This window comes from Perna viridis, chromosome 12 (assembly GCF_037379345.1).
Source record: "Perna viridis isolate PV_CMFRI_1.1 ecotype Kerala chromosome 12, ASM3737934v1, whole genome shotgun sequence".
In the NCBI taxonomy this organism is placed as follows: Eukaryota; Metazoa; Mollusca; class Bivalvia; order Mytilida; family Mytilidae; genus Perna; species Perna viridis.
In genome coordinates, this window is record NC_142456.1 from 17094140 (window position 1) to 17238318 (window position 144179).

The following is a 144179-nucleotide window of genomic DNA, read 5'->3' on the forward strand; positions in this document are numbered from 1 at the left end:
CATATTTTGGCTGTAGCTTTGATCATGCCATACATTTGAAGATAAGGTACCACTCAAATCGACCGGTATACACCTAGGATACTTTACTTGAAATACCGGGGACGAAGTTTGATTCCTTTTCCGCTAATCTCCAAACCCCGAGGTAATGCCTATATATCCCCTGGAACACTATTATAATTCTTATGAGTATGTATTCTATTCTATCTTTTTGTCAAGTACTCTAACATGTCTAAAGATTGTTCATTCTTAAATACACTGCACTCTGAGTAATTATTGTAACCGATATTTGTACACGATATCCAGTAGTACGTGGGCCGAGATAACCCCCTTGCACCCCCTACACTCATCAACCAAAATATGATTTTCAGGTACCCTTATATCACTCATTTACGAATCTTTTTGTATTTTACGGCTACTTTTAAGGCAAAAATCATTTTTTATTTTTTTTTGATTCCATGAACTTCTTCTTTATACCAAAAAAGTATATACTGACATATGTATAAAGTACCATGTAACTCAATGTCTAAGCGCCTTAATTGATCAGATATATTGGGAACATCATTTCATTAATTATGAATGCCTAAATTATGAGTTACGGTGTCGGTATGCTGTGAATGAGAATTATGTTGATACTGAGACCAGTTTTAGGGGTTGGGGTAATATTTTTAACATTTTTTGAAAATTATCTATCGGGTAATACCAAATTTTTCAGTCTAGCAATAACTTGACGAGTCGAATTTATGTGACTTTTGACCGAAAAATCGAAAATCCCATTTTTTGCTTTTTTTGATCAATTCTGACTACGAAAATCGCCAACATTCATCAAAAGAACCCCAGAAGTATAAATTGTGATAATACTAAACAGAAAATGTCAAATAAGCTATTTTTTGCCAAAGCATAAATACTCTAGTAGTTTTCACATTGAAAAATATGTCAATTGCAGCGATTTGTCGGCGGTGTAGGGGTATATTTATTTCATTTTACCGCAAAAGCCAAAGTGTTACAGCAATTTTCTTGGTACCATTGTAAAGTTTAGACATTTGGCTACATTTATTTTGTTTGTTCACATTTACTTTCCAAGAAAGGATTAGACGCTCAAACAATTGAGTCGCAAACATCATGTTTTTTTTTATACTGAAAAAAAAATTAAAGAATATTCTTTGGAGACATATTGATTCGGTAAATGGAAGTATAAAGGTACCTAAAAATCACCATGAAGTTGATGAGTGTGGGTGCACGACGGACCCTTCCAGCGCATGGACTACAGGTATCGGCTGGATTTTAGTGTCTGTCCAGTCCTACTTTTTCGTCTGACTTGGTATTGGGCAATACGGAAAGATAATTTAACTTGTTTAGTTTAATGTTCTGCAAGTTCGGTAATCGTTTAAAAAAAGTGAAAAATATTTTAAATGCTGGAATTTCAAAATTTCATGTTTTTATTTTTGTTGTCTGTGGGAGGTGTTTTGGGCAACTAGTTGTCCACATGGATATGTTACAGGTTGATTGTTACATATTCTTTTTCATTCTTGTACAGCTAGACATAAGTGTGTCATAATTTAACATTTTATATATAAAAATCATAATACTGTAAACAGACAAAATATATCAAATATGACCAGTACAATGCTTTTTCTCTCTTTAATAACATTCATTCTGGTCATGTATTCACTGGTGATTTGAATATCATTGAGAATGAACTCCTACGTAAGGTAGTTTCTCATGGTAAAAAATTCAGAGCATCAAAGCGCCTCAATTGGAAACTTAATTTCAAGCCATGATGAATGCTGTTAAAGAGTATGCCAGATAATGGATAAAGAGAGAGAAAAGGACCAAGAACCAGAAACCGAGTCCTTGCCAGATTTGATACGTGCCATACAACCGTTGTAATTCAACGATCATGAGGCACTTGAAGGCCTTTCCTCACCACATAAGAAATATGTTATCGTCCTTGCGGGCAAGGCTTTAAACAACTTTGTATTTGTTTGTAAAGCCCATTACTTCAATTGACTAATTAAGCTATTGGGCATTTATAGTAATATCAAAGGTAATGCCACATACAAAAGTACTACTCCTGACAAAGATAAAATACTAAACAACTATAAGTCCTTCATGTATTCTCTCAACATCAATACAAAATATGAGGACTTACACTACTTGTATTGTGTTCCCAAACATCATAAGAATCATTAAGAGAATGGTATATAACTGGATCTTACAAAGACATTATTCGCAGTGAAGGGTGAACAGTAAGCTGATTGCAATACCACCTTGTAGTGGCATTACTCATATGTGGATATTTATAAAAGTCTAAAGATGTACTTCAGAACTTATAATCCCGCAGCTTAAAATTCACACCAAGTTGTTTAAAAGATGTTTCACCCCAAGAAAGATTTATGTTTGAACACAATATATCACTACTATATATTTACTCCCAATCCAAATTACTTGGGTTTTAGAAAAATTAATATTCAAGTCAGATATTTTAGCATACCAATCAAGTTCAATAAGAGATTCACTAAAAGATTTTTCATCGCCATCCAAAATTAACGATGTGTCGTCAGCAAACTGTGGCATTTTCTGTTCCGTCTGCAAAACCTGAATACCACATATATCCTTATTACCACGAATCTTGATAGCAAGAATTTCTGCACATAAAATAAGCAAGTAAGGTGACAGACGATCTCCTTGCCTACATCCACGTCCAATATGAAAAAAATCTGAAAGATTTCCACCCTGAATAACAACAGATTTTATATTTGAGTAAAACACTGAGTGTATACTGCATAATAGCATAAATAAGTCGAATAGTTTCCCCGATATAACGCCCGCTAATGAAGCCTGTCTGTTCAAAGTCGATCAATTTGTCTAAAACTTTCTTAAATCTGTTTGCAATAATCGCAGAGCCAATCTTACATACTGCAATAAGCAATGAAATGGGACGCCAGTTTGTTTTCACAAAATGACGAGGTTTATTCCCTTTTGGTAGACAAGTAATAATTCCTTGTTTCTGAGTAACAGAAAGTTCACCTATATCATAACCATAGTTTGAAGATTCCACAACAAAGTGTTGAAGATCTTTCATAAAAAAAAAAAAAAAAAAAAAATTGAAAAATTCTGCTGCAAATCCGTCTGATCCAGGTGTTTTATTGGTTTTTTTTTCATTTTTTTTTCAGTGCAACACCTACTTCATAGATGGTAATTTTACCCTCTAGTTTGTTTTGTTCATCACCAGTTAAAGTTTTACCACCAATTTCCATCAGTAAAATTTCAAGAAATAGCTGCATATTTATCCTTAAGTGAATATCCTCATTATTCATAGTATCAATTTTGTCAAAGCTGTAGACAAGAGCAGCATACTGTTTTTGTAATATCTGAAATTTTGTTTTTGACATTTTTCATATATTCTGAATCATACAATAAAGAATTATGGAATTCCCATAACCCCTTGCCACGAACAAATGAATGGAACTCTAAATCTAGAACTATCATAGAATGGTCAGACCTATAGCTAGGTTCAACAGAACAGTTTTGCGAATAAATTAATGTATTCTCTGAGAGAAGAAAAAAGTCTAGTCTAGCCTGTTTGAAAGGTGTTCTCTTTCGCCAAGTGTACCTTCGTAGACTCGGAAAAAGTTCCCTAAAAGGATCAAATAGACCTCTCTCTTCTATTAACTCAAGAACCCTATTTCTAGCATTAGGATTGTTAATATGTAAATAATTATAATGATCTAAATAAGGGTTGAGAACAAGGTTAACATTATCACAAATAACAAAATTTTCATTACCAAAGTCATCTATTACAGAAAAAATCATATCATAAAAATCAGGGGAGTCTGTATTTGACCCATATATACATACCAGAATCATTTTGTTGTTTTTGAACTACAATATTTAGGATTAAATAGTGTCCACTTACATCACTGTTTTCCTTTAAGTCACTAAATTCAAAATTGTTGTTGAAAGAAATTGCAACTCCGCTGGAGTTCGAATTCAGTGAGGAGCACTCATGGCCCCACATAGATCGAACATTACTCTCGATTTCAGGTGAAAAATGTGTGTCTTGAAGACAATAAATATTACAGTGTTTTGATTTCAACATGTTAAAAACATCTTTTCTCTTTTCAGTGTCTCTCCATCCCTGACAATTAACAGACACAATTTTTAAAGAACCCATATTAGGTACTTCATTATTACAAAAATATGCAATATGATTAATTTTAATTAATGATTAATGAGTATATATATTCTTTGTATACTAAATCATGTTGTGATAATTGTGAGCAATATAAGTTATGTGTTTTATGTAATGATGATTGTATATGACTGCTGGAGAATTTAGAAAAAATAAAAATAAAATAAAATAAAATCCCACAGCTTTTTGGAAATTAGGTTTCTCCAAACCTTTGACTTCTTAACTCTTTACACTACGTTTCCACATGACAAATTGAAATCTAGTTTGAAAGGACTTATTCGAAAATCTTTATTGTTTCGAACAATTATGCTGTTCTTGGTTATAAATCCACATATTTTTTTTCTAAAGTTTCACTGAAGGGCAAAGTCTGCTACACAGAAAAGCAAGTTTGCGCTATCCTTGATTTCCTCATTGATAACATATCTGTCACCATCGGAGGAGCGTATTTTCAACAAGTTGGCATTCCACTGAGCACTAACTGTGCTCTTCTCGTAACAGATTTTTTTTATATTCTTTCCAAATTTAGTTTCTTCCGAAACTCGTAAAGAATAAACATAAAAAAGATGCCAAATCTTTCCACTTTATATACAGATATATTGATGATGTATTGTCCATCAACAACCCTTCTTTTTGGCAAATAGTTACCTTTAATACATGTATATCCACTAGAGCTCGAGATAAAGGAGAACATAGATACAGTCTGTTCTAGATCTTTGTGTACCTACATCTTGAATTTTACTACTAGTATAATGATAGAAAAATGTTAATTTTGAGACGGAAAATTATCAAATAAAAGGGGGATATTTTCGTATGGCTTGCATTGTGATTTTGTGACAAATAATAATGCCTGTCCCTGTTTTGTGTTTAGGAAGAATTTACATTGAAAATCTGTATATATTTTTTCAAAATGAAAGACAACTTCTGTTTTGTAAAAGGTGTATTATGCTCCCAGTTACAAAACTGCGCAAAACTACGTAAGGGGGAGGTAATCATGTACATTACTGTTATTATAAGTCAGATTTGGTTATTCAAAATAACGTTTTTGATATTATTTTAAAAGTTCTAAATTTTAAACGTGGATACTTGTTGCATAAATATTAAACATGCAAGTAACAGATTTGTGAAAAGAGCCGACACAACTGTTTTTAAAGAAGTAAAATCATATTAAAGAATATATATTTTTTGCAGTTTCAATGTTGGACCAACGCTGGCCCAACTTAGTATCGCAGTTTAGTATGCAACACAATATTTGCTTTCATATGTCGGAATTTTCTTCTTTGTTTGACTTTTCTTGAGATCTACATACTATTTGCATCAGGAAAAACATTAAGCCTGCTTTAACATGTTTGTTTCCAAAATTGTTTCGACATTGCATGGTTCAATGTTGGGGTTCAGTGTTGCCTCACCGTTGGCTCTGGGATAGACAAATGTAGAATAATGCAAATAATATTATCATGGTTTTGATTTAAAAGTTGTTTAACAATACTCTCAAGTACAAATAGCTTCTGAAACAAGTTATCAAAAAGAAACATAAAATGCAACGGTTATTCTGAATTAAGTAGGGCCAACGTAGGACCTTTTATGATTTGAAAATATTTAAGATTTCAAAACGTCGTGTTTAACCATTGGATTCTCTAGTAGGAACCATTTTGGTAAAAATTAACCAAAAGAAATATTTCCATAACCACCGACTACTACATTGTGCCAACGTCGTCTTGCCAACGCCAACTAAAAGCTAACGAATCAACCATCAGCCAACATTGGCCCATCGGAGGCATGCTGTCTGGGACGTACAAAATGTAGAATATGCTCTCTACAGTAAAGTTAACAAGAAATGTTATATTCGTATCGGCAAAATCGGTTAGTTAATTGGCGATAGAAGAGTAAATTTTGAATACGTATAAAGCCGGAGCTAAATTTTGGTTCAGAAGTTGTTGATTGGATGGTACAGAACAGAACAAATTGTAAACGAGTTTCCACAAGGTTTTTTTTTAAGTTTACCCCGAAATGTCCATTTATTTTTTTTTATTATTTTTTTTTTCGACAAAGCACGCAAACATGTTTCTGGGATGTGAACAGAGATTGTCAAAGAGCAATCAAGGGAACCAAGGTTATAGCGGTAATCAAAAGAATGCAATCCAGGGACAAAGACCAGACATGGAAAACAGACAAACACAACAAAGAACATAAAGCAACTAAAATTATACATACAAAGTAACAAAAGCAAATGAGAAACTCGGACTCCACTAAAAACTGGGAGCATGGACCAGATGCACCGGTAGGGTAAGCGTCCTCTGCTTTTCTAGAAACACCCACCGAGTTGCTAATAAAAAGTCAAGTCCAGGGTAGACAAACTAGGAAAGGAAAACTATGACGCGTTGAATAAATCAGTTTTTATAGTGCAGATGTATACACCATAATGATGCACGAGTTCATGATAACGACCATAAAACTTCTGTAATGATGACTTTAATCTTGTAGCAACATAACCCTGTTCCAGAAGCCTATTTGTTAGAGTTCTAGCGCGATACAAAAGTCTGCGTAGTTTAGGCAAGCTCTGGCATAACGTATGAGTTGTGATATGAACAATTCGGTTTTGATTACATTTATCTTAAACGCTACATTACTGAAAAAAATTATAAGATGTTTTCAATAAGATTTAACGTGTTACCGGTTTGACAACTCATTGTACTTGACGCTTATGGTATTTTACCCAAATGCAATCTGGAAGGATTTACAGAACAAAACATACTTACAAATACCCGGATCACCCATGTCACTCAATTGTTTTGTTGGGATTCATAATGCAAGTGTTTTAGCATTTTCTTTAGAATCTTTTTTATTGTGTAGTGGAAAGCATTAAACTCGTATCAGATTTTTTTTACGTATTATTCTTAAATAGTCCAAGTTCTGGGGATTTGATACATCACATCTACCCTCAAAGAACTTGAGATAAAGAATACTACAAACACTGTGAAATCATATCTCATATCTCATATTTCATGTCTCATATCTTGACCTACACTTTAGAAATCGACGATAAAGGAAAACTTTTGACCTAACTATACCACAAGCGCGATGACTTTACATTCCGTATTGTCAACTTTTCTTTCATCTGTGGCCAGGGACGTAGCTGCCTACAGAAAAAGTAACAAAAATAAAAACACACATTTTAAAGATGAAATAAAGGTTATTCATCACATATGCATACCATGAACGTAGTATAGGCTCTGAAAAACTGGCTCCAAAATCGTTAAAATTCAGGAGTTTCCCTCAGGGCTTTGCCTTGCCGGACTCACTGGGGGCCTTGAGCGATTCCCCCCCCCAAGACCCCTCGCCGTTATTTGCGTACAACTAAAACAGGCCTAGCTTTGCCCCTGGTATCGCGCTAGACTATTTACATTTAGGCTTCTGGAACAGGGCGATGTAGGTACAAGATTGAAGTCATCACTATAGAAGTTCTTTGTTGTGTTTGTCAGTTTTCCATGTCTGGTCTTTGTCAACTGGATAACATTCTTTTGATTTCCGCTAGTCAGAAAAATCTTGGTTGCTTTGATTACTCTTTGAATGTATTTCATTGAAAACTAACAAACATCTTGAGATTAAAATATTCATAACAAGCCTGTTTAACTCTCACTTTTATGAAGTGAGATCAAATATCTCCCTTTCATGTTCTACCGACTTATGAAGATAGAAAAATGCTGGCTTTAACGTACACTATTGTGACAAATTGTATTTATTTAATGCATTTTGTGAACAAATTACTTTATGGTCATCAGCATAAACTCGCGGCGTCGTGCATCGTTACGCAGCACCATGAGAACCGATTATGTTCATCGTGTCATAGTTTTCTTTTCTTCCTTTGTCTACGTACTCCAGACTTGACATTTTATCACAGGCCGGCCTAGGAACCAGAATTTTTTCTCTTTTTTAGCAAAATATATTATTAAATCATTTTTTTTTCAATATTTAAGTTATTATGTTTGTTATCAGACATGTCCGCTTGCTATTTAATGCTGTTTATGCTATGTCCAGTTTTTCGTCTATCTCCTTCCCTAAAACTGGGCATAGCATGAACAGCATTAAATGTCTGAGAACAGACAACAATAATTCAATTATGGAATCAAAATGATTTAATAACATTTATGTGATATAAAAAGAAAGAAAGAAATCCTAATCCCAAGGGTCTATGCATTTTATGAGCAACTCGGCTGGTACGTGACCCTGTTTGTGTGTGGGGGGCATGGATAGTAAATGTTAAAACCAGTTTAAACAAAATTTTAGTACAATTTTTGTCTATTTAATGGATCTCATCACCTAAGGTCCTTACAGTGAAAACTTGTTCTGAGTTCCGAGTATTTAAATCACAAATCGATTTTTCAGAATTGGGCGGAGTAAAATTAGGACGATAAGATATAACATATCAGATAAATCGGCAACCAGTCACTCACGACAGTTATCTCCCATTTCGTAGACGACGATGTAAACGATCATCTGATTGGCTGTTTTAAAACAAGCGGGCATTAGGAAAATAAAGAAACGAAGTCGAAATAAGAAATGGTATAAAATGTCTTTCACATTATTTTCACTTGCTAAAATTTGCTAGTGGAATTTTATAAATCATATAAGTAAAGTCCAGAAATAACCCAAAAAACTTTAAATTTAGCGATAGTAAATTTTCAGGACTTGCTAAATTTAGCTAGTGGAATAAAATTCTGAAATTCAATCCCTGCAAGTACACCTGGTCAGTGCTCTCAGTTTTTAGTGGAGTCTAAATGCTTATTAACTTTTGTTACTTTGTATATGTTTATTTTCGGTTATTTTGTGTTTTTTGATGTGTTTGTCTGTTTTCCATGTCCGATCTTTGTCCCTTGACTACATTCTTTTGATTTCCGTTAGAATCTTGGTTCATTTGATTACTCTTTAGTGCGAGCGAAGTCTGGAGCAAAAGTAATAGGTTCCGTACTTCATGCTATTTAACAAGTTTTTTTTATAAATTTTTCATTAGTAATAAGTGGGAGACTGCATAGGGTATTCCAAATATTCCAAATTATAGGAAGAACTGTTCAGGGTTCGGCATGGATAGTAGGGTTTAATCCAGATCCTTCCAACAGGAAGTAGCGTATTTGAAAAAACAACTTAGTTTTCTTTAAAACATTTCGTCTGCCCTGCATTTTTACTATTATTGAAGCTTTAACATATCCTGATATTGTGTTTTGCTTGGGCGAAAGCTTCTCAAGGGTCAGTGTGATGAGTGTTCAGACGAAATTTTATACTTTTAAGAGTGAGCTTTGCTTGCTTATTAGAATAAAACAGGTCTTACCAAATGAAAGGTGGTATAAATTTTTGTTTCAGTGGGTATGTTTCTAGTTTACCTATCAGTGTCTCATATAATTTTTATCGTCAGTCATTTGACAATTTTAACAATATACTAGTCAGGAAAAGTTTTGCACTAAGCCCATGTTCATTGTGGTATTTTTTTTTAAGAACTGTACAATTCTTATCTTTTTCTTTACAGTAATCAAGACTTATGATAACATGGCAGGAAGAACCAGACTACATTCGGAGATAATGTTCGGGGACAATGTCCCTGATGATGATATATCGTTCAAGAATCCCAAGAAGAGGATTTTGTTTGATGAGGAAACATCTAAAACAGCAGAAATGTCTGAGCATATGAAGTGTTACCTGAGAATTCGACCTTTCTCTGAAGAAGAGGCTCAAAATAATGAAGACCAGGTACATTACTTTGAATGATGTTAAGGAACGGTTTTGTTGGTATCAGTTGGCATGGTTTGAAGAAATCTTATCGGTTATCTTGATTTTTGAATTCAAAGGTGACACTGTCATGATTTTATGCTTTATCACAGAATAATTTTCACACTTTTATTGACTTCCTAAACATGTCTGCATATGACTATCTACACACTGATTTTGACCTGAAAATAAACACTTCAAAGAACAATTTAATGAAAAGTTTAACATTTTAATTTGTTGTTTGACAAACCAATGAAACCAATGAAAAACCAACATTTATGTATAGGTTACTAACCGTTTTAATTTTCAGTACGATCACAGACAGTATTTACATGTACTTGCAGTCATCTTTCATTCTAGTGTTTTTATGTAATCATTATACAAATTTGTTTCTCTTCAGAATTGTATATCCATTGAAGATGAACACACTATAGCAGCCCATGCTCCCAAGGATTCACATACTTTCAAGAACTGTGCCCATGGCCTAGGAAAAACTACCCACAAATTCAAATTTTCAAGAATTTTTGATTCAGCAACTACACAGAAGAATTTTTTCAATGACACTATGTTAGGACTGGTGAAAGACTTCATTGATGGACAGAACTGTTTGGTGTTTACATATGGTGTCACCAGCTCTGGCAAGACATACACTATTCAAGGTTGTTAGTTCATTGTTTATTTAGATCATTAAAAAACTTGTTTTTTTTTTATGTTTTTTTTGTTGTTTTTTTTTAACTTTGTTTCTTTTTTTTTTAAGAATTTGAATAAACTTTACTTCTTGTTGGAATAAATCAATGACTTGTTAAAAAATGAGCCAGACTGACTGGACAAATTTTTGTTTTATGATTCTTTTCAATTTTAATTAAATTTACACTTGGTTGTTGACCTAGTAATATCAGGTGTGAATCTAGAGTTTAAAGCATGTGCTACATAATTATTTTTTAAAAAACTTACTGATACATTTTTGCACTTGAGCATATGTTTAGAATCTTAACTGACAAAAAATGTGTTGAGCCAGTTGTGTATTTACATTTCAGTTTTACATTTTGTTTCTAGTAAATGTCTATTGAATAATCAATGTTTTCTACAACAGGAAAGCCAAAAGATGCTGGAATACTTCCCAGAGCTTTGGATGTAATTTTCAATAGCATTAATGGTAAACAGTGGCCTAACAACAGGCTGAAACCTAAAATGTTCATGGATGTGATGAAGCTGTCAACTGATCAGGCCGAAGAAGACTTAAAAATCAAAGAAAGGACAATGAAAATGGTCACATTTGAGGTATGTTTATTTGCTGTTTCACGCAGAATTAGTACAAACCAATCTTTTTCCTTTGATTTATTGTATCCTCCACCTTGCAGGAGGTTTATACAGACCTGATTTTCTTCCACTTAACTTATTTCAAATCTAGATTTTTCATATAGTTTTAATGCTTATAATTCTTTTTTTTTTCCTGTACATTTACTTCTGATTTTGTCTATTTAGGCTGTGTATATTGATGTATTGTATACAGTGATCATTGTGTCCTTCCATCTATTAGTGCCTCAAACCTGCTTTTTCTCCCTTTAAAGCAGAATTCTGCCTTTTTAAATCCTGATTTTACCGTTATGATTCTTTTTTATTACTGTATATTTACTTCTGATTTTGCCAATTTCTGCTTTGTTTGTTGACCTCGTAAAATCAGGTCTGGTTCATCCATCACAGCCGCTTGATATTTTGACAGCAGCGTTGTATAGCATTGGTACCCCATAATTTGGGATTCATTTTCAGACTGATCAACCTTATATCAGCGAGTGGTATCCTTTAATGAGCTTTGCTCATAGTTTTTATTGTTTTCAGTCTCAGTGATTCCCAGGAACCTTGGAAATAATGAGAGAATTCTGCTTTTTCAAAATTTGATTTTACTGTTAATTCAATTATTTTTTTGCTTTTGTTCAAGTATGATTCCTATTACTAGAAAAAAAAAAATGAAATGCCCTTTAAATGGTCTACCTTTAGTCGTGATAACATATTTGTATTTTGCTCTCCATGTGTTTGTCTATTGATGTATATCCTTTTAACAAAAAAATTGGAACTATGAATGGTAATTATTATTTTTTTTTTTTCATTTAATTATACAGTTTTATCAGAATAAGTTGCTCAGTGTTGGCAGTTTTCTGCTTTCGTTGCATTTCTTTGAAGTTTTGAAAAAAATGTTATGTTTCAATACCCGCCACAAGAAGTGACAAGATATGTGATACTCTCTGAAAGTTTTTGATCTCTCCTTCCTCTGATGGATCTAAGGTGATATCTTTAGAAGGTATTGAAAGATCTTTTTCAAACTTTGTATATCGTAAATTTTTATCATTTGATCACATATCAAGTTTAAATTTCAGTTTGATTGAATTATTTACACTAGAGTTATTGCCCTTTTAAATTGTTTTTCACCCCATAAATTTGTTTTCAACATGTCAGGGTATCCTTTTAATGTCCCATTAGATGCTCATTTTGTTTACCTTATACCTAGGAACCTGATGTAATGAGTCTACTTGGAGATGATGCATCGGACATGTCACAGATTTCCAATGCGACGACTTGTTCAGAGAGATCTAATGCATCTTATGACAGAACATCTAAAGGTTGGTATAGCTTGTGTTACTTTACCATGCACATGTACTCTACTGGTTGTGTATCTGTTATAGTAAAGACATTTACCAATGTTAGCTGTGTGATTGATGGTATGTTAGTGTTTTCAGTGTTCTAGGATTTTTCAGAAATTAATGTTTCCTCGGGAAAAATCCATATAAAATCAACTTTCCCACAGTCAATGAATGCTTTCCTAACAAAACAAATCCTTAAAGCATATGAAGCTTTCAACTTGCCAAGTGAAAGTGTAACTAAGTACCTAATTGTCCCTGACCCAAATTTCACTTGGCCCGGGTAACGGGAAATAGGAATCCTAGAACACTGTTTGTTTGTTTTTTTTACTGTGGGAAGTGTGACGACAATTAATTCTGGGCTGTTTTTCTTCTGTAATTTCCTTTGAAGGCTAGCACTGTGTTTTTCAAATGATTTTAGTCTAAATGCAACTTGGGTACAGTAATGCATGTATTACAGAGTACCAAGAAGTTCAATAATGATTTTATCCTTGCGCACAGATGGCTGTGTTTAGCACAGTGTGTAGATAAAACTGGCCCCCTTGGTTTAACCATGTGAGGTTTTATCAAGGGCCGAGGGCTTGTAGAAATTAGGTCTGTAGTTTTTCTAATTTTTTTCTTAAATTTTTTAGTTCTTTGATTGATTGTTTCATCTGTTTTGTCTGCCCTGTTAGAACAATGCCCCCATTAGTTGTTTTTTTTTTGTTGTTTTCAGGTAACCTTTTTTTTATTTTAACACTGAAATAAGGATTCATGAGCATCTGTACAGAATATACATGTATAACACATGTTTGGCGTAAAAGCATACAGAGCTATGCTACTCCTTTAGTATAAGGCCTGTGCTATTTCAAATCCACATGGTAAACACAGATTCTATTATTCTTAAGTTGAACATATAACATTATAACTATAATAAATATAAGGGCCAAGGAATGAAAATAATAACACCTGAATGTGAAGAATTTCTCTGTTGTGATGTATTTTTATACCCTCTAACGTGAAGTAAAGAGGTATTATGTTGTAAAGCAGAACTCCAACTAAGAATCTTGCAAAATGGGATTCCTGGTTGGAAAACCTACATATTTTTATTTTTGATATTTTGTTAAACAATTTTATAGTTATCAAAAATTAAGATGTGCTTTTCATATAACCCCTGTTCATAGGAGCTATAAATTATAAGAAATGTACTATAGAATTCATAATTAAGGGAGATAACTCTGCAAAGACACTAAAATACAGCAGAAGCCTAGGGCTACAAAAAATTAATTTGGGCTAGTGAAATGATGTGTACTTTTCTTGTTTTGTGTAGTTGAATCCTATACAGTCCTATATTAGTCAGGCTAGTCTTTGAGAATTTTGAAGGAAAGGACTGAATTTGAACGATTCTTACAAAGACTGCTACTTTAAGTACCATAAAATACAGTTTAAGTCCAATTTTCAGCAAAATCCAATTTGCAGATTTCGAGTTAGGCCATATTGAACTTTTTACCAGGTTGCACTCATGTGGGGAATATATTTTCGTAACATTTTTCTCAGGAACTATAAATCACAGCCACTAGGTATTTGATACACAACTTCAGTATAGGATTCCATATCATTGGATTCAATTTTTAGGGCTGTCACACTTCTACTTTCTGTTTCCAACTCTACGGCAACCTGGTTATATCTGTCTTTGACCCGTTTTTTGTCAATTTAGATTTTATCTTACAGATTCTTTAGATGAGGTTTTCTCTGACTTAGAGAACCGAGTGAGAGAAGAGGCAGCAGTATGCGTGGAGGACCAGGGACTTATTAAGTTCTCTGTTTGGGTCAGCTTTGCTGAAATCTACAATGAACAGATTTTTGATCTGCTGGAACCAATACCCAAGAAAAAGACCACAAGGCGACCAGTTCTTCGACTCAGTGATGACAAAAATGGTAGTCCATATATTAGAGGTATGTTAGTCTCTGATCAAAATGGAATACTAAGCACTCTGATGGTTTATAAGCAATGGGTCAATGAAAAAAAAACAACCTTTTAACTGCAGTTTGAACTACAGATTTTTGTGTTTAATTCTTACTTAAGTGGGCCATTCTGACTCTTTTGATCAATTCTTATGGTTTATTTTCAATAATTGTTGGGGAGTCAACACATTGCCCTACCAAAATACTCCTTGAAGTTGAGAAAAAGAAAAATGGAAAAATGAGTGCCCTATATAATCCATTGTTCGGAACTATTTTAATGCTTATTCATGGCTCAATATTAGCTGATCAGTTTTTAAAGTACTGTTTAAAAAAAAAAAACTATTCCATTAGGGAAATTTGGATTGCAGTAACTACATAAAACCAGTAAGGATTTCTGCAATAAATAAAGAAAGCTTATTGCTTATAGTGTACAATAACACCAACAAATTAAAGGAGCAATTTAAAAAAAAAGTTACAATGTCTAAATTTCTATGTTTATCTTGTTTTCATAGGTTTAAAAGAGATTCATGTCACCTCTGCTGATGAAGCCTATAACTTGTTAACAGTAGGCCAGAAGAATTTGAGGACTGCCTGTACAAAACTCAACCATCAGTCATCAAGGAGGTAGGGGTATAGCAAAGATGTGATTTTTAGTTTTTAAATTAAGGAAATGAACCTGTAAACTCTGATCTACATGCTACAAATTGTGGAATTAATTCTGTAAATATTCCAAATGGTTCCTGAAATTTTCTGATGTGGGCAGTATCAATGAAATCTGTAAAAAGGAATAAGAACTGATATCAGTTTCATTTTAAAATCTATTTTTTCTACTGTTGGATGTATAATATGATAGAACGATCTGTCTTTTTCAGCCACTGTATATTTAATATTAAGATCCTTAGAGTGGTGGACAAGGGTAACCCTAACCATGCTCGAGTTAGTATGTAAGTATACAGTTAGAAACCTGTTAAATTATCAAAATATAACTAGTAAAATTTCATTCATTTCTTTGTGAAATTCCTACAGGTAGTGGAGGACACCCGTGTTATTCACATTAAGTGGTAAGTATTAAATTAAGGAGGTAGACCTAGGGTAAGGGACACAACTTTTAAAAATCATTGGAACATTTGTGTTTAGCATTTGACATCAATCTCATGTAAGTATCAAAGTAACTCGGCCTGATTTCATTCTGTTTCAAAGGAAAGGTTGAAAGGCTTTGGTGAAATTGAATATGATACAAACATATCACTGATTTCAAGAGTTATTTCTCCTATCTTAGGTCTACCTCCTCAAATTGGCCACATTTATTTTATTAAATATTTCGTCAGAATCATAAGGAGTTTTCTGATGAAAGGTCGCTGAGAAGTCCAATGATGATTTTATCCTTGCTCACAGATGACTGTGTTTAGCACAGTGTGTAGATAAAACTGGCCCCCTTGGTGTGATCATGTGAGGTCTTATCAAGGGCTGAGGACTTCTTGTATAATAAGAAATAATCTGACACCAAAATAATTTTTTTTTTCTCGGAAAGTTAATATAATGGCTTGAGCGGCAAATTTTTGTCTTTTTTTTCTGGTTTTATGGAAGATAATTCTATTTTTAGCCAACTGGCTTCACTTTTTGGCATTTTTCACACCAAAAATTGCATGTCGATAAACAGCAAACCAACATTTTTTAAGGATGGCCTTTTAGATTCTTATAATACATGTCTAAAACACACAGGCTACCTTTCATGCAATATTCTGTTATTATCAATGTCACACCAACTTATCAAACGACTTGCATGCCACATCAAATACAATACATGCAAAACCTGTATAAATTTAAAAATCATCTTCATGCACATCTCTAGAGTAATAGTGAAATGTCAGGCTTCAATCCATTGTATCTGTATGTCAGAACACTTCTAAACAAATTCAATTATTCATAAAATTTTTGTTTTAAAATGTTCATTTATAATGATACTAAAATGTCATAGATTTTTATATTTTAATTAACACCAATATTTTGAATTGAACGTTTGTCCTTTTAATAGCATATTGTCAGTAGAATTATTACAAAAGTTTGATTTCTTTCCAACACTCCATGTTTTCCATTTTCCCTACTATTTTAGTTGTCATATAGAGCCTATTACACTGATAAAATTCACCATTCAGCAGGCTTTAGTATAGCTTAACAAAGTTGTGATAGAAAATGTCACGAAAAAAAAACAATTAGAAATACTTTACACATTTTGATTTCAAAACAATAGTCAGGCAAAAATACCAGAAAATTGTTTCGATAAACAAGAAATTATATTGTTGTGGCCTAAGGTCTAGTTTTTTGTTTATTATGAAAATTTTCCACAAATTTGGAAGTTATTTTGTTCTGTTGTTTCAGCTGTTTTGTCTGCCTTGATGGAACAATGCCCCTGTTAGTTTTTCATTATTTTCATATTGTTTTCTTTATTTTGACACTGAGAGAAAAAAAAGGATACCATAGCATGCACTGTATATCTGCTAAGGGTGTTAATTAATTTGAAAATTTTCTTTCTAATAGGCTGTCCTTGTGTGACCTGGCTGGGTCAGAGAGACATTCTAAGACCCAAAGTAAAGGAGACAGACTGAAGGAAGCAGGAAATATCAACACTTCTCTGATGACCCTTGGTAGATGTATAGAGATTCTGAGGAACAACCAGCATCACAAGTAAGAAACAATGAAACCTGTTTCTTAACAAAGGGAGTTTCACATTTATGACAACTAACCACAAAAACTCTAGTCAAACCTGTCTTAACAACCACCTGTATTCATCAATAATCTGTTTTAAGAAACTATGAATAAAATACTGTGAAAGTACTTTAATTCGTGAATACCAATTTTTATGGATTTGGGAAGAAACAAGTTCATGGATTCTTGAATTCATGGTTTTGAGGTTTTCAGTATACACATAAATAGAAACCTCCTTTTTGTTAGGAACCACATTTCTTGGTTTGACCAATCCATGAAAACCACAAAAATTTCTACCCCACGAACAGTAGTACTTTCACAGTACCTCTATGAAGGGCATTCTATTTGAAAATGATCAGATCTGCATATAAAGACTAAACGTCTTTTGTGAACAGGATTTTGCTCTTCCTTGGTGGTTTCATTTTCTTAACTAAAAAGATGGTTGTTTGAGTTCATGTTGGGGAATGTTTTCTATATCATAAGCTTTAAAATATATTTACTTTAAACTTTAAAAAAAAAAGTTTGAAATGTTGAATGGGAAATTGATCAGTCTTAGCTTTTCTTACTGCTGGTTGTGTCTATCTGAAGGGATACCATTCTCTGATTTATAAAGAAAGGTTGATAAGTAGGCCTGTAATGATACACCTACCACACGATATGATACATATATATAATGATATAAGGGTGACGATACGATACACCACAGCATGTTGTCCTATATATTTTCTTCAATTTGAAATAAAAATTATTCAACAGATTTAAAAATAGTGAATTTTGTTAAAGCCAGGTTTTGTTCTCACAAGACATGTCCTACTGTACTATCAGCAATTGTTTGAAAAAAAAGTTGTATTTTGACCTGTATCATACTGTATTGAAACCTCAGTCAAATGTATCATATCGTATCGTGACCAAAAGTATTGTGTTACATCGATATCGCAATGAATCGTTTCATCCTTTTTGATTAGGTATAAGTTTTGGCAAAAGATTCATATTATATCCTTACACAACGATATGAGTAATATATTGGAACACTTCTTGCATCCAAATTTCGTGGCAATTATCTCATGAATGCATTGATTTCAAATTTGGTACAATGCTTAATAAAGGGGGGCATACATTGTAAACAGTTTTAGTTACTGCCTGATATTAACTTCCAACATGTGTTTGAGTGGGAGTAAACTGTCAATGTGCCATGACAATGTATGCAAGTTCATATGAAAAATGTATAACTCTACAATGAAATATTACAAATGTTTTTGTATAGCCATTCATGATTTTCACCGAACTTCATCAAGAAGTGAAACCTTTAAAATAGTCCATGTATTTCTAGGGATAAGACACAGTTGATACCCTTTAGAGATAGTAAACTGACGAGATTGTTTCAGAATTTTTTTTGTGGACGTGGCAAGGCTGCCATGATTGTCAATGTTAACCAATGTTCCAGCATGTTTGATGAGACACTTCATGTTTTCAAATTCTCTGCGGTAGCAAAACAGGTAATTGTAAACAGAAAAAGAATGACAAGCAGACATGATTTTCTTCGATTTAAAATGAAATTCCAGTTTTTGGCATGCAGATTTTATTGTTCTGTGTTTTGTTTTTTGTTGTTTTTTTTTACAATATGTTTATTTTTATTTTGCAATTTGATGGCTTTGTAAAATCATGTCTGTATAAGAGCTATTTAATTAATACCTTTTGTGATCTTTTTAGATGTTTTAAACTGATAGTAAGGTGGCTTGAATTACATTGTATACACCATCTGAATTCTTGTCAACACATAGAGAACTTTTTCTTTTAGAACATTTTTTGAAATTTTTTGCAGCATTTCAATATAAAATTTTTTAAAGAATTTTGAGCCAACTAGCCAAATTCAGGACATTTAGGTTAGGGACAACTTTTGGAAATTTTCTGGGTTTTGGCGAATTTTAGCAATGACATTTGTGGAAAAAAAAGAGTTTGCAGAATTGGCTAACATGCCAAATGGTTGCTATATAAGTTCATTAAAATTGTTTAGCTCGGACTTGTTATCAGAAATTTATATGGCAAAGACTTAATTATCTGATTACAAGATCCTAGGTAAATCCATGTGTTAGAAAAACAAAAATAAATGTTTAAAAGTATTTCAAAGCAGTGACCTTAGCATTAAGTTTAAAGTGTGTTTGTAAGCAGTAAATGTACATGAAAGTTCAATTGCAGCCATAACATTGCATGAAAACTTAGCTGCAGCCAAATCATTACATGTAAGCTCAACTGCAACCCTAGCATTACATGTAAATTTAGCTGCAGCCATAACATAACATGTAAGCTCAACTGCATCCATAACATTATGTGTAAGCTCAACTGAAGTCACAGCATTACAGGTAGGTTACTGTAGCCATGATATCACAGTATGTAAATTCAATGTATCCATAACATTACCTGTAAGCTCAATTGAAATAGTAATATTTCATGTAAGTTCTACTGCAGCCACGATATTACAGTATGTAAGTTCAACTGTATCCATACATTGTAGTGTACATCTAACCATTGACTGATGCTTACTTAATAGATTGATATTGCATTTGTTCCTTTATGTATCCGTAGGTTGTTGTTGTTCAAAAGCCTGATCCTCCTCCAAAAAAAAGGATAAAATCAGTACCACCGCCCAAACAGGCTGTGAGACCATCTATTCCTTGGGCCACTCCAGGTAAGATCTTGGGGTGTCAGTTTCATTGGCTTTTTTTCCCTGATTGCTAAACATAGGGCTTGTTCACCAAATAGGGACAATGGTACATGTATGGAAGGAATTTGGTACAGTCCTTATTTGGTTCTTTCCAACTGTCTGTAGCAAAGCATTTTCTGTTACTTAAATACTACAATTACTCTGAAAAATGCTAGAAATTTGAATAAATTTATACATCCTTTAGATTATTTGTAGGTGAGGTTTTTAAGACCAAGGCAATTTTCAATTATTTCTTAACAATGGTCATCTTTGTTTCATTTTTAGAATTACTGATCACAGATTTTATTAAGAAAAAAAATATAACTTCAAATATGCCATTTTGTGGGATTTTTGATATCTTGACCCTGGACAATTTTACTTCATTTAGGTTTTGATATTTTACACTTTTTCCCTAAATATTAAAAAACCGGATAAATCTAATGAGCAATGGCTTTCAGTTTATATTATTTAAATCTTTAAATTACTGTATTTTAAGGTCGAGCTGATGTGTCCTTGATGAATTCAGCTCTTAAAAGAGGCCAAGAAGTTCCTTTGCCAGAAGATGATGACGATGATCTGGAAGATAACGACTCAATGGATGAATCTGAGAGAGCTGTAAGTGGCAGGTTTTAAGCCAGTAATCTAGGTTATGTATTAAGTAGTACTCCGGCTAAGAATCATGCAAAATGTGATTCATGGGTGAAAAGCCTACATATTTTTTTTAATTTTTGATATTTTGTTTGAAATGCCATAGTAAACAGAAATTAACAGTCGGTTTTTCATATACCCTGTTCTCTTAGGAGATAAAAATTATATAGAATGCACAGTAGATTTCAAAATTAAGGGAGATATCTCTGTAAATGACACTCAAAGACAATAGAATGTATTAGATTTTCAATGTTGATTATCTCCTAAGAGCAAACAGATTGGAATAAATATTAAAACATTTCTTAATATAGACCCATAAATCAACTTAATATCAAAAATAAAAATATGTAGCCTTTTTTGAGGTATATCACATTTTACAGATTTTGCATGATTCTTACAAACACTACTACTTAAGTATCTGTCTTTGTAAGAATCTTACATTAATGGCCTAGTGGTAGCTTCCTTGCCATGAATGTGTAATGTCAAGGGTTTCGATTCAAGTCATCATGTTACTATGTGCTTGCCTGTAATTTTGAGAACACTTTTTTTTATTTGACTTGAATTACTAAGTTCTAAGTATTACATTACAATATTAGTTTTAAGGAACTGTAGCTTTATAACTATTAATGAAAATATTGTTTTCTTTAAAGTATTGGGATTTTACTTGTAGGAGTTGATTCGTATAATTGAGAATCTACACGAAAAGTTAAAAGAAGAAAGAAGAAGCAAGTTGTTTTTAGAAAGAGATGTTCGAGAAGAAGTTTGCAAAGAGATGATGGATCAGATTGTCAAGATAGAGAATGAATATGAGTAAGGCCAAATTAAGATTTTTATTTTTTTAGTTCTTAGACCTTGTTGTCTCATTTTACTGCAAAATCAAGATTTTTATTTATTGAGCTGAAAGCACCCTCATCACATTTTATTTACAATAAAAGGAGGGGGAAAAATACTTTCCGTCCCTCCCATATTTTATGTGGAAAAAGTCATGGAGTTTGGGAATTATTTTTTTATACTACTGCACATGTAAGATCACCAATGATGGTCTATATGTACATGTTCTTGGTTTTTGTTTTGTAATTACTATTCCCTGCTCTATAAGGTCAAAAGATGGCAAATATTGTAAGTCCTTTGCTGGTGAGCACAACTCCTGATAACTTATTCGTAAGCCTGGCCTTTTGTCAGCACATGTATTATTATTTTCTGTTTGTCCTCAATTTTTGGATTATGAAAGGTCCCCTTCATCTATTTTTTCAAATTTTCTAATTGTTTGTGAAGTTGTGGGATATCATACATTAAAAAAGTTATGATGGGCATATACATTTTTTTCTTTATTACACCTACTGTTGAGGGATATTTGAAGCAAAAAAGGATATTTTTTCTCCTGAATTTGTTGTGTATATCGAAGACATAAGGGGATGGGTTTATGAAGTGCTATAGAAACACCATATTTTTTAGAAAGTGTCAAATAAAATAAATGATTTATTCAGGGAACAATTGAGAGAACGTGATATGATGGCGGAAGAAATGATGGAAAGGAAAATCAAGGTTTTGACAGACGCATGGTCGTCCCAGAAACGAAAGAGACCCAGACAGGAAGTTATGGAAGATGAAGACGATGAATGGGTGTCCAGTATACTGCTTCATCAAGAACAGGTCAAAGTTCAAGTATGTATCTATATTCATTGCTGTGTAAAAGTCATTCATCAAATGTGATGCTCTTGTTATACAAGTAATATTAAATGTTTTTCTTTGCTTCAGATGTTTGTAAACATCACCATTTTCTATTGACAAACTACTGTGAAAGTACTTTTATTCGTGAATACCAATATTCGTGGGTTTTGGGAAGAAACACAAGTTCATGGGTTCAAGAATTTGTGGTTTTGAGATTTTCAGTATACACATCAAAGAAAATATCCTTTTCTTTGGGAACCAAATTTCGTGGTTTGGCCTTCCCACAAAAAGCACGAAAATTGGTACCCCATGAACAATTGTACTTTTACAGTAAGTCAATACTGACTGTATCAATTGTTAACATCTTGTTGTGCAAGTTTTCAAGGCTCAGCTGAAAAGATAACCAGTATTACATCAGCCGTATACAGGTTAATTGCATTACTTGTGATTATTTCTGTATTGACCTTTAATCTTCTCAACCGTGCAGGTCCGGTTCTCAAAAGAATAGGCCTGCTGCAACGCTAAGCTTGTTGTAAAAGGCGACTACATAGTGCTCAGAACCCTTGTTGGGGACTAGGGCACTTTGCCCACAGAGCAACTGGGTTGTGTGCCCCAGGTGGTGGAATGGGGTACACCTGGCATGTCACATGCTGAGATTGTCAAGCTATAATACGGAAAACCTGACTGCAAACCATAGTGGTGCACCGTGTCGGGAAGATGCCAAGTTCCTCGCACGTTAAAAACCCTACTGTGGTATTCTTACGGAGTAGGAACCATAGGGCTCCGCAACATGAGGCTAAATTGCCCGATCCTACCCACCTCTCCCTATTTCCAGTGGCAATCAAAACTTCCCGACCCCCATTGTCCTTGTGTCCTATCCCATTTTTCATTTCATCATTTCATGTTCATTTTATCCACTTCATGTTTATCACCTGAATATAGCTGAAATATTGCTCTCGGGCGTTAAACCCCAACCAACAAACAAACAAACTTTTAATCTTCTCATATTACTCCTCTACCAGCTGTACACAGTTCTAACACTGTTTAAGATTTTTTTTTAACTTTTTTGGTTTTCCAAGAGAGCTATAAAAAGATTGTTCTCTATTATTTATGTCTGCTTTCCACTTAACAAAAAAAAAATAGATATAGATTTGAAAACTTGCAAAGGGAAAGTGAAGCTTAAAAATTACACTTGTGCTTTGTGACAAGAAGTAGGAATCTTAGAGCATCTAGTTAGGACATGGTTTAAATTCTTGATGGGTTTTTAGTTGTCTAGATGTGAGCTCAACTTCATAGAAAATTACTGTGATAAATTTCATGAAACTTTGTAGGTAGTAAGGACATGATATGTATTTGTGGGTATCACTGGGAATCTAAATTGTATGATCCACTGAATTTTGTGAAGTTAACCCCTTTGAATTTTGAAAAAGGGGGAGGGGAAAACAATGTAATTTTGGTTTGCTCTCTCAAGGGACTATGCATAGCTCTACAATCAATCTACTTCTGTTTATATATAGGTTAGGCCACACCAATATAATTTCTTGTGCTTCGAAAATTCATAATGAGATTGCTAGGGTGGCAAGCAAATTTTGTTTTCCTTTTTTTTTTCTCATTTTTTCTGGAAGGTTTTGTTTGTTTTTTTTTGCTATTACAACAAATACTACCTTTCATGCAATATTCTGTTGCTGTCAATATCACAGCAACTTATAAAAACAACATGCATGCCATTTCAGCTGCAATACAAGTACATGTATAAATTTAAAAATCATCTTCATGCAAATCTCTATAGTAGATGGTAAAATGTCAAGCTTCAATCAATTGTATCTCAATATATCAGAACACTTCTAAACAAGTTCAATTATTCATAAAATTTTGGTTTTAAAATGTTATAATAATACTAAAATGTCAAAGATTTTTATCATTTAATTAACATCAATTGACAAAGAGCTGAGTTTACAAAAACAAAAACAATTTTAAATTGAACATATGTCCTTTTAATAGCATATTGTCAGTAGAATTATTACAAAAGCTTTGATACAGCTTTTTACTACTAATACATGTATGTAGAGGAAACTCTTTTTTCTTTCCAACACTCCATGTTTTAGCTTCTTTTCCATTTTCCCTACACAACTGACACAAATACCTAATGTATCCATCATGTAAGAGGTTGTCATATTTGTCACCTAAGAGGTTGTCATATCCATCATGTAAGAGGTTGTCATATTTGTCATCTAAGAGGTTGTCATATTTGTCCTCTAAGAGGTTGTCATATCCATCATCTAAGAGGTTGTCATATTTGTCACCTAAGAGGTTGTCATATCCATCATGTAAGAGGTTGTCATATTTGTCATCTAAGAGGTTGTCATATTTGTCCTCTAAGAGGTTGTCATATCCATCATCTAAGAGGTTGTCATATTTGTCATCTAAGAGGTTGTCATATCCATCATGTAAGAGGTTGTCATATCCATCATCTAAGAGGTTGTCATATCCATCATCTAAGAGGTTGTCATATTTGTCATCTAAGAGGTTGTCATATTTGTCCTCTAAGAGGTTGTCATATCCATCATCTAAGAGGTTGTCATATCCATCATCTAAGAGGTTGTCATATCCATCATCTAAGAGGTTGTCATATTTGCCAAAATAAAGGCAACAATCACCAAAAGACGGTTGTGGACCAAAAGTAATTTGTCTCTATTTGGCTGTTGTGGACCAAAAGCAAGTTGTCTCTATTGGGTTGTTGTGGACCAAAAGTAAGTTGTCTCTATTGGGTTGTTGTGGACCAAAAGTAAGTTGTCTCTATTGGGTTGTTGTGGACCAAAAGCAAGTTGTCTCTATTGGGTTGTTGTGGACCAAAAGTAAGTTGTCTCTATTGGGTTGTTGTGGACCAAAAGTAAGTTGTCTCTATTGGGTTGTTGTGGACCAAAAGCAAGTTGTCTCTATTGGGTTGTTGTGGACCAAAAGTAAGTTGTCTCTATTGGGTTGTTGTGGACCAAAAGTAAGTTGTCTCTATTTGGTTGTTGTGGCCCAAAAGCAAGTTGTCTCTATTGGGCTGTTGTGGACCAAAAGTAAGTTGTCTCTATTGGGTTGTTGTGGACCAAAAGTAAGTTGTCTCTATTGGTCTGTTGTGCTCTTCTGGTTATTTATTGAAAAGAAGTGCTCACTGGTTTCTTGGAAATAACTATGGCTTCTTCATTGATATTTGTGATTGCAGGTGCCTTTAAAAGACAATAAAGAAATGTATTAAGCTTGCAGCCAGATTCTGCTAATCTGTCGTGATGACATGTTCTAAAACATGAAAGCTCCTGCAAACTAACTTTTCTGGTACCAGTGTCAATATTTGATATTTTGCACTGTACCTTTTCAACTTCATTGTACTATCTACCTAGGTTAATAAGCTTGTCACCTCTCGCAACCTTATTAGAAAATCAAGGCGTTTATGACGATTTCATCACAACTTAATTGCATTTTTCTTGTTGAAATTTGGGTCACATAGTAGTCCAAATAATTATGCTATCTTAGGAGGCTCATTTTTATTTCACATGGTCGCCTCTCTTAGTGAGGCATGAACATCAGATTTAAAATAAAACCTCATACAACAAAAAGATGAAGATTTGAGTCCACAATGAGAGGAAGAAAATATTTCTTTCTTATAAGACTGGACTTTTCTTACATTGAAATATGAGAGTAAACAAGCCTACAGCACCACTGTTTCCCTGATTTTCCAGAATTTAACATCATACACTTACCTCAAAGCTAAGCCAAGCAGTAATATCAGATCGCTCCAAACAAGTTTCTCAGAACTTGTCAGCAAATGTGACTGATTCAGTCTATCTTTGTAGCATACATGGTTTTCTCACCCTACCATTCTGCCATACAAAGTCGATTAAATTGATAGAACTCACCATTTAGGCAGACTTTAGTATATCTAAACAAAGCTTTGTTGGAAGTTCACAAAATTACAACAGTATAAAGTAGTTTACACATTTCAATTTTAAAACTAGAGTTGGGCAAAAATTCCAGAATATCTGTGAAACTAAAAAAAAAAAATTCCCTCTAAAAACTAAAAATTTCAATGGCGATTTCAACAAACAAGAAACTATATTGGTGTGGCCTAAGGTCTAGTTTTCATGGTTTTCCTTTGTAATACAAATAACAAAATTGCAAAACCTTTGAATTACATGTAAAAAAAAAATATTTGATTTTCTGAAATCCATGTGTTATTTGTAAGATTATAATACATGTAATTTTCTTGATCTGTTTCATTTTCTAACTAACATTTCCTATTTATTCTGGAATCCATATGTAATTGGTATGACATATGTTTCCTCAATCAAAGTTTTGACTTCTTTTAACTTTTTAGACTCCTTATTGTACCCCGTTCAATGAGTTGGTGGTACACATGTATGTCCATCTGTCTGATTTTTGTCAAATTTATTCCGCCATATATTGTAAGCGATTTTGGTTGCTCTCCAATAACAACTTCGTGTTTTTTTGGGACTTGTATGAGTGGGGTATACCAAGCATAACAACAAGTGCAAAATCAACGTCCATGCTCCCAGTTTTTAGTGGAGTCCGAGTTGCTCATTTACTTTTGTTTCTTTGTATGTATGATTTTAGTTACTTTATGTTCTTTGTTGTGTATGTCTGTTTTCCATGTCTGGTCTTTGTCCCTGGATTACATTCTTTTGATTACCGCTATAACCTTGGTTCCCTTGATTACTCTTTCAGTCAAAAGAAAAAGAATTGGAGGAAGTGAAGGATGAACTGGATAAGGTTCAGACACAACTTAACAAGTATATCTCTGAACAGGAAGATTACATTGGTAAAAATACATCCTTACAGTTCCAGCTGGCTGCAGCTCAAAAGTCAGAGGTAATAACAAAACAACACATTTAAATGGCTGTGCTTTATATTTTCTTTTCTCTTAGTAAATTTTTTATGATCTTGCTCATATATTTAATGCAACATTTATAAGTACCGTATTCTTCTGTGTATACCGCACTCATAAAACAAAATTATAATATTACTTTCTCTTTCAAATGCAGACAGAAGCAAAAGAAGAAGTGAAGACATTGAAGGAGAAATTGAATGCAGGCTTGGTTAGTCATACGAAATCAGTGAGTACATGTCAGTCATGAATTTTGACGAAAATAGGTGACCAAGGCCTATTTCAGTAAAGGTGAAAAGGTTAAAGTTCATGTTCCCAAACTTACTTATTAGATTTATTTTTATTAAGAACAGAAATATTGTAAACAAAGCAATTTTGCAGCAGTTTTTTTTGTTATTTGGGTTGGTAAGTACTGGATGGCAAAAATTAAGCTTTGTGAATATTTTCTTTGAGGAACATTAAAATACAATTTTTAGGAGCAATTACAAATTTAAATCTGTGGTTAAGTAGATTGATTACAGAAGCCGGCATCTAACAGCTATAAAAAGGGAGCTAAAATTTCACATTATACTGTTTTCATATCCTCCCACCTGACTAAAGGAACGAAAATGAAATTAATGTTTCCACCATTGTGTTCTGACAATCACTGTTGATTTTCATTTTCAAAAAAGGTTAAGGCATTTCAGTGCTTGTCTCCATTGAATTTATTTATATTATGTGTTTTATTATTTCCATAGAGAGGCAGTGAAGTAGACTTTGGGAACAGCTGTTTGTTGGAGACTTTGACCCAACAGTTAAAGGAAGCTAAAGATCAAATCAAAGAACAGGTATAACTGAGAATTCAATATTTTGGAGAGAATGAATATGCATTACAGGATCAAGCAAAATTTTCAAAAGTCTTGACCAGGAAATAGGCAGTGACAGAATGCTTGTCAATGTAAACAAATATTAATCTAGTGAAAATAATGCTTGAAAAAGTTTAACCGTTGTTCTCTCAGTGCCTTTTCTCATTGAGTGCATGAATTGTAATTAGTGCCTATCTTCATTGAATGCATGAATTGTAATTATCTTCATGTCTGTTTTGGTGTAGAATTTTTTTTTTTTTACGTATGGTAGTGTTTTAAGAAACTGTTGTTTATAAGTAGCTATGAGCAAGCAAGTTTTCCAATCACTGGTAATTTTTCAACTTGGGTAATCTTACACTTTAGTTAGCTTTGTGAATATTACATTCCATTAAATCTACTTCTCTTGTTGTGATGCTTTTTGTCATAATTGTTCCTTATATTCCTTTATCAGGCTGAAGAAATAGAAGAGCTGAATGCCATGCTGACAGAGGCTGGTGAAACATTTCAACAGAAGGAAGACAAAATTAAACAACTGGTATTTTTATTTAATTTTTATACCAGAAATGATCTTTTGTTTTCTCTTTTTTTTTCACTGTATAGAAAATAACTCTTTTTTGAAATCCAGATCTTAAGTAAAGAATCTATATTATACTACGACTCATTACAGTCAGAGCTATATTGCAATCACCTTGTCTGTCCCGTCCATCTTTTATACTTTACACAGCTTCTTAAGGAGGGAATGCACTTCTCTTCTACATGTGCATGTATACAATCAATGTCAATACATGTAACCGTGGATTTCTCTAACTTAAATTTCTCATACACTCAAAGTAAATTAATAGTCCAAACAATAGTAAATCTTGGAGGTTTAACCTTCCTGATTTGAAATGGTCAGATTTCAATTTTTTTTTAAACTAAGATACATGCTGTATGTTATAACCTACATAAATGCTAAGACCAGTATGATTGGAACATGAATTTGAAGCTCAGTCTTCTTTGACTGAAGATTTTTAGGGTTTTTGTTGTTTTTGTTCTTATGTAGCTGTCTTTGTAAGGATCATGCAAAATCTGAAAAATGCGATACACCCTAAAAAAGGCTACATATTTTTATTTTTGTAATTAAGTTATTTTATGGGTCTGTACTATGAAATGTGTAATTATTCATTCAAATCTGCCTGCTCTTAGGAGATAATCCACATTGAAAATCCAGTAGATTCTCTTGTATTTGAGTGCCATTTACATAGTTATCTCCCTTAATTTTGAAATCTACAGTGCATTCTATGTAATTTTTATCTCCTTAGAGCACAGTTATATGAAAAACCAATTGTTAATTTCTGTTTACTGTGACATTTCAAACAAAATATCAAAAATAAAGATATGTAGGCTTTTTACTCATGAATCACATTTTGCATGATCCTTAGCTGGAGTGCTACTTAAGTAAAGAACCTCGAATTTTGGAATTGACTGATGATGAGACTTGACTGATGAAGAATATTCATTGAGTTTGAGATCAAAGGTCAGAATCTGATCTTTATACTTAATATATAAAGTTAGGGGAGGATGAGCACTGCTCAGGTTCAGATTATCTTTAGTTTAACATACTTTTTACAGATGTTTGCATTTTTTTTTAACAAGACACTTAAGTTATGATATCTTTGTAGGAATCCCTTATTTCTGAGTTACAAGTAGCATTAGAGGATAGCAAACATGCTGTCACAACTGCAGAGGAACGCCTTGTTCTCAAGGATGAAAAAATTGTTAAACTGGAAACAGAGGCATCAGAATTCCAAGGTAATGAATTCATAACAGATAAAAAGGGATTTGACTATCCACCAGAGGGCAGTCTTTGTCCTCCATTGTCATTAAGACATTCTAGTCAGGAGTTTGTGATCCATCGACCATTACAGAATACAAGCAAGGTATTACAAGTGGTACTTACACCATTACAGAATCGGCTTACTGCTCATCACACAAAAACAAGCCTTCTTCGGCTAAAGAACTCTCCAGTAGCAGACAAGACTCGTAACAGAGTACCTTCCAAGAGACCTGTTAACATTCATATTGCTAATGATAAGGAAAATATCAAAGTTGTGAAGCGTAAGGTTGTTGATCGCTCACGAGAGAGTCTTAACACTAGCAAGAGACGTCGGCTAAGTAAATCTGTTAAACATAAATTGTCCAGATTATCTGGGAAAATGAGTGGTGCTAAGTACAATCTCAGGACAAGGCATTGAAGTTAAAGGTGAAAAGGATGTTTTAAAATCCAATAAGCCTAAAATTATTACCTCCTTTTTTTTACGAATTAAAACTTGATCATTTTCATCTTGACATGAACAGGGTGTGATTTTGCTCGTTTCTTTTTTTTTTTTTTTTTTTTTTCGTATTCTCTTTGTAAAACCTCTCTACCCATTATTCTTTATTTTCTTCACAATTTCTTAATCGCATCAAGGGAGTTTTTGTTTTGTGTATGTATAACCTGTGATGACCTTCAGATGCCCTTTTGCACGTCTGAGTTTGGACACGTCCTATATGTTCAGTTTATTGTTTTAACCTAAAATTTGCTACATGGAAAGCATTTTTCTGTACAGTTGGGATTTTTATTCCTTTTTACTATGTTTAGTTTTTTTTATTTTTTGAGGGATATTAAAATATCCAAATATATATATAATAAGTTATTGTAATACATCCATAAAAGGTGTGTTTGATCTAGAAGCTGGAAGAATACCTTTGCATTTTTTTTTCAATTTAAGGGCCCAACTTGATCATATGTGACTTTTCTGTATATTGTTAGGGTCAAACAGTGTGGGCTATATGGCCACTTCTGAGATTATTACCCCAGAAGGCAATTAGAGAGCTTCTATGTAAATTGCAAAAGTTATTTTCATAATTACTGCAAGTAGAAAAATTAAGTGCAGTTCCAATAAATCGTATTTTGAACTGGAGGACGGTACTTTATTGCCAGTGAACTCAGTCTTAGAAGCAAATGTAAGCGTAGTCAGTCTCTTTCATCCAGTTTGTCAAGAGTTTGACAGCCACCCATGCCTTCCTCCATATTACATACATTTTTATGGAACAGTATGTTTATAGCTCTGGTTTAATTTGAAAAACTTTTTATAGTACATGTATACGATACAAAGATACTAGTAGGATATCATTCAATATATTAATAGCTTGTGGTGTTATGTAATGTAATAATAGCTCAGTTATTGTTAAATGTAAGGGCTGTTCCAGAATTGAATGTATGAATTTGGGGAGGGGGTTTGGGAGACACTTTTTTCTCTACCCCACCACCCACAAACCCACAAATTGATGATGATCTCTATTGTTCAATTTAACACACCCCTTCTTTTTCCATAATTTATTAGAAGTACCTCGGGATCCCCACAATTAAATCTGGAACAGCTCTAATGTAAACTTGTGTGGGTTGAACCCTCTTTTAGTTTTAAATTTATCTATAATTTAATGCCTGAAGTCATTCTTTAATTTGTTTTTCATTTTCATCGGTAATATGAATAATAGAAAAGTTTTCTCACCATTAATTGCACATTTTCTGTCAACAACCGATAACTGTGTATTTACAAAAAAGTTGTGCAAATCAAATAAATATAATTGTTTTTAAATTCTATTGCTTGAAATGACTAAAAATGAGAACTCTGTGTAAGGAAAATGCTTGTGGTAAACTGGATACCTATTAATATTTGAGCCTATACAAATCAAGTGCATAGGCAGGTTCTCGTGTATTTTTTAGTGTTTCTCTAAAATCACTGTATTTTGTTCTTTATATATATATATATATACACACTCTTCTCCTTAGTATTATATTAAGGCTTAACAAATTTTATGTTTTCTGTAACATTTTCTTAAAAAGTTAGGGTCAAAATGTGTGACATTTTGATTATTTTTATTATTATTATTTTTTTTTTTTGATATTTTCATTCGTGTAGTAATACTTTTGAAATATCTTGATGTCCAGGTCTCAATTTCACAAAAAGTCGTATGTGTAAAGTTGATCGTAAGTAATGACATCATAAACTAAAATAGCATTGTGACGTCATGATTTACGATCAATTTCACACTTGCGACTTTTTGTGAAACCGACACCTGGAAAAACAAGAATGTTTGCTCTCTATTTCCACTCATTTTTTGTTGTTAATTTTTTACTTGTACAGCGAAACTTGGAAAATTTATTTACATGTATGTCTGAGAATATTCTTGACAATTTGTGATGTCATTAAATTAAAAGACTTTGATTGGAGTTGTCATGGAAGTTAAAAATATTCATAGACTTGGGTATTTTTAAGATTTGTGGTGCTGGGGCCTGGTCTAAGGTCACCAGATTAGCAATATTTTGTTGTTTTTTTTTTCAATTTGTTTTGCATTTTCTTTAATATTTCATTTTTTCTGAGGTTACAGAAACACACAATATTTAGGCCTATATACTGATATATATATGTCTGCCAGGTACTGTGTACTGTGATAATGAGGTGATCTGAATAAAATTTTACCCACATTTATAATTCTGGCTTTATTTATAATTAGTTATAATTCAAAGTTTATCTGTTCTGAAATTAGTGTACATGTGTATTGGCATCCACAAAACTAGACCAGATCGAGGATTTCAACAAAGAAAAAAAAAACATTTTCCACAGCTAAATTGTTTAAATGCTTTTCATAAAAAGTAAGAAAAATGTGTGATTTTTTTTTTATGTATTTTGTTAATATTTTGTGAATTTCAGTGCAATATCACCTGGCAGGCACATTGACATGCTTTTTACCTGCATCCTATGTTATCTTATATAATAACATTCACCTGGATTTTTCTCCTTTCAGGTGAGTTACTAGCTGTGCAGTCAGGCATGTCCAGGTGTTTGCCAGGTTGGAGATTTCCTTTTTTTTTTTTTTCTTTTCAACTAAAGGTTTGGTTTGAATTTGAAAGAAATATTTATTGTTTGTAAGTTAACGAGAAAGAATAGAAAAGGCAGGAAAACAAACAAAATGACATTTAAACCTTTGACTGTAAAATGATAACCGTGATTAGAATGAGGAATAAAATTTGGGGACTAAGGCTATGTAAAGAAGGCAGACAAATCACTTTAGTCACACAACTAAGAGAATACACACCCAAAACTAAAGAAAAAGTGAAAAATTTAGACTACATTGACCAGGTGCGCCAGTAGGGTAAGCATTCCCTGCTTTTCTCGAACTGCCTAAGGAATTGCTCGTATGATGTGAAATCTGGTGACAGAGTTAAAACAGAAGAGGAAAATACAGCATTGAGAAGATATTTAGTCCCATGCTTTAATATTAACCATGCTATCAGTAATCAGAATATAAAATGGTTAAGAAAAAAAGACTGGAAGATTGATTACAGTTATAAAGGTGTTGATTATAAAGTTCAAGCATACATGCATGTTTATAATTAGTAGCACTCCGGCTAAGAATCATGCAAAGAGTGATATATGGTTTGAATGCATACATATTTTTATTTTTGATATTTTGTTTCAGATGTTTTAGTAAACAGAAATTAACATGTTGTTTCATGCAACTCTGTATTAAGAGAAATAAATTATACAGAATGTATTGTAGAATTCAAAATTAATGGAGAAAACTCAGTAAATGACATTGAAATACAATAGAAATTATTGGATTTTCTATGTTAGTAATCTCATAAGAACAGACAGATTGGAATGAAAAATTACACTTTTCATCATATAGGTCCATAAAACAACTTTATAATGACAAAAATTAAAATGTACAACCATTTTTATGTGTGTATCACATTTTACAGAATTTGCATGATTCCAATAAATACTGCTACTTTCAAGCTTTTTAACTTCTCAGATTTAAAAGGATTTGTATTATTCAACATTTGACAGACAAAAATAATATTGAGGGGAATCCCAGAAAGAGTTTGATCTTGACCCTAAATGTGTGTAGGAAGTGTTTAACTCTAAAAATTATATTTGCTTGTTTCCTAACAAGTGCTTTATGAGCTACTGATATACAGATTTTTGGAAAATTTGTAAATGTTGCAAAGTGGTTGAGGGACATAGTTATGGTCAGTATAGGTCCATCACACATTATATTTACATCTCCTCTGAAACTGCTAGTCAGATTCCTTTTAAATTTTATAGGATAAATTGTGAAGAAATAATGTACATTTTCACACTGTGCCACCATTTTGATAAGACAAATCTTTGAGAGTAACAAGACTGACTACCGGTATTTTCAACATTTTTCTATCATAGAAGTACTTGTGGTACCACATTCAGTTTTCCAATATAATTTTTACTGCCGCCAACAACAAAAAAAATTGGAAAGTGCAAAGTTGTAACATGTTCTTTATGAATGCTACAGACAATGCCTGCTTCTAGTTTTGTTCAGCCAACAACTTGACAAAGTAGTCAGTGAGAAGATTGAACGAATTTCACCACTTCAATGAATTCATGTTTAAGGGTTTTGGTAATTTGTGAAACAATGCAACAATGGCTAGAGATGATAAAATCTAAATACCTTTAATTGAAAAGAATGAAAACAGTTCCTGTAAATGATTTAAGAGTTTAAAAACCTCATGGGTTTGTTTTTATTGTCAACAGAAAGTAGATGAATGAAGGTGAGATGATTGGCTGGAAAATCAAAGTTTTGAAGTATCGTGGAAATAAGCAAGAGAGCTTATAAAACAATTGGGAAAATTCAATTCCAACATAATTTGTCATCTTTTTTTCTGAAGACCATTAATTATTGAAATTTTATAAACAATTTTTAAATCACAGATAATTTTAAAGGGAAATCATAGTGAAAAAAGACAAGTCTTCATTGTCTTCCAATTAATGACAGATAATTAGTTAATGTATTTTCTAGATTTAAAAGCCATTTATTTTTTTTTTAAAATTAATGTAGTCTCTCAATGTAACTGTTATATGAAAATAAAAGATAAATTTAAAAAAAAGAGTTTTTTCCCCCTTCATTTTAGTGAAATCTGTCTGCATACTCAATTTTTCTGTCCCTGAATTCCGTGTCTACTTTATAGATTTTTTTTTTCAATACTGACTTATCACTACGCCCTTCTGTAACACAACCTGTCTACACCAAAGAATGCTCTGTGATAAATTGAACGGTACATGTTTTTGACAAACCTTGTCTTAAAACTCACATTTCCACATTGATTTTAACCTTACTATATCATACTGTTAGGGAAGTTCTATAGACACACAGGATTAGAGTCAATTAACATTAAGTATTGCACATTGAATTTTTTGGACACTTAAAAATTTGAATGAGAATTTATGTTTAAAAATAATGTGTAGGTATATGCAATAGATTAGAATTCCATTTCTAAAATATAAATAGTAGATATGTATTTTTGATTCCCATTTTTTTTTTTTTTCGACCGACCGACCCAATTTCATCCAGTCAAATTCTGTAAACCAACAAATTAAAAAAACTGTGGCCTTAAGTACATAGGGGTATAGCAACTTCTTTCAAGGTATATCTCAAAATCTATGAGGAATAGAAAAACAGTGAAGGGTACTTACCATGTTCGACTCGACTATAGTTTCCATTTTGGTCAAAATTAAAGGATGACCCCTTCCTGTATCGTGCTTAGGGAAGATACACTTTGTAATCTGTATATCAAATAGTAATTATGGGAACCAAGATTCTAGTGGAATTCAAAAGAATGTAATCCGGGGACAAAGACCAGACATGTAAAACAGACAAACACAACAAAGAATATAAATTAACCAAAATAATACAAAGAAAGTAACAAAAGTATATGAACAAGTATTAACTTTGCACAATGTTAATACAAATATTGAAGATATGCACTGTCTTTTAGGGGATAATTTACCAAACATTTAAGGTACCCCAGACATGTTACTGGTCAAGTTATTTTTTCCAACTTTTCATCTTTATAATTTTAAAACAGAATCAACAAAGACGCAGAAAAACTGTAACATTTTCTTGGAGGAGACAATTAAACACAAGGAAGAGGAGATACATGGATTACGGAGCAAGTTGACAAGAGAGGAAGGGGAGAGCACCAAGAGGGAGCAAGCCCTCATTAATGGATACAAGGCTGAAATAAGTGTTTTAAAATCTCAGGTATCAAAAATGATTGTATGTTGAACTATTTTTCGGGTATATTGGAATCACATTGCCAGTTCATACACAAGTGCAACTCTGCCCAACACCATTCTATGGATTTTGGTAAAAAATTAATAGGAAATTTAGGTATTGCATGAAGCAAGATTATTTATGTGAAATACTTGTAAAGGGAAACTATTCTTGCATGATGCAAGTATCATTCACTGAACTCACTAATAATTAAAAATCAGTGTCATTCTATAATTTTTATTAATATTATATTTTGGTCAGTGAAACTTGGGAATTCTTCATGAGATTGATTTGAACTTCAGTATAACTTCAGCATTACCGGTAACTGGTTTATCACTTGTGTATTTTGTTGGCCTTATACATTAACATCCTGTTTTTTATAGTGACAGTTAACATTACCAGAATACTGTATAATGGGTACTTTTCACCGGTTCCAAATTATGTGATTTGCTCTATGAATAGGGGTATTCAATTTTGGCTGTCTTTATTTTTAGCGTCATCAGTTTCAATGGAATAAAATTTATATGTAAAATATGTGGTCTTAAATTTGTCAAGCTTTTTATTTCTCACACCTCATGAATGTATGGAAAGAGATAATGTTGTATGTAATAGAAAAGGACATCCCTTACTATGGACGTATTTTTTCTATTTCTTAAAGACCATTTCAGTGCTGTCATTAAAATGTGTCCACTTAGGGTGCAGGAAATCATAGATTCTATCCAGAGCCAAGTCATATGAAAGATTTCAAAATTGTGGTCACTGCATCTCTGCCAAGCATCTGGCAGTTAAAGTACCAGTAACAACTTGTTGGCTTTGAGTCAGAATAATGTGTATTAATGGTATTATATGCTTACCTGTTGACTGAACTGCTTGAAATATCTGCCAAAGGCAATTAAATTACAATCAATCAATCAGTCTGACATTCTTTATATATATCTTTTTTTTTATATTTTAGATCCAGCAGCTAAGGTTTGACAGTAGAGGTATGAGTCCTGTTAAATCTCCCAGTAAGAAACACAAAGAGATAGAATCCCCTGCAAAAAGAATGAAAATAGACCATGAATCTCCCAGGAAGTGTAAACTTGACTCTCCTGTTAGAAGGCTAAAAACTGATAAGGAGTCAGAAGATAAGAAACATTACAAAGAGGACTTATCAAGGCAGATTAAAGACATGCAAGGAGAACTGATGAAGAACTCTGCTGTGACAGCAGAACTTGAATCAGCACTTCAGGTATCCCGGATGACAACTGAAGACTTGGAGTCAAGGTTAGCAAGTGAACAGAAGGCAAGAATTGAAGTTAATAGTAAATTAGAGGAAGTAGAAGAGAAATCCAAGAACTATGACCAGTTGAAACTAGATTTGGAAAACGAGACTGTGGCAAAGAAAAAGTCTGAGGAACAAGTTGAAATGTTAACAGCGGAATTGAACAGTTTAGGTGACGTGAGATCTTTGTATGAGGAGTTACAGTATAGCTATGATGAACTTGAGAAGGATCTAGCAACAAAGGTGGAAGAGAACCTTATGGCAGGAGAAAAAATAAAGTCTCTTGAAAGCAGTGTTGATGGTTTAGACAATGATAAAAACAAATGTGAACAGATATTACTAGGTTGTCTGCATAATTTATCAAAGATTTCTGAAAGCTCACAATGTCAAGATTTACGTACAGATCAAAATGTTGATGAGAATAGCTTGGAAGCTGCAGTGCATAAATTAGAAATGGTAATACAATCTTGTTGTCAGGAATGGGATGAAAAAATGTGGACCCTGAAGATAAAAGAAGAAAACATTGAGAAGTTGAAAGAAGAGTTATCAGAGAAAAATGGTGTAAATGAAAGTTTGAAGGAAAAGATGGAAGAACTTGAAACTGTCAATGCTAGTCTACGGGATATGGTTAACAAAACAACTAGTCATATTCAAGAAAAGGAGACAGAAATCAAGGAGATTGTTGTGGAGAGTTTACAGTCATGTGATAGTCCATCATCATCAAATTCATTAACTAATCTAAAGAGGAAAATGAAAGAATTGAAAGAGGAATCAGAGAATGCAAAAGCAGAAATGCACAAGTTTCAAAAAGAGCTAGAAAATGTAAAAATTTCAAGTCAGAAAATGGAAAATGAAAAGAAAAAAATATCTGAAACCTGTAAAGACTTGGAATTTCAACTTGAAGAGAAATCAATTGAAATAATTGATATCACAGAAATCAAAATTGCCATGGAAACAAAGGTCAGTGAGCTTGAGCATAAAGTCACAGAGTTGGAGACAATGTCAAAGGAGAAAACAAATCAACTGATTGAACTGAATGATGAGCTTAATAAGATGAAGGTCGCTCGTGAAATGTTAGAGGAAGATTTTAAAGATTTGGAGGAAGAACATGAGAATTTGCAAACCATTGTTGAGGCAAATTCTGACTTGAAAAAAGAATGTGAAGATGTCAAGCAAGAACTTGAAAATAAAGAGAAAAGTATGGCTGAGTTAATAGAAAAGGTTGAGGGTTTAACTAAACAGGTCAAGGAAAAGGCAGAAAAAGTGACAAAGTTGAAAGGCCAACTGAAAAAGCTTGAAGATGGTGAAATAAACAAACAAGAGAGTCTGAAACACACAATGGAAATGCAAGAGAAAGAAATAAAAGATTTGAAGCAGAAACTCGAAGAGCAAATAGTAGAATCAAATAAACAGGTAAATATATTAGAACAAGAGCTGATTGAGAAATCAGATCTATTACAGAAAAATAGTGACTGTCTGCAGAATGCTGAAAAAGAAGCTTCAGATCACAAGAAGGCATTTGAAAAGTTGAATTTAGAAATAAACCAAGCTAAGGAGCTGCAACTAGAGAAAGTCAATACTTTTGAAAGTGAGGTGCAGGTCCTTCAAGGTAAAAATGAAGAATTAAATGAAAAATGCGTGGCATTTGAAAAATCAGAGGTTGACTTGAGGAAGAAGCTTGAGGCCTGTGTAGAGGAAAGAGATTCTTGCAAGTTGAAAGTAGAAAGCATGGAAAAGGAGAAAGATCTGTTGCAAACTAATCTTGATACAACTAGTGCAAAATGTAATGAACTTGAAAAACAAAACTCTTACCTTGAGTCCAGATCATCTGGTAGTGAAGATGAGCATAGTACTTTGGGTGAAGCAAAGTTGAAAATTGCAGAATTAAAATCTGCATTGCACATGCACAAGACCTTGCATGAAAAAGCCAAGAATGTTGTTATTGAAAAGGATAGTGCTATAGCTAAACTTGAGGAGGAATTGGAAACAGTGAAAAAAGAGAGTTCAAGTAAGGGAAACCACTCTGTTTCTGACTCATTTGAAATCAAGTATGAACAGTGTGTAAAGGCCAAGGAAGAAATTCAGTGTACATGTGATAGACTGAAATCAGAGCTTGAGAATAAAAATGAGGAAGTGATGGCATTAGATGAGCAAATGGCCAAACTGGAAAAAGCAAACAATGACTTCAAAGAGGAAAGTGATTCTCTACATGGGAAACTAAGTGAATATGTGAAAGAGATAAGCTTGTTGAAGGAAGACTTAGACAAATCAAAGCTTGATATCAGTCTGAGAACTGATGTTCATGCTGCAAGCTCTAAGAAGGAGGTTGATAAATTGTCAAAGGTTTGTACTCAACAGGAAATGCTGATACGAGAACAAAATTTGAAAATTAAAAAATATGAAAAGAATGATAGTGAGAAGCAAGAACTTAAGGCTGAACTTGAGAAGGTCAAAAATAAATTTGAAAATCTTGAACAAGAACTTTCAAAATGTAAATTAGAAGTTAAGGCTTACCAAGAGAAGACAGCAATATCAGATCGTGAAATTAAAAATTCAAATGAGGCAATTTCTCAACAACAGAAAATGATCTGTCAACAGGCAGAAAAAATCAAAGAGCTCATGCATTGTGGTGGAACAGAAGTCTCGATGGAAGAACTCAATAGGATAAAATCAGAACTTAAAGGCAAGAACGAAGAGCTTGAATTTGTTAAAAGCAAGTTGGATTCAGTTGAATCAGACCTTGTTAGGATAAGTGAAGTACTCAGTAGTAAAGAACAAATCATTGAAAATTTGAAAGACAATCTTACGCAGGTTCGTGAAACTGAGTGTTTAAGTCCATCTAGTCAAAGTCACTGTGCCAGGAAATTACGAAAAGAAAAAATTGACATTGAGAATCAGCTGATTGAGGCCCGTTACAGGATTAAACAGCTTGAAAGTGAGGTGCAATCAGGGGTGTTATCATCACCAAGGAGATTGGTAAATACAGAATCCCTGCAGAGAGCGTCAGTTACTAGTCCTACTGTACACAGAGAACTAAACAGGGTATGTATGTTACATTTTTTAAAACCTTTTTTAAGTTAAAGACTCGTTGAATACCATCCCATAAATATATTAATCTGTAAACAATACATATATACCTTTTGATTGGGCCGTAAGAGTTTCCACAAATTCATATGGGCTGTTTCAGAATTAAATGTATTTGGGAGTAGGGGACACTTTTTACTCGAACCCACTAATTGTTGATAGTGTATTAATTAATTGATGTTTTTCTCTATAGTTAATACAAAAATATGCTACAATACTAATCACACATCATATATTTATTTAAAGTACCTCCTGACCCTCCCCCCTCTAATTCTGGGACGACCCTAACAGCAAAACCTGTCTGTACATGTTATGACTAATTATGCTATTTTAGTTATTAAGGATAAAAATATATCTGAAGCCACAAAGGCACACTATTAAAGTAATGGCAGGTTATGAAATATTGACAGACTTGTTTTTGCTTATACAAAAAAAGTTTAGTTTTGGTTAGTTGAAAAAGATTTTTATTTGTATTGGTCATAACATTGATGTAAAAAAATGTAATGTTACTTGCATTGATTTGTATCTAGAGTCAAGAGCGTGAACAGAACCTAAGATCCCAACTTCAAATGGCAAGTCAGACAGTAAAGTCTCAAAATGAAAAAATTAGCCAACTAGAAAAAGAATTATTAGAGACTGGTACCAAACTGAGGGTGGCTGAGGATTCCCTTAAACAACGACAGGTAAAAATACAAACTTAATTATTTTGATTTATCAGTAGGTCACTAAAATACATCATGCCACATTCATCCTGGCTGAGGACTTACATTTAGCTTTCAATGTACAGAAATTGTATGGTAAGAAGGCATGTTCATTTAATTTTTTTAGGTATAGGAATGTTAATAGGATAATTAATTGGAAAGAGTGAATAACCAACAAATTATCACGAGTGCTGAAGAATGCCTAGATTTAACAATTGTGCAGGACTTGTTCCGTGCTCAAGTTAAATCTCCAAACATTCTTTGCACGAGTGATCTTATTTTGGTTATTCATGATAACCAATTGATAATCCTTTTTATTATATAGATTCTCTTAATAATTTATTGAAGTTTTCAACATGAAATTTAAATTCTGTGATTAGCGGATTGATATCTAAGTTGTGATGTTTTGGCTGGAGAAAGTCTGAGAGTGAAATTACTGAATTTATTCCACTTGGTGAATTATCGAAATTGATTACACTGGAAACATTCGATAAAACACTGCTATCTATACGATAATGCAAAATATCAGCTCAAGATATTTCCTCTCAACATCATTACAAACAAGCCTTGGCGAGTTTGTTATGATATTGAAATTAAATAAATTGGGTTTTAGGTTGCGATATTCAAGTTTCATGAGTTAAAAAAACTTTTTCTCTATGATATAAGCATTCTAATGATTGTCCATCTATGATGATAGAATGTTATGGAGGAGCAAGAAATTTTAATATGTCTCTTTAGGCCAATCTGATTTATAGACAGTGCTGCACAATCATGCAAAAATCAATAACAATTTTTATATCATTAATCATGGTGTGATATCACAAATTTCTAGCCAATCAAGAAGTACATAAAACAATATAATAATATATAGAACCAGTCAATTATTAGGAAAGATGAAATATATAAAATTGCATCTTATATTAAAGTACATTGTACTTAAAAATCAAAATCAAGATAATAATTGAAAAACTTCTTGAAATCAAATGTAAAATCAACTATTGCTTGCTTTGTGAATGCTATAATTTTGCTTGTAAGGTAAGGTCAAGTAAACCTAAATGGTAGATCACACCCAACCTTTACAAAAAAAAATATTGGGCGGATGGAAGGATTTTTTTTTATGCCAATATTTGCTAGCCTAATTGTCATTGTTTGAAGTATAAATATGTTCTAAATCCATAGCAACGTCTGTTTCAGAGAAGAAACATTGTTTTAGTCCCCCATAAATGAAAGTTTGGTGTGTTATTGTATATAAATACTAGATGCTGATGCAAATCAAATCCTTGCTTTGAAATACCTACCCCAATTTTTTTATTTTTGTCAATTTTTTTGGAGTGGCAGAGGATTTTATTTAGCCTAATGTGTGTAATTGATCTTTTTGGTAAAAAAGGAATAAGATTGCGCTGTGTTCTCAGTTTAAACAACTTAAACCTTTGATCTGTAATAAATTCTCATCCTTGTTACAATTTTTTAGTCCATATTTGGAGCTTCAAAAGGAGAGTTCTCCTCAGAGGAGGTGACAAGTATGAGAGAGGAGAGTAGTAAAAGATGGGAGATGATTCAGGATTTGGAGAAAGATTTACAGAAAAAAGAAGCCAAGATACAGACAAAAACACAGACTATAAATAACATGAAAGCTAACATGGAGATGGAAAGGGAGAAATTTGAGGCTGCTTTAAAAGGTTGAACTTGAATGTCATATTGTTTTTAATTATTTTACTATTCATTACAGGTTGAATCAAAAAGTTCATAAATTGTTCCTAACATCTAGATATACAATACAAAACAGTGTCCAATTAAACAGACATTTGCCAAAGAAAGATAGGTTTCTAAAGAACAATTGTATTAAAATATGAAGTTACATCTTAAAGTCTGACATGTATAGCCCAAATGAATGTATTATGTTAGATAAGAGGTGGACAATACATAACTTTTCATATTATTTTTAATTGTGACAAAAAACACTTGAACTTGTGTGCAGAAATTTACTAGACTCATTAACCACCCTTTTTAGCTCACCTGGTCGAAGTCCATGTGAGCTATTGCCATCACTTGGCATCCGTTGTCGTCGTCCGTCGTTGTCGTTAACAATTTTTCTAAACTCTTCTCCTCTGAAACTACTTGACCAATTGGAACCAAACTTGGAATGGATGAGTAATCAAGGGAACCAAGGTTATAGCGGTAATCAAAAGAATGTAATCCAGAGACAAAGACCAGACATGGAAAACAGACATACACAACAAAGAACATAAAGTAACTAAAATCATACATACAAAGTAACAAAAGTAAATGAGCAACTCGGACTCCACGAAAAACTGGGGGCATGGACCAGGTGCACCGGTAGGGTAAGCATCCTCTGCTTTTCTAGAGAAACACCCGCCGAGTTGCTCATAAAAAGTCAAGTCTGGGGTAGACAAACGAGCATAGGAAAACTATGGCCCGTTGAATAAATCAGTTTTCATGGTGCCGATGGATACACCATAACGATCCACGAGTTCATGATGATGACCATAAAACTTCTGTAGTGATGACTTCAATCTTGTAGCAACATAACCCTGTTCCAGAAGCCTAATTGTTAGAGTTCTAGCGTGATACAAAAAATCTGCGTAGTTTCGGCAAGCTCTAGCATAACGTATGAGTTGTGATATGAATACTCCATACGCAGGAGCCAAAGGGATGTTGCCACAGATGAAAGGAAAGTTGACAATTCTGAATGAAAAGTCATCACGTTTGTCGTAAAGTTTGGTCAATAGTTTTCCTTTACCATCGATTTCTAAGTGTAGGTCAAGATATGAGGCTGACTTCACCGTGTCTGTAGTATCTTTTATCTCAAGTTCTTTTGGGTAGATGCGATGTATCAAATCCCCGAAATTAGGATTGTTTAAAGATAACACGTCATCTATATAGCGGAAACTGAGATTGAAGGATCTAGCCAAACAATATTCTTTCTTTCTGATCAGATCAGCTGTAAAGTCAGCCTCATAAGAGTGAAGGAATAGGTCAGCTAGTAAAGGAGCACAATTTTTTTCCCATTGGAATGCCGACCATTTATTGAAAAACATGTCCACCACACTGGAGAAATATGTTGTCGATTAAAAATTCCATCATTTTGTAAACATCTTCCTCTGTATATTTGGAAGATGATTTGGAATTATTTCTTACAAAGTATGAGGAATCTCTACCAAGAACTATGTATTTGTTATCTCCTAAACGGTTAGGTTTAGCCAAATTCTGACACGGGGGTAAAAATGTTTAGCATGAGGAGATCTATCTGTGGTTAAATTTTCATTTTGATATGTTAAGCCATGTTGGAGTTATTGCCTTCTTTCAACGTTGATTTGCTATTTTGAATGTTATTTCTTTAAAAAATCTTCTCCTCTGACACCACTTGACCAATTGGAACTAAATTTGATATGATTGTTCCTTTGGGTATCGTGCATTGAACTGATGTGAGGATTTTTGATCCATCGAAAAACATGCTGCTGTTACTAAAAATAGAACATAGGAGTCAGACAGTAGTTTTCCCATATATATCCGTAACCGTTAGGTTTAGCCGAATTTTGACCGGGGTAAAAGTGTTCAGCATGATGAGATCTATCTGTGGTCAAATTTTCATTTTGATTTGTTAAGGTCTCACTAACCACTTCCGGGTCAAATGGCCACCCCCTATGTAGTACCAAAAACACACTGAACCTAGACATATGCATTGTAAGTGCATTATTTGTGTAAATTATGATTAAAAGTAGTCAAAATATAGCTGAGAATGTGTACTTTAAAATCATATATGTAATTAACTACAAAAGTGTATGAATATTGTTTACATTTTGGAGTAATTTGCCTCCATGCAGTCAATTAGCAGAGCAGGTAAAAATTTGGATTTTCAGTATTATTTATTTCAAGTAAATTTTGTGAAGAATTTCTACAATCATCGTGCCATTAGCATAATGATTTTGGAAACCTTATTTTCCAAGCTTTGCAACGGTATGCAACTTTAAGATGTCATTTGTCTTGGGAATTCACAGTGATGGAGTTATTGCCCATTTTTGACAGTTTTTTGCTATTTTGAATGTTATATCTTTCAAATCTTCTCCTCTGACACCACTTGACCAATTGGAACTAAACTTGGTGTGAATGTTCCTTTGAGTATCGTGCATTGAACTGATGTGGGGATTTTTGATCCGTCGAAAAAGGTGGCCGCCATTACTAAAAATATAACATACGGGTCAGACAGTAGTTTTTCGCATATATCTCCTAAATCGTTAGGTTTAGCCAACTTCTGACAGGGGTTTAAAGTTTTCAGCATGATGAGATCTATCTGTGGTCAAAATTTTGTGAAAATCTGTTGACCCATGTTGGAGTTTGGACATTTTTTGCTGTTTTTAATGTTATTATTTTTAAAAATCTTCTCCTCAGAAACTACTTTACAGAATTTAATGAAAGTTGGTATTTTTGTTTTAAAGGGTATCCTTAACAAAATGACTGTTTGGATTTTTGATCTGTTATAAATCATGGCCGCTGTTACTAAAAATAGAACATAGGGGTCAGACAACAGATTTTTGCATGTATCTCCAAATGGTTAGGTTTAACCAAAATCTGACTTCGAGTAAAATTATTCAGCATGAAGAGATCTATCTGTGGTCAAATTTTGGTGAAAATTTGTTGACCCATGTTGGAGTTATTGCCCTTTTTGGACTTTTTATGCTGTTTTTGATGTTATTACTTCAAAAAATCTGTTCCTCAGAAACTATTCTGCAAATTCAATGAAAGTTGGCATTTTTTATTTACAGGGTATCCTTAACAAAATGACTGATTTTTGATCGCTGAAAAAACATGGCTGCCATTTCTAAAAATAGAACAATGGGGTCAGACAGCAGATTTTTGCATAAATCTCAAAATCTTTTAGGTTTAGCCAATAGCTTTCAATTGCTGAAATGATCCTTATTATAAGGCTTACAAATGTGTCCAATGAATCAAATAGTGTCAAAATTGTCTGACAACTCCTTGTTAGAGTTATTGCCCTTAAAAGGCAAAAATTTAACCAGGTGAGTGATTCAGGCTCCTGGGAGCCTCTTCTTAGATTTTTGGTATTAATCCATGGTATGGTCATATTGAGGGTGTTCACTATTTTATTCCCAATCACACAAGGTGGCAATGTCTAATGTGATACCCTAAGAAAAGTTGCCTTGTCCATCTGTCCATCCCCCAAAATTTTCTGGATGATAACTTGAGAATTGATTAATTATTATTTTTTAAACTTTGTAATGTAAATACAGGTCAAGTTCAATTTACATCGAAATCCAAAATTGTGGTTTACTTTTTTGTATACATGTACATCTATAGTTGGAATTCTCCTTTTCCTATATTTACATTGTGTTGTCTTATAATAACATGTATTTCTCTTATTATTACATGTAGTTCTATGATGATGTGGTTCTCTGATAGTTACATGAATGAAATTCTACTGTTATGTGTCTTTTTTTCTATAATTACATGGAGTTCTTCTACAACTACTTGAAGTTCTCCTAAACTAACATTAAATTCTCCAATAATTTGGGGAGTTCTCCTGTAACTACATGTAGATATGCTGTAACTTCTGTATTACAGATGCTCAAGCCAATGAAGCTGTGATAGAGGAACTGAAGAATGCCATTGCCTTGCAGGAAGAGACGATGGAGGGTCAGGATAGATATATTCAGCAGAAAGAGGAGACCATCAACAAACTACAGCAGGGTTTGTGAATAGTGCTACTTTCTTATTGCTTAGTCTAGCTATTAAACCTACAGGACTAGGATGCGTTTTTTGTAGAAGTTAAGATGGTTCCAAACTTTAGGGTGATTTGAAAATATACAAGAGAACTAAAGACTGACTCCCTTTCAGTAATTCATACCCCACGGTCAGCTGAAATCTGTAGTTGAATTGCCAACCTGTGAAAATAGTAAAGGTGTCTGATAATAGATAATTGCTCTTTGGACATCGTAAGAAAAAGATTTTCTGATAATTCTTTGATCAGTAATGAAATGTTGTCCATAGTCAATGCTTATGAAAATTTGTGTATGCTTTTCCTTTTTTTTTTTGCTATATTTCTTATAAATTTTTGCAGAGGTGGAGAAATTTACGGATAAATACCACAGTCTGTTGACCTCCAGTGGTGATTCTAGTCGGGAAATACGAGAAATGGCAAGAGAAAATGCTAAAGCATCAGCAGAAATGGAAGAAACAAAATCTAAACTTATAAGAGCACAAGAAGAAAAAACAAACCTGTCATCAGAGTTAAGAAAACTTGAGGCACAACTGAGGGACAAATCAGATGAATTACTTAAACTAAAGGGAGACAATTCACAATCAGAACACCTGGAAAAGGCAATTACTGAACTGAAATCATCAAATATAAAGAATTCAGATATTATTTCTAATATGCAACGGACAATTGATGAACTTAGGATTAAAAATCAGAAAATTGCAGATGAAAAATTGGTTTTGTCAACTGTGATAAAAGAAAACAATGAGGAATTGAAAGAAATGGAAAAATTATTATGTGATAAGAGAAAAGAACTGGAAGATTTACAATCTGGAAACAACACACAGAAGTTAGAGAGTGTGGAGATAAAATATCGTGAACAGGAAAAATTATTAACTGATATGAAAGCGAAAATCAAGGTATGTGTGTGAAAATGAATAGTAACTACAAGTACTATACATTGATTCCTTTTGTGACTTAAACATTGGTTGGCTTTAGACAGTTGTTCCACTTAACAAGGTTCAAAATATATTTAAATTATAATGAGATTTGAAAAAAAAAGTATCTGGTTTCACTGTACAAACTACTGGTAGAAGAGTGTGGTACATTTTATTTTTGGCATGAATTTGGATTAAGATCAGGAATATCATATAAATGAAGGTAGACAGTGTAGTCTTGTCTTTGATGAACACATTATTACATACACCTGTCCATCTATCTATCAGCTATTTGTCAGTCCCCTTATCAATACACGGATATGTTGTACAATTACTCAAAAATTATTTCCGGGCTTTCAATCATTTTAGGAACAATGTTTAATTTCATGGAAAGAAAATTCTGTTCACTTCTAATTGTTTTCATTAAGGTATTTAATATCATACCAAATGCAGGAGGGAAGCATGTGATGTGCATTTGCACTGCTGCACAACTGTATGTTAATTTTATTTTTAAAAAAAATGATTACGTTAACCAGGTTGTATGTTTTTCTTTCAAGTTTAATTGTTATTTCCTGCCATTGCCTTCAGGTTAGAACCAGGTAAAGGTCATAAGGTCATGTTAGTAGTATTTACTCCAGCGTGTCCAGTGTCACTTTGGTTAGATTTTCAATATCAGTAAAACAATGTTTTGCATGTACATTTAGTGCCTTAGCACTTATTAAGCTTATTTTCTGTTTAACTTCAGAATGACTATGCTTTATTTATAGGATAAGGATCAAAGTTTAAGAGAAAGCCAGAGGGAGATGAAGAAAATTAAAGAAGAATTGGCAGAAACATCACACAGATTGGACAGTATGAAAAGTGACACTAAGGTGAGTACATAACCTGTGTGGGATGGGTACAATATGCTCTGTGGTGTGAGGGTTTCTTCGTCATTCATTGAAAACCCATGGATGGCCTTCAGCTGGCATTTTTCATCCTGGTGGGTTTGTTGTCTCTTTGACATATTCACCATTGCCATTCACATGATATTGATTTTTATTAGGATAGGATGATTTTATACTTATTGTGATCCATAAGTGTGTCCATCCATCTCTTCATTACACTTTCTTCTGTAGCAGATTTCTTAGCTACTAATGGATGGAATGCTTAGTTTTATTGCTTTTACATGATGGCTTGTACCATGTCTCCCTCTTCTTCCTGCTTACTGTACAACTCAATAACAGAAATTGGCAGAGAGCAGTTCTCTTTGCATGACACACCATTCAACATCTTGTTATTGTTTTGCTGTTTTGAAATATTAAATCACCTCCCATTGGTTTAAAAAAAAACCCAAAAAAAACCTATTGGCAATGGTGGAAATCTAGATTCTCTTTCAGGTCGAAGTAAGGCTGTAGGAGAATGTGATTGTTTTAGGAAACTAGAAAACAATTGGCATCATTGACAAGAAACTGTCTTGACAATTCAATCCTCATCCAGTGCATAAAAGGTCACCTGCATTTTTAAGCATCAGTTGAGAATGAGCGAAATACAGATTCACCATAATATTTTTGAATGATTAAATGCAATATTTTGGTTTTAGAACACATAATTATGTAATGGTTCTCCTTCTATATGCTGGATAACCACCAAAATACTTTTATTGGGGATTTTGAATTAGCAGTTTAACCAAGTGACAATAGTGACAATAACCATTAAATTGGTACCCCAAGAACAATTGTTCCTTTACGGTAATTCAGTATTTTTGACCGGTATATCCTGTTATGTATGATGTTTTGTCATTTTAGGAAAAAGACCATGTTACATCAGAACAGCTTCAGCATAAAAATAAAGAGATCATCAGATTACAGCAGGAGGTAGAGAAAAAGATGAATGAACTTAATGTGAGTCAGATTTGCTGAGAAATCACCTTTATACTCACATCTATTTCTGATTCTGTGTGTTTCCCTTCAGTAATTTTTCAACATTGCTGTTTTTGGTTTGTATTGTTGAAATAAACTTTAAACAGTCTTTATGATATGTTGTAGTTTGTTAATGAAGAAATCCTCTAATTTGTTATCTGTGATATTTCTATGGAGAGAAAAAACATTCCTTCATTTCATCGTGTCAAATTAGACTTGTATAATGTCCAGAACATTTTCAGCTGTTTGTTTATCCACTTAATAACTTGCATAGATTGTATTAGACTTTAAATATATAGTGAACAACTTTTTCTGAGTGTTAAATTGCAAAAATGTCAGCATTATTTCGAAATGAAAGTTTGTGCAGTGGTAAGTACAATGCCATCACTTTTGCTTTCTCAAAAGCATATTTTTTGCGCTCCATCCAAGCAGATGGTAAACCCTGGTATTATCTAGTTAAAAGAATACTAAAAATGTCTAAGGGTTTTTTTTCACCTGATATTTTTTTATGAACCATTCTATTCCTAATTTTATATGTATTCATTTGATGAAATCTTACTTCAATTATATGACTTTCAAATCTACATGTATTTGTTTCAATGTGCAAACAATGTCTTCAATAGAACTGGAAACAAGAAAGGGACAAATTGGTCCAGGGGTTAGAGGGTATTATGCAGAAACAACAGACTGAAATCAACAACCTAAAGAAACAGAAGTCCGAACTGGAAGAGAGGCTTTCTCAGGAGGTGACAACTGGTAGGACCAGGAATGTAGGTCAAATCTTGATTACATTTGTATATATTTTTTTTAAACTAAAGAATTATGAGTATGATGGGACAAAAAAAAAAGAACAATACAAACCTTCCCTTCATTGAAAAGAAACTTGAGCATGGCTTTAAGTGTCAGTCTTTGTAAGACTCAGGCAGTCGATGAAACATGGTATGGAAAATCCCGTCATTATGATAGTGTACTTTGACTATTTGCAACATCAGAATCAGGGAAAACAGATAAGATTTTCCATATCATATTGGACCATTGAGTTCTAATTCCATTGAAATGCACTGAAAATGAACATTTCAAGGGTAGATAACTCTTCCAAAAACCTCATTTTTCTAAGATTCTATTTAAAAATTTCTGAGCAAATCCAATGATGCAGAGATCTAATAATGGTCTTTTCAGATAGAGAAAGCATCCTTGAGTGATGTTTTATTGTCATATTTGTGAGGTTTTGACATGTATGTTTCTGATTTTTTCAGCAGAGTTATTTGCCCTTAAAATGTCCATTTTCAGTACATTTTAATGAAATTATTACTCAAATATACCAAAGGATATTCAAAATCTTGTCATTTTTTCCTTGAGTCTGATGGTGCAAATAATCAAAGTAAACTCTCAGAATTGTGGGTTTATCATACTATGTTCCACTCACTGCCTGATTCCTACAAAGACTGGCACTTCAAGCAGGCTTTATACTTTGTCAAACCTGACTAAGATAAATTAAGCAAATCACATTACAGGGAAACCTGTCTAAATAGAACCCCTTTTGGACTGTAGAGTTTGTTTGGTTTAGACAGATGATCAGCTAACTTCAAAATTCATCTAAGCTGACAAGAACTGATTAAAAAAAAACCTGGTGTAGACAAATTTCATTATTTCATATTTTTTTTTTTTTCAGTTCAGACAGGTATCACTGTACTAGTGTTCTGTATTCATACCAAAAGAAAGTCTGAATATTAAACCAGTATTTAGTATTGCCTTACTTTGCTGATAATATAACCATTAGTCAATTCATTTCACCACTGTTTCAGAAATCTGGTCGAGAAAACAGTAGAAGTCAGGTTGTAGAGTCAAAAAAAGATGTTGTTATCAAGGAAGAAGCCCTAGAAGTATTTCACTCCCCTCCAAGAAGGCCTCCACCACCGAAACGTGGGAGGAAAAGGAGATCACCAACTCTAGAGACAAACTGTGATATGGTAGGGAAATTATCATTAACCAAATCACAGCTTTACACTCTGAAATAATTGTACAGCATTGAAGCAAGATTTGATGTTAAAAGACATGATGCTTTCTAGATAATTCAAGACAATTTTATTACAATTATGTGGAAATTACATTTTTGTGGGTTATTAGTATTCTGTGTTTCTCTCTTTTTTATCCGACGGTAAAACTATCTCAAAGTCCCCAATGGTATGCATATAGGGATATATTTCAGGGTATTTTATTGAGAAGGGATTTTTTAATAATGCCAAATTCAAGACTTGTGATACTGATTACACATCCTAAGCACCAACTGTAACTTCTTTAAAGCGACGATATCTTTCATTCAAATTTTTTCAGCCATCATCTTCTAAAAAAGAGAACATAGACCATACATTTGTCTCAGAAGAAGGGGACACAACTCAGCATATAGAAATTGATGTAACACCAGCTATTGCTGCCAAAAACTTACGACGAGCAAGAAAGAAACGTTCATCTGTTGATCTACTTAGGGTAAATAAATACAGGTTTTGTGTTATAATGGGGCAGGTTGAATTTTAACTATAATACAGTAAACCCTGTCAACCAGTCTTGTATGACCGAGATTTTGCTCTCCCTTGAAATGACACTTAGGCCAAAAAAAAAAATAAGTGTGTTTACTGTCACATGCTAAAAAAAAAAATAAGGTCAGTAGGCTGTTAAAGAACCCTGCTGTGGTATTCGATAGGAGTAGGAACCTTTGTGCTCTGCCACAGGAGGCTAAATTGCTCGACCCTATCCATCCTTCCCTTTTATCTTGTGGCAATCAAAATTTGTCGACCCTATTATCTTTGTGTCCCATCCCTTTTTTTTCATTTCCTCATCATTTCATGTTCATTTTATCATCCTTTTCATGTTCACCACCTGAATATAGCTGAAATATTGCTGCTCGGGCTGTAAACCCCAACAATCAATCAATCATTTAAATTGCTGACAGTGCTGGCACTGGAGGCCGCCATTGTTGTTTAATATGATAAATACTGGTACTGCTGAAGGAAAAGGCGGGAATTTCCGGAATTTTAGAAAATTGGAGATAAAAAAGTTAGGTTCGTGGCGATAAAATGAGGGTCAGTCGGGTGACGGTAAACATATATTTTTTTTTTGGCATTATGACAGATTTCAATGTACATCAAAATTTTATTCCTGACCGAATTTTTTGTTGTTGAATACACTCAATACACCACAGAAGCCAGATGTATCCACTTATTGTACAACTCTAGGATGAAGAGGTGCTATAAACAAATTTATATTAGCGGTTGCTAATTTTTGCAGAATTTGTCGAATGTATTCAAGGGTACATGTATAAATATATGTGCTTTGGAAAATTACTAAAGTTTATCTTACTGCTAAAAATCAATCATGTAGGCACTGTTTTCCATTCTTATTTGTTCATTATGAAAATGAGTACACCAAAAGAATTTGTTTCCAGTGTTCAATCATATTTAATTTGATTGTAATTCATTGCAAAGAAAGAAATTCATCCCTTTACAATAAAAACAGTAGAAGATGCAATTCTAAATGAATGATTGCTTTTCCAACTCTGTTTTTTTGTTTGTTTTTTTTGTTTTTTTTTGTTTTTATTTATTTTATTATTTTTTTTTTATTGGCATTGTAAAGCTATGTCGGTAGCTGAAGAGATAAATATTTTTTCTTTACCTAAGCTCCAAAAATTTCTCTTTCACTGCCCTGCTGAAAAATTATATTTGAAAAAAATACATAAAACATTGAGAAATAATGGAATAAGAAAACTTTTTTTTTTCTTTCAAGACCTTGAGAAGTATAAAACAACAGGTAACCAAATTTAATTGAAGATTTCAGTTTGTGTGTTTTTTTCTTGAGAGTTTAATAATTTGGTCAAGGAGGTAGACCTAGGGTAAGGGACATAACTCTGGAAATCAGTGATATGTTTGTATCATATTCAATTTAATAAAGCCTATCATGCTTTTATTTGAAACAGAATGAAATCAAAGTTACTTTGATGCTTACATGAGATTGATGTAAAATGCTGAATACAAACATTTCAGTGATTTGTAAGAATTGCTTCCCTTAAAGTAGGTGTACCACCTTAACTATATGATATATTTTCTTACAGTTTTTTGCTGGGTTATCACCAGTAAGTGACTTTTGTTTGTGCTTTTTGGTTTTGTTGAAATGCTTTGTTGAAGGTTTTGTTGGTTACACAGATATAATTTCAACCTCACTTACATGTTTTAAACTTTAAATGCCTATATTTGGAGAAATATTTACATTGTACATACATATTATACTTGGAGAATTGCACTTTTGATTTAGTGGACTGTAGGCTATAGTAACTATCAAATCCTGGTCTAACTTAGTTAAAACTACACCTTCCTCTTTGATCATCTAATGATATTTCATGAGGTCACATCAGGGGTCAACAAATGTGAATTACATGTAGTAATCTCTCTGATGCCTCTCTTCATTAAAACAAGTGTATAACCATGACTGCTGGGTTTTGTGGAGTTTGACATATCCTTTCAAACACACATCTGGGTCAGAAATTACTTATACATGATATGCATGTTTTATATGAGACTTGGCTGAAAAAGAATTGGTATCTTCAATGAACTTAGTTAAAGAAAAGTGGCAAAAAAACTCTCTTTGAAAGAGATAGTCAAAAAGACAGTCAAATAGCTCAAAGTATCTAATTAAAACATGTTCTTTAGGAGAAAATTTGTGTTGTAAAGTGTAACAAAGTTACATTATTTGATGATCTTTAACTGTTTTTCCCTAAAAATTTAATGTTCTGGTCAACTTACATGTAGGTGCTTGAAAATTATTATTTTCCAAGAAATGCCTGAAAATGTCTTAATCAATAATGAAATCAAAGTATCCACATGAGATTAAACCCATGGGTTGCTTTCACAGTATATTTTGATTAGTTAAATTTGTACTGATATTTGTAATTCCAACAGCAAGATATATGAAATAATCAATATATGGACTAAAATTTGCAAAATACAAGTACATGTATTTTACCATATAATAAACTATTCAAATCATGATGAAGGTGCTGTACAAGTAGATTGTCTTTGTCAAAATACAAAATGATTTTTTACAACAGCCTTTTCTGAAGTGTTTGAATGTGAAACTAAATTGGAATCACTGCTTTTGATAATATGAAACTTCCCCTTTGAATGGGTGATAATGGAAAAATAGACACACCATCAGATGCAATCTCATTAAATGTCTATGGGTTAACACCATTAAAAATGGATTGGCCATTGCTTATTCCATTGTAGTTTAATTGACAAACTTAATTGAGAGTAGACATAGAGCAACACATTTTATATTAAATGTCAGTCAATTAAATTTAGAAATAACCTTGTTCCGTCATCATTTCACAGATTCTAAATGAATTTCCGTATGGATTTTAATGAAAATTTATTGGTTGTCATTTCCATTTAACGCATGCAGTACATATTCCGTCCTAGAATAGTCCAATTTTGTTAATGCTATTGTTTTAGATAGGGCATATTTTAGAACTTAGTATAGTCAAGTTTTTATGTTATATGATCTTGTATGATTCATTTGCATCACACATTTGTCATTCTTACATTTCTAGACAAACTTGTTTACCTTCAATGTCTATAAATTTTTTTCAGGATGATAAAGAAAACAAGAAGTCAACAAGAGGCAAAAAAACAAGAACTGGGAGTAAAAACACAGACTCATCATTGAGTAGGATTATGTCTGTAATTAAAGAATCCCCTATTACAAGATCTGGTAGGAAACTTTGATTTCTTTGTCAATGCAAATTGTTGTATACTGATGTTTTTTTGGTTAGAACATCTTGATCTTATGATTATGGAAGTGCTATGAAGAATTTTTATTATTCTTAAATCATATGAAGAGAATTGAATGTTTTGATAGAAAGATATCCATTTACAAGTATTATACTTTTTATACCAACAATACGTTGGTGGTATATTTGAATCACCTTGTCTGTCTGTTCTTCTGAATTTTGTCCCAATTATCTTGGCTTCCAATAAGTGAATTGATTTAAAATTTGGTATGTGGCTTTATATGAATTTAGGCTATGTCCTTCATGGACAGAGCTTAATACCTTATTAAAAGACATATTTAAATCCACACTTGCACAATTGTCTACTTCTGTGTTGACAAATTTAGTCACTTCTGTCAGGATATTCTTAAGTCATTTATATTTCTGGTCTTACATTCTACGTATAAAGGACGTCACTGACGTTCTGTCCATAAAATAGATGGGGTATATGTTGTAAGCAGTTTTGCTTGCTGTTTGATATCAACTTCCTGTACTAGTGCAGTATACCTTTCACAACATTGCATGTAACTTCGTGTTTGTCTTGAAAGACAGATTAAAAATGAAAAAGAATTTGATCAAGGACTGAAGAAAATTTCAGATAAAGAGTATGCAAGAATCAGTAATACTGAAGGGTTAATTACTAATTAAAACTACTTGTACATAACAGGTGCTTTAATTTCTGTTGATGGTTTTTTTTTTAATTTCTATTAAACCCGACAGTGTTGTAACATTATGAAGCCATAACCTTTTCACATATGTTTCTTTTGTTTTCAGCCAAGAAATTTATTGAGGATGTTTCAACACCAAACAAAGATGGTGACTCGACCATAGAAGTGGAGGATCATGGGACACAGATGTCACCAGCTATTGAGGTGTCAAAAAGATCACGGAAAAGACATCAGCTGTATAAAGATGAAGTACAGATTTCTGAACCTCTTGACTGTGGTAGATTTGCTGTAGGTTTTTGATAACAATTTAAGGCCACTAGAAACTTAAGTACCTGTCCACATAAAATTCAGACACTGCCAATGATAAAGTGATTCATGATGTAAAAAAAAAAAACCACGGAACAAATGATGCCTTTTCAGTCTACATATCCTATACATTCACATAATTATAATCATTTCTGCATGCAATTCTGCACTTTTTAGAAAATGATTCATTTATCTCCCACTAAAATCAACCAAATCAAACCAAATCAAGAACAGTAACTCTTACAAAATGCAAATTCATGTACAGTCTATACGAATTTTATCTCAAAAGCACAACAACTGAATGAAAAAACTAAGCCTGGTTATGTGATCAGTAACTGCTTCTGAAAAAGAAATAAAACTGAATTCAGTGGGTTTTTGACATGCATGAATCACCTTTTCTCTGATTTTTAGAAAGACTGCTACTTAATTATATATTCTTTAGACTCCGCAACACTTTCATAGTCAGATTAAAATGTTTTTCATTAAAATATTTTTATGTCGTAATTTTCCAACTAGAAATAAGTTATATTCTGTGTTCATGATTGGACATCAAATTAAAGATAAATCAGACTTGCCCAAAATACAAACAAATTTTATGTATTTTTCAACATGCATTTACAAGATGTGATTTTCTTCCACTTTAAAACCAAATATTGCTTTTTCAAATCCACATTTTATTGTTACGTTTGCTTTTTACCATCTGTTTACTTCTGATTTAGTCAATTTCCTTTTTTGATGGCTTTGTAAAATAAAAACTGATTTACTTACAGACAACATATAGTTTTTGATTTGAGCAAGTAGAATTCTAAACAAGGTTCAGTAAATGTTAATGTCATATCCTGCTGCTTCTAACAAATTTTTCAAAACTAATAATGTTAATATGAAAAAAAGTTCAGTTTGGGAACAGGTTGTTACTTCATTTTTCATGGATGTATCATTCATTTTTATTTATTCTTATTGCCAAGTGTTCTTACCTATTTAATTTATCAACTACATTGATAACAAAATATGTACCCTGTATCTTTATTTCATTTCATTTTAGGAGCCATCTCCTGATGATGTTCACCACACGGTACAGAGAAAGTTACGAGGTAGAAGAAAATGAGCTGGACTCTTGAAAGGAAAGGGGTAGGGGATTGTCCTTTGTGAAATGAAGGGACTTGAATTACAGAGTACAATACTAAAATCAAATAGGAATATATGCAATTGTATTTTGAATTGACGTAACATTTTGTTGATTTAAATCTTATCTGTATACCAGTCTTGTTCTGTTTCATTTTCATTCATTTTGAATAAGTGAAATCATAAATCTGTTAAAGGAGGAACAGGAAATTTTGTTTATAATAAACTCAATTTTTCACAAACTAATGGGTTTCTGAACAGTATCAATGTAAACAGTTATAATTCAATAGAAATAATTTTTATTTATTTATTTTTTTTTTTTTTAGTTTAATTACCTCCCTTTATTATATTAAAATGTAAGATCAAGTTGTGTGACCCAATACCCCATTTCCCACTATAAAACTTTTAATTCTTCAATCTTTATTTTCAGAACCAACTTGAATTCTGTAGGGATGCTGCATTACCCATATTAATTCATTACTTTTTTTAGACAAAATATTTTTGAACTGCCTATCTCCCTTATAAATCTTCATGATGGACTTTTCTTAATACCAAGAAACTGACTTTGATTGACCTGATCATGAACATTTTAGTTTCTGGGAGGATTTGTCTATTAAGTAGGATTCCACCTAAGGATCATGCAAAATGTGATTCATGGGTAAAAAGCCTACAAATTTTTATTTTTGATATTTTGTTTGAAATGTCATAGTAAACAGAAATTAAAATGTGGTTTTTCATATAACCCGTGCTCTTAGGAGATAAAAATTATATAGAACTGTAGATTTCAAAATTAAGGGAGATAACTCTGTAAATGGCACTCAAATACAATAGAATCTACTGGATTTTCAATGTGGATTATCTCCTAAGAGCAGGCAGATTTGAATGAATAATTACACATTTCATAGTATAGACCCATAAAACAACCTAATTACAAAAATTAAAATATGTAACCTTTTTTTGGGTGTATCACATTTTTCAGATTTTGCCTGATTCTTACAAAGACAGCTACTTAAGGTCTCATTTTTGTTTAATTAACCCTGCTTGTATTTATTTTTAATTTCCTTTGTACATTAATGCTTTTACTCTGTTTAAGTTTTTTTTTCTTTTATCGTTCTATTAATTATAGAGAAAATTCTTGAAATTGTCTTATGAATCAAGAGTTTCTTGAGTAGGAGCTTTTTCTCTTACTTTTGTTTTGCTTTCTAAGGGTATTCCATGTTAAACAATCCGTCTTTCATACAAATGCACTATTTTTAAAAAAAAATGGATATACCAATAAACTATTTTTACAATAGCTATTCCTGTCATATTATACTTTTTTTTTGGTTCAAAATGTTGGTGACAATTTGATTTGTGTCACATGCATTACACCATCTAGCAAAAATAAAATTGCTATAAAATTGCTGTGAAAATTTGTGAGTTTATAATACATGTAATGAGGAACCTACCTTTCTGTATACTTTATTGAATACAACCTGGTGGCATTTGATACATCAAAAATGGTAATATTTAGGCTTGGGTTTCATAGAAATCAGATATTCATCTAATCTTTAATTTCAAGTGATTTGATTGCTTGAAATTTGAGAGGAGGAAGCATTTAGAAAAATCTTGATTCGATTTGTTTTTTATGAAATCCAGGCCTGATATAATTGAATGAATCCTTTTGAAAATATTTTTTTTCTTTTTTGTCTATCTTTCAATTTTTCTGTGTGTTCCAGTATTATTTTATTAGCTGTACATTACTTGTTAGAAGAGTGATATTTTAACTTATTTTGGTGCATGTTTTTATTGATTGACCTCTTTGAAGTTGCCTCATTTACCTCAAAATGTAAGATATACATATTCATAGTCATCTTAAATTAGTCTTCATGTGTTTAGATATTTCTTTTTGTTTTTCCCATTGAATGTTCAGACTACTTTTCATAAAACTCAGGCAGGAGGTGTTTCCCATCAAATTTACTTCTATTTTTTTCCCATTGAGTGTTCAGACCCCTCTTCATAAAACTCAGGCAGGAGGTGTTTCCCACCAAATTTACTTCTTATTTTTTCCCCATTGAGTGTTCAGACAACTCTTGATAAAACTCAGATAGGAGATGTTTCCCACCAAATTTACTTTTTTATTTCCTTATTCAGAAACAGTTCAGACTACATGAAAAGTCTTATTTGTCATTTGATTGTTGCACTTTTGAGATATAAATTGTATAGATTGTACATTATTTGGTACTTTGCAAGAGCTATTCTTCATGAAAAGTTTGATTCGAGTGGCAGATAAATGCATGGCTTACTCAAAAATAGATATCTGTATCCAGAAAAGACTAAAGGTTTGTTTGGTTGAGTTTTCTACACCATGAATCACCTCCACAGTTGTCATTGTTGGAATTATATATTTTGAATGGTAGTAAAACCCTTATCTTTCCTCTTTACTTAGCTGTGTTATTTCTGTTCAATCAGGCTAATGGACTTTTACCTATTTTGACACTTTTAAAGATCAAACTGGCCTTATTTTAAATTATGTTATTATTTTGTGTTACAAATTACAATTTTTTTGTTTGTGTCTAAAATCCCATCTATTTGGTTCAAATTCCTCAGCAATGTGTTTTTTTTTTCATATGCATGTGTCCCTAGTGTTTTGTTTTATGAACATTAGATCCACCAAGCCTCGGGTGTATATTGACAGACACAACTTGATGCTCGGACGTTAAACCCCAATAAACAAAACAGACGTGTTCACCCAGCACTGAAAAAAACTGAAACCGTATTGAAACTGATAAAAAGAGGTTTCAGAAGATGTCTGGTTTATTACGGGATACTTTTAGACAGTTTTCGCTGCATTACCTTTCATTGTGAATCTTAGAACCTATTCAAATGCTATATCGAGCGCTGAACAATTTGAAGGCCTGTTATAATCAAAACAATGCTATCTATGTATTATGTTTTACTTATATTATAATTTGAGATATTCTTTTAAGTGTATTTTCAAATAAATGCCATTCATTAGTTGTCATAGTAACATTTATATTTATTTTGCTATGGAAACAGTGTAGTATTAGTAATTTTGATATACATACATAATCGTGTAATAAATTACCAAATAGGTCAGTATCAACGACTTTTGTTTTCCCTCTGCCTATCTGAAAGTTTCAATGGAGTAGGTGGTGGTAGAATTCAAACTTTATGGTGATTTTTTCTGTTTTCTTTGTTCCTTGACTATAAATACCACGTTACTCCTTTTATGGTCTACTTCTATTTAATTAGCTCTAATAAATGAGAGATGTTACTTTTGTCAGACTTCCTGCTAAGAAAATTGTTCTGAACCCAATTGATTTTGGTAAGGTTAATTTTCAGCATAAAGAAGGTTTGAAGACATAAGAATACCTTTATTACTACTCTTTTCCAATCAACCATAGAATGTTTTCCAGAACAAACAAAGGGACACAACACTATTAGGATTCCCATCAACACTACTGTTAACTGGATCTCCATGTTACAATTAAACAGTGAGCAGAAACATAAATAGTTTGGCAGTAATGCGACCAAGGAAATGATGTTAATTTGAGCAAAATTTTGGAGGAAATAATGGCCTTGAACATGCCCCTTAAAATCTCTTGATATGTGTACTAAAGAACAGAAATAATGCACAACTACTTTACTATTTATTTAAACAATTTCACATATTTTTTTTCAAATGATTTGAAATACTACAATATTCTAGCATCTACCGCAGAAATTTCGGTCTAATTTTTTTCACAACGTAAATGTGTCGTTATAGAAAATAAAATCGATCACTAAACTGCTAAAAGACGTTGTTTTTCTTTCTTGGTATGTGGACACATGTTAAATCATTTTTGACTAAGCGAAATAAACGTGGGTGGCGTGTTTCTTGTGTTGAGTATATGATGCTCTTTCAATGCACATATCTATAACGAGTTTTTAGTACCACAAATAGAGGTAATTAGACCCAGAAGTAATAAGCGAGTCTAATATGTGATGAGTGAGTTATTCTCTTTCTATGAACCGTTGAAAAAAAAGAGAAAGAAGAAATGTATTGCCGACAAAGGAACTAAACTAGATGTATTTTTTCCAGTTACAGCTCTTCTGAGGTTAAGGTGTTGATTCTCAAGTCCCCATAACCCAACTCTATCACACATTTGCAATCCCATGTTCTATGGCTAAATTCCCATTCTGCATTTATATCTTAAATCGCCGCACCCGGAATGTTATTCGCAAATCCACCCAAAATAATATGCATGTTACGAAATTACCTTAGTATTAGTATTACTAATATTATTATATTATCAATACTATTATTAATAGATAATAACAGTGCACTGACTCGACCTGAAACTGCTATACAGATGAGGCTTAGAACCACAGGAAAATGCTTGGCTGTACCTCGCATTTCTACTGCTTCATACGGATTTCATATATCAAAATATTTGTCAAGTCAGTTCACTGTTATTTTCTTTATACTAAAACACAATGTTTTACCAAAAAATGCCATTTTAAAGAAGAAAAACAACGTTTTTTTTTCGAAGCGGACGATATTTGGCAATTTCATAACATTGTAACGTTTGTGACGTCACATCAGATAGTTTATTCACTCAGTAATAATAATAAAAAACATAAAACACGGGAGAATAATATGTTATTATTACAAACCTGACAGTACTATTTCTTACCAGAATCAACGTCTTCCGTCTTGGAATGTCCTTAACTACAGTTACGGACATTACATTGACGCTATTGAATGTTTTTTGTCTACTGTAATTTATACCGACTCTTTATCCCCCGTTACAAATGCCCCACTTCTCCATACTCCAGTGCCTTGTACCCCATCAAACGGGACGTTTAGTCAAGTTGCTGAACAACAAAATTGATAAGTCTAGAAAACCACCTAAACCCATCACTTTTAAACGTTGGATCACTGTTTAAGTACCGTTGTGAACTTTGGACCTTAACAATCAAATCAATTACTGACATATTTTGTGTTTTAGATTGGTCCGTGAATAAGAAGTGATGTTAAGAAAAGTGGATGGACAGATTTTGATATTTCTGTTTTACATCTTATTTGCAAGGTGGTGAATATTCCATAAATATAACTTAAATTTCAAAATTAATAAAAAAAAACAAAAACAAAAACAAACAAAAACACGGCGCTTAAATTGAAATCAAAAGAAAAATAGTTACATCTAGTTAGAATAAAACAATATAACAGACCGTTATTTCGTTTTTTTACCACATATTTAATATCTTGATGTTGAATATGGGAAAAATGATATGCGAAAATTTTTACCCAATCATCAGATTTGCACCAGAACAAACAGGTCTCTTCATAAAGCCACGGAAAACCAAATCTATGAGATTACGAGACAAAATATTATCCAAAAAGATTGCCTTAAGATTGGTGGCTTATTCATAGATGATTCAATACTTTACTTACCTAGAAAGTATTGTCAGTACTTCTGGAGGCACAGATGAAGACAATACAACAAATCAAAAGCAAAGCACAAAGGCATTTTCCATGCTTAACACTGTTTTGCCTAAAGTACTAGCACTTTAATATATTTAATACTAACGTCACATTTGTTCTTCTATATGGATCAGAAACCTGGAGGGAAACTGCAACATCTATAAAATCCTTACAAACTTTTGATAACAAATGTATAAAAACATAAGATGGTCTTATAAAATATCCGATATTGAACTATGGAAAAGAAATAAGCAACAGCTAATAACAAAGATGATTAGATCTAGATCATGGTAATGGATTGGACATATACCATGAAAAGACGACAAAAACTTCATTTAGCAAGCTTTGGCCTGTAACCCACAGGGACATCGAAAAAAAGAGGGGGGGGGGGGCTAAAACACCTGGAGTAGAGGACACATGCATGAGATTAATAAAATTAATAAGATATGGAAAGAAGCTACACTAATGATTTAGGCTTAAATAGGGGAACAGGAGAAATATAAAGCTGATGACCATCAACGGGGCGAAAGGTAATAAGTTCTGTCTGTCTTATACCAACTTGAAAACGTACAGTAGAGATGACTTCTTCATATTCAAAGAATTGTCATACTGAAATATCAAACATCAAGATGTTGGCCCTAGAACTATCATCCACTAATTATACTTCTTAAATGAAAACGAATAATATGACAACTTGTACCATGGTCTATAATGATTCATAGCTATTAAGGGTTAGTGTAACTATTGTCTATTCTAGATCAGAACAATTTATGACGACAGTTTTAAGATAGGAAAAATTGCAGAGCACCTATTGATTTAGTTCCCGACAAAGGGACTAAGATCTATTCAAGTCGCTAACATTTAGGTTGGTCAGTTGTTCGTGATCATACGAACAAATAACTGCGGTGAGAGGTTATCGTTCACTGATACAAGTCGTTAAAGGTGTCTAGAACATTTATTAACTTTACCTTGTAAGATTAATGACTGGATCTGATCAAGACCTTGTCTCCCTTGACACAAAAGATCTTGATATCCAAGATAAAGACTTTGATTATTAATTAAAAATGTTCCCATATAGAGTAACACATATGCAGAAGTGTAAATAGTTGAACGATCAGTGAGAAGCGATGCACCTTCCGAAAAGTTGCAGAATAGGGAAGATGGAGAGCAGAGCGTTAGGAGGGTTCAATTTACTCTTTGTCAACTTTATGTTTTTATTTATAGAGTGACGTCGACCGTGATTCTGAACATTCTTTAGCAATCTTAGCAAACAACGTAAGAGACTGCATAAACGTACCAGACTCAGATCTCAGACTAATTTAAAATGCCGGAAAAAAATTGGTCCCAGGGATCCAGATTATGTTCTGTATCGATGGATCTAGTATGTTCTGTAAATAAATGTTGTCCCAGCTGGACTTCTTTTTATTAAAACCACTGATTTACAAAAAAAGACTGTTCTGTGGCACTAAACAGGGTCCATGTACATACAATACAAATATTCGTATATGAACTTAACCCAGTGCCTCGTTTGAAAATAACTGTTTAAACAATCATGAAAGTTTTAGGATGTATTTTATTAAACTGGTATTATTATAAACCTTTGTTAAAAAAAATGAATAATTTACTAGATTATATCAAGAAATACTTATTTACATCAAATATATTGGACAATTAAAAATGCGATAAAACAAATATTTATGGCCTTGCGTAATTGAGCTTTGTATAAAAATGATTTTAATAATAAACAAATAAAATAATATATGTATTCTCTTATAACACTTTTATCGGTATCGTTGTAAAATCTTCTAGACTGATATAATTTTTGTTTGTGCTGTATCGTCATGCCTCGACGATCCGATACCTATTAAGTTTACTGGTTGGTAGCTTCCTTTAGACTTTAAATATAATTTTTTTTCAAACGAATGGAGAGTGGACCAAAAATGTAAACACTCTATATCCGACCGGACCCAGGATTATGTGACAGCGGCTGCATGGTCAATATAAATTTGATCTTGGGTTAAGGGCTTCGTTTCTTCCTTAGAATAACAAAGTATTTACTTGTCAATCAGTTTTCCCTATCAATGTCAGTAATGTTAGATGTAAAAGATATAAAAGATTAATATAAAATTCAAATTTTATACTATTAAACATGAATAGTTTTTTAATCTTGTTCCATGGGAAATACAATGCACATTATTGGATTTCATGAAGCCGTAAGCAGAATCACAACCTTAGACTTATGTGATTGTTGTTGCAATTATTTGAGTTCATACTTTGATAACATTCTGACACCAAGTTCAACAGCACGCGTTAAATTCTCAGCTTTGTCATACATCAATGCGTTTTTATCCAGACAGTCAGTTGAACTGTTTAAAGCGATTCTTCGCGTATACTCGATTTTATTGTACATCTGATCAATATAGATATGTGGTTTGTGGCTAAGAAGTGCAAAAATACTCCCGTGAAGTCTATCCGTTATTACGACCTTTCCCTTCGCGAACATAGATGCAGCACGGGTAAACCTTTCGTTAAAATCAAATACTTCATTTTTGTTTTTAAGCTGTTGCATTACTTTAATTTCTTTGTACATTTTGGGACCGACCAAACAGTCGTACCAATCCATCACTGTGTATGTGATACTACGGACTTCTGCTTTAGCTGTTGTTTGAGTGTAATTAAGAATATTTTGAATTTTCTTATCAACATTTGGATGCTTGATGACTGATTCTTTGTCTTTTCGAAGTAGAAAGAGAAGATCGAAAACTTCTATTTTTGCTTTCTTCGGATCTAATTGTTTTATTGGCCCGATCATAAACGCAATGTCTGGAACAAGGCGATTTTCAATCGAAGGATATAGCTTGGTAGCCTTATTGTAACTGTCTTCCTGACGCCAGCTTAGAACTACTTTTTTCTTGTTCGCCGCCCATCTTTTTTTGATAATATCATTAAGCCTTTTTGAATCAGAAGCTTCGATGTTTTCGTTTCCATAATACAAAGACTGTGGCATGCCAATTACAGTGAAGTTTAACTTAAGCATGGTGTCAATTGAATCAAACCGCTTCCTTTGCATACCCCACAAGTCACCCCAATTTCCACCAGCGTGCCACACACCCAACGATTCTTTTACATATTGCTTAAAGTCACCACATGGTTTGTTTATATTTCGGGCCTGAACAAGCCCACATTCTTTAAAGCTTATGTTATATTTTTCTAATAAAATCATTTCACCATAAGATAATAAATTGTCGCCAATGTTGTCATGGTAAGCCGGGTCAATAAGAATAACATCTTGATGCGTGTCTCCAAATACGTTAGATAAAATAAAAACGATCCTGTTTTGAATAGACAACAAACAACGCTTCCATTTAGCAACAGTGGTGTCAATAACATTTTGATTTAATTTATGTTCCTTCATTGTCATATCTATACGTTTGGCCTGCCTTTGAACACTTGTCATAGTCTTCATAACAACATAGTTCTTCTTTAAAATCTTCACTCCATCTATATTGATACGACCAGTTCCACCATGGATCGTACTAGGGTTTCCTATATTAATACGACCAGTTCCACCATGGATCGTACTAGGGTTTCCTATGTTTGTATTATACATATACATGACGACAAATAAACTATTCAAAAGTATATTCAAGAGCATCAAAAAGCGAGGACGACACAACCAGGATATCTTCTCTCGAATAATCATTATGGTAGCCTTACGAAACAAGCTGGACTACGTCTCCGGTCTATAATAAAATAAAATGTTCAATCATGGGAAGCAGACACGGATACAAACATCCGACTCAGCCAGACATCCATACATCCACAAAGCAACACACACAAACACACACACACTGGTTTTTATAACAAAGAGAGGTACAAGTTCCAGCACCAACGTAAGGAGGTCTATGCTTTCTGGTGGAGATAATGATACATTAAATTGAAATTGTACTAATATGTAGAATTGGGATGTTAAAAAACGATCAATAAAACCTGTATATCGTTTATTTAAATGCTAGCACCTTGCATACAACCAGAGGTACATCCATATAAGAACATTACATCTCGAGGAGGTACTTCCTTATAAGGATATTACCTCGTTTTGCATGCTTGTTTTTTGTTTGATTGTTGGGGTTTAACGTCCGAGCAGCAATATTTCAGCTATATTCAGACGATGAACATGAAATTAATGATAAAATGAACATGAAATGATGATGAAATGAAAAAGGGATGGGACACAAGGACAATGGGGTCGACAAATTTTGATTGCCACTAGAAAAAGGGAGAGGCGGGTAGGGTCGGGCAATTTAGCCTCCTGTGGCGGAGCCCTATGGTTCCTACTCCGGGAGAATACCACAGTAGGGTTCTTTAACGTGCGAGGAACGTGGCATCTTTCCCAACACGGTGCACCACTATGGTTTGCGGTCAGGTTTTCCGTATTACAGCCTGACAACCCCAGCATGTAACACGCCAGGGGTACCCCATTCCACCACCTGGGGCACACATCCCAGTTGCTCTATGGGCAGAGCGCCCTAGCCTCAGGCTAGGGTTCTGAGCACTATTTAGTCGCCTTTTACGACAAGCTTAGCGCTGCTGCAGGCCTATTCTTTTGACACCCGGACCTGCACGGGTCCGTCTTGCATGCAAAACATATTATGTACACTTATGTATCCACTAGAAGAACGCCCTACGGGATACAAAAGCAAAGTGCATGTTTCGCTATGAAATTCAATCTAAATCCAAAATAAGTGCTCTATGACGTTGTGTTATGAAGATTCTGTGAATGTTTAACTAAATTTAATTCAGCTGATTAAAGAAGTACATTTGTGGCAAACAAAAATAGGAAAGGACACCGTGATCACTTTATACTGCTACTTCTCTTCAAATTCCTAAAATGAGATACAATGTCATCTTGATGAGAGAAATATATACTGGGTCCGATTTAGGAAAGCACACTGAGTTGAAATTTAATTTTCGCTCACTTTGAAGCTAGTGAACAAACTTTTTTTGTATATCTTTATTATGGTTAAACCTTCTGTATTGTCAATAAAACTGAAACAAGAGAACATTTTCCTACAATGCACAATAATGTTAAAAGTCCAAAAATGAAGACTCCAAGCTATATACAATCAACTGAAATATAGCAGCTTTATATTAAGATATTACAATATTTCAATACAACTAAAATGATATATCATTAAAGGGTTTTCGTGGATTTTGTAAACCAAGGTATACACACATTTTGAACATTTTCAATTTAGGCGGATGTATAATAGTTGCCAGAAATTAAAGCATTGGAAAAAGATTATGTAGGGGCTCTGAAAAGATAGAATGTCTCGAAATGCAAGATTATGCGAAAACTAATGTTATAATTGCAATATAGATCATTATTTTAAACATTATCACAAGCTTATTCAAATACCTAGGAAGAATGTGTTAAGATTTCATATAGATCTGATAAGCTTTACTCAAGTTATCGTTATTAAACGAAAGATAAGGGACACCACACCAGAATGATACCATTATACCTCTGCAAATTTGTTTTGTAGTCGTATAAACAACCATTTACCTAATAGTGCATCACCAATTGATCAAATGATCAATAAGAAATAATAAGTGTATCATGTAGACATATAAAACTAACGAGCTGTAACTACATGTATTAGCTTTTAAAAGTCATTGATTTGCATTTTAGCAAAAATTTAATTTTGATCATTTCCACTCAACTGCTTAAATACACAGAAGTTTCAACTGTCATAACAATAACCAGCTAAACGTTTAGCGCTAATTAGCACTTGCAGTAACTGAATATACATCAAATGAAAACGATGCAAATACAAAACTACATTTTTGAAAATCTTAATAAGACACCCCACATAGTGAAGTTTTTACTGCAGAATAATGACTAGATTTTGTACAAATGCAATTGGTTTTATCTAAACAGCTTACTTGTTTGGAAGAGGGTTATTTCTACCCATTATAGAATAATAGAATATTAAAATTAATTTAAATCTAATTAAAAAAAATACCTTTTTTATAATCCGAGATGACTTATAATCTAATATAAAATTATATCTACATAAAAGAGTGAAACAGACAAGTTTAAAAGTATGTATTTTAAACAGAGAAATGAGCTCCTGTTATTGTACATTGGATAAGAAAACTCCACTTACAAAAAAAGTAAAAAAAAATGGTTTATTTCGTAACCCAGTCATTATCTACTGTAACATAAAATGAGTCTATGAAACAGTGTATGTCAACAACACCATCAATCTCATAACATAGATTCAATCGTACAAACACAGATTATATTGACACCATACAGAGGTACACACACTGATTATATTGACACCATACAGAGGTACACACACTCATTATATTGACACCATACAGAGGTACACACACTGATTATATTGACACCATACAGAGGTACATACACAAATTATATTGACACCATACAGAGGTACAGACACTGTGCATAATGAATTGTTATACAGGAACAAACACATTATATTGACATCATCAAGAGGTACAAACACAAATTATATTGACATCATATAGAGGTACATACACAGTGTAAATTGACATCATCAAAAGATACAAACACAGATGTTATTGACATCATCAAGAGGTACACACACAGATTATATTGACATCATACAGAGGTACACACACAGATAATATTGACCCCATACAGAGGTACAAGCACACTGATTATATTGTCACTATACAGAGGTACACACAGAGATAATATTAACACCATACAGACGAACACACATAGATAATATGTACATCATACAGAGGTACACACACTGTATATAATGAATTATCATACAGGAACAAACACAGATTATATTGACATCATCAAGAAGTTCAAACACATATTTAACTGACATCACACAGAGGTACCCACACAGTGTATACAAATTGTATTGGCATCATTCAGAGGTACCCACACAGTGTATATTGACATCATTCAGAGGTATCCACACAGTGTATATTGACATCATCAAGAGGTACAAACACATCATATGTTAACATCATTCAGAGGTACCCACACAGATTATATTGACATCATACAGAGGTACACACACAGATAATATTGACCCCATACAGAGGTACCCACACACAGATTATATTGACACCACACAGAGGTACACACAGAGATAATATTGACACCATACAGACGAACACACAAAGATAATATTGACATCATCAAGAGGTACCCACACAGAATATACTGACATCATTTAGAGGTACCCAAACAGTGTATATTGACAACATCAAGAGGTATATGCACAGATCATATTGACATCATTCAGAGGTACACACACACAAAGATTATATTGAAATCATCAAGAGGTACACACACAGTTCATTTTGATATCATCAAGAGGTATACATATAGGTCATAATGAAATCATCTGATTCCAATGTCATTGCAAAATCTCCATTTATAACAAGAAATAAGGTATAATATTACCACAACAACATAAAAATCAAGGCCCATTACAATCTTTGATAAATGCAAATGTACAAATATGCACATGCATACAGAAAACTAGCATAAACCCAGACAAAATGACTGATTGACTAGTATATTATTGAAATGAATTAATTTTCCTTAAAAGGAGAAATTTATCACTTGGTTAAATGAAACAGGGGGATTTTAAAATTGATTTAAATATAATAAAAACAAATGAAAGCTTGTTTAAAATCTTAGGGCTTGCAATATACCTAAAAGAAGGAGTGAAGCAAACAAGTCTAACAGCATGTATATTGGATTAATAATATTCCTTATCATTGGGGAACATATATATTCGTCCCTATGCATATAATTGATCTTTGAGATAAACACCTGCTGTTGTACATTGACAAGGACAAATCCATGCAAACAGACAAAAAAGTATGGACTATTCAAATTGAAATTGTTTGAAACATATTCATTATCTGCTGCAACACAAATTATCAACATCATCATCATCAATCAAAACACAAAGATTCAGAGTTACACACACAGATAATATTGACGCCATACAGAGGTACACACAGAGATTATATTGACATCATAAAGAGGTACACACAGTGTGTATAACGAAACATCCTACATGGTTACACACACTGATTATATTGACATCATTCAGAGGTACAAAGCTCCATTTACTTAGTAAGTGGACACATACATTACAATATATTCAAAAACTAATGGTTGTGACAAAGTTTAGTGACTTTCTTCTTCTCTAATGTGATCCAATTATGTACTGTGTTTTTTGTATCTTCCAATTTAGGTTCAACAGAGTTAAATTTTGCTCAATTGCCTTAACACACTCCTGCATTCTAAGTTCTCTCTTAAAAGCTATGTTTGATTTAAAAAGTCTTTTAAGAAGAGCACTTTGTTGATCTGTGAGGCATTGAACCTTTCCTGAAATATTTTGAACACAAGATGATCAAGCATGTTTTATTTATGTAAAGTATAAATGAATTCTAGTAACTAAGGATATTTCAAAATTTTTGAAATTACAATGGCCGTATATAATAGCCGCTGTCACCATAATTAATATACTCATTATTTAAAGTATAGTTGGAATAGGGTAACATAGTATGATAGTTGGAGACATCAACAACATTTCCTATAGAGGAACATCACATAACCAGCACAATCAACAACCACCATATTATTACAGGCTACTGAGTTGGAACACACCCATATACAAATGCACCAGGTTAACTTGACATCATTGAGATGGTAAATCTATATGGGCCCTGCTGTGTGCCTTACCTGCATTAGGTTGAACCCTATATTTTGTAGACCAATATAGAAACAATATTCAATAGATAGCGCTAGAAACATGTACAAAAGGCAGGAAAATACTTAGAATTTGACATGGAAGTTAAAGTTAAAGGTCAACATATATCAGTTTAGATGACACTGAAATGAACCACTTGATATAAGCTCTCTAGACAAATGTCCTGTTGAGCTAAACAGTCTCTCTCAAAAAGTTACAGCTGAGAAAAATGTAACAAAATCTCTCACATTTGACTAAAAAGGTTGAAAAACACATCAAGGACAACAGACCTTAAATCGCATCCCATGATATGGCACCCCATAATGAATTTACATAAAAAAAAATCTATGAAAATGTTACAAAAAATATTTTCCCCACTTGCCCGGCCAACCATTCTAAAAGCCAATCTGGGCTGGCCAAAGAAGCTATGCATTTTAAATAAGAAGTAAGACAAAAACTTTGACACCTTGGTGATCTCAAACCTCTATATACCTGCAGATTTGTTTGGCTGTTCAGTTCTCTTTGTTTTTGGACCTGCTCTTGGAGGAGCTGTAAAAGTAAACATGAACCAAACTTCATACACTTCATGTTAAATATAAATTAACTAGAGGATCCAATCTTACTCAATTTTACATCTTGTGGCAGCTGAAAAAAATAATCTGTGAGTGACACCTACATTGATACATATATACCCTGTATTATAATGTTCCACTAGATTGTCCTCGAAAATTGTCCAACCAATCCAAAAAATTTGTTATTGTTAATCCAAAAGTGAAAAAACTTCACATCTTAAGGAAAATTTTAACCTTAAAAAATTGATTAAAAATTATCCTAAAATTCCAAATATATTCATTAAATTCTCTTAGATATGTATGATATTCAATGACAAATTTTCAATTTTGAGTTTTCCTTTGACTCATATAAAGCAAATTTAAAACATTTCCTTAAAGAAAACACACTGGTACCTAAAATGTTTTATTCATCTAATATATGTTCTGGCTATCTTTTAGAAACAATATTCAATTTCAAATATTCAAGACTACCAGAATAGAATAAACATGAATTGTTTTTGTATTGGCACTCAGTATAACAGTACACTGTGTTTCGTTAAAAGTGATGTTTAAAGTAGTTTATTGATGGGCATTAAAAAGGTAGCATAACATTGTACACAAAACTGATTAAACCCTGCCTTTTTGATTTAGGACCACACCAAGCTATCTAGATCACATGATTTCTTTATTTTCTTAGATATCGTTTATCACTCCTGTTATTCTTAAAGTATTCCTCAGCCTTGTAGATTAACAAAAATCATTTAATCCTGTATATCAAAGACCAATAAGACAAACAGTTGACATATTATTGATTATACATATTTGATTAACTAAGTTAAACTGATTAATATGAGTTGTTGGTAACATGAGAAATGCCTTTAGAATGCATTTTAGAAACACCTATCAAACAAAAAAACCCAAAAAAATTGAGCTGCAGCCTTTGTTGTGCTAGGTGTAATCCCACTCAAGTTGATATCAGACAGCATCAAAAATTGCTTACTATGTATGCCCAATCTATATAAGGTTTCACACCAAATTTGAAACCAATCCATTCTCTGTAAGCAAATATTTATACAAAAGTTGGCATATCATTCCATATATTGAAAAATTGCACATTCCCACGAAATAGGAAGTTGATATCGTACAACATCAAAAATTACTTACAACGTATGTCCCATCTACATAAAGCCACACAACAAAGTTGAAATCAATCCATCTGTAAGGAGCCCATATAATTGTGATAGAATTAGAACACACAGACAAGGTGAGTCTAATATTCTATCCACTCTTTGAATAGGGGTAAAACTTCAGATGTAAATACAAATACTATATTACCCCTGCCAATTAATACAAATATACATACCAGCTTTCATTGGTAATTTACTCTTCTTTGCTTTAGGAGCTGTAAATAGAAAAAAACCAAACTGATAGTAAATAATAATAATGCTTTTAGACCTCATTGACTCCTTTTTCTAAAACTAATAGCAAATGATATTCAGAACTTATTCTGAATAAACTCTAATAGTAGGTTCTGTAAAAAAAGGATACCCAACACATTCCCATTAAACTTTAGCTGTGATTACAGAAGTTATTAAGTTTATAATCTATGTATCCTATTATGATGGCAACTGACCGTCTAATGATGGACAACAATATTGCCATAAATCAGCAATATTGGTCAGTTTTAAAAGAAAATTTAGCTGAAAGCCTCATTTGACAAAAGTCTTTATAAAAGATGTTTTAAAAAAATTCAGACGAAAGAACAACATTAGTTCACGTGGACAAAAGAAAAAAAAAAGAAATATTCTCATGGCATACTCTCCCATATTATGAACAGCTAGAGCAAATTTTCAATCCCAAGTGCACATATTTTCCATTTTCTTACATGAAATTTCCTCCTCTTCCTCCTCATCATCACCTTCAACATCATTTCCTTCTTTATCAACATCCTCATCAGAATCCTCTTCTTCACTGCTAATCTGACTACCCGTAGTTTAAGTATTGGTTTCAATATATTGAACGTATCATAACATCTAACTATTAAATACTATGAGAACAAGTCACAAGCCAAAATCTGAATGTGGTAAGGTTTAAGTTTTAAGCATACGTAAGTGACGTTGACTGACAATATTTAAGTTTGCAACAAATTCTTATACAATTTTCTGCATTTATCCTTTATAATTCACTGATAAGTAGCCAGACAGATTGATATAAACATAACAGAAACTTTTTTTGCAAAAAACTGTGGGAGATTTACAATTATAGAGAGTGGTCTGTATTATACAGGGACAATTTTAGAATGCCAGCAAAAAAGGAAAAATCAGCAAAATTTGAAGTAAATAAACAGTAAAATCCAGTTGTGAAAACGAAATGCAGAATTCCACTAAACAGTGAAAGAAAATCATCTGTATATATTATTCAAGCCACTCCAACTTAATATTCTTGGGAATTTTTGCTTCAAATAATGTTTTAAGCAATGATTTTATTCTCTAATATATGACCTTTGTAAAGGGATGATAAAACTTTAGGAAGGAAGGCAATTTTAAAATGAAAATTTTGATTATCTTAGACTAAATAGAGGATTGATAACTTTCAAAAGGATTTAAGATTTTGTCACTTAAAGTAGATGCTCTTATGAGCCTGAGCTGTTCATCTGGGACTGCATGGCCTCAGAACACTTATTTGGACATTTGAATTTCCAAGGGTTTCAAAATAAACTAGATGTACATGTATCTACCTTTGAAATCAAATGTTTGGCATGTTTTTTTTTTCTATTTCACTTAATAGATAATTTTTAAATTGAAAATCATTGACTAAGAAAGCTGTTGGAGCTCATATTGGACCATTTGTTTGAGCCAAAACTTCATTTTTAATTGCATTTATGTGTAAATTAGCATATTTGCATCTTTTTACTTGTCAGATCATTCAACTTGGAAAATTTAAGAACCTTAGTGAGCACATACTTCCCTTTATAAATGTTTAAATGTAAGACAGGCTGTGAAAGATTTGCTTTACAAATATATAAGTAGTAAAAATATACCTTCATCCAGAGAAATTTCATCTAATGGTTTGCCCGAGTAATTGCTGATAGTTCCCTTGTCAAAAGCACTCAGCAGACGACCCATTCTTGCGATCTGTATAGTCTCCTGTGGGAGTCTGTAGAAAGATCTGTGAATTTCAATGCCATGAAGTTAGCCATTGCTTCCAAATCGCTTTTCTTTAAGTTCAAGATCTGTGAAACTGTGGCAACATGTTTGCGTAGCTTTGTGTTGGTGATATTTTCTGGTTGAGACAAAGATGCATCCTTTGAAAATTTTCTTAGGACATCACAGCTTCTTATTGAATTCATGGACTCATGTGATCTTGCAAATAGATATGAATTATCTTTGTTTATTCCTGCTTCATTTCTCCACTTTAGTAGAAAACCAATACAACTCTGTAGAGAAGGAGTAATTAAAACAGGTACTGTTCGACCTTTCTTCCCACGAATTTCTACTCTCTCAAATGTAGAACATAACATTTATTCAACTGGGCTGAGGGAGTCCTCAATTTCTTTCAAATTAGCATTTTTGGTCACTTTAGACAAGTAAGATTGTACGGTAATACGTCCTGTTTCTCCTCCTCTCCTTCTGTTAAAGAGTACCAGACGTGCTAATGTGATCTGATTTAATGCATCAAATGCTGACTGAGAGAATGATTTCTGCAAAGCAAATATAAGTGAGTCAGTCTTATCATTTAAGAATGATTGGAGTTTTCTTATATCCTCTGTAAGAGGTATTATTTGTCCTTTGTTCATCTTGCCAGTTGATAAAGTTTGCAGAGCTGCATTAGAAATTTCTTCTGACCAGTCACTGCTTATCAGTGACAAAAATTGATCTGCCTTGATGGATTCATCCATGTCCCCTCAAGATACTACTTCATTCCCACAAGATACATATATTGTTTGCTCAAGAAAATATGTTGTTCCCACAAGATAACTATCTCGTTCCCACAAGATAATATGTGGTTCCCACTAGATAAATATCTCGTTCCCATAACATAATAGATATTTATCTTGTGGGAACGACATATTATCTATTTTCTTGAGCGAACAATATATGTATCTTGTGGGAACTACATACTTTCTTGAGGGAACAACATAATATTGATTATGTTGTGGGAACGAGATATTTATCTTGTGGAAACGAGATATTTACCTTGTGGGAACGAGATATTTACCCTGTGGGAACCACATATTATCTTGAGGGAGCGATATATGTATCTTGTGGGAAAGAAGTAGTATCTTGAGAGGACGATATATTTTCTTGAGGGAACGAGAAACTTATCTTGTGTGAACTACATATTTTCTTGAGGGAACAACATAATTTTTTTTTTTCATGGCCGCATTCTGCCACCGTAGTTTATAGCTGGTTTGATTTTCAAGAAATTTTACATCCATTTGTTTGGCTATAATTTATAAGCGTGTTTCAAGTAAAACATTTGACCTCTTGTCGTATAGTTACAATTCATATAGTGGTGTGTGTACCTCTATTGGTCTGTCTAAAAACCAGAGCAAGGGGTGTGTTCAGAAAATTTTACTTCAGTTTGTCATTACAAGAATCAGGCATCAACATTTCCGATAGTCCGCCCGTGGCGACTAAAACTGGCTGGGGACTACTGAAATTTTGGGCAGAAATAGTCCGCGGGACTAGTAAATATTCAGTATTGAAAATGACTTTTAATTGCGTCTCATTGTCATATGAATCGTATTGTTGTAGCCGTCAGACAGAAATGAACTTATGGAATGTGTTTCTTTCACCTACGGTTAAAAAATAGAATGTTTACATTATTGATTTTTGTGTGACTGTTTTAAGAATCGTGATTGGTCGGTTTGGTTGTTAGTTATGACCAGTACGATGTTGACAGCAACGCGGTATAACGTAACTTTTATGAAAAATTTTCGTGCTTTTAAGGGTAATTTCCTCATAATACATCCAATGTCCTTGAATTTGAGGTCATAAATTAAGTTTCCAAAAGATTTAACCAAAACTGGTCTTTAACTCGATGATTTTAAACAAAATATTTATTTCGCATCTGTTGCATTATTTTCAGTCAACTGCTGAAGCCAATAAAAAGGTGTCTGCATTTCCTGTAATTTTTTAACGTATGGAGAAATAATGGGGACTACTAAATGTGTTCAGGGACTACTAAAAATTGTGTATCTACTAGTCCTTGGACTACTGCCAGAAAAAACAGGTGTCAATCCCTGAGAATTCAATACAGTACATACATCAAATCTAGCTTTCAATTTACTTCGGGTGACATCCTGGAATTTTGACAACCTTACCTTTATCAGGACATGCATGTAGTTCTGTCAACATCTGGTCACTGCCATCTTCTGTAAAGGAAAACAATGTCATAAAAATTTCAAAAAACAATATCTAACCACATTGTCTATCTACATTTAATAGCTGGTTTGGTTTTCAAAGAAATTTTACCTCTGTTTATCAATATATAATTGATAATTGTGTTCCATGTTAAAAAATTGACCTCTGGTCATCTAGCTACAATTCATATAGGGGTGTGTGTACCTTTATCGGTCTGTCTAAAAACCAGAACAAGGGGTGTGTTCAGAAAATTTTAACTCAGTTTGTTATTATAAGAATTCAATTTAGTGGAAACATCATATCTAGATTTTAATTTACTTAAGATGACATCCTGGAATTTTGACAACCTTATCTTTATCAGGACATTTATGTAGTTCTGTCAACATCTGGTCACTGCCATCTTCTGTAAAGAAAAAAAATTTCACAAAAATTCCAAAAAACAATATCTAACCACATGGTCTATCTACATTTAAAAGCTGGTTTGATGGTCAAGAAATTCTTCCTCTGTTTATATAGTTATAATTTATAATTTTGTTCCATGTTAAAAAATTTGACCTCTGGTCATCTAGCTACAATTCATATAGTGGTGTGTGTTATTATAAGAATTCAATTTAGATGAAATATCAAATCTAGCTTTCAATTTACTTAAGATGACATCCTGGAATTTTGACAACCTTACCTTTACCAGGACATTCATGTTGTTCTGTCAACATCTGGTCACTGCCATCTTCTGTAAAGGAAATTGTATTTAGTATTTAGTCATCTTTTGGCAAGAGCCTCGTTCTCAGAGACAGACATCGTCTAAATACCATTAAGTTAATTGTGTTTCATAAGGATAAGGTGTAAATAGAATTACATATGGTACTTTTCTCATTTTGTTTCAATAAATGTTCTAGTGAGTAACTCACTGTGCATACTCAGTGAGCAGTTTCTATTAAGGGTTTAGATAAAAGCTATTGAGTTGATTTTGATTTAGTTAGATTAAATTTTGAGTATAGAGAATAGATATATCATTGTGTTTACATAAATAAGTTTTACTGTTCATGCGTCAAAAACAGTTGAACTTTAGAGTAAATGAAGATCCCTAAAAGAACTCATTAAGAAATTTTGAAATGAGAAACAATACGTGTTAGTATAAACGCTCGGTACTCGTGACACTCTGTTTGTTTAGCTACAATTTATAATTGCGTTCTATGTTAAAATAATTTGACCTCTGGTCATCTAGCTACAATTCATATAGTGGTGTGTGTACCTCTATTGGTCTGTCTAAAAACCAGAACAAGGGGTGTGTTAAGAAAATTTTATCTCAGTATGTTATTACAAGAATTCAATTTAGATGGAATATCAAATCTAGATTTCAATTTACTTTAGATGACATCCTGGAATTTTGACAACCTTACCTTTATCAAGACATTCATGTACTTCTGTCAACATTTGGTCACTACCCTCTCCTGAAAAGGAAGAAAAAACATTTAAAAAAAAATCCAAAATAATGTCTGACAAGCTCAAGAAATTTTACCTCCGTTTTACAATATATAATTTATAATTTAGTTCCATGTTAAAAAAATTGACCTCTGTTAGTCTAGCTACAATTTAAAGTGCGTTGTGATTACCTTTCATAGTTTCAAGATGGATAGTTGATATTTTCTGATATTTTCATTCAAGATATAACGTGACTTGATCATCAACTTGAAGTCTTTTTCATGGCACATGTGGTAGTTTTGAAAAAATCAATACCAAAAATGTGTTATACTCGAAAATTATATTTAAAATGTAAGGTATACAATCACAGTGGCATCCATGAGATTCACTTATCTTAATCAAGATAACATTCAAATCATTTGTACTAAGATTGGTTTAAAATCGGTTAGTAATTTCTGGGTAGAAAATATTTTCAAAACCATTCTGTCAAGGTCACCTAAAGTATACCCACCTTTTGTCTCAATTTTTAAACCACTAATGTTCAGTCTCTTTAACAAAATAATGAATATAGAGCGCTTTATATTTTGTGTCAATTTTTTTTATTTAATTTCCCAAAAAGATGTGAGTGTTTAAGAAAAAGAATAAAAAATTAACACTTTTAAAATGTTGTAAAACAATTCAGGTAAGAAAATACATGCAAACTAAACAGGAATAAGTTGTTTCTGGTTCAATTTAATGCCAATTAAGAAACAAATTAAGTAAATAAAAAAATAAGGCATTAGCATGTAACCTGTTTTTGTTCATCACTTCATTTTAGTAAAATTGGAAAGTGTGTTTTACATGTAAGTAGAAAAACTGTGTGAGTAATGCTCACTAATTTTGATAAAGACACTCCCTCACTTGATAACATGCATCTATTGATCTCAAAACTGATTTGGATCAAAATTTAAAGAAAAAGGTTGAACAATGCTTATATGTAAAAAAAGATTCTGTGAAAGTTTTATTAAATTCAAATCAGTTGTGCAGAAAGAGTGACAGAATTTAGAAAGTCAATGTTTGCTAATTTGAAACATAAAACAAAAATCTAGAATAGAAAGAGCAATTATATTCAATACTAACTATAAATAAATATTCTGTGAAAATGTCATTAAATAACATTCAGCAGTGTAGAAGGTGTATCAAATAAGAAATGGGTACCCCCATGTTCCCATAACCCACAAAGTCCATGTTTTGCTGTATGAAAAGCTATAATTGATTTTGATCAAAATCTAAAATAGGAGGTGCACAATAGAAACATGTTCATGTAATAAAGATACTGTGAAAGCTTTATCATGCATTTTGCTTAATGTGGTATACATTAAACTTTCCAGAAACAAAATCATAAAATTAAAAATGCTTCGCTACACACAGCTTGATATGACTGCGGAGATTAAACCCTGGACAGCTGGGGCAAGTATGGACACACCAATTAAGCATGATTTAACTCTAAATTTTGATTCCTACTTAATAGTTGACACAGAATGAGAACCAGCCTGGAAATGGCCCCGTCTTCATAATTGGTCCCAGTAACAACCCTCAAAATCTATCCCAGGTGTGGCACTTCATGGTACAATTTCACAGAGATCCATTAACTTTTAGTCAAGTTATGATCCAGATATCATGGAAATGCTCATTTCTTGCCCCTTTTCGGTCCCTAACTCCTAAATGGTGTAAGTGACAACCCTATAAAACCTTTTGTTTATTTTTCTTGCCAAATTGTTGAGAAACTTTCCATTTCAAATCGCCAAATTAAATTTCATTTGCCAGTTTGGTTTAAGTACTACCCATAAAAACTTAACATGAAGTATAAGGTAGCAGTAATATTTCGGGATGTTTAAGATATTTAAAACTGAATTGTCATTAAAATACTTGTTAGGAAATTATCACTTGCTACGTTGGTGTTCAGTATTAAGCAATAGCCAAAGGCAATTTGTATATGCCTACGGCGAGTTGGCCAGTGGAGGTTGCACACGCGTTAATTGGAAGGTATGGCACTCTGTGGTAATTATTCAGAGATCCTTTCACTTACTGTCAAGTTATTCTCTGGATATCATGAAAATGCTTGTTTCTGACCACTTTCTGCCACTTAATTCCAAAAACAACGATGCTGACATCATGATGCCATAATACAGCCACAAATTTATCCAAATAACTATAACTGTACATTGAGGAACTAATAGTCCCTGCATAATCATGTCATACAGGAAAACATTTGGCAATAAATTTTGTCATAAAATACTTAATATATTGTACTGTATCTGGTTGTTTTGTACAGAACGAGCCCATACAGATATTTCCAACATCTGTGGGTACAGTAAGTCAATTCAAACTATTTAAAGTTTTAAAAGTTTGCAGTCATAAAAAAACATAAATAAAACAAAATGAAACATTAAATTACTTGGTCTGCTGTATAGTACTGGTTTGGCATCCCCTTTCTGAAAAGTCAATACAACTGCACATTAAATACATTTTTGTAATTGATGCATGTTTACCTTGAATATTCTGCTTCACATGATCTAAGAGCAAACATCATGACTTTCTCATATGGTGTACTTCCTTTGTGTAAAGTTTCATTAAAATCCATAGAGCAATTCAGGAGGAACTGCACTTACAAGGTATATAGACAGATGTCTTGGGTGATTCCTATATACCCCTGAAACTTTGTTTGTGGGGAATGGAATAAAATACAAAAAGAATTACAATACTGAAAAAATCCTTAAACTAAACTATACTTTATATTTTTAAAGAAAAGATTTCCTTTTTATATGCCAAAGTTACCTCTAAATCGGGCCGTATAATGCTAAAAGAAGCAAATTAATGTTAAAGCTTAAAGTTGACTTGTATTCTTTAGTACTCAAAAGTTGTACAGAGACTTAATACAATCCATCAATCCATTCTTAAATTAACATTTAAAAACCTCAAATGATGACTTAATTGGCACTCAGACCATCAAATAATACATCTACACTATGTGTAACAGAATACACAGTGTATAATTCACGAGTTTAAGAATTGACAAAATTGTTGAGAGACAGACAATTATGAAATGAACACAATAGGGTGTACAAATCCTTGATACAGGGCCCAAATTACCTTCATCTTTCTCCATGGGAGATTTGACACACCATAGTCGTATCTTAACTCTTCTTCTACTCCTATATTTCTGATTGCAAAAAGCCCCAATTTTGGAAAACTGCCATCGACTTCAAAATATTTTTTCATCCTACAATTAGATTTTGAACCATGTTTGTCGTTTACCATGCGTCCATATCCATCTCCATTAGACGCATCAACACTGAAACACAAGATGCAGCCATTAAAAAAGGTATATACATTGTATTTAACAACGAAAAACATTATGATGGATTTTGAACCATGTTTAACTTCAGAACACAGAGTTATCAAGTACTGGTCTGTCTAAAAATCAGGTAGGGAATGAAATACATCTTAAGATAATCAATGAAACTGTTCAATTACAATTGTTATGTCCTAAAAACTAACCTCCCTGTGCTCATTTGCTTAAAATGCAATATAAAGTGAAATAATTTTACTGGTTAGAGTGCAAATATTCTAAGCCTATGACTATATAAGGATTTCCAATCAAAAACTTTTTGGATTAAGTTAATAATGATATGCATAGGTGGAGTTATACTTAAATGTAAATGCATTGAAATCTATAATCTCTACACATGTATTTTATAAAAGCTGTCACTTTAGGCGAGCTGATCATTAATCAGTTTTTTTTATTCTAGACTACAAAAATAACTGTGGACATGTTTAGTGTAAATTTCCCAAGAGGTGAGACATATCTTTTTTTTTTTTGTTTAAAAGATGACCAACAAGAAACAAGAATTTTGACAACCTTACCTTTATCAGGACATTCATGTTGTTCTGTCAACTTCTTGTCACTGCCATCTTCTGAAAAGGAAAAAAATAAAAGTCACAAAAATTTCAAAAACAATATCTAAGCACATGGCCTATCTACAGTTTATAGCTGGTTTGATTTTCAAGAAATTTTACCTCGGTTTGTTTAGTTACAATTTATAATTGTGTTCCATGTTAAAATAATTTGACCTCTGGTCATCTAGCTACAATTCATATAGTGGTGTGTACCTTTATCGGTCTAAAAACCAGAGCAAGAGGTGTGTTCAGAAAATTTTACCTCAGTTTGTTATTACAAGAATTCAATTTAGTGGAAACATCATATCTAGATTTTAATTTACTTAAGATGACATCCTGGAATTTTGACAACCTTACCTTTATCAGGACATTTATGTAGTTCTGTCAACGTCTGGTCACTGCCATCTTCTGTAAAGGAAGAAAATGTCACAAAAATTCCGAAAACAATATCTAACCACATGGTCTATCTACATTTAATAGCTGGTTTGATGTTCAAGAAATTTTACCTTTTGTAATAAAATTGATTTATGAACAGCTGTGAATTATGCTGTTGTCAATTGTGTTCAGATTCAGACAAATCTATGATTTTATCAGCAAAATACATCTTTTGTATACAATACGTTGAACTAGTTTATTTGAGAGTGGTGAATCCCACCATTTTCAATTCAATGGTATGGTTGGTAATTTGTAAATACCCCTTTGGCTTTTATAGATTTATCCAGTCATATGGTTAAGTCATGTGACCTGGACAAATAAAAGCCGATGTAATCTGTAATTCACTTTCTTTTAGATCTGGTGGTCAGAGGTTAGATGAAAGTCTTGCATAGTGATTGACGTCGTCTAAATTGCGATATAAAGTTATTGTGTTATATAAAGGATACTTCTAAAGAGAAATTGTATTTAGTATTTAGTAATCTTTTGGCAAGAGCCTCGTTCTAAGACATAGTCATTGTCTAGATACCATAAAGTTAATTGTGTTTTATAAGTATTAAGTGAAAATAGAATTACATATGGTACTTTTCTCATTTTGTTTCAATAAATGTTCTAGTGAGTAACTCATTGAACATACTCAGTGAGCAGTTTCTATTAAGGGTTTAGATAAAAGCTATTGAGTTGATTTTGATTTAGTTAGATTAAATTTTGAGTATAGAGAATAGATATATCATTGTGTTTACATAAATAAGTTTTACTGTTCATGCGTCAAAAACAGTTGAGCTTTAGAGTAAATGAAGATCCCTAAAAGAACTCATTAAGAAATTTTGAAATGAGAAACAATACGTGTTAGTATAAACGCTCGGTACTCGTGACACTCTGTTTGTTTAGCTACAATTTATAATTGCGTTCTATGTTAAAATAATTTGACCTCTGGTCATCTAGCTACAATTCATATAGTGGTGTGTGTACCTCTATTGGTCTGTCTAAAAACCAGAACAAGGGGTGTGTTAAGAAAATTTTATCTCAGTATGTTATTACAAGAATTCAATTTAGATGGAATATCAAATCTAGATTTCAATTTACTTTAGATGACATCCTGGAATTTTGACAACCTTACCTTTATCAAGACATTCTTGTACTTCTGTCAACATTTGGTCACTACCCTCTCCTGAAAAGGAAGAAAAAACATAAAAAAAATTCCAAAATAATGTCTGACAAGCTCAAGAAATTTTACCTCCGTTTTACAATATACAATTTAGTTCCATGTTAAAAAAATTGACCTCTGTTAGTCTAGCTACAATTTAAAGTGCGTTGTAGTTACCTTTCATAGTTTCAACATGGATAGTTGATATTTTCTGATATTTTCATTTAAGATATAACGTGACTTGATCATCAACTTGAAGTCTTTTTCATGGCACATGTGGTAGTTATGAAAAAATCAATACCAAAAATGTGTTATACTCGTAAATTATATTTAAAATATAAGGTATACAATCACAGTGGCATCCATGCGATTCACTTATCTTAATCAAGATAACATTCAAATCATTTGTACTAAGATTGGTTTAAAATCGGTTAGTAATTTCTGGGTAGAAAATATTTTCAAAACCATTCTGTCAAGGTCACCTAAAGTATACCCACCTTTTGTCTCAATTTTTAAACCACTAATGTTCAGTCTCTTTAACAAAATAATGAATATAGAGCGCTTTATATTTTGTGTCAATTTTTTTTATTTAATTTCCCAAAAATATGTGAGTGTTTAAGAAAAAGAATAAAAAATTAACACTTTTAAAATGTTGTAAAACAATTCAGGTAAGAAAATACATGCAAACTAAACAGGAATAAGTTGTTTCTGGTTCAATTTAATGCCAATTAAGAAACAAATTAAGTAAATAAAAAAATAATGCATTAGCATGTAACCTGTTTTTGTTCATCACTTCATTTTAGTAAAATTGGAAAGTGTGTTTTACATGTAAGTAGAAAAACTGTGTGAGTAATGCTCACTAATTTTGATAAAGACACTCCCTCACTTGATAACATGCATCTATTGATCTCAAAACTGATTTGGATCAAAATTTAAAGAAAAAGGTTGAACAATGCTTATATGTAAAAAAAGATTCTGTGAAAGTTTTATTAAATTCAAATCAGTTGTGCAGAAAGAGTGACAGAATTTAGAGAGTCAATGTTTGCTAATTTGAAACATAAAAAAAAATCTAGAATAGAAAGAGCAATTATATTCAATACTAACTATAAATAAATATTCTGTGAAAATGTCATTAAATAACATTCAGCAGTGTAGAAGGTGTATCAAATAAGAAATGGGTACCCCCATGTTCCCATAACCCACAAAGTCCATGTTTTGCTGTATGAAAAGCTATAATTGATTTTGATCAAAATCTAAAATAGGAGGTGCACAATAGAAACATGTTCATGTAATAAAGATACTGTGAAAGCTTTATCATGCATTTTGCTTAATGTGGTATACATTAAACTTTCCAGAAACAAAATCATAAAATTAAAAATGCTTCGCTACACACAGCTTGATATGACTGCGGAGATTAAACCCTGGACAGCTGGGGCAAGTATGGACACACCAATTAAGCATGATTTAACTCTAAATTTTGATTCCTACTTAATAGTTGACACAGAATGAGAACCAGCCTGGAAATGGCCCCGTCTTCATAATTGGTCCCAGTAACAACCCTCAAAATCTATCCCAGGTGTGGCACTTCATGGTACAATTTCACAGAGATCCATTAACTTTTAGTCAAGTTATGATCCAGATATCATGGAAATGCTCATTTCTTGCCCCTTTTCGGTCCCTAACTCCTAAATGGTGTAAGTGACAACCCTATAAAACCTTTTGTTTATTTTTCTTGCCAAATTGTTGAGAAACTTTCCATTTCAAATCGCCAAATTAAATTTCATTTGCCAGTTTGGTTTAAGTACTACCCATAAAAACTTAACATGAAGTATAAGGTAGCAGTAATATTTCGGGATGTTTAAGATATTTAAAACTGAATTGTCATTAAAATACTTGTTAGGAAATTATCACTTGCTACGTTGGTGTTCAGTATTAAGCAATAGCCAAAGGCAATTTGTATATGCCTACGGCGAGTTGGCCAGTGGAGGTTGCACACGCGTTAATTGGAAGGTATGGCACTCTGTGGTAATTATTCAGAGATCCTTTCACTTACTGTCAAGTTATTCTCTGGATATCATGAAAATGCTTGTTTCTGACCACTTTATGCCACTTAATTCCAAAAACAACGATGCTGACATCATGATGCCATAATACAGCCACAAATTTATCCAAATAACTATAACTGTACATTGAGGAACTAATAGTCCCTGCATAATCATGTCATACAGGAAAACATTTGGCAATAAATTTTGTCATAAAATACTTAATATATTGTACTGTATCTGGTTGTTTTGTACAGAACGAGCCCATACAGATATTTCCAACATCTGTGGGTACAGTAAGTCAATTCAAATTATTTAAAGTTTTAAAAGTTTGCAGTCATAAAAAAACATAAATAAAACAAAATGAAACATTAAATTACTTGGTCTGCTGTATAGTACTGGTTTGGCATCCCCTTTCTGAAAAGTCAATACAACTGCACATTAAATACATTTTTGTAATTGATGCATGTTTACCTTGAATATTCTGCTTCACATGATCTAAGAGCAAACATCATGACTTTCTCATATGGTGTACTTCCTTTGTGTAAAGTTTCATTAAAATCCATAGAGCAATTCAGGAGGAACTGCACTTACAAGGTATATAGACAGATGTCTTGGGTGATTCCTATATACCCCTGAAACTTTGTTTGTGGGGAATGGAATAAAATACAAAAAGAATTACAATACTGAAAAAATCCTTAAACTAAACTATACTTTATATTTTTAAAGAAAAGATTTCCTTTTTATATGCCAAAGTTACCTCTAAATCGGGCCGTGTAATGCTAAAAGAAGCAAATTAATGTTAAAGCTTAAAGTTGACTTGTATTCTTTAGTACTCAAAAGTTGTACAGAGACTTAATACAATCCATCAATCCATTCTTAAATTAACATTTAAAAACCTCAAATGATGACTTAATTGGCACTCAGACCATCAAATAATACATCTACACTATGTGTAACAGAATACACAGTGTATAATTCACGAGTTTAAGAATTGACAAAATTGTTGAGAGACAGACAATTATGAAATGAACACAATAGGGTGTACAAATCCTTGATACAGGGCCCAAATTACCTTCATCTTTCTCCATGGGAGATTTGACACACCATAGTCGTATCTTAACTCTTCTTCTACTCCTATATTTCTGATTGCAAAAAGCCCCAATTTTGGAAAACTGCCATCGACTTCAAAATATTTTTTCATCCTACAATTAGATTTTGAACCATGTTTGTCGTTTACCATGCGTCCATATCCATCTCCATTAGACGCATCAACACTGAAACACAAGATGCAGCCATTAAAAAAGGTATATACATTGTATTTAACAACGAAAAACATTATGATGGATTTTGAACCATGTTTAACTTCAGAACACAGAGTTATCAAGTACTGGTCTGTCTAAAAATCAGGTAGGGAATGAAATACATCTTAAGATAATCAATGAAACTGTTCAATTACAATTGTTATGTCCTAAAAACTAACCTCCCTGTGCTCATTTGCTTAAAATGCAATATAAAGTGAAATAAATTTTACTGGTTAGAGTGCAAATATTCTAAGCCTATGACTATATAAGGATTTCCAATCAAAAACTTTTTGGATTAAGTTAATAATGATATGCATAGGTGGAGTTATACTTAAATGTAAATGCATTGATATCTATAATCTCTACACATGTATTTTATGAAATATCAAATCTAGCTTTCAATTTACTTAAGATGACATCCTGGAATTTTGACAACCTTACCTTTATCAGGACATTCATGTTGTTCTGTCAACTTCTTGTCACTGCCATCTTCTGAAAAGGAAAAAAATAAAAGTCACAAAAATTTCAAAAACAATATCTAAGCACATGGCCTATCTACAGTTTATAGCTGGTTTGATTTTCAAGAAATTTTACCTCGGTTTGTTTAGTTACAATTTATAATTGTGTTCCATGTTAAAATAATTTGACCTCTGGTCATCTAGCTACAATTTATATAGTGGTGTGTACCTTTATCGGTCTAAAAACCAGAGCAAGAGGTGTGTTCAGAAAATTTTACCTCAGTTTGTTATTACAAGAATTCAATTTAGTGGAAACATCATATCTAGATTTTAATTTACTTAAGATGACATCCTGGAATTTTGACAACCTTACCTTTATCAGGACATTTATGTAGTTCTGTCAACGTCTGGTCACTGCCATCTTCTGTAAAGGAAGAAAATGTCACAAAAATTCCGAAAACAATATCTAACCACATGGTCTATCTACATTTAATAGCTGGTTTGATGTTCAAGAAATTTTACCTTTTGTAATAAAATTGATTTATGAACAGCTGTGAATTATGCTGTTGTCAATTGTGTTCAGATTCAGACAAATCTATGATTTTATCAACAAAATACATCTTTTGTATACAATACGTTGAACTAGTTTATTTGAGAGTGGTGAATCCCACCATTTTCAATTCAATGGTATGGTTGGTAATTTGTAAATACCCCTTTGGCTTTTATAGATTTATCCAGTCATATGGTTAAGTCATGTGACCTGGACAAATAAAAGCCGATGTAATCTGTAATTCACTTTCTTTTAGATCTGGTGGTCAGAGGTTAGATGAAAGTCTTGCATAGTGATTGACGTCGTCTAAATTGCGATATAAAGTTATTGTGTTATATAAAGGATACTTCTAAAGAGAAATTGTATTTAGTATTTAGTAATCTTTTGGCAAGAGCCTCGTTCTAAGACATAGCCATTGTCTAGATACCATAAAGTTAATTGTGTTTTATAAGTATTAAGTGAAAATAGAATTACATATGGTACTTTTCTCATTTTGTTTCAATAAATGTTCTAGTGAGTAACTCATTGAACATACTCAGTGAGCAGTTTCTATTAAGGGTTTAGATAAAAGCTATTGAGTTGATTTTGATTTAGTTAGATTAAATTTTGAGTATAGAGAATAGATATATCATTGTGTTTACATAAATAAGTTTCACTGTTCATGCGTCAAAAACAGTTGAGCTTTAGAGTAAATGAAGATCCCTAAAAGAACTCATTAAGAAATTTTGAAATGAGAAACAATACGTGTTAGTATAAACGCTCGGTACTCGTGACACTCTGTTTGTTTAGCTACAATTTATAATTGCGTTCTATGTTAAAATAATTTGACCTCTGGTCATCTAGCTACAATTCATATAGTGGTGTGTGTACCTCTATTGGTCTGTCTAAAAACCAGAACAAGGGGTGTGTTAAGAAAATTTTATCTCAGTATGTTATTACAAGAATTCAATTTAGATGGAATATCAAATCTAGATTTCAATTTACTTTAGATGACATCCTGGAATTTTGACAACCTTACCTTTATCAAGACATTCTTGTACTTCTGTCAACATTTGGTCACTACCCTCTCCTGAAAAGGAAGAAAAAACATAAAAAAAATTCCAAAATAATGTCTGACAAGCTCAAGAAATTTTACCTCCGTTTTACAATATACAATTTAGTTCCATGTTAAAAAAATTGACCTCTGTTAGTCTAGCTACAATTTAAAGTGCGTTGTGGTTACCTTTCATAGTTTCAACATGGATAGTTGATATTTTCTGATATTTTCATTCAAGATATAACGTGACTTGATCATCAACTTGAAGTCTTTTTCATGGCACATGTGGTAGTTATGAAAAAATTAATACCAAAAATGTGTTATACTCGTAAATTATATTTAAAATATAAGGTATACAATCACAGTGGCATCCATGCGATTCACTTATCTTAATCAAGATAACATTCAAATCATTTGTACTAAGATTGGTTTAAAATCGGTTAGTAATTTCTGGGTAGAAAATATTTCAAAACCATTCTGTCAAGGTCACCTAAAGTATACCCACCTTTTGTCTCAATTTTTAAACCACTAATGTTCAGTCTCTTTAACAAAATAATGAATATAGAGCGCTTTATATTTTGTGTCAATTTTTTTTAATTTAATTTCCCAAAAAGATGTGAGTGTTTAAGAAAAAGAATAAAAAATTAACACTTTTAAAATGTTGTAAAACAATTCAGGTAAGAAAATACATGCAAACTAAACAGGAATAAGTTGTTTCTGGTTCAATTTAATGCCAATTAAGAAACAAATTAAGTAAATAAAAAAATAATGCATTAGCATGTAACCTGTTTTTGTTCATCACTTCATTTTAGTAAAATTGGAAAGTGTGTTTTACATGTAAGTAGAAAAACTGTGTGAGTAATGCTCACTAATTTTGATAAAGACACTCCCTCACTTGATAACATGCATCTATTGATCTCAAAACTGATTTGGATCAAAATTTAAAGAAAAAGGTTGAACAATGCTTATATGTAAAAAAAGATTCTGTGAAAGTTTTATTAAATTCAAATCAGTTGTGCAGAAAGAGTGACAGAATTTAGAAAGTCAATATTTGCTAATTTGAAACATAAAAAAAAATCTAGAATAGAAAGAGCAATTATATTCAATACTAACTATAAATAAATATTCTGTGAAAATGTCATTAAATAACATTCAGCAGTGTAGAAGGTGTATCAAATAAGAAATGGGTACCCCCATGTTCCCATAACCCACAAAGTCCATGTTTTGCTGTATGAAAAGCTATAATTGATTTTGATCAAAATCTAAAATAGGAGGTGCACAATAGAAACATGTTCATGTAATAAAGATACTGTGAAAGCTTTATCATGCATTTTGCTTAATGTGGTATACATTAAACTTTCCAGAAACAAAATCATAAAATTAAAAATGCTTCGCTACACACAGCTTGATATGACTGCGGAGATTAAACCCTGGACAGCTGGGGCAAGTATGGACACACCAATTAAGCATGATTTAACTCTAAATTTTGATTCCTACTTAATAGTTGACACAGAATGAGAACCAGCCTGGAAATGGCCCCGTCTTCATAATTGGTCCCAGTAACAACCCTCAAAATCTATCCCAGGTGTGGCACTTCATGGTACAATTTCACAGAGATCCATTAACTTTTAGTCAAGTTATGATCCAGATATCATGGAAATGCTCATTTCTTGCCCCTTTTCGGTCCCTAACTCCTAAATGGTGTAAGTGACAACCCTATAAAACCTTTTGTTTATTTTTCTTGCCAAATTGTTGAGAAACTTTCCATTTCAAATCGCCAAATTAAATTTCATTTGCCAGTTTGGTTTAAGTACTACCCATAAAAACTTAACATGAAGTATAAGGTAGCAGTAATATTTCGGGATGTTTAAGATATTTAAAACTGAATTGTCATTAAAATACTTGTTAGGAAATTATCACTTGCTACGTTGGTGTTCAGTATTAAGCAATAGCCAAAGGCAATTTGTATATGCCTACGGCGAGTTGGCCAGTGGAGGTTGCACACGCGTTAATTGGAAGGTATGGCACTCTGTGGTAATTATTCAGAGATCCTTTCACTTACTGTCAAGTTATTCTCTGGATATCATGAAAATGCTTGTTTCTGACCACTTTCTGCCACTTAATTCCAAAAACAACGATGCTGACATCATGATGCTATAATACAGCCACAAATTTATCCAAATAACTATAACTGTACATTGAGGAACTAATAGTCCCTGCATAATCATGTCATACAGGAAAACATTTGGCAATAAATTTTGTCATAAAATACTTAATATATTGTACTGTATCTGGTTGTTTTGTACAGAACGAGCCCATACAGATATTTCCAACATCTGTGGGTACAGTAAGTCAATTCAAACTATTTAAAGTTTTAAAAGTTTGCAGTCATAAAAAAACATAAATAAAACAAAATGAAACATTAAATTACTTGGTCTGCTGTATAGTACTGGTTTGGCATCCCCTTTCTGAAAAGTCAATACAACTGCACATTAAATACATTTTTGTAATTGATGCATGTTTACCTTGAATATTCTGCTTCACATGATCTAAGAGCAAACATCATGACTTTCTCATATGGTGTACTTCCTTTGTGTAAAGTTTCATTAAAATCCATAGAGCAATTCAGGAGGAACTGCACTTACAAGGTATATAGACAGATGTCTTGGGTGATTCCTATATACCCCTGAAACTTTGTTTGTGGGGAATGGAATAAAATACAAAAAGAATTACAATACTGAAAAAATCCTTAAACTAAACTATACTTTATATTTTTAAAGAAAAGATTTCCTTTTTATATGCCAAAGTTACCTCTAAATCGGGCCGTGTAATGCTAAAAGAAGCAAATTAATGTTAAAGCTTAAAGTTGACTTGTATTCTTTAGTACTCAAAAGTTGTACAGAGACTTAATACAATCCATCAATCCATTCTTAAATTAACATTTAAAAACCTCAAATGATGACTTAATTGGCACTCAGACCATCAAATAATACATCTACACTATGTGTAACAGAATACACAGTGTATAATTCACGAGTTTAAGAATTGACAAAATTGTTGAGAGACAGACAATTATGAAATGAACACAATAGGGTGTACAAATCCTTGATACAGGGCCCAAATTACCTTCATCTTTCTCCATGGGAGATTTGACACACCATAGTCGTATCTTAACTCTTCTTCTACTCCTATATTTCTGATTGCAAAAAGCCCCAATTTTGGAAAACTGCCATCGACTTCAAAATATTTTTTCATCCTACAATTAGATTTTGAACCATGTTTGTCGTTTACCATGCGTCCATATCCATCTCCATTAGACGCATCAACACTGAAACACAAGATGCAGCCATTAAAAAAGGTATATACATTGTATTTAACAACGAAAAACATTATGATGGATTTTGAACCATGTTTAACTTCAGAACACAGAGTTATCAAGTACTGGTCTGTCTAAAAATCAGGTAGGGAATGAAATACATCTTAAGATAATCAATGAAACTGTTCAATTACAATTGTTATGTCCTAAAAACTAACCTCCCTGTGCTCATTTGCTTAAAATGCAATATAAAGTGAAATAAATTTTACTGGTTAGAGTGCAAATATTCTAAGCCTATGACTATATAAGGATTTCCAATCAAAAACTTTTTGGATTAAGTTAATAATGATATGCATAGGTGGAGTTATACTTAAATGTAAATGCATTGATATCTATAATCTCTACACATGTATTTTATAAAAGCTGTCACTTTAGGCGAGCTGATCATTAATCAGTTTTTTTTTATTCTAGACTACAAAAATAACTGTGGACATGTTTAGTGTAAATTTCCCAAGAGGTGAGACATATCTTATTTTTTTTTTGTTTAAAAGATGACCAACAAGAAACAAGAATTTTGACAACCTTACCTTTATCAGGACATTCATGTTGTTCTGTCAACTTCTTGTCACTGCCATCTTCTGAAAAGGAAAAAAATAAAAGTCACAAAAAATTCAAAAACAATATCTAAGCACATGGCCTATCTACAGTTTATAGCTGGTTTGATTTTCAAGAAATTTTACCTCGGTTTGTTTAGCTACAATTTATAATTGTATTCCATGTTAAAATAATTTGACCTCTGGTCATCTAGCTACAATTCATATAGTGGTGTGTACCTTTATCGGTCTGTCTAAAAACCAGAGCAAGAGGTGTGTTCAGAAAATTTTACCTCAGTTTGTTATTACAAGAATTCAATTTAGTGGAAACATCATATCTAGATTTTAATTTACTTAAGATGACATCCTGGAATTTTGACAACCTTACCTTTATCAGGACATTTATGTAGTTCTGTCAACGTCTGGTCACTGCCATCTTCTGTAAAGGAAGAAAATGTCACAAAAATTCAGAAAACAATATCTAACCACATGGTCTATCTACATTTAATAGCTGGTTTGATGTTCAAGAAATTTTACCTTTTGTAATAAAATTGATTTATGAACAGCTGTGAATTATGCTGTTGTCAATTGTGTTCAGATTCAGACAAATCTATGATTTTATCAACAAAATACATCTTTTGTATACAATACGTTGAACTAGTTTATTTGAGAGTGGTGAATCCCACCATTTTCAATTCAATGGTATGGTTGGTAATTTGTAAATACCCCTTTGGCTTTTATAGATTTATCCAGTCATATGGTTAAGTCATGTGACCTGGACAAATAAAAGCCGATGTAATCTGTAATTCACTTTCTTTTAGATCTGGTGGTCAGAGGTTAGATGAAAGTCTTGCATAGTGATTGACGTCGTCTAAATTGCGATATAAAGTTATTGTGTTATATAAAGGATACTTCTAAAGAGAAATTGTATTTAGTATTTAGTAATCTTTTGGCAAGAGCCTCGTTCTAAGACATAGTCATTGTCTAGATACCATAAAGTTAATTGTGTTTTATAAGTATTAAGTGAAAATAGAATTACATATGGTACTTTTCTCATTTTGTTTCAATAAATGTTCTAGTGAGTAACTCATTGAACATACTCAGTGAGCAGTTTCTATTAAGGGTTTAGATAAAAGCTATTGAGTTGATTTTGATTTAGTTAGATTAAATTTTGAGTATAGAGAATAGATATATCATTGTGTTTACATAAATAAGTTTTACTGTTCATGCGTCAAAAACAGTTGAGCTTTAGAGTAAATGAAGATCCCTAAAAGAACTCATTAAGAAATTTTGAAATGAGAAACAATACGTGTTAGTATAAACGCTCGGTACTCGTGACACTCTGTTTGTTTAGCTACAATTTATAATTGCGTTCTATGTTAAAATAATTTGACCTCTGGTCATCTAGCTACAATTCATATAGTGGTGTGTGTACCTCTATTGGTCTGTCTAAAAACCAGAACAAGGGGTGTGTTAAGAAAATTTTATCTCAGTATGTTATTACAAGAATTCAATTTAGATGGAATATCAAATCTAGATTTCAATTTACTTTAGATGACATCCTGGAATTTTGACAACCTTACCTTTATCAAGACATTCTTGTACTTCTGTCAACATTTGGTCACTACCCTCTCCTGAAAAGGAAGAAAAAACATAAAAAAAAATTCCAAAATAATGTCTGACAAGCTCAAGAAATTTTACCTCCGTTTTACAATATACAATTTAGTTCCATGTTAAAAAAATTGACCTCTGTTAGTCTAGCTACAATTTAAAGTGCGTTGTGGTTACCTTTCATAGTTTCAACATGGATAGTTGATATTTTCTGATATTTTCATTCAAGATATAACGTGACTTGATCATCAACTTGAAGTCTTTTTCATGGCACATGTGGTAGTTATGAAAAAATCAATACCAAAAATGTGTTATACTCGTAAATTATATTTAAAATATAAGGTATACAATCACAGTGGCATCCATGCGATTCACTTATCTTAATCAAGATAACATTCAAATCATTTGTACTAAGATTGGTTTAAAATCGGTTAGTAATTTCTGGGTAGAAAATATTTCAAAACCATTCTGTCAAGGTCACCTAAAGTATACCCACCTTTTGTCTCAATTTTTAAACCACTAATGTTCAGTCTCTTTAACAAAATAATGAATATAGAGCGCTTTATATTTTGTGTCAATTTTTTTTAATTTAATTTCCCAAAAAGATGTGAGTGTTTAAGAAAAAGAATAAAAAATTAACACTTTTAAAATGTTGTAAAACAATTCAGGTAAGAAAATACATGCAAACTAAACAGGAATAAGTTGTTTCTGGTTCAATTTAATGCCAATTAAGAAACAAATTAAGTAAATAAAAAAATAATGCATTAGCATGTAACCTGTTTTTGTTCATCACTTCATTTTAGTAAAATTGGAAAGTGTGTTTTACATGTAAGTAGAAAAACTGTGTGAGTAATGCTCACTAATTTTGATAAAGACACTCCCTCACTTGATAACATGCATCTATTGATCTCAAAACTGATTTGGATCAAAATTTAAAGAAAAAGGTTGAACAATGCTTATATGTAAAAAATATTCTGTGAAAGTTTTATTAAATTCAAATCAGTTGTGCAGAAAGAGTGACAGGATTTAGAAAGTCAATGTTTGCTAATTTGAAACATAAAAAAAAATCTAGAATAGAAAGAGCAATTATATTCAATACTAACTATAAATAAATATTCTGTGAAAATGTCATTAAATAACATTCAGCAGTGTAGAAGGTGTATCAAATAAGAAATGGGTACCCCCATGTTCCCATAACCCACAAAGTCCATGTTTTGCTGTATGAAAAGCTATAATTGATTTTGATCAAAATCTAAAATAGGAGGTGCACAATAGAAACATGTTCATGTAATAAAGATACTGTGAAAGCTTTATCATGCATTTTGCTTAATGTGGTATACATTAAACTTTCCAGAAACAAAATCATAAAATTAAAAATGCTTCGCTACACACAGCTTGATATGACTGCGGAGATTAAACCCTGGACAGCTGGGGCAAGTATGGACACACCAATTAAGCATGATTTAACTCTAAATTTTGATTCCTACTTAATAGTTGACACAGAATGAGAACCAGCCTGGAAATGGCCCCGTCTTCATAATTGGTCCCAGTAACAACCCTCAAAATCTATCCCAGGTGTGGCACTTCATGGTACAATTTCACAGAGATCCATTAACTTTTAGTCAAGTTATGATCCAGATATCATGGAAATGCTCATTTCTTGCCCCTTTTCGGTCCCTAACTCCTAAATGGTGTAAGTGACAACCCTATAAAACCTTTTGTTTATTTTTCTTGCCAAATTGTTGAGAAACTTTCCATTTCAAATCGCCAAATTAAATTTCATTTGCCAGTTTGGTTTAAGTACTACCCATAAAAACTTAACATGAAGTATAAGGTAGCAGTAATATTTCGGGATGTTTAAGATATTTAAAACTGAATTGTCATTAAAATACTTGTTAGGAAATTATCACTTGCTACGTTGGTGTTCAGTATTAAGCAATAGCCAAAGGCAATTTGTATATGCCTACGGCGAGTTGGCCAGTGGAGGTTGCACACGCTGATTTGAAGGTATGGCACTCTGTGGTAATTATTCAGAGATTCTTTCACTTACTGTCAAGTTATTCTCTGGATATCATGAAAATGCTTGTTTCTGACCACTTTATGCCACTTAATTCCAAAAACAACGATGCTGACATCATGATGCTATAATACAGCCACAAATTTATCAAAATAACTATAACTGTACATTGAGGAACTAATAGTCCCTGCATAATCATGTCATACAGGAAAACATTTGGCAATAAATTTTGTCATAAAATACTTAATATATTGTACTGTATCTGGTTGTTTTGTACAGAACGAGCCCATACAGATATTTCCAACATCTGTGGGTACAGTAAGTCAATTCAAACTATTTAAAGTTTTAAAAGTTTGCAGTCATAAAAAAACATAAATAAAACAAAATGAAACATTAAATTACTTGGTCTGCTGTATAGTACTGGTTTGGCATCCCCTTTCTGAAAAGTCAATACAACTGCACATTAAATACATTTTTGTAATTGATGCATGTTTACCTTGAATATTCTGCTTCACATGATCTAAGAGCAAACATCATGACTTTCTCATATGGTGTACTTCCTTTGTGTAAAGTTTCATTAAAATCCATAGAGCAATTCAGGAGGAACTGCACTTACAAGGTATATAGACAGATGTCTTGGGTGATTCCTATATACCCCTGAAACTTTGTTTGTGGGGAATGGAATAAAATACAAAAAGAATTACAATACTGAAAAAATCCTTAAACTAAACTATACTTTATATTTTTAAAGAAAAGATTTCCTTTTTATATGCCAAAGTTACCTCTAAATCGGGCCGTGTAATGCTAAAAGAAGCAAATTAATGTTAAAGCTTAAAGTTGACTTGTATTCTTTAGTACTCAAAAGTTGTACAGAGACTTAATACAATCCATCAATCCATTCTTAAATTAACATTTAAAAACCTCAAATGATGACTTAATTGGCACTCAGACCATCAAATAATACATCTACACTATGTGTAACAGAATACACAGTGTATAATTCACGAGTTTAAGAATTGACAAAATTGTTGAGAGACAGACAATTATGAAATGAACACAATAGGGTGTACAAATCCTTGATACAGGGCCCAAATTACCTTCATCTTTCTCCATGGGAGATTTGACACACCATAGTCGTATCTTAACTCTTCTTCTACTCCTATATTTCTGATTGCAAAAAGCCCCAATTTTGGAAAACTGCCATCGACTTCAAAATATTTTTTCATCCTACAATTAGATTTTGAACCATGTTTGTCGTTTACCATGCGTCCATATCCATCTCCATTAGACGCATCAACACTGAAACACAAGATGCAGCCATTAAAAAAGGTATATACATTGTATTTAACAACGAAAAACATTATGATGGATTTTGAACCATGTTTAACTTCAGAACACAGAGTTATCAAGTACTGGTCTGTCTAAAAATCAGGTAGGGAATGAAATACATCTTAAGATAATCAATGAAACTGTTCAATTACAATTGTTATGTCCTAAAAACTAACCTCCCTGTGCTCATTTGCTTAAAATGCAATATAAAGTGAAATAAATTTTACTGGTTAGAGTGCAAATATTCTAAGCCTATGACTATATAAGGATTTCCAATCAAAAACCTTTTGGATTAAGTTAATAATGATATGCATAGGTGGAGTTATACTTAAATGTAAATGCATTGATATCTATAATCTCTACACATGTATTTTATAAAAGCTGTCACTTTAGGCGAGCTGATCATTAATCAGTTTTTTTTTATTCTAGACTACAAAAATAACTGTGGACATGTTTAGTGTAAATTTCCCAAGAGGTGAGACATATCTTATTTTTTTTTTTTGTTTAAAAGATGACCAACAAGAAACAAGAATTTTGACAACCTTACCTTTATCAGGACATTCATGTTGTTCTGTCAACTTCTTGTCACTGCCATCTTCTGAAAAGGAAAAAAATAAAAGTCACAAAAAATTCAAAAACAATATCTAAGCACATGGCCTATCTACAGTTTATAGCTGGTTTGATTTTCAAGAAATTTTACCTCGGTTTGTTTAGCTACAATTTATAATTGTATTCCATGTTAAAATAATTTGACCTCTGGTCATCTAGCTACAATTCATATAGTGGTGTGTACCTTTATCGGTCTGTCTAAAAACCAGAGCAAGAGGTGTGTTCAGAAAATTTTACCTCAGTTTGTTATTACAAGAATTCAATTTAGTGGAAACATCATATCTAGATTTTAATTTACTTAAGATGACATCCTGGAATTTTGACAACCTTACCTTTATCAGGACATTTATGTAGTTCTGTCAACGTCTGGTCACTGCCATCTTCTGTAAAGGAAGAAAATGTCACAAAAATTCAGAAAACAATATCTAACCACATGGTCTATCTACATTTAATAGCTGGTTTGATGTTCAAGAAATTTTACCTTTTGTAATAAAATTGATTTATGAACAGCTGTGAATTATGCTGTTGTCAATTGTGTTCAGATTCAGACAAATCTATGATTTTATCAACAAAATACATCTTTTGTATACAATACGTTGAACTAGTTTATTTGAGAGTGGTGAATCCCACCATTTTCAATTCAATGGTATGGTTGGTAATTTGTAAATACCCCTTTGGCTTTTATAGATTTATCCAGTCATATGGTTAAGTCATGTGACCTGGACAAATAAAAGCCGATGTAATCTGTAATTCACTTTCTTTTAGATCTGGTGGTCAGAGGTTAGATGAAAGTCTTGCATAGTGATTGACGTCGTCTAAATTGCGATATAAAGTTATTGTGTTATATAAAGGATACTTCTAAAGAGAAATTGTATTTAGTATTTAGTAATCTTTTGGCAAGAGCCTCGTTCTAAGACATAGTCATTGTCTAGATACCATAAAGTTAATTGTGTTTTATAAGTATTAAGTGAAAATAGAATTACATATGGTACTTTTCTCATTTTGTTTCAATAAATGTTCTAGTGAGTAACTCATTGAACATACTCAGTGAGCAGTTTCTATTAAGGGTTTAGATAAAAGCTATTGAGTTGATTTTGATTTAGTTAGATTAAATTTTGAGTATAGAGAATAGATATATCATTGTGTTTACATAAATAAGTTTTACTGTTCATGCGTCAAAAACAGTTGAGCTTTAGAGTAAATGAAGATCCCTAAAAGAACTCATTAAGAAATTTTGAAATGAGAAACAATACGTGTTAGTATAAACGCTCGGTACTCGTGACACTCTGTTTGTTTAGCTACAATTTATAATTGCGTTCTATGTTAAAATAATTTGACCTCTGGTCATCTAGCTACAATTCATATAGTGGTGTGTGTACCTCTATTGGTCTGTCTAAAAACCAGAACAAGGGGTGTGTTAAGAAAATTTTATCTCAGTATGTTATTACAAGAATTCAATTTAGATGGAATATCAAATCTAGATTTCAATTTACTTTAGATGACATCCTGGAATTTTGACAACCTTACCTTTATCAAGACATTCTTGTACTTCTGTCAACATTTGGTCACTACCCTCTCCTGAAAAGGAAGAAAAAACATAAAAAAAAAATTCCAAAATAATGTCTGACAAGCTCAAGAAATTTTACCTCCGTTTTACAATATACAATTTAGTTCCATGTTAAAAAAATTGACCTCTGTTAGTCTAGCTACAATTTAAAGTGCGTTGTGGTTACCTTTCATAGTTTCAAGATGGATAGTTGATATTTTCTGATATTTTCATTCAAGATATAACGTGACTTGATCATCAACTTGAAGTCTTTTTCATGGCACATGTGGTAGTTATGAAAAAATCAATACCAAAAATGTGTTATACTCGTAAATTATATTTAAAATATAAGGTATACAATCACAGTGGCATCCATGCGATTCACTTATCTTAATCAAGATAACATTCAAATCATTTGTACTAAGATTGGTTTAAAATCGGTTAGTAATTTCTGGGTAGAAAATATTTCAAAACCATTCTGTCAAGGTCACCTAAAGTATACCCACCTTTTGTCTCAATTTTTAAACCACTAATGTTCAGTCTCTTTAACAAAATAATGAATATAGAGCGCTTTATATTTTGTGTCAATTTTTTTTAATTTAATTTCCCAAAAAGATGTGAGTGTTTAAGAAAAAGAATAAAAAATTAACACTTTTAAAATGTTGTAAAACAATTCAGGTAAGAAAATACATGCAAACTAAACAGGAATAAGTTGTTTCTGGTTCAATTTAATGCCAATTAAGAAACAAATTCAGTAAATAAAAAAATAATGCATTAGCATGTAACCTGTTTTTGTTCATCACTTCATTTTAGTAAAATTGGAAAGTGTGTTTTACATGTAAGTAGAAAAACTGTGTGAGTAATGCTCACTAATTTTGATAAAGACACTCCCTCACTTGATAACATGCATCTATTGATCTCAAAACTGATTTGGATCAAAATTTAAAGAAAAAGGTTGAACAATGCTTATATGTAAAAAATATTCTGTGAAAGTTTTATTAAATTCAAATCAGTTGTGCAGAAAGAGTGACAGGATTTAGAAAGTCAATGTTTGCTAATTTGAAACATAAAAAAAAATCTAGAATAGAAAGAGCAATTATATTCAATACTAACTATAAATAAATATTCTGTGAAAATGTCATTAAATAACATTCAGCAGTGTAGAAGGTGTATCAAATAAGAAATGGGTACCCCCATGTTCCCATAACCCACAAAGTCCATGTTTTGCTGTATGAAAAGCTATAATTGATTTTGATCAAAATCTAAAATAGGAGGTGCACAATAGAAACATGTTCATGTAATAAAGATACTGTGAAAGCTTTATCATGCATTTTGCTTAATGTGGTATACATTAAACTTTCCAGAAACAAAATCATAAAATTAAAAATGCTTCGCTACACACAGCTTGATATGACTGCGGAGATTAAACCCTGGACAGCTGGGGCAAGTATGGACACACCAATTAAGCATGATTTAACTCTAAATTTTGATTCCTACTTAATAGTTGACACAGAATGAGAACCAGCCTGGAAATGGCCCCGTCTTCATAATTGGTCCCAGTAACAACCCTCAAAATCTATCCCAGGTGTGGCACTTCATGGTACAATTTCACAGAGATCCATTAACTTTTAGTCAAGTTATGATCCAGATATCATGGAAATGCTCATTTCTTGCCCCTTTTCGGTCCCTAACTCCTAAATGGTGTAAGTGACAACCCTATAAAACCTTTTGTTTATTTTTCTTGCCAAATTGTTGAGAAACTTTCCATTTCAAATCGCCAAATTAAATTTCATTTGCCAGTTTGGTTTAAGTACTACCCATAAAAACTTAACATGAAGTATAAGGTAGCAGTAATATTTCGGGATGTTTAAGATATTTAAAACTGAATTGTCATTAAAATACTTGTTAGGAAATTATCACTTGCTACGTTGGTGTTCAGTATTAAGCAATAGCCAAAGGCAATTTGTATATGCCTACGGCGAGTTGGCCAGTGGAGGTTGTACACGCGTTAATTGGAAGGTATGGCACTCTGTGGTAATTATTCAGAGATCCTTTCACTTACTGTCAAGTTATTCTCTGGATATCATGAAAATGCTTGTTTCTGACCACTTTCTGCCACTTAATTCCAAAAACAACGATGCTGACATCATGATGCCATAATACAACCACAAATTTATCAAAATAACTATAACTGTACATTGAGGAACTAATAGTCCCTGCATAATCATGTCATACAGGAAAACATTTGGCAATAAATTTTGTCATAAAATACTTAATATATTGTACTGTATCTGGTTGTTTTGTACAGAACGAGCCCATACAGATATTTCCAACATCTGTGGGTACAGTAAGTCAATTCAAACTATTTAAAGTTTTAAAAGTTTGCAGTCATAAAAAAACATAAATAAAACAAAATGAAACATTAAATTACTTGGTCTGCTGTATAGTACTGGTTTGGCATCCCCTTTCTGAAAAGTCAATACAACTGCACATTAAATACATTTTTGTAATTGATGCATGTTTACCTTGAATATTCTGCTTCACATGATCTAAGAGCAAACATCATGACTTTCTCATATGGTGTACTTCCTTTGTGTAAAGTTTCATTAAAATCCATAGAGCAATTCAGGAGGAACTGCACTTACAAGGTATATAGACAGATGTCTTGGGTGATTCCTATATACCCCTGAAACTTTGTTTGTGGGGAATGGAATAAAATACAAAAAGAATTACAATACTGAAAAAATCCTTAAACTAAACTATACTTTATATTTTTAAAGAAAAGATTTCCTTTTTATATGCCAAAGTTACCTCTAAATCGGGCCGTGTAATGCTAAAAGAAGCAAATTAATGTTAAAGCTTAAAGTTGACTTGTATTCTTTAGTACTCAAAAGTTGTACAGAGACTTAATACAATCCATCAATCCATTCTTAAATTAACATTTAAAAACCTCAAATGATGACTTAATTGGCACTCAGACCATCAAATAATACATCTACACTATGTGTAACAGAATACACAGTGTATAATTCACGAGTTTAAGAATTGACAAAATTGTTGAGAGACAGACGATTATGAAATGAACACAATAGGGTGTACAAATCCTTGATACAGGGCCCAAATTACCTTCATCTTTCTCCATGGGAGATTTGACACACCATAGTCGTATCTTAACTCTTCTTCTACTCCTATATTTCTGATTGCAAAAAGCCCCAATTTTGGAAAACTGCCATCGACTTCAAAATATTTTTTCATCCTACAATTAGATTTTGAACCATGTTTGTCGTTTACCATGCGTCCATATCCATCTCCATTAGACGCATCAACACTGAAACACAAGATGCAGCCATTAAAAAAGGTATATACATTGTATTTAACAACGAAAAACATTATGATGGATTTTGAACCATGTTTAACTTCAGAACACAGAGTTATCAAGTACTGGTCTGTCTAAAAATCAGGTAGGGAATGAAATACATCTTAAGATAATCAATGAAACTGTTCAATTACAATTGTTATGTCCTAAAAACTAACCTCCCTGTGCTCATTTGCTTAAAATGCAATATAAAGTGAAATAAATTTTACTGGTTAGAGTGCAAATATTCTAAGCCTATGACTATATAAGGATTTCCAATCAAAAACTTTTTGGATTAAGTTAATAATGATATGCATAGGTGGAGTTATACTTAAATGTAAATGCATTGATATCTATAATCTCTACACATGTATTTTATGAAATTAACATTTAAAAACCTCAAATGATGACTTAATTGGCACTCAGACCATCAAATAATACATCTACACTATGTGTAACAGAATACACAGTGTATAATTCACGAGTTTAAGAATTGACAAAATTGTTGAGAGACAGACAATTATGAAATGAACACAATAGGGTGTACAAATCCTTGATACAGGGCCCAAATTACCTTCATCTTTCTCCATGGGAGATTTGACACACCATAGTCGTATCTTAACTCTTCTTCTACTCCTATATTTCTGATTGCAAAAAGCCCCAATTTTGGAAAACTGCCATCGACTTCAAAATATTTTTTCATCCTACAATTAGATTTTGAACCATGTTTGTCGTTTACCATGCGTCCATATCCATCTCCATTAGACGCATCAACACTGAAACACAAGATGCAGCCATTAAAAAAGGTATATACATTGTATTTAACAACGAAAAACATTATGATGGATTTTGAACCATGTTTAACTTCAGAACACAGAGTTATCAAGTACTGGTCTGTCTAAAAATCAGGTAGGGAATGAAATACATCTTAAGATAATCAATGAAACTGTTCAATTACAATTGTTATGTCCTAAAAACTAACCTCCCTGTGCTCATTTGCTTAAAATGCAATATAAAGTGAAATAAATTTTACTGGTTAGAGTGCAAATATTCTAAGCCTATGACTATATAAGGATTTCCAATCAAAAACTTTTTGGATTAAGTTAATAATGATATGCATAGGTGGAGTTATACTTAAATGTAAATGCATTGATATCTATAATCTCTACACATGTATTTTATGAAATATCAAATCTAGCTTTCAATTTACTTAAGATGACATCCTGGAATTTTGACAACCTTACCTTTATCAGGACATTCATGTTGTTCTGTCAACTTCTTGTCACTGCCATCTTCTGAAAAGGAAAAAAATAAAAGTCACAAAAAATTCAAAAACAATATCTAAGCACATGGCCTATCTACAGTTTATAGCTGGTTTGATTTTCAAGAAATTTTACCTCGGTTTGTTTAGCTACAATTTATAATTGTATTCCATGTTAAAATAATTTGACCTCTGGTCATCTAGCTACAATTCATATAGTGGTGTGTACCTTTATCGGTCTGTCTAAAAACCAGAGCAAGAGGTGTGTTCAGAAAATTTTACCTCAGTTTGTTATTACAAGAATTCAATTTAGTGGAAACATCATATCTAGATTTTAATTTACTTAAGATGACATCCTGGAATTTTGACAACCTTACCTTTATCAGGACATTTATGTAGTTCTGTCAACGTCTGGTCACTGCCATCTTCTGTAAAGGAAGAAAATGTTACAAAAATTCCGAAAACAATATCTAACCACATGGTCTATCTACATTTAATAGCTGGTTTGATGTTTAAGAAATTTTACCTCTTGTAATAAAATTGATTTATGAACAGCTGTGAATTATGCTGTTGTCAATTGTGTTCAGATTCAGACAAATCTATGATTTTATCAGCAAAATACATCTTTTGTATACAATACGTTGAACTAGTTTATTTGAGAGTGGTGAATCCCACCATTTTCAATTCAATGGTATGGTTGGTAATTTGTAAATACCCCTTTGGCTTTTATAGATTTATCCAGTCATATGGTTAAGTCATGTGACCTGGACAAATAAAAGCCGATGTAATCTGTAATTCACTTTCTTTTAGATCTGGTGGTCAGAGGTTAGATGAAAGTCTTGCATAGTGATTGACGTCGTCTAAATTGCGATATAAAGTTATTGTGTTATATAAAGGATACTTCTAAAGAGAAATTGTATTTAGTATTTAGTAATCTTTTGGCAAGAGCCTCGTTCTAAGACATAGTCATTGTCTAGATACCATAAAGTTAATTGTGTTTTATAAGTATTAAGTGAAAATAGAATTACATATGGTACTTTTCTCATTTTGTTTCAATAAATGTTCTAGTGAGTAACTCATTGAACATACTCAGTGAGCAGTTTCTATTAAGAGTTTAGATAAAAGCTATTGAGTTGATTTTGATTTAGTTAGATTAAATTTTGAGTATAGAGAATAGATATATCATTGTGTTTACATAAATAAGTTTTACTGTTCATGCGTCAAAAACAGTTGAGCTTTAGAGTAAATGAAGATCCCTAAAAGAACTCATTAAGAAATTTTGAAATGAGAAACAATACGTGTTAGTATAAACGCTCGGTACTCGTGACACTCTGTTTGTTTAGCTACAATTTATAATTGCGTTCTATGTTAAAATAATTTGACCTCTGGTCATCTAGCTACAATTCATATAGTGGTGTGTGTACCTCTATTGGTCTGTCTAAAAACCAGAACAAGGGGTGTGTTAAGAAAATTTTATCTCAGTATGTTATTACAAGAATTCAATTTAGATGGAATATCAAATCTAGATTTCAATTTACTTTAGATGACATCCTGGAATTTTGACAACCTTACCTTTATCAAGACATTCTTGTACTTCTGTCAACATTTGGTCACTACCCTCTGCTGAAAAGGAAGAAAAAACATAAAAAAAATTCCAAAATAATGTCTGACAAGCTCAAGAAATTTTACCTCCGTTTTACAATATACAATTTAGTTCCATGTTAAAAAAATTGACCTCTGTTAGTCTAGCTACAATTTAAAGTGCGTTGTGGTTACCTTTCATAGTTTCAAGATGGATAGTTGATATTTTCTGATATTTTCATTCAAGATATAACGTGACTTGATCATCAACTTGAAGTCTTTTTCATGGCACATGTGGTAGTTATGAAAAAATCAATACCAAAAATGTGTTATACTCGTAAATTATATTTAAAATATAAGGTATACAATCACAGTGGCATCCATGCGATTCACTTATCTTAATCAAGATAACATTCAAATCATTTGTACTAAGATTGGTTTAAAATCGGTTAGTAATTTCTGGGTAGAAAATATTTCAAAACCATTCTGTCAAGGTCACCTAAAGTATACCCACCTTTTGTCTCAATTTTTAAACCACTAATGTTCAGTCTCTTTAACAAAATAATGAATATAGAGCGCTTTATATTTTGTGTCAATTTTTTTTAATTTAATTTCCCAAAAAGATGTGAGTGTTTAAGAAAAAGAATAAAAAATTAACACTTTTAAAATGTTGTAAAACAATTCAGGTAAGAAAATACATGCAAACTAAACAGGAATAAGTTGTTTCTGGTTCAATTTAATGCCAATTAAGAAACAAATTAAGTAAATAAAAAAATAATGCATTAGCATGTAACCTGTTTTTGTTCATCACTTCATTTTAGTAAAATTGGAAAGTGTGTTTTACATGTAAGTAGAAAAACTGTGTGAGTAATGCTCACTAATTTTGATAAAGACACTCCCTCACTTGATAACATGCATCTATTGATCTCAAAACTGATTTGGATCAAAATTTAAAGAAAAAGGTTGAACAATGCTTATATGTAAAAAATATTCTGTGAAAGTTTTATTAAATTCAAATCAGTTGTGCAGAAAGAGTGACAGGATTTAGAAAGTCAATGTTTGCTAATTTGAAACATAAAAAAAAATCTAGAATAGAAAGAGCAATTATATTCAATACTAACTATAAATAAATATTCTGTGAAAATGTCATTAAATAACATTCAGCAGTGTAGAAGGTGTATCAAATAAGAAATGGGTACCCCCATGTTCCCATAACCCACAAAGTCCATGTTTTGCTGTATGAAAAGCTATAATTGATTTTGATCAAAATCTAAAATAGGAGGTGCACAATAGAAACATGTTCATGTAATAAAGATACTGTGAAAGCTTTATCATGCATTTTGCTTAATGTGGTATACATTAAACTTTCCAGAAACAAAATCATAAAATTAAAAATGCTTCGCTACACACAGCTTGATATGACTGCGGAGATTAAACCCTGGACAGCTGGGGCAAGTATGGACACACCAATTAAGCATGATTTAACTCTAAATTTTGATTCCTACTTAATAGTTGACACAGAATGAGAACCAGCCTGGAAATGGCCCCGTCTTCATAATTGGTCCCAGTAACAACCCTCAAAATCTATCCCAGGTGTGGCACTTCATGGTACAATTTCACAGAGATCCATTAACTTTTAGTCAAGTTATGATCCAGATATCATGGAAATGCTCATTTCTTGCCCCTTTTCGGTCCCTAACTCCTAAATGGTGTAAGTGACAACCCTATAAAACCTTTTGTTTATTTTTCTTGCCAAATTGTTGAGAAACTTTCCATTTCAAATCGCCAAATTAAATTTCATTTGCCAGTTTGGTTTAAGTACTACCCATAAAAACTTAACATGAAGTATAAGGTAGCAGTAATATTTCGGGATGTTTAAGATATTTAAAACTGAATTGTCATTAAAATACTTGTTAGGAAATTATCACTTGCTACGTTGGTGTTCAGTATTAAGCAATAGCCAAAGGCAATTTGTATATGCCTACGGCGAGTTGGCCAGTGGAGGTTGTACACGCGTTAATTGGAAGGTATGGCACTCTGTGGTAGTTATTCAGAGATCCTTTCACTTACTGTCAAGTTATTCTCTGGATATCATGAAAATGCTTGTTTCTGACCACTTTCTGCCACTTAATTCCAAAAACAACGATGCTGACATCATGATGCCATAATACAGCCACAAATTTATCAAAATAACTATAACTGTACATTGAGGAACTAATAGTCCCTGCATAATCATGTCATACAGGAAAACATTTGGCAATAAATTTTGTCATAAAATACTTAATATATTGTACTGTATCTGGTTGTTTTGTACAGAACGAGCCCATACAGATATTTCCAACATCTGTGGGTACAGTAAGTCAATTCAAACTATTTAAAGTTTTAAAAGTTTGCAGTCATAAAAAAACATAAATAAAACAAAATGAAACATTAAATTACTTGGTCTGCTGTATAGTACTGGTTTGGCATCCCCTTTCTGAAAAGTCAATACAACTGCACATTAAATACATTTTTGTAATTGATGCATGTTTACCTTGAATATTCTGCTTCACATGATCTAAGAGCAAACATCATGACTTTCTCATATGGTGTACTTCCTTTGTGTAAAGTTTCATTAAAATCCATAGAGCAATTCAGGAGGAACTGCACTTACAAGGTATATAGACAGATGTCTTGGGTGATTCCTATATACCCCTGAAACTTTGTTTGTGGGGAATGGAATAAAATACAAAAAGAATTACAATACTGAAAAAATCCTTAAACTAAACTATACTTTATATTTTTAAAGAAAAGATTTCCTTTTTATATGCCAAAGTTACCTCTAAATCGGGCCGTGTAATGCTAAAAGAAGCAAATTAATGTTAAAGCTTAAAGTTGACTTGTATTCTTTAGTACTCAAAAGTTGTACAGAGACTTAATACAATCCATCAATCCATTCTTAAATTAACATTTAAAAACCTCAAATGATGACTTAATTGGCACTCAGACCATCAAATAATACATCTACACTATGTGTAACAGAATACACAGTGTATAATTCACGAGTTTAAGAATTGACAAAATTGTTGAGAGACAGACAATTATGAAATGAACACAATAGGGTGTACAAATCCTTGATACAGGGCCCAAATTACCTTCATCTTTCTCCATGGGAGATTTGACACACCATAGTCGTATCTTAACTCTTCTTCTACTCCTATATTTCTGATTGCAAAAAGCCCCAATTTTGGAAAACTGCCATCGACTTCAAAATATTTTTTCATCCTACAATTAGATTTTGAACCATGTTTGTCGTTTACCATGCGTCCATATCCATCTCCATTAGACGCATCAACACTGAAACACAAGATGCAGCCATTAAAAAAGGTATATACATTGTATTTAACAACGAAAAACATTATGATGGATTTTGAACCATGTTTAACTTCAGAACACAGAGTTATCAAGTACTGGTCTGTCTAAAAATCAGGTAGGGAATGAAATACATCTTAAGATAATCAATGAAACTGTTCAATTACAATTGTTATGTCCTAAAAACTAACCTCCCTGTGCTCATTTGCTTAAAATGCAATATAAAGTGAAATAAATTTTACTGGTTAGAGTGCAAATATTCTAAGCCTATGACTATATAAGGATTTCCAATCAAAAACTTTTTGGATTAAGTTAATAATGATATGCATAGGTGGAGTTATACTTAAATGTAAATGCATTGATATCTATAATCTCTACACATGTATTTTATGAAATATCAAATCTAGCTTTCAATTTACTTAAGATGACATCCTGGAATTTTGACAACCTTACCTTTATCAGGACATTCATGTTGTTCTGTCAACTTCTTGTCACTGCCATCTTCTGAAAAGGAAAAAAATAAAAGTCACAAAAATTTCAAAAACAATATCTAAGCACATGGCCTATCTACAGTTTATAGCTGGTTTGATTTTCAAGAAATTTTACCTCGGTTTGTTTAGTTACAATTTATAATTGTGTTCCATGTTAAAATAATTTGACCTCTGGTCATCTAGCTACAATTCATATAGTGGTGTGTACCTTTATCGGTCTGTCTAAAAACCAGAGCAAGAGGTGTGTTCAGAAAATTTTACCTCAGTTTGTTATTACAAGAATTCAATTTAGTGGAAACATCATATCTAGATTTTAATTTACTTAAGATGACATCCTGGAATTTTGACAACCTTACCTTTATCAGGACATTTATGTAGTTCTGTCAACGTCTGGTCACTGCCATCTTCTGTAAAGGAAGAAAATGTCACAAAAATTCCGAAAACAATATCTAACCACATGGTCTATCTACATTTAATAGCTGGTTTGATGTTCAAGAAATTTTACCTTTTGTAATAAAATTGATTTATGAACAGCTGTGAATTATGCTGTTGTCAATTGTGTTCAGATTCAGACAAATCTATGATTTTATCAGCAAAATACATCTTTTGTATACAATACGTTGAACTAGTTTATTTGAGAGTGGTGAATCCCACCATTTTCAATTCAATGGTATGGTTGGTAATTTGTAAATACCCCTTTGGCTTTTATAGATTTATCCAGTCATATGGTTAAGTCATGTGACCTGGACAAATAAAAGCCGATGTAATCTGTAATTCACTTTCTTTTAGATCTGGTGGTCAGAGGTTAGATGAAAGTCTTGCATAGTGATTGACGTCGTCTAAATTGCGATATAAAGTTATTGTGTTATATAAAGGATACTTCTAAAGAGAAATTGTATTTAGTATTTAGTAATCTTTTGGCAAGAGCCTCGTTCTAAGACATAGTCATTGTCTAGATACCATAAAGTTAATTGTGTTTTATAAGTATTAAGTGAAAATAGAATTACATATGGTACTTTTCTCATTTTGTTTCAATAAATGTTCTAGTGAGTAACTCATTGAACATACTCAGTGAGCAGTTTCTATTAAGAGTTTAGATAAAAGCTATTGAGTTGATTTTGATTTAGTTAGATTAAATTTTGAGTATAGAGAATAGATATATCATTGTGTTTACATAAATAAGTTTTACTGTTCATGCGTCAAAAACAGTTGAGCTTTAGAGTAAATGAAGATCCCTAAAAGAACTCATTAAGAAATTTTGAAATGAGAAACAATACGTGTTAGTATAAACGCTCGGTACTCGTGACACTCTGTTTGTTTAGCTACAATTTATAATTGCGTTCTATGTTAAAATAATTTGACCTCTGGTCATCTAGCTACAATTCATATAGTGGTGTGTGTACCTCTATTGGTCTGTCTAAAAACCAGAACAAGGGGTGTGTTAAGAAAATTTTATCTCAGTATGTTATTACAAGAATTCAATTTAGATGGAATATCAAATCTAGATTTCAATTTACTTTAGATGACATCCTGGAATTTTGACAACCTTACCTTTATCAAGACATTCTTGTACTTCTGTCAACATTTGGTCACTACCCTCTGCTGAAAAGGAAGAAAAAACATAAAAAAAATTCCAAAATAATGTCTGACAAGCTCAAGAAATTTTACCTCCGTTTTACAATATACAATTTAGTTCCATGTTAAAAAAATTGACCTCTGTTAGTCTAGCTACAATTTAAAGTGCGTTGTGGTTACCTTTCATAGTTTCAAGATGGATAGTTGATATTTTCTGATATTTTCATTCAAGATATAACGTGACTTGATCATCAACTTGAAGTCTTTTTCATGGCACATGTGGTAGTTATGAAAAAATCAATACCAAAAATGTGTTATACTCGTAAATTATATTTAAAATATAAGGTATACAATCACAGTGGCATCCATGCGATTCACTTATCTTAATCAAGATAACATTCAAATCATTTGTACTAAGATTGGTTTAAAATCGGTTAGTAATTTCTGGGTAGAAAATATTTCAAAACCATTCTGTCAAGGTCACCTAAAGTATACCCACCTTTTGTCTCAATTTTTAAACCACTAATGTTCAGTCTCTTTAACAAAATAATGAATATAGAGCGCTTTATATTTTGTGTCAATTTTTTTTAATTTAATTTCCCAAAAAGATGTGAGTGTTTAAGAAAAAGAATAAAAAATTAACACTTTTAAAATGTTGTAAAACAATTCAGGTAAGAAAATACATGCAAACTAAACAGGAATAAGTTGTTTCTGGTTCAATTTAATGCCAATTAAGAAACAAATTAAGTAAATAAAAAAATAATGCATTAGCATGTAACCTGTTTTTGTTCATCACTTCATTTTAGTAAAATTGGAAAGTGTGTTTTACATGTAAGTAGAAAAACTGTGTGAGTAATGCTCACTAATTTTGATAAAGACACTCCCTCACTTGATAACATACATCTATTGATCTCAAAACTGATTTGGATCAAAATTTAAAGAAAAAGGTTGAACAATGCTTATATGTAAAAAAAGATTCTGTGAAAGTTTTATTAAATTCAAATCAGTTGTGCAGAAAGAGTGACAGGATTTAGAAAGTCAATGTTTGCTAATTTGAAACATAAAACAAAATCTAGAATAGAAAGAGCAATTATATTCAATACTAACTATAAATAAATATTCTGTGAAAATGTCATTAAATAACATTCAGCAGTGTAGAAGGTGTATCAAATAAGAAATGGGTACCCCCATGTTCCCATAACCCACAAAGTCCATGTTTTGCTGTATGAAAAGCTATAATTGATTTTGATCAAAATCTAAAATAGGAGGTGCACAATAGAAACATGTTCATGTAATAAAGATACTGTGAAAGCTTTATCATGCATTTTGCTTAATGTGGTATACATTAAACTTTCCAGAAACAAAATCATAAAATTAAAAATGCTTCGCTACACACAGCTTGATATGACTGCGGAGATTAAACCCTGGACAGCTGGGGCAAGTATGGACACACCAATTAAGCATGATTTAACTCTAAATTTTGATTCCTACTTAATAGTTGACACAGAATGAGAACCAGCCTGGAAATGGCCCCGTCTTCATAATTGGTCCCAGTAACAACCCTCAAAATCTATCCCAGGTGTGGCACTTCATGGTACAATTTCACAGAGATCCATTAACTTTTAGTCAAGTTATGATCCAGATATCATGGAAATGCTCATTTCTTGCCCCTTTTCGGTCCCTAACTCCTAAATGGTGTAAGTGACAACCCTATAAAACCTTTTGTTTATTTTTCTTGCCAAATTGTTGAGAAACTTTCCATTTCAAATCGCCAAATTAAATTTCATTTGCCAGTTTGGTTTAAGTACTACCCATAAAAACTTAACATGAAGTATAAGGTAGCAGTAATATTTCGGGATGTTTAAGATATTTAAAACTGAATTGTCATTAAAATACTTGTTAGGAAATTATCACTTGCTACGTTGGTGTTCAGTATTAAGCAATAGCCAAAGGCAATTTGTATATGCCTACGGCGAGTTGGCCAGTGGAGGTTGCACACGCGTTAATTGGAAGGTATGGCACTCTGTGGTAATTATTCAGAGATCCTTTCACTTACTGTCAAGTTATTCTCTGGATATCATGAAAATGCTTGTTTCTGACCACTTTCTGCCACTTAATTCCAAAAACAACGATGCTGACATCATGATGCCATAATACAGCCACAAATTTATCAAAATAACTATAACTGTACATTGAGGAACTAATAGTCCCTGCATAATCATGTCATACAGGAAAACATTTGGCAATAAATTTTGTCATAAAATACTTAATATATTGTACTGTATCTGGTTGTTTTGTACAGAACGAGCCCATACAGATATTTCCAACATCTGTGGGTACAGTAAGTCAATTCAAACTATTTAAAGTTTTAAAAGTTTGCAGTCATAAAAAAACATAAATAAAACAAAATGAAACATTAAATTACTTGGTCTGCTGTATAGTACTGGTTTGGCATCCCCTTTCTGAAAAGTCAATACAACTGCACATTAAATACATTTTTGTAATTGATGCATGTTTACCTTGAATATTCTGCTTCACATGATCTAAGAGCAAACATCATGACTTTCTCATATGGTGTACTTCCTTTGTGTAGTTTCATTAAAATCCATAGAGCAATTCAGGAGGAACTGCACTTACAAGGTATATAGACAGATGTCTTGGGTGATTCCTATATACCCCTGAAACTTTGTTTGTGGGGAATGGAATAAAATACAAAAAGAATTACAATACTGAAAAAATCCTTAAACTAAACTATACTTTATATTTTTAAAGAAAAGATTTCCTTTTTATATGCCAAAGTTACCTCTAAATCGGGCCGTGTAATGCTAAAAGAAGCAAATTAATGTTAAAGCTTAAAGTTGACTTGTATTCTTTAGTACTCAAAAGTTGTACAGAGACTTAATACAATCCATCAATCCATTCTTAAATTAACATTTAAAAACCTCAAATGATGACTTAATTGGCACTCAGACCATCAAATAATACATCTACACTATGTGTAACAGAATACACAGTGTATAATTCACGAGTTTAAGAATTGACAAAATTGTTGAGAGACAGACAATTATGAAATGAACACAATAGGGTGTACAAATCCTTGATACAGGGCCCAAATTACCTTCATCTTTCTTCATGGGAGATTTGACACACCATAGTCGTATCTTAACTCTTCTTCTACTCCTATATTTCTGATTGCAAAAAGCCCCAATTTTGGAAAACTGCCATCGACTTCAAAATATTTTTTCATCCTACAATTAGATTTTGAACCATGTTTGTCGTTTACCATGCGTCCATATCCATCTCCATTAGACGCATCAACACTGAAACACAAGATGCAGCCATTAAAAAAGGTATATACATTGTATTTAACAACGAAAAACATTATGATGGATTTTGAACCATGTTTAACTTCAGAACACAGAGTTATCAAGTACTGGTCTGTCTAAAAATCAGGTAGGGAATGAAATACATCTTAAGATAATCAATGAAACTGTTCAATTACAATTGTTATGTCCTAAAAACTAACCTCCCTGTGCTCATTTGCTTAAAATGCAATATAAAGTGAAATAAATTTTACTGGTTAGAGTGCAAATATTCTAAGCCTATGACTATATAAGGATTTCCAATCAAAAACTTTTTGGATTAAGTTAATAATGATATACATAGGTGGAGTTATACTTAAATGTAAATGCATTGATATCTATAATCTCTACACATGTATTTTATAAAAGCTGTCACTTTAGGCGAGCTGATCATTAATCAGTTTTTTTTATTCTAGACTACAAAAATAACTGTGGACATGTTTAGTGTAAATTTCCCAAGAGGTGAGACATATCTTATTTTTTTTTTGTTTAAAAGATGACCAACAAGAAACAAGAATTTTGACAACCTTACCTTTATCAGGACATTCATGTTGTTCTGTCAACTTCTTGTCACTGCCTTCTTCTGAAAACGAAAAAAATAAAAGTCACAAAAAATTCAAAAACAATATCTAAGCACATGGCCTATCTACAGTTTATAGCTGGTTTGATTTTCAAGAAATTTTACCTCGGTTTGTTTAGCTACAATTTATAATTGTATTCCATGTTAAAATAATTTGACCTCTGGTCATCTAGCTACAATTCATATAGTGGTGTGTACCTTTATCGGTCTGTCTAAAAACCAGAGCAAGAGGTGTGTTCAGAAAATTTTACCTCAGTTTGTTATTACAAGAATTCAATTTAGTGGAAACATCATATCTAGATTTTAATTTACTTAAGATGACATCCTGGAATTTTGACAACCTTACCTTTATCAGGACATTTATGTAGTTCTGTCAACGTCTGGTCACTGCCATCTTCTGTGAAGGAAGAAAATGTCACAAAAATTCCGAAAACAATATCTAACCACATGGTCTATCTACATTTAATAGCTGGTTTGATGTTCAAGAAATTTTACCTTTTGTAATAAAATTGATTTATGAACAGCTGTGAATTATGCTGTTGTCAATTGTGTTCAGATTCAGACAAATCTATGATTTTATCAGCAAAATACATCTTTTGTATACAATACGTTGAACTAGTTTATTTGAGAGTGGTGAATCCCACCATTTTCAATTCAATGGTATGGTTGGTAATTTGTAAATACCCCTTTGGCTTTTATAGATTTATCCAGTCATATGGTTAAGTCATGTGACCTGGACAAATAAAAGCCGATGTAATCTGTAATTCACTTTCTTTTAGATCTGGTGGTCAGAGGTTAGATGAAAGTCTTGCATAGTGATTGACGTCGTCTAAATTGCGATATAAAGTTATTGTGTTATATAAAGGATACTTCTAAAGAGAAATTGTATTTAGTATTTAGTAATCTTTTGGCAAGAGCCTCGTTCTAAGACATAGTCATTGTCTAGATACCATAAAGTTAATTGTGTTTTATAAGTATTAAGTGAAAATAGAATTACATATGGTACTTTTCTCATTTTGTTTCAATAAATGTTCTAGTGAGTAACTCATTGAACATACTCAGTGAGCAGTTTCTATTAAGAGTTTAGATAAAAGCTATTGAGTTGATTTTGATTTAGTTAGATTAAATTTTGAGTATAGAGAATAGATATATCATTGTGTTTACATAAATAAGTTTTACTGTTCATGCGTCAAAAACAGTTGAGCTTTAGAGTAAATGAAGATCCCTAAAAGAACTCATTAAGAAATTTTGAAATGAGAAACAATACGTGTTAGTATAAACGCTCGGTACTCGTGACACTCTGTTTGTTTAGCTACAATTTATAATTGCGTTCTATGTTAAAATAATTTGACCTCTGGTCATCTAGCTACAATTCATATAGTGGTGTGTGTACCTCTATTGGTCTGTCTAAAAACCAGAACAAGGGGTGTGTTAAGAAAATTTTATCTCAGTATGTTATTACAAGAATTCAATTTAGATGGAATATCAAATCTAGATTTCAATTTACTTTAGATGACATCCTGGAATTTTGACAACCTTACCTTTATCAAGACATTCTTGTACTTCTGTCAACATTTGGTCACTACCCTCTGCTGAAAAGGAAGAAAAAACATAAAAAAAATTCCAAAATAATGTCTGACAAGCTCAAGAAATTTTACCTCCGTTTTACAATATACAATTTAGTTCCATGTTAAAAAAAATTGACCTCTGTTAGTCTAGCTACAATTTAAAGTGCGTTGTGGTTACCTTTCATAGTTTCAACATGGATAGTTGATATTTTCTGATATTTTCATTCAAGATATAACGTGACTTGATCATCAACTTGAAGTCTTTTTCATGGCACATGTGGTAGTTATGAAAAAATCAATACCAAAAATGTGTTATACTCGTAAATTATATTTAAAATATAAGGTATACAATCACAGTGGCATCCATGCGATTCACTTATCTTAATCAAGATAACATTCAAATCATTTGTACTAAGATTGGTTTAAAATCGGTTAGTAATTTCTGGGTAGAAAATATTTCAAAACCATTCTGTCAAGGTCACCTAAAGTATACCCACCTTTTGTCTCAATTTTTAAACCACTAATGTTCAGTCTCTTTAACAAAATAATGAATATAGAGCGCTTTATATTTTGTGTCAATTTTTTTTTTATTTAATTTCCCAAAAAGATGTGAGTGTTTAAGAAAAAGAATAAAAAATTAACACTTTTAAAATGTTGTAAAACAATTCAGGTAAGAAAATACATGCAAACTAAACAGGAATAAGTTGTTTCTGGTTCAATTTAATGCCAATTAAGAAACAAATTAAGTAAATAAAAAAATAATGCATTAGCATGTAACCTGTTTTTGTTCATCACTTCATTTTAGTAAAATTGGAAAGTGTGTTTTACATGTAAGTAGAAAAACTGTGTGAGTAATGCTCACTAATTTTGATAAAGACACTCCCTCACTTGATAACATGCATCTATTGATCTCAAAACTGATTTGGATCAAAATTTAAAGAAAAAGGTTGAACAATGCTTATATGTAAAAAAAGATTCTGTGAAAGTTTTATTAAATTCAAATCAGTTGTGCAGAAAGAGTGACAGGATTTAGAAAGTCAATGTTTGCTAATTTGAAACATAAAAAAAAATCTAGAATAGAAAGAGCAATTATATTCAATACTAACTATAAATAAATATTCTGTGAAAATGTCATTAAATAACATTCAGCAGTGTAGAAGGTGTATCAAATAAGAAATGGGTACCCCCATGTTCCCATAACCCACAAAGTCCATGTTTTGCTGTATGAAAAGCTATAATTGATTTTGATCAAAATCTAAAATAGGAGGTGCACAATAGAAACATGTTCATGTAATAAAGATACTGTGAAAGCTTTATCATGCATTTTGCTTAATGTGGTATACATTAAACTTTCCAGAAACAAAATCATAAAATTAAAAATGCTTCGCTACACACAGCTTGATATGACTGCGGAGATTAAACCCTGGACAGCTGGGGCAAGTATGGACACACCAATTAAGCATGATTTAACTCTAAATTTTGATTCCTACTTAATAGTTGACACAGAATGAGAACCAGCCTGGAAATGGCCCCGTCTTCATAATTGGTCCCAGTAACAACCCTCAAAATCTATCCCAGGTGTGGCACTTCATGGTACAATTTCACAGAGATCCATTAACTTTTAGTCAAGTTATGATCCAGATATCATGGAAATGCTCATTTCTTGCCCCTTTTCGGTCCCTAACTCCTAAATGGTGTAAGTGACAACCCTATAAAACCTTTTGTTTATTTTTCTTGCCAAATTGTTGAGAAACTTTCCATTTCAAATCGCCAAATTAAATTTCATTTGCCAGTTTGGTTTAAGTACTACCCATAAAAACTTAACATGAAGTATAAGGTAGCAGTAATATTTCGGGATGTTTAAGATATTTAAAACTGAATTGTCATTAAAATACTTGTTAGGAAATTATCACTTGCTACGTTGGTGTTCAGTATTAAGCAATAGCCAAAGGCAATTTGTATATGCCTACGGCGAGTTGGCCAGTGGAGGTTGCACACGCTGATTTGAAGGTATGGCACTCTGTGGTAATTATTCAGAGATTCTTTCACTTACTGTCAAGTTATTCTCTGGATATCATGAAAATGCTTGTTTCTGACCACTTTATGCCACTTAATTCCAAAAACAACGATGCTGACATCATGATGCCATAATACAACCACAAATTTATCAAAATAACTATAACTGTACATTGAGGAACTAATAGTCCCTGCATAATCATGTCATACAGGAAAACATTTGGCAATAAATTTTGTCATAAAATACTTAATATATTGTACTGTATCTGGTTGTTTTGTACAGAACGAGCCCATACAGATATTTCCAACATCTGTGGGTACAGTAAGTCAATTCAAACTATTTAAAGTTTAAAAATTTTGCAGTCATAAAAAAAAACATAAATAAAACAAAATGAAACATTAAATTACTTGGTCTGCTGTATAGTACTGGTTTGGCATCCCCTTTCTGAAAAGTCAATACAACCGCACATTAAATACATTTTTGTAATTGATGCATGTTTACCTTGAATATTCTGCTTCACATGATCTAAGAGCAAACATCATGACTTTCTCATATGGTGTACTTCCTTTGTGTAAAGTTTCATTAAAATCCATAGAGCAATTCAGGAGGAACTGCACTTACAAGGTATGTAGACAGATATCTTGGGTGATTCCTATATACCCCTGAAACTTTGTTTGTGGAATAAAATACAAAAAGAATTACAATACTGAAAAAATCCTTAAACTAAACTATACTTTATATTTTTAAAGAAAAGATTTCCTTTTTATATGCCAAAGTTACCTCTAAATCGGGCCGTGTAATGCTAAAAGAAGCAAATTAATGTTAAAGCTTAAAGTTGACTTGAATTCTTTAGTACTCAAAGGTTGTACAGAGACTTAATACAATCCATCAATCCATTCTTAAATTAACATTTAAAAACCTCAAATGATGACTTAATTGGCACTCAGACCATCAAATAATACATCTACACTATGTGTAACAGAATACACAGTGTATAATTCACGAGTTTAAGCATTGACAAAATTGTTGAGAGACAGACAATTATGAAATGAACACAATAGGGTGCACAAATCCTTGATACAGGGCCCAAATTACCTTCATCTTTCTTCATGGGAGATTTGACACACCATAGTCGTATCTTAACTCTTCTCCTACTCCTATATTTCTGATTGCAAAAAGCCCCAATTTTGGAAAACTGCCATCGACTTCAAAATATTTTTTCATCCTATAATTAGATTTTGAACCATGTTTGTCGTTTACCATGCGTCCATATCCATCTCCATTAGACGCATCAACACTGAAACACAAGATGCAGCCATTAAAAAAGGTATATACATTGTATTTAACAACGAAAAACATTATGATGGATTTTGACCCATGTTTAACTTCAGAACACAGAGTTATCAAGTACTGGTCTATCTAAAAATCAGGTAGGGAATGAAATAAATCTTAAGATAATCAATGAAACTGTTCAATTACAATTGTTATGTCCTAAAAACTAACCTCCCCGTGCTCATTTGCTTAAAATGCAATATAAAGTGAAATACATTTTACTGGTTAGAGTGCAAATATTCTAAGCCTATGACTATATAAGGATTTCCAATCAAAAACTTTTTGGATTAAGTTAATAATGATATGCATAGGTGGAGTTATACTTAAATGTAAATGCATTGAAATCTATAATCTCTACACATGTATTTTATAAAAGCTGTCACTTTAGGCGAGCTGATCATTGATCAGTTTTTTTATTCTAGATACAAAAATAACTGTGGACATGTTTAGTGTAAATTTCCCAAGAGGTGAGACATTTTTTTTTTGTTTAAAAGAGGACCAACAAGAAACAATAATTTTGACAACCTTACCTTTATCAGGACATTCATGTTGTTCTATCAACTTCTTGTCACTGCCATCTTCTGAAAAGGAAAAAAAATAAAAGTCACAAAAATTCTAAAAACAATATCTAAGCACATGGCCTATCTACAGTTTATAGTTGGTTTGATTTTCAAGATATTTTACCTCGGTTTGTTTAGCTACAATTTATAATTGTGTTCCATGTTAAAATAATTTGACCTCTGGTCATCTAGCTACAATTCATATAGTGGTGTGTGTAGCTCTATTGGTCTGTCAAAAAACCAGAACAATGGGTGTGTTAAGAAAATTTTATCTCAGTATGTTATTACAAGAATTCAATTTAGATGGAATATCAAATCTAGATTTCAATTTACTTTAGATGACATCCTGGAATTTTGACAACTTTACCTTTATCAAGACATTCATGTACTTTTGTTAACATTTGGTCACTACCCTCTCCTGAAAAGGAAGAAAAAAAATTCCAAAATAATGTCTGACAAGCTCAAGAAATTTTACCTCCGTTTTATAATATACAATTTATAATTTAGTTCCATGACCTCTGTTAGTCTAGCTACAATTTAAAGTGCGTTGTGATTACCTTTCATAGTTTCAACATGGATAGTTGATATTTTCTGATATTTTCATTCAAGATATAACGTGACTTGATCATCAACTTGAAGTCTTTTTCATGGCACATGTGGTAGTTTTGAAAAAATCAATACCAAAAAATGTGTTATACTCGTAAATTATATTTAAAATATAAGGTATACAATCACAGTGGCATCCATGCGATTCACTACTACGAAAATAACTGTGGACATGTTTAGGCTAAATTTCCCAAGAGGTGAGACATATCTTTTTTTTTTTTTGTTTAAAAGAGGACCAACAAGAAACAAGAAGCCCAAACTTTGATGGATAATATGACTCAATCCTCGTGGGCTCTTAACCTTTGTTAAATTAAGGCAAACTTAGAATTGCACGAACGTAATAATAAAATGCTCCAACCACTAGTGACGGGGACAAAAAAAATCAAAGTATTTTAACATACCAAAAATCCTTTCTGCAGTACCTAAAATAAAAGGTAAAGCCATTATCCATCACTTCCGAGCATGTGACCTTTTTGTCAACTGCCGTAAGATGCCCTTCATATTGCAGTAAGAATTCACCTTTTTGGAAACTTTTCTGTGTAAAAACTCCATAGCCTGTAACATAAAGTGCAAACTTAAGATCAGAATCTAAGGAACAAAAATTAGCAGTTGCCCAGTAGACAAAGCTACTAGATTTTGAGCTTGGCTACCAAGCTTTTGGGTAAAATTTAGTTGAACATACATTTTAGAAAATATTAAGCAAAAATATGGTCTGGGCTACCAGCTTGTATTTCCTATTTTTTACCCCCGAATCTTCTTTGAAGACTGGTGTTTTCTGAATACAATGGACTCATTTCATTTGCTAATACATGTTTCTGAAATATTTCTTTGAAGTAAAATAAGATGTTGCTCATTATGAAATGCTAATAATACCACTGCTCAATTATTTTGAAGTCATGGGATAAAAAGGAAAGAGACAAGTGAGGAAACTGGAAAGGGGTACTGTACAAGTCATTACGCCAAAGCAATATATATAAAAATCTAATAATTCCCTTCGATAGAGGCTGAGAAATCTGCTAAAAAAATATCATAATGCCACCCTGAAAAATATATGAAGTTACGGTATTCGGCAAACAGTTAGTCAAAATGTTAAGAATCTGGAAAAGGGAGACATAATATGTGCTGTGATTTTTCTAGCACTCATGATTTCTGCCACTGATGAATGGTTTTTCTTTCGTCACTAAAAAATTTGTAGTCCACTTTCATCAATTAAAATCTCAAAAGTGTAGAAAATTCATAGGAAGTAGTCAAAAGGTAATGGAACGTGCAAGTCATCATGTCAAAGCTTTACACAAAAGATTTGAAGTTCTCTTCTTTACAGATTTCTCTTAAAACCATTTCCATCCAAGCATTTATTGTTACCAAGACTTATCCAAACTTGTAGGAAAGCTGACAAAAAAAAAGAATGTCCTATTCAAGCAACAAGCTAGGAATTTTAATTAAGCCCCCTTCTGAAAATTGATCCCCCTAGAATAGATATATATACAAATCAATCCCATTCAAACATTTGTCTTTACTAAGACTCCATTTAAGTTTGAAAGAAATCTGAATATGGAGGCATTATCCTATGACAAACAGAACAAAAATATAATACCATTCTTGGCATGGGGTATACAGTCCCTGAACCAATATGTGCAATTATTTGATGGATCAATGACTGATTGATAAATGATGACAGGTGATTGCTCTGATTGTAGTTTAGTTATATTAAGCAACAGATGATCAGTTAATGTAAATTTGAGATTTTCCAATATACTAACATAATGAATCTATCAAATTCATATATTAGTGTGTATGCTAAAAATAAAACAAATGTAAAATCAAAGTAATTAATTAATGTTTTAATCAATGGCATTATGTGGTCAGGTGACGTGATCACTGGTTAAATGGATCGGTTTGATGGATCGATGACTGATCGGTAACTGATCCGTGATTGATGATCGATAACAGTTTAGTTGCACAGATTGGTTCAGGCACTGCAAATAAAGTCTGGTAGACCTTATTTTTACTGAAAAATGCAGGTCGAGAAGACCAAATGGTTGGAAAGGTGTGTTGTGAAATGTTCTTTAAAATACCATTGTAGGTGTAAAGACCAAATGTAATTCCTCTGAATATGGACCTCAACAGAAAATCACCTTTGCTGCAGTTTAAGTTAATATAATTTTATTCATGATTTCACAACAAATCTATAGCCTGAAAACAATTAATTGTTTAATAGAGGATTGTCATTATCACCTTGTTATCTTATAGCGATAATACATGTACTGTAAGCTCCATATATGCTTACACTCAATTCTAAAACATTCAAATGCTCCTAAAATGTTAATCTAATAAAACCTTTCAACATGTACTTACCAATAAAAGTGTCTAGAAATTTAAGACAAAAAGCAGAATTTTCAGGTGCTGGTACATGTAACTGATTACATGTATCTTTGTTCTTCTTCCTTCTTGACATCTTCAAACTAACCTGCTTAAAAATAGGCCAATTTCTTAAAATTCTTTTTCTGTCACAATGGCATATTATGTTACATATTATAGATTTTTTCTGTTGTACATTTAAAATCAGAGAAAGGGCATCCCTGACTTTCACTTGATGAAAAATATACTGATAGCAAAATGTGACCTAGAATAAAGGTCCAAGAGTACACTAATCACCCACATTCAAAATTTATTGATGTTACTTTATCAACAGAAATGGGGAGGCAGAGTTTTGGTATTAAATTTTCGTTATGCTTTTTTTACCTGCTATATAAATAGACCTAATATATATTGATGACGGAGGTATTTTCTTTTACCAGGTTTACTGCAATATTTGCCCCTGAATAATTTGGAACCAAATTCATGTGAACCATAAGCATGTTAATGAAAAAGCAACTTAAAACTCAGCTGGTTGCCAATGTTGTTAGTCTGAACAGAAACAAACATTAACTATTTAAAAAAGATATCCAATTCTGCATTCAACTAAGTTTCAAAACACTTCACACTACATAAAAAATTTAGTTACAAATAAAATTAAGAAAATCAACCTATGTATATAAATGTAATTGCAGTGATTATGTCTGCCAACTGCAGTTAAAATATACTCAAATGCACAAAAGAAAAATATGTGATTAGTTCACCAACATACATCTGTTCAGATCAGTTGAGTAAACGAAAACACAAATATTTCTCTGGGCTTTGGTTTATGAGTATAGTACATGTACAAAATGTACCTATTACCATATGATATGGCAAACACAATCACTAGTTGAATCAAAGTGCTGATAGCATTGATGAAAGCAAAACAAGTCCTTACAGCTAATTGAAAAAGACCACTTCCAATTTCAATACTAATTCATGTAGGCTAGTGAGTAATTTAAATAGCTCTCTAGGTAGAAATCTGCTCTATATTTTACCAATGTGTCCTACTTAACTACTTCAGAACACCTGTGTGATCTTTTGGACACTGCATTTTAAGTTTGAATAGCTGTCCTATAAAAGTCCAAATAACCCGCACAACCAATTTGCAATCTATGGACTGAAACAAAATTCAAACTTGATATGTAATTTGTCATGGTAAAGCAATGTACCAAATATCAATGCATATCTGTGAGCATGACAAAAAAAGGGTGGAAAACAAATTTGCCACACTGACAGACATACTGCTAGCCTAAGTCCCTGTCGGTGAAAGTAGGGTAGAGGACTTACATGAATAAGGGATTATGAAAATGACCTAACCAACATTTGGTCAAATATGTTACAGGTTTAATTAAACGATACTAAAAATGTGCATGCTCACTATTAAATAATTGACTTCTTGATCAGGGCATAAAAATATTACTGCCAAAACCTTTCATACATGTATACAGTAGTATGATTCCGGAGCTCGAATCTGTAAAAGAAGATGCCCAAAATATATCCTATCCTGGTTGCTGTCCCTAGTTGCACATCAGAATAAAACATCACAACATACGAGCCATCAATTATATTAGAAGAAAAGTTAAAGCTACTTGATGAACAAGTGAAGGCACAGGCTTGGCTAAATTCAAAGTCTGACACAAAACAAATAAATCCGTCTGGAGTATTGTGAACAAAATCTGTCATAATGATTGCAACTTGAGAACAAGCATGTCTGAACTACACAATTTACACTGTTGATTTCAATATGATGTCATTTCCTGTTGTGTGCATTTTATGTACAACCATCATGCAGAGGTACACACACTCTATCTATTGGTAACAAGCAGAGGTTACCCTAGAACCTTTATGAGTACATTTACTGTCTCACCAGTCCAATATGTCATATTACCTAGTTCAATGTAGATTTCAACTAAGTCAATATGGAGAGAATCAAGCTAAAACATATATTAGTTATTTGCTGTCCCGCAAGGTTAGATACAAACAAGAGGCTGTCAAATTGCGAGCAAGTCAGATATTCAGACATTGAATTTAGTACTGTAAATGATTGACTACAGGAAACAGCCATCACCCTTAAGCAGTTCACAGTCCAAGAGTTGAAGACTCAAAGCTTGTGGTGGGATGCATGTAAAATTACCTATTACAGGCAAAGTCACTATATAAATATAATAAAAAAAAGTATTTTGGGTCTGTGAACTGAAAGGCTTACTGTGAAGACAGCAAGAAATTTTACTGTTGTACTATCAGGATGAAAAAAAAAGCTTCAGAGTGCAGATAGGTACATGTACATGTACAACCGCAGAAGTCAGACCCTGAACAAATGGGACAAATATGGACACAAAAATTAAACTTGATACATCTCTGAATTTAGATTGTGGTTTAAAATTTGACAAAAAATATATACATGTATAAAAAAAGCTTCCATTTATTCAACAAAGTTTCATATGAAGAGCTATTGTGCAATCCTAGGATACCCTCCTTTTCTTATGATGAAAATCTAAAAACTAGAATCTGAAATTCAGAATTTTATTTCAATTGAAAAGGGAACTACCATCAATAGCGATAATCTATATTCCAAAGTTTTCACAAAAATTGGTGCAACCACTAAATCATCGAAGCTACATGTAGCTAATGTTTCCTTAGACTGGTTGTCATTCGTGTTTTCAAAGTATCTAAAAATTAAGCTGTCATTAGAGTGTTTTAATTTCCTGATTTTACATGTGCAAACTGGATATTTATACTTTTTCTGCCCATAAGTATGCAGGACCCAGTTGATGATACAGCCATTTAATTTGCTTAAACCATATACATGTATAGTCTACCTTATATCGCATACCCTATTTCACACCTCTCAGGGTTCTCGATTAGGCACATACACGCATCCTGGATGCAAGAAAAACTTGTTGGACGCACCAACTTAAAACATCGTGCGTCCGCTGGACAGGTCCTCACAATATCAGCTTCATCATAAGTAATTTATTTAAAAATCATTAAAACTATATGTACATGTACATGTATACAAAAAGTTGTGGAAAAACTGTTTGTTCAACATTTTTGTGACAACCGAACAAACAGAAGTTTACAAAGTTATTTACACATGATGAAATTAAGAAGGGCCAGATTTACTTCACCACAACCAAATCTGTTCTGAAACTCCCCTTACTCCAATACAATTTCACCTTGGATGACTCGAACTTGGATGAATCGAAACCTCGGATGACTCAAACTTGAATGAATCGAAACCTCGTATACCCCGAGGTAATCAATCAGTCCCCTCGATAGGACTTCGAGGTTTATTTACCCTGATGTCTCGAAGTCAACTAATTGGTCGGAAAACTGATTGCTTCATTACAAACCATGATCAAAGTGTGTTTTTACAACGATTAGCATGGCTTTTAAAATTAAATTGTTGACACTCTTTATGGTTGGATTTGTTTATTTAATTAATTTAAAATTGCGTGTGTTGCTAAAAGAAATGAATTGCATTGATAACAGTCGGAATTTGCACTTACAGTGATATCGGACATTTTGATAAAAAATGTTTAACAAAAACAGAAGAATTGTAATGGGATCTGACTATTTAATGAAACAACAGACATATGATAGTAAGGGTATTTCAGCGACTACATTCGTTTCGCTAGTAAATTTGAAATTTTATCGTAATAATGTAGAGCACATGGTTTGACGATACTCTTGATTGTGAATCAAACAAAGCAGCATGTTATAAACTATGACGTTTTCGGTGTAGAAAAAATAAAAAGGAAATTTCACTAAAACACTCGGTGCTGTTCAGTATTTCAAGTACATGTACAAGCACAAAAAATGATGTAAATACAGATACAATCATTGACCAAACTACTAGTATTTCCGGTTTATCCTCGACCTCGGATTACTCAAACATCGGATAACTCGAACATTTTTGCATGGTCCCTCCGACTTCGACTTAACGAGGTTCGACAGTACATGTGTGACTTACACTAGATGCTTGAATATCAATGGAATGAATATATAAGGTTTTTTCCACATTATTTATATTATTTACTAGCAAATACAAAGGATTCAAACCATTAAAACACACATCTGTGATTTTATAGAGCCCAAGACAAGGCTGTGAAGACCCCTGATTTTGTCGTATTTCATTGACTGGGTTCATAAAAATTACACTAAATAGTTAGATTTCTGCCTAAATCTTGTTCATAAAGTATGTTTTTTGTTGATTTGATGTTCCTAGTGTATAGTTAGAGGAGAAAAACACAAAGCTGTACAATATTTTCCACACTGGTCTATATTTCATACCTAGCACCCTAGCAACAGTGCAATTTCAATGGAAAATCTCATAGAAACCATATTTTTTATTTTAATCTCAGAAAATAGAGAATAAAGGGCCAAATCTTCATATTTCATGCAGATTTACTGAATTCTTGAAAATAAACATCAAATTACCCCCAGCAAACACTAGCAAATAAAATTTCTGATACACAGGCAACCCCCTTATTAGGCACGAGACTACAATTAATTTTCAAGTGCATTTCAATACACACATTTGAGCAGATATAAAAAATTCCACCAGTGCAAATTGAATAAAACTTCTCTGGCCTAAAGATATGTACAAACAGGATTTTATATATAAATTGTAGAAAATTTTACCATCATTTTCTGAAATGATACATATAACCCGGAGATGGGGTAAACATGACAAATGAATCGAGTTAAAAGTCCTAAATTTTAACCTTCTTCCACAGAACCAAATCACAACTTTTAGTCAGAATTAATGAAAAAAAATCCCAAGTGATTTTCACCTATTTTCTACCAATTTGAGGCAAAACCTCAGCAAATAAATTTCAGTAAAAATATGAAAAAAAAATGTGGACGGTACCTACTACCAAAGTTGGAACTATATTCATATACAACAAAAACCAAGGGGAATTAATTGTGTTCTCGTACCTGTGAATACTGCATCAGAATTAGACCTAGTCACAGTGGGGGTCAGTCTAGCTGATAGATTTTTACACAGTAATGGTGATTTTAGGGCTAGGGTCAACAACTTGAGATTAGACAGAAGCCAAATTTATTAAAACTAATGTTTTAAGTCCAATTTCAAATTATTTGAGGAAAGGAATGTTGCAATATTTTGTTGAAACATTTAATGTCTTCATATTAAAAGGAAAAGATTTATTACATGTATATGTACTGAAGTACCAGAAGTGTCTTTATAATTAAATGAAGTGTCTTAACTTATATTTTAATATACATGTACATGTATTAAGATTCAGTGTGAAAAAGAAATTAAAGCCATACATATAAGTCAACAAAGCAGAAAGCTGTTTGTCACAAGACTAGAATTCCCATGATCATGAACTAGCTTTGAAGCCTTAACTGTACTGTGAGGTGCATGACCAACAATACATGTACATGTACATGTAACTAGGTACATATTATACAAGGAGTTATGTCATGAAGCTAGCAAACAGAATAAGTTTGTTTTCAAATAAAAAAAGATGTGAGTTTACTCTATACAATTTAATATGGATGACATGCATAATTGCAGTGAGATATGGTTTTGTATGATTGTAGTTAGAATACATACTGATGTAACCATTAAAGTAACAAATGTAGCATTCGAAATGGATTAAAACCAGGGAATAGGGTGGGACCCACCAAGTTCATCTGGGACTCACATTTCCAAAAAGTGATGAGTCCCAGGACTCATCATATAAATATCCTAGTGAGAACCCTGACCTTTAGACCTAAATGTAAACTATATAGCATACTCTATATCACACCCCTAGACCTATATCGCATAGACATACCATACTTGAAGTATCATGTTAAAATATATGATACAATGTATAATGAACATGATACATGTATGTCAAAATCTGTGTTGCATGCTATATCAACCCTCGATCTATATCAAATTCAAGCCAGTCCTGAATATAATTTATCAACATATTTACTATACGGCTGTATAAATGTTTGCTAAAATTAGCCAGCCCTGTCTCTGGCTGGCCGACAGGCTACTATTTTTATCTCTGCATATATTACTGTTAGCTTGGTTATATAGAAGTCTCACGGTTGATACAGTGTACTATACAGATTTTATAATTTATCTCCGACAATAAGAAAATACATTATTTTGCTACAGTAAATCCTAAATATTTGGTAACTGACGTTCAGAAATTTGCTTCAAAGAACTTCAATTGATTTAGGTGACAATTGAAATCAACACAAGTTGTGAAGAGTAGAGAAATTAAAAGTCTGGTTGACAGTAGTGTAGGGTTCAAACAACCACTTTTTCAGGATCAAATTTAACAAAGACTGATGTGATAGAAGAGGGAGTAAGACAATCTTATATTTATACAACAATGTTTTAACGATCTCAACATTTATCGATCACAGAAAAGCAATCCAATTTTCTTAACTTTTTGAAAGGGTGATGGACCGATTGTTTAATGACACAAATTTGGACAAAAAATACATATGATCATCTACGTTCTTGTGGTTATATTATAAAGAACATTTTAATGGTATCAACAAAATTACCACACCTGTAAGTGATATAACTTCTCTAGCCTTGTGGACCTACCATTCCTGGGGAAGAGAAAACTTGACCTTGGGATAATTGAATTAGATAATATAGACAGAAATGTTTACCATAGTTGATTTCTATGTTGTAACTTGTGCTATTAAATATGTCACATTCAACCTCATCATACTTTCTTTGGCAAGTTATTTTCTGTGTGAAAGGAGACGCGCTAGATGAAAATTTGTCCAACAGGAGAGTGAGCCATGTGTTCATTTTGATCCATGGAGATCCCTGCATGTACACAAACATTGTTTGTGCTTTTATGTCATACATGTAGAACTAATAGTACACATGCAGTTAATAAACTAATTTCACTTCTTCCTGACTGATCCAGATAATCATGTTTGATGAGGCATTTTGTTAAAATGATGTTTATGCCTCACTTTGTCTCAATCAAGCAAAAATAAAAATTAGCCTCCCAAAACAAGATGCACCGTGTAATTATTTTGGACTACTCTTTAATCCCTCCTCATTTCTCCCTGGTGTCTCTCTGAAAGGGAAGTCACTACTCCATTTTCTTCTAAAGTAGCTTGTGTCGCCGGAAATTATGCTCACCATTAGATTATGTTGGGCAAGGCGAAAATAAGTATAATTGCCAGTTGTCAACGATGATATTTAATCCTGCAATAAAGGATATGAATTATAAATGGAATGAAAACAATGAATAATATATGAAATATACCGCCGTTAAATTCAAATATCAAACATTTTACAAAGATTATTACAAGTGACTAACCTGCAATAAAGGATGTCGATAAGACGATACACTCTGGTGAAAGTCGAAGTGCAGAATGACAATTTAATAAAAGAAAAGTAAAGTCCGTGCAGAGGGAACCTGTTAGCGGAGAGCGGTCCAGTTAACCGTCACATGACGATTACAATAACAATGATTATGATTATGAGATGAAGATGGAATGTATAGGAATATACTCAAAAGTAAATAAGATAATAAACGAAAGTATATTTAGGTATTAAATAAATGTATAACAACCTAAATATAACAACCAAAAATATACCAAAATGTATCTTAATATTTATACTGTGACACTTGCATCCTGTATAATTTACTTCTTTGCTACAGATGAATATTTAATTGCAGGTCATGAGTATTGATTCTTTTTCTAGTTTTATGATCTTGACCCTACGGCCTACCGAAAACATTTTTTTTTGGTGGAGATTTCTATCAGCATCGGACAGGCAATATGGGATTAAAATTGTTTGTCTAAATCACAATTATGGGTGTTGAAGATCAAGCTACACAAATGCATATTTTTCATGTCATAACCGATATGAAGATTAAAAAATCCTTGTAAAATTTAAGGGAAGCTTACCTCGTGACGTCTGTACTGCGCTTGCAAAAAGGCACGAGGAGTTCCGAAGGTAAAAAAATTGTTCCGAAAATAGTCGCTCAAAACCGACCAATCAACAAACTAGATTTTATTGACCAATCAACGACAAGTTAATCAATGAACTAACCCAGAGTGTGACCCACACTCGTGCACACATACCGATGGTATACCGTTATAGTCAGGTACTCGCAAAACTCCGGCCACGTGGTCAGCGCAAACTTCCAATTAACAAAATGAGGCTTGCATACCGTGGTAACGAGAAATTAACCTCGGTACGTGAGTGTGTATTTCTATGTATTACCTCGGTACGTCCTATTCACCAACGCACACACACACACACACACACACACACACACACACACACACACACATTAAATTCAATCATCTCAATGAATACAACAGATTCCTCACAGAAAAGATTTTGCACCAGGAATATCGATATCACAAATTTCTACAAACCTTTACTAAGAATTTTTTGCCCAAATTTTAATTCAAAAATTTGATAACTCTTGCAGGTTTTTAATTAAAGTAGTGATACTCACCCCTTTTTTATGGAAATATAATCAAATAAAGAAGCACATTCTTTCAGACAAAATTCGATGGATTTTTCAACTGGCATTGACAGATTTATTCGAGAAGGATACGCTTTTCAAATTATTTTCTCTAGTCATACCACGGCATTTTTTACTCCAGTGTGGTATTAATTCAATGTGGATCATGACAAATTCGAAAGATCTTTTTGAAACTCTCTATTCAAGATTATTACCAGAATACGATTTTTTAACTCCTTATATTTCTATTCCCTATACTAAGTTAAGATCCCAACTCAAAAACATTTATACATCGTTGTTACTAAAAAAAGGAAAACCACGATTAACCTAGATACAAATATCTTGTTAATGGTAGATTCCTCATACTTTGTAAAAAAGAAATTTTAAATCATCTTCCAAATATACCGAAGAAGATGCTTTCAAAATGTGGAATTGTTATCATCATTATATTTTCCATTGTGGTGGACGCATTTTGCAACAAACGGTCGGCATTCAAATGGGAAAAAATTGTGCTCCTCTACTTGCTGACCTTTTCCTTATTCCTATAAGGATGACTTTATAGCTGATCTGATCCAAAAGAAGGAATTGCGTTTAGCTAGATCCTGTAATTGCAGTTTTGGTGAATTTATACATATCATCTACCCCAAAGACTTGGAGATAAAGGATGCTACAGACACTGTAAAGTCAACATCATATCATGACCTGCAGTTAGAGATGGTAAAGATGGTAAAGAAAAACGATTTACCAAACTATACGACAAAAACGATGACTTTTCTTTCCATATTGTCAACATTCCCTTCATCTGTGGCAACATCTTTTCATCACCTGTGTATGAAGTTTTGTATCACAATTCATTCATTATGCCAAAGTTTGTCGTAACTACGCAGACCTCTTGTATCTTACAATTAGGTTTCTGGAATAAGGTTATGTTATGTGTTTCCATCTTCGCGATGAAAACTGATTTGTTCAACGTGTCAAACAATGACGGCAACTCGTTGGTTGTTTCTAGAGAAGCAGAGTCGCTTACCTTACTGGTGTACCTGGTTAATGCTCCCAGGTTTTAGTTGAGTTAAAGTCGCTTTACTTTTGTTGCTTGTATGTATTATTTTGGTTATGTTCTCTGCTGTGTGTGGCTGTTTTCCGTGTCTGGTCTTTGCCCTTGGATTGCATTCTTTTTCAGTAATACACTACATCAACCATTGCCTATTTCGTGCTTGAGGTAACTACTTCAAATCTAGGACACAGGAATTCTAATGAGGAATTATTACTAACGTTGGCAGTTTTGATATGTTGTCTTTAATGTGTTCTGGGCTAACTTTAAGTAATTACGAGCGTTAATCTGGGGATATCTCATTTTGTCAATATCGTGTATATTGAGGTATCCAGGGACAGATTCGAATGTGTAATTGAATTATTGTTATAATTTATTTGTTTGTTTTTTTTTTCTGTTCGCTTTTGTCCTTACATTAAACGGGATGGTTTATAAAACTAGTTTAACCCTTCAGACATGCATCTGCCCACAGCCAGTAGATGATGGTCATTAAAGTGTCTTTGTGTCGCAATTTTACTTTTTGGTGTATTATGAAGAAGTATTACCATTCTGTTACCGTGGATTTTATTACTTGGCCTTTGATAGCTTACTAACTTTGTACCTTTGTTGTTTACTTGTTAAATAAGTAAATATTAAAATAAAATTAATGACACAAGCTAATGTTTGTTTACAATTGTTGAAGGCCTGTTTAGTGATCTCTGAAAGTATTTACCATTTTTATTAGGCTATACGCTGGCCCATTTTTCGTGTAAAGCCATATCCGTTCCTTTTTATATCAGTTGTTTATACAAATTATAAACGAGACAATTAAACAAACACTAACGAACCTAAAACACATTTATTCTCTTGTCATATATTGTGTATTATTTAACATATATTATAACTATTTCTCTCAGCTTGATTAACACAAAATTACAGAAGATGAAATGCAATTTTATTTATCTTAATTTTTGTTTAATTATATATAATTTTACTAAATGGCAATAGCAATAAAAATTAAAACATTAACACAATACCTTATGTGTCGTGTGGCTGTCCTTTGCCGAAATCGCGACTTGTCACGATTGAACTTTGAAATTTCAGCTGTGATACAGAGCAAAAGGTTAATTCATGTTTCTTACATGTAACATTAGGTTTATTAAAATTGTATATGGCAAAGTATGAACAAGCTGTTTCTTAAAATTTCTTTATACCTTCATTATTTGTCCTTGTTTTTCACTCACATGCAAAATGTCTTTGATATATTTTCTCGATTTTTTTTTTGATAATGTTGTAAACCTCACCTTATGTGTACAAATTACATTGCATTTGCTGTTTACTTATTAAATAGGTATAATTTTGTTTCATATTAAAAAAAATAATAATAACACGAGCTAAACCCCATAGATCACGATTATTAAATAAGTGCATTATATTAAACAAAGTTATCATTTGTATACATTTTGTAACTTTTAAAATCATTTGATGAAATTATGTGGTAAAAAATCTATTTTATTTCAAATATGAAATTCAATATTTACCTAAAAAAAAAGAATTTTTTTTATAATCTTTATTGCTTAATGTGCTATAAATTTCGACTGCAAAAAAAAAAGAGAAAAAAAATTTTATCCAACACTTTTTTTGGAAACGGTAAAATACAGTTTAAATTATAAGTTCAAAACTTTTTGAGGACCCCGTAATCGTTAACCCTAATTGGATGTTTTAGCCTGATTTTCAAATGTTGGAGATGCGTAAACTTACCGTTCTAAATCACATGTATAATGAGGAATATGTTTAAGTCCTAATATACATGTAACCGCCTATAGTCATAAAAACAAAAACATGATAATAGATAAATCTAGTCCTTCTTTTTTAACTATAAGAATAAAATAAACATTGATATTTAATCAATTTCAAATCTATTCGTATTTTACGGCATCACGCAGTGCTTTATAAAATGAAATGAGACACAAATATTCCCACAAAAACGAAAAACAACTAAATAAATACAAGGTAAATTCCCTTCTACCCTGGTAAATCATTTTTTACCAAGGATATTGGGAAGACAATAATACAAGTAAACTCCGTTTTATCATTGTTTCAACACGGGCTTGCCATTTATGTTGCGTTAGTTGGCTCCGATATACAACGTGGTTTATTTCGATTCTAATATGATAGTGATGGTCCTATTTTTCCATATCTTTGTAACATAAGGTAACCCTAAATTTTCGCCACATTCGGCTCTTTCATTCGGTAAACACTCACCATGTGGCAGAATTATTCATGGTGTTCATATGTTGTCCTACATTTTACAACATGTGAACTCAATCATTGTGTAGACGACGTACACATGATAATATATGTTTTTTGTGTTTTTCTCGTGTTCTGTTTTCTCATTTATTTTTTCAAAAAGGTCTTCTGAAGTTTGTTATTTTTTTTCTTAAGGAGGTAGACCTAGGGTAAGGGACATAATTCTTGAAATCATTGATATGTTTTCATCATATTCAATTTCACCGAAGCCTATCAAACTTTCATTTGACGCAGAATGAAATCAATCCAAGGTAATTTAGGGCGACACTGGCCCATTTTAGCGCGTGCGTGCTACTCAAATGACAATCAAAAATTTACTACGGTTGTAGTCTGAAAGTTGTTTTGCAGGTCGTCATTTTGTAATGGAAATTTTGTCTAATTTAACTTTTGAGTTCTCAGTGTAAGTAAAAAAATAACATGCAGTTATTTTCGTAAATTACTTTGATGCAAGTTTTTATATCGTATTTTTAAGCGTTGTTTTTATTGATTGTATTTTTGCGTTTTACAGTTTCAATAGGACAAACAAATAAAGCAAGTGTGTAATTACCATGTCAGGGTTTTAGACAATTTACAACACAAATATCTAAGAAGAATTGGCCATGAAAGACCACGAACGAAAACATGCGAGAAATGGCAAAAGTTATAAAACCAAAATCAAGATCAAAAGATAGAAATGGTTAGGCAATGTTCTGAGGATGGACAACACATCCAATAATTGCTTTAAGATGTACACCAGAAAAAAAATGAAAAAGAGGACGGCTAAACTAAACCTGTCGTAGGACAGTGGAAAGAGAGCAGGATAGTTTAGTGTTTAGGACGTGTAGCAAATTTGGCCCATGACAGAAAATTGTGGAGAGGACTTGTCTACACCTTAATTTCCTCAAGGACAAAAGGAATGAGTAAAGACCGAAAAAGTATTGTTTTAAGACGGAGCTCAAGTTGTCTCCTTTTTCCTTTTTCAACATTCGAATACAAAATTTGAAATTATCATAGGGAACATCTCAAAGGTGTTTTTCACGAATGATAATTTTTCATGTTGTAACAAACCATTAAGAATCTCTTAAGGAACGATTGTAAGAGGGGGCTCGGGAGAGACCAACGGCTAATTTCAATATTCATGTCCTTATTCGCCATTTTAGGTCGCAATCGACTCGGGAGGGGTCAGAGATATCATATTAATATTCATTTCCTTTTCAACATTCATCTCCTTATTCGCCATTTTAGGTCGCACAAATTTGGGAATGGTCGCAATCGACTCGGGAGGGGTCAGAGATCTCATTTCAACATTCATTTCCTTTTTCAACATTCATTTGGAATGGTCGCAATCGATTCATGAGAGAAATATCATTTCAACATTCATTTCCTTATTTGCCGTTTGGGCGATTCAATTTTGCACCACCCTATTCATCAACACTCGATTTTTTTCAGGTACATATGTGTGTCCCATTTACAAATGAATGCATCTGGTTAGGCAAATTGTACGAACGAATTGGCCATCATTTGATATCACATCCAAGTAGAGAAGTCTTGTTAAACCATTGTTATGTCATTCTATTGTTCTTACCGTGGGTAATTTTTTTTTTACAAATCAACGATGGGAAAATAATGAACTTCAATTTGGAAAATCTGCTCAGTGCAACAAAAGACCTCTAATTGCATGTACTAGTATGTGTCTACATATTAGCCTAAGGCCTTCTGCTCTACTGATAAGTTCGAAAGAAAGCTCACTGTTATGTGTACTTCAACTCAAATGAAAACAAAGATACTAAACGCCGTTTTACTGAAGTCTGTTTTAATAAATTGGAACTGATGTTCACATTTACATAATAATAATGTCAATTTTAAGCTCGTCAATGCGCACAATTTTGCAAGTTGATGGTTTTGATATCATCTGAAACTCCGCCACTGATCATTTCAGATGCATTGCGGCGCATTGCGTCGTTCGGGCGTTTGTCGCCTGTTACTGCATCACTGCGATTACCTGTAATTTCAGCAATTAACACTGTTCGTCTACACCAAATTCATACAGTAATGTTGCCGCTATTACTGTGAGTGAGTGATTCGATCGGAAACTCTCAAGACCTGCCTCTTTACACATTCTAAGGTGTCAAAAGAATAGGCCTGCAGCAGCGCTAAGCTTGTCGTAGAAGGCGAATAAATAGTGCTCAGAAACCTAGCCGGGGGTTAGGCGCTCTGCCTACAGAGCAACTGGGATGTGTGCCTCAGGTGGTGGAATGGGGTACCCTGGCGTGTTACATGCTTGGGTTGTCAGGCTATAATACGGAAAACCTGACTGCAAACCATAGTGGTGCACCGTGTTGGGAATAATGCCACGTTCCTCGCACGTTAAAGAAACCTCCTGTGGTATTCGACAAGAGTAGGAACCTTTGAGCTCCACCACAGGAGGCTCAACTGCTCGACCCTACCAATCCCTCCCTTTTATCTTCTGGCAATAAAAATTTGTCGACCCTATTATCCTTGTGTCCCATCCCTTTTTTTATTTCATCATCATCATTTCATATTCATTTTATCATCCCTTTTCATGTCCATCGCCCAAATATAGCTAAAGTATTGCTGCTGGGGCGTTAAATCCCAACAATCAAACAATCAATCAATCATTCTACCTATCGTTTGTGATAAAGTATTTATTTCAATGGGTTGTGCAGATTACAATATATTGAATGCTTTCGCTACCGGGAGTGGTCTTAGATAAAATGAATTCGTCTTTTTTTTTCCGTACTGGAAAGCAGAGAACAAAGCACTTTACATTTCAATCTTAATTGAAATTAAAAAGTAAAGGCATAAATTCAGTCTTAAATAATATAGATCTTCGCTAATCATGTACTAATACTATAATTCTTGTTTGTTTTTGTTTTGTTGTTAATGGATTTTTGTTAGTTTTTAATTGTTTCACTATTTTTATTGTTTGTATATCATGAAGTGACATTTTAATGCTTCAGGTAAAGAACATATCCATATTTTTCTTAGATTTTCTTTATGATCTCATACATGACATGTGAATAAACTTAAATAAATTCGACAAACTACCAACCAACATTAAAAGCCTACGTGGTATTTTCTAAATATATACCATTGTATATGGTAAAATAAACACACAAGAACATGAAACATGCAATACATTTAAAACTTGACGGATGATCCATATTTCTGGGAGTTTTATGTCTTGATAAGCATAGAATTCATTCTTTTTGATTTGTCGTGCTTTTAAGCCTCCTTGTTTGGACTTTGATACATCCTCTCGGTACCGGAGGCCTGCTCGCCATTCTTGTATAAAAGAATCACTTGTGATTGATTCATTCGTATATTACAATGTTCTTTTCTAGCTCCAAGTGAAAAACAAAGCCCAAAAAGGTAAACTATTGTGTCAAGAAACTCAAATGGACTAACGTCGCCTAGAATTGCTTTCAGCCATAAAAGTTTTTCTAAAGTGATGGTCTCTTCCTTTCGTTTTTTTACTCCTAAACCAGCAGCAGACCTCTGCTTCATTGTGTGGTCAAAGGTTTTTCTAATTTGAAGAATACACTCTTCATTCACAAACTTGAAGCACTTTCTCTACTGTTCGATATTTGTATATTTATCACAAGTTCGTAGAAAGACTGACCAAGGTAATCTCAACGTTTTCCCTGACAATTTCATATACGAACCGTGAAAGAAAATAGCATAACGCGTCTGTATCCATGTCTTAATTCTGGGTCTACATTTACGAGTAGAATTGATCCTATTGGTTATAGGTACTCATGTTATTAGGAAACATTTTCTACTAAATATATAAGTGCATGTATTGTAGTGAAAACAGGCAAATTTATGCATTTACCTATCAAAAACCTATCTTATAAACGTTATTGAAACGATAAAATTGTATAAGAAGTTCAATATTTCCTCTCAAAATATTGACTCAGAATAAATAATAGAATTAAGGAAACAAACCTTTTAACTGCCCTGGAATCAAATAGAGCTTCAGTAACTATTTTTTTAAGACAGACAGACAGACAGACTGACAGTCATCATTATTACACACTTAGATACACAAAGCTAAGGCCCCGAGATTGTTTTGCTATAAATGAGAAATCAAAAAATTGATGGAAAAAGGTCATTTATTCAAAACTCATATAATGCAGCGTTAATTCTGCATATAAAACTATCAATTAAGTAATATCAAATTACAACAATAATAAAGCATATCAAATGAATAAATGACAGATTAGCAAAGGTGGGGAGAAACATTCTGCCCCATAGCAGTTAACCAAATTGCGAACCACAATTCACATATGTATTCATACCAAGATGTCTATTAAAGGTGATGGTAATGAGTGATCCCACAATATGACATTATAATATTCACGTGAGTTTTGTCTTGGGTAACCAGTTTACTGACCAATCAAGGGAGCCATGCTCTGATAATAAGTGAAAATTAAACCTTATCTTTTATCAGATTCCGACTAATTACCATGAATATTGAAGTATTGTTTTGACACATCTGATCATAGACAGACCCCTGAAGAAAAAGATAGCATAACGAATCAACAAGTAAGACCCCCTAATAACTCCATATGACAGCTTTGATAATGCCCAGCTGGACACATTACAGAACGTCTTCATTGCTTTCTTAAATTATTTTATTTGTATTTTTGGTCTACAAATAAAATAGGTTATTTTAACCTGCTGATTTGAGAACTAGAGGAGGATATTGCACAAATGGCTACTTCTTGACTTTCTATTTGTTCAGCCCTTTCAAGAAGTTTTTTGTCATCAACAGCTAAGCCGTTTTTTGGTATTTTTTCTTATCAAACCAAATTCGGCACAAATGTGAACGTCGGATTCCTTAGCATGTTGTTCGTTATACAGTCATGTAAATGGTTTGGGTCAGAAACATGTCTTTGCCGTCTTCGTCATTTTGTAAAATTCATTGTACGAAAAACTTGTAGGAAATTCATCGGTTAAAACTTGGATATCATCGAACAAACTACGGGAGAGATGAGCTCACTTTGAACCACAATTTGCTTGATAGACAAATTTGTAAATCTTTCGGAAGTCATCAGGTTAAATAAGTGTACTGAGTGCAAAAGATGAGGGCGGAGCAAATATAAAATGAGCCATTGATGTGTCGTGAGTATCCCCAACTCTTTTCTTGAAAGCTACCCTCTATTTTCGAACCATGCCATTGTATTGAATGCACAGGATCGTAATTTTTGTACTTTTTTGTCATTGAAATAATCGACAAAATTTAAATGTTTGGCGGTATGACCAGATAGAAGTTGAGAAAAGAAAAATTATACGGATAATGGTATAATGAACCTAGTTATTTGCAAAAAACCTCATTTCAATAGTTTTTTGTATATATGAAGTATTAAGAAATTATACCAGTTATTAATATAGGTAGATGTTTTCGTTTTAATGCAGATTGACTTAATTTTACACGCAGTAATTGTTTTTCTTCCACTAAAAGAAAAGCTGTTTGTATTTATATATATGAGGTTACGCACGCTATTGCGACTGTGCTAAAAACACACCTACTTAACTTTAATGACTATGGTAAACAATCAAAACTGTGTGAATTCGCCAGTTTTTGCATGGAAGAATAACTTCATATGTTCTTTTTGACATAATTATTGAAATTGCGTTTATCTTAGGCAAAAGTAATATTCAATGCAAAAATGAAGGTATTTGTAAATGATCAGATTTCTTAAAGTGTTCAGTTATCGAATTCTTTTTTAAACTAATACTTATTTACAATATTTTCTTTTCCAATTTATATTTCCAATAAATGTACATATTTTCACCAATTCTACGTCGGCATTTGATAAAATTTTCAGTGCAAACAAAAAATTAAGTTACGACTTTTTGAAGATGTCTAAAGACAATATTTTCCGCGTTCGTTAAGAAAATTCCATGCTCCAAAGTGATTCTGCAATCAATTGGCAATTTCTTCTATAAAATAACGATATTTTGTAATTTTTCATGCACTTAGGAATACACATATGTCATTTTTAATGGTTTAAACAATTTAAAACGGATTAAATTCGAACAAAACAAATGTCTAGCGATTTGTCAAACTTTCACTTTTTGAAAGTTTCGAACGTTTTCCGTCGATCCGGAAATGGGGTAATAAAATGGAAATATTTACGCTACAGATAACAAAAAAAAAAAAAAAAAAACAGACATTTTTAATACTAGTATCGGACATGCAATTGAAAGAGACAAGCAATCGAAATTGATGGTATATAAAAAAGACTGAAAATAGCTTTATTTTATTTTATTAATAAATGAAAAAAAATATAAATAAACTACAAAAAAGAATTGAATAAAAGTTAAGCTTAGACCACAAGAAATTTGATGGGAGTGGAATGACTCAAACACAACATGGAGTGGACAGAACTTAACAAGTATAGAAAAGCGGAATGCTAATAGATAGAATGAAAATAAAAAAGGGAGTCATAAACATTTTTCATTTCAGAACGCGAAAATGAGCAAAGAAATGAATATCTCCATCAATGAGCGGCTATCTAATAGGGTGTTGATGAAAGCCCGATTTTTTTATGAAATGGAATCTCTTTCGATCGCAGTACTAAGTTGTAAAAGGTCCATATTCTGCTATTGGTACAATATAACATAAAATCATACATGTAAATCGCAATGCAAAATTTATCTTATCTTAGTTAAAAGTTGCAATGTTTCCTCTTTAGATAGACCGAGTGTGTATATATGTTGCAGTTGCATTTCACGCTGCGGTGCACATGCATGTGCAAATCTAATATACCGGTAGTACTGATAATGAATTAAATTATTCTTTTCGATTTTCTAAGAAATGTTTAGGATGTTTCAATTGCTACCAATCATATAATTATTGTATATTTCGCTATATTGACACGTGTTTCAATATGCAAGCAAGCAAAAAACAAAAAGTGTTGTAAAACGTCGATTTCCGACGTTATCGCATATGATGCAATAGCGTGCGAAACGACGTCATATGTGTTGTGAAAATAAGATATGTGTCGTTTTATATGCTCACAATAAATGTGCATTTACTAGTAGTGCGTTCGTTATAAATTCATTCATATTGATAATTAGAGTATCAGTTTCTGACTAAAAATAGTGCGACAACAATAAGACAAATTAAGAAAAGAAATGAGACAGAC

General features: G+C 32.5%; 2 protein-coding genes, 3 long non-coding RNA genes and 1 pseudogene across 9 annotated transcripts; 1 reads left to right on the top strand and 5 right to left on the bottom strand.

Annotated features, from left to right (window-relative positions):
* The first annotated feature begins 8679 nt into the window (after positions 1–8679).
* LOC148601488 (uncharacterized) lies at positions 8680–60741 on the top strand. Of its 3 annotated transcripts, none has more exons than XM_088554736.1 (34): positions 8680–8752; positions 9711–9931; positions 10350–10608; positions 11043–11230; positions 12456–12567; positions 14296–14520; positions 15042–15153; positions 15402–15473; positions 17068–17214; positions 18551–18731; positions 19819–19921; positions 20433–20551; positions 21255–21394; positions 22072–22249; positions 26984–27127; positions 27301–27372; positions 27881–27970; positions 28440–28523; positions 29650–29779; positions 35916–36091; positions 37059–40409; positions 40982–41134; positions 42624–42831; positions 46754–46879; positions 47250–47806; positions 48592–48696; positions 49612–49707; positions 50349–50495; positions 51531–51695; positions 52060–52212; positions 53506–53529; positions 55365–55485; positions 56318–56499; positions 57560–60741. In XM_088554736.1, exons 2-34 carry the CDS (start codon positions 9731–9733, stop codon positions 57620–57622), a joined length of 8184 nt encoding a protein of 2727 aa, XP_088410862.1. In that variant the 5' UTR covers positions 8680–8752; positions 9711–9730; the 3' UTR covers positions 57623–60741. The 3 variants fall into 3 exon arrangements, with proteins under 3 accessions (XP_088410862.1, XP_088410863.1, XP_088410864.1); XM_088554737.1 differs by having other exon boundaries at positions 18566–18731; XM_088554738.1 differs by lacking the exon at positions 53506–53529.
* Positions 60742–68050: 7309 nt separating this feature from the next.
* On the bottom strand, positions 68051–75696 carry LOC148601489 (uncharacterized). Its single transcript, XM_088555056.1, has 4 exons — positions 75484–75696; positions 73807–73845; positions 72385–72441; positions 68051–71528 (listed from the first exon to the last, which is right to left on the bottom strand). Exons 1-4 carry the CDS (start codon positions 75566–75568, stop codon positions 71347–71349), a joined length of 363 nt encoding a protein of 120 aa, XP_088411182.1. The 5' UTR covers positions 75569–75696; the 3' UTR covers positions 68051–71346.
* Positions 75697–76006: 310 nt separating this feature from the next.
* Positions 76007–82499, bottom strand: LOC148601490 (uncharacterized). Of its 2 annotated transcripts, none has more exons than XR_015917076.1 (6): positions 82364–82499; positions 79210–79260; positions 78489–78539; positions 78157–78212; positions 77770–77820; positions 76007–76143 (listed from the first exon to the last, which is right to left on the bottom strand). It is a non-coding gene; the product is annotated as an uncharacterized LOC148601490 (long non-coding RNA). The 2 variants fall into 2 exon arrangements; XR_015917075.1 differs by having other exon boundaries at positions 78128–78212.
* On the bottom strand, positions 82428–88002 carry LOC148601491 (uncharacterized). 2 transcript variants are annotated; one of them, XR_015917078.1, is made up of 5 exons: positions 87867–88002; positions 84723–84773; positions 83528–83578; positions 83138–83188; positions 82428–82565 (listed from the first exon to the last, which is right to left on the bottom strand). It is a non-coding gene; the product is annotated as an uncharacterized LOC148601491 (long non-coding RNA). The 2 variants fall into 2 exon arrangements; XR_015917079.1 differs by lacking the exon at positions 87867–88002 and adding an exon at positions 84927–86838.
* On the bottom strand, positions 87931–93401 carry LOC148601492 (uncharacterized). Its single transcript, XR_015917077.1, has 5 exons — positions 93266–93401; positions 90122–90172; positions 88927–88977; positions 88537–88587; positions 87931–88068 (listed from the first exon to the last, which is right to left on the bottom strand). It is a non-coding gene; the product is annotated as an uncharacterized LOC148601492 (long non-coding RNA).
* Positions 93402–140101: 46700 nt separating this feature from the next.
* LOC148601493 (uncharacterized) lies at positions 140102–140722 on the bottom strand (annotated as a pseudogene).
* Between the last annotated feature and the right edge of the window lie 3457 nt (positions 140723–144179).

Coding starts and splice junctions, on each gene's coding strand:
- LOC148601488 (XM_088554736.1), top strand. CDS start 9,731: ATGGCAGGAAGAACCAGACTACATTCGGAGATAATGTTCGGGGACAAT. Junction 28,524..29,649: donor AAGACAAAATTAAACAACTG/GTATTTTTATTT, acceptor ATATCTTTGTAG/GAATCCCTTATTTCTGAGTT. Junction 29,780..35,915: donor AGAGGCATCAGAATTCCAAG/GTAATGAATTCA, acceptor ATTTTAAAACAG/AATCAACAAAGACGCAGAAA.
- LOC148601489 (XM_088555056.1), bottom strand. CDS start 75,568: ATGGGTCGTCTGCTGAGTGCTTTTGACAAGGGAACTATCAGCAATTAC. Junction 73,846..75,483: donor TGAAATTTCTCTGGATGAAG/GTATATTTTTAC, acceptor TTCTATTTACAG/CTCCTAAAGCAAAGAAGAGT. Junction 71,529..72,384: donor ACAGCCAAACAAATCTGCAG/GTATATAGAGGT, acceptor AAAATATTTCAG/GAAAGGTTCAATGCCTCACA.